Source organism: Lampetra fluviatilis, chromosome 17 (assembly GCF_964198595.1).
Source record: "Lampetra fluviatilis chromosome 17, kcLamFluv1.1, whole genome shotgun sequence".
Taxonomy (NCBI): domain Eukaryota; kingdom Metazoa; phylum Chordata; class Hyperoartia; order Petromyzontiformes; family Petromyzontidae; genus Lampetra; species Lampetra fluviatilis.
In genome coordinates, this window is record NC_136291.1 from 6,387,014 (window position 1) to 6,529,098 (window position 142,085).

Genomic DNA, 142,085 nt, shown 5'->3' on the forward strand with positions numbered 1-142,085 from the left:
TTCCTCGGAAATTCATTTCAGCCGATATAAACAATGCAAACTGCTTTAATTCGGATGCACGTTGCTACTGTGAAGATATTTGAAATGATGTGTGCATTTTGCAAACATTTTAAAGCATGTATAGATCCGTATATCTTTATGCGTAGATAAATGCAACGACCCAAAAATTTTGTGGCGTTGAATAATTAACATTGAATTTCCATAACGTCAGACGCGATTCACTAATTCGATGAAACCACAGACATGGCATTTGCCTGTGATTCTAACTGGGCACAAAGGATGACTTCAAGTTTGGAGCTTCCTTGAATTTAAATGTTCCCCACTTGATAAAACATTCTAATTAATGCAAGCACACTTTTGCCACACCACGCGGCGTTCCGAACATTCTCTCTGTTTCTTTTTTATCTCGCTGCCAACTCCACTTCAATTTTAATTAGATGTTCCTCCTTGGGCTGGTCACGTTTGATTGGCAACTTGGCACTATCAATCAATTAATTGCAGCTGGAAATGGCAGCTTGCAACGCTTGACCCGTGACCATTTTAATAAGCGAGAGAATGAACAAAAATTAGGCTGTGACACTGTGAACAACAAAGAACCCCGGCGAGCCAAGATAATTATTTGTGTTGGATGTGGAGAGTCAACTTTGTGATGTGTGATGCAGAGGTCGCAACCGGGTACCCGATACCCGTACCCTACCCGATACCCGGCTACCCGTACCCGGCCCGGGTACCTGTTTGCGACCCTGGTGCGGCCGGGTACGGGTAAGGAATCAAAACCCATTTGCGACCTCTGGTGTGATGGTCCACGATGACGCGTGCCTTTTATTCAGCGACTCGGTCGAAGGGTTGGCGGACCATGCGGAGATGGAGCCATCTTCCATCATGATTCGTGAGACACCTGCCTATATCGGGGGATGTCTTATTCTTCCTCCTCTCCCTCTCCTAAACAGTTTTCTGAGCACAGGCCCAAAGGCCCAACACGTCTTAACGTCCAACAGCACTGTCAAAGTTGTAACGTGTTTCAGTCAGACTTTGTCTTCTCGACAGACCTGTTCTCCACCTGAGAACGGCTGCTTGCGTTGTGGCCGAAACGTCGTGAGAATTATTTTATTATGTTTTATTTTTATTATTTTATTATTTCCATTCTACGTGACTTTACCGAACGAACCAAGAAGATGAATCCCCGCAGTCACGAAAGCTTCAAATCGAAAGTTTACACGTCTATGAAATTGAACCGAGTTTATGAGTGACGCGTTTGTTGGCGAATTTATTGTACATGCACAGCCCTTCATCATTCCCGCTGCTTGGACGAGGTCTTCCCTATACCTTGCGGGTCGTACGGGTTATTTTACCATACTTCACCACACTGGTCAGCAGAGGTGGGACAAAGTCATTGTTATGCAAGTCCAAGTCGAGTCGCAAGTCATCAAATTCATGACTCGAGTCTGACTCGAGTCCAAGTCACATGACTCGAGTCCACATCTCATAGGTGGGACAAAGTCATTGTTATGCAAGTCCAAGTCGAGTCGCAAGTCATCAAATTCATGACTCGAGTCTGACTCGAGTCCAAGTCACATGACTCGAGTCCACACCTCTGCTGGTCAGTGTGTTTTGGTTTTGGCGGGGGTGAATAGGCGTTGGGTGAGCGTACACGGTACAGTATCATCTATTTAGCTTCACTGCCCCCTACTGACAACGTAGCCTCACGGCCACCACAACAAACATCCCTTCGATGCACGGTCATTGCCCATGATTACTCTTTGGTTCTTTCGGTAAAGTCACGTATAAAGAGAAAATAATAAATTAAATACTAGCATACGACGTTTCGATTGCAACACAAGCAATCATCATCGGGTGTAAATGAAATAGAAACACAAATCTAGTATGCTTAGAAATGTAATGTAATACAACAGAGTCGGATAACATAACAGTCATCACCTTACCTGGTTGATTACGTCCTTCCTGAGAATGCATCAATTTGAGAGAGAGATAAAACACAGAACCAGAGACATATAGACAGACATATAAGTAGAGACAGATATCACAAATTAAGTATATTGCCCATGATCCTGGTTCAAAAATCGTGCTTCGCTTCCTGAGGTGTGACGGGCTCTACCCCGGTGCATTCCGGGTGATTTTTGGTCAGAAGGCGTTGTTGGTTTGTCAACTTCCCCGAAAGTGGCTTGCTTGAGTTGTAACAAATTATACGACGCCCAGGCTCTGGGTAATTCCTTGCCCTTGGAACTCGCATTTGCAGAATACTTTTAAGTTCTGGCTGAAGATAACAAGGCACCTCCTCTCTTTAGTTCTCTATCTGGTCTCCTTGGTCTTTGGTGTCCCAGTTACTTCTCACTTACTACTGGACATCTGTGAAAAAGAGCTTTGCGGCTAATCGGATTCCTCCAGTATCAATAAATATTCTGGAATCTGATACTTTCCTCTCTATGCACGGTGCTCTGATATTAATCATTTACGGGCCCCTCGTGAATTTTAATATATCATTAAATGACTGCAATGTTCTCGATTAATAATAACGGCGATGAAGAATTGAAGCTTGTCTCACTTGTACCTTGTACAGCTGTTTAAGGCTGCAACTGTAATTATCTCAGCCGGCGAGGCCCATTGGCGCTTAGCAGCTCTTTTGCAAGGACGACTGGTTATTGCTGAAACACCAGGGGGCTGATGGTGAAAGGAGGGCTGCCAGCACGACCGTTTCGTTGAATTGCACCGCTCCACTGGGAGGTGTCACGTTTCTATTTCACTCCTTTCCTTGCGCCGCTCGACTTTGAAACTCCCCCACACCCCACCGTGGTTTCATTTTCCCACCTTCCTATACCGCTGATCAATTAAAGACAAAACACATTATAATCCTTGCCCGCTATCTTTTCATAGTCGATTGGTGCCAGAAAGAGATGTGGCACTGGTTGAGTGGAAACAAATGACGAAATGTGCAATGGTCACTTCTGGGCTATATGTCCACACGTTATTTGGGTTAGACCGCGTAATTATATAAATGTGTCATTAAACCCATCACTACCACCCGACACGGCCAATTAGTAAGGTTTGTCACGTAAACAGAACATGCCAATTCGTCACTAGTACAGCAAACTGGTGTGTTGGAGAGCAAAGCCACAACATTCATAATCCGAGTACTGTTCTTATAGTGTTTTTGTTTTTTAATATTCTTCTCCGGTCGCTTTGCATTCTAGTAATATAATACTGTATATATTTTATAATGTACCGACCTAAAGCCTCACAGAGTCTCATAGACATTTTCATGAGGATCCTGCAATGGAACTGGTTGGCCAAGTCTATGGTAATGAACGAGAGTACCCAGAGAAAACTCGCACGTATGAGGGCATGACGCTCAAAACTCCACACGGGTAGATTTAAGAATCCATTGCTGAACCTCCATCTCCTGACCACCTCGCTGCTCCAAGCCGACAACACCGATTTTTGTGCCTGTACTCGGTAAATTTGATTTGAACAAAGATATCTGTCTTCTTGGTTCTTTCGGTAAAGTCACGTAGAAGGGAAATAATAAAATAATAAAAATTAAACATAATAAAATACATTGTAATTGTAAAATAATACAAATAAAACATAATAAAATACATTGTAATTGTATTTTATTATGTTTTATTTTTATTATTTTATTATTTCCCTTCTACGTGACTTTACCGAAAGAACCAAGAAGATGAATCCCTGCAGTCACGAAAGCTTTAAATCGAAAGATACCTGTTTTTGTGTTGGCACAAGTAGAAGGTGTTAGACACATTAGGCAAGTAATCCTGTTGTCCAGGTCATTGCCCTGTTGAAGACGGTGCAGCAAGTAGGTTGTTGTGGCGTACGAGTGCTTTCTTACACAGTACGCGTGGGTTTTCTCCAGACACTCCTTGTCCTCTCCTTCCAAAAGCAAAACTGTGAGAAAAAAAAAAGAAAGTCGACTGATAAAGGAATCGGTCAATTTTTTCGCAGCAGCCTCGGGCTCATGTGACCACCTCGTGTTCCTGGCTGCTGTACAAATCTTGGGCAAGTAATGCTCGACAATAAGAACATAACGCAGCGAGTGGCAGCTCTAGGGCGAGACGGGAAGTCTTGTATGGCCCCCGTGTACCGCAATTTAATCACTCGTATGTGTGTGTGAGAGTCTGTATCGTGTCCCCCCCCCTCCCCCCCGTGCCAACTGTGGTCTTGTGGCGATTTGAGCTCCCTGCCTCTGAATTTGCATCGGGGCACTTCGTTAGCCAAGAATAGGCCATTGTGAGTCTGCTTCATGCCCCAGATCACACATTTTGAACATGAGCCACCATTGCAATGTGATGCAAACACTGTGTGTGCCCCCCTTGTGTGAGTCTAAAACACATTCCTGCGGAGGGAGCTGGTAGGAACATTGGGTTGCTCGGTCAATGGCCAGGGTCAACGGCGGCGTGGTGTATTCCGCAAATATGCCCAACTGTGAGGGCGGGTACAAGCCGGCGTGAGTAGGTTAAACGTTGAGTTTTATAAGGACACCACGGGGTGACCAGCCCCTCCCCACCCAGCGCCACCCTCCACACCCAGCCCCTCCCCAACCTCCCCTCCCCACCCAGCCCCGCCCTGCACGACGGACGGACACAATAATCCCCTGTGAGCTGGTGTAACCAGGAGGTTCCTACCAGTAAAAATGTACAAGTTGCTCTGTCACCCTGCCTCGTAACAGAAACAAAGATGAACCGTATTACAACGATTTACAAAGATGGACCCCAAACGGCTCAAATGTCAATAAAGTTACATGAATCTGGTCGCACACACCAACTAAGACACTCGCCCTCCCCAAATATTGCTTCAAGATAAATTGGGGGGAAAAGTGCGTGCTTATAATCCGAAGAATGCGGTAAAAGGCTGATGTTTAGTGCGGTGGCCCAATGTCAGAGCATAACGAGGCAGGGCAGGCAGACAGATGCAGGGACATAGAAGTGGGGATCGCACTTTTAATCTGTGGCCCCCCTGAGGAAAATTGTCTCCGTTTTAGATGGGCATTATGGTTATAGGGACACTAATAATAGTGTTGCTCCAAACATCACAATTGATTTTGATTATCAGTATTCTATTAGCAGACATTTGGTAGTGAACACATTTTGTAATGGCGAGTTTTGTGTCGTCCATCTCTTTCTTGGCCTGTAATTCCACATTTTGTAACCTAAACAACTGGCAATGGATATCGTGAATGTAAATATGATATGCGGTGGTAATAAGCCATGATAAATGTAAGTAAGGAAGGGGTGTTTATTGTTTTTTTTTTAAGAATTGTGGGTAATCATAAAGCATGTGAATCCTGGAGAATTAAGTTACAAATGCTTTGTTCTCTTTTTTGTATTTTTCCACACCTTTATCCCGATTGTGCTATTGGTATCTATTTGAATCTCTCAGAGCTGTGCGACCCTTCTTGGTCGAGAACAGCCCACAGAAGCGGATATCACTGAGTTGCCTCTGATTCATTATCCCTTCAAGTGACGTCTGGTCTACACAGTGAAGGGCAGCACTTTCCCACCCACCCTGGCACAGACAATAATGTCCATCGTCTAACAGTAAAGCTAATACTTAATTCTCGGAGCATACATTTAGCCAACTTAAGTGCAGAACCGAAGTTGAAGTGATGTTTTTTTTTTGTTTAGTTTGTTGTCCTTCCTCCGCACCTCCGATTTTGCTCGGTTAGCTACTATGGTGCGAAATGAGTTTAACATAACACTGATAATGCCGTTGCACCACGGATGACGGCTGCCTGGATTTAATCCTGGAATCTCGGTGGTGCCAGTGCTACCCTTTTGACCTCTGGGCCACCTCGGTGATGAATGCCCACAGTCAGCGTCGCTACTTTCATCTCTTTACGCATTGACTCGCACAGTTGTGGGATTGGAACCCATCAATCCCTAGAAGCTGTCTCCTCGGCATTGATTGCAGTATTGTACAAACTTAACCTCGCGCAATCACTAATCCTTTTGAAAAGTTTGCGATGGAAATTTTGTTTTTTGTTGTCAAGGTTAGACCATTTATTTACCATGGTCATCATAACAGGAAGTGTTGATAGATTAATGGTCACAGCCCAATGGATGGTGGGGCGGGGGTTATGTCTGTCTACACAGTAACAGATTTGTTAGTGTATTTCATCAGGATTTATTTTAGGAGCACTGGGTGATGTAGCAGCTGTGCGCCCAAAATGAGGGCTTACTTGGTGGGGGATATTACAAATGGCATTGCCTTCGCTGAACATTTCTGTCAAGTATAAACAATAGTAAACACAGTATTGTCAATTACTCAGAAAGCGTGCACTGAGTCGGCAGACTGCTAATTATAACAAGACTTTACAATGATACGTGCGATGTTATAGCGCGTGCAGCAAGTCTCGGCGAGGTTCATAATTTGGTAATATTTGGCAAATTTCTTGAGTACTCGTTAATGCATCAGAGAGCTGTAATATCCAGAGAAGACCCAAGCATTTGAGTGGAGATATTACATCTCTGCTGCACTGTTTACCATTCTTGCTGTAAAGCCTCCTACAGCAACTGTTTTCTTCGTGGCATAGTATGTATGTTTAACTTTTTCTCACCGTACTTAGCCAACCGTCCTAATCGGAGGTGCAGGGTAAAGCACAACAAACAGAACACAGTGGCTTTCTAATATCAGAAGGAAGAGCGTTCCAGACAGCCGCAGAAATGCATTTGAAAGCACGCAATGTAGTGACCGTCTTTGTTCGATGGCGAGCTAAAACCGTTGCGAGGATGACCGGAGTTCACATGATGGCTTATGCTCCTTGACGAGATCAGCAAGGCATAGCGATCGAGTGTACAGGCGGTGCAACTGCAACAGGTTGCAGGGGCACTGACATTGCACAGATGTAGTGGGGGGGGGGGGATTGGACAGGGAGGTAGCTGTGTTTTATGCCTTGTATCAGGGCCCATCCCGACCACGCCATTAGCGTGTGATGACACAATTTGCATTGGGATAAAAACGTTTAGTGAATCCCCATCTCATAGTGAAGTTCTGCAGTGATTTTTCTCAGGGTCCTCCAGTTTTTTCCTTGCTCCGAGACTCACTCAGAGACATACGGATGACTGGGTACGTGGTTGGACGGATGTGCAGGTGGGGGCTGGGAGATGTTAACTACCTCGCCTTTACCCACCCCCTCGTGTGCCGTGCCGGCCTTCATAGCTGCCTGGAAACGTCTAGCTTTTTCTGTGGAAATCTTTATATGCCCTGCTTGGCATCAGTGTGACAAGCACAGGTGGCCTGAGGTTATCAATCGGTGGCTCAATTTAACACTTAGGCTTTCGCGACCAATATTATTAATCATAAAGACTTTTTTTCGCGTTCGATCGCGTAAATATAAATGTGTTGTTAACCCACCACCACCAATCCTGGAAAAATCGCAGGACGAAGCTGGTTGTAATTATCAGTGAAACATCAAACTCAAATTGTAAATATTGTGGGTTTACTCTTCAACGTACCGGTGTGCTGAAGTGACATTTTGTTTAAGTAGCAAACCTTGCTAATTGGCTGTGTCGGGTGGTGGGGTGTTAAGGACACGTATACGTTCACGCGATCTAACCGAACACAAAAACTTTATAATGAATCGGAGGCTTGCACACCCAAACTTGGGCAGTCAAATCCCATCGTGGCCCTCTGATGGCATTTTGCTTTGTAACGCATTTGTTCGGCACAATGTCCGACGATTTGTTTCACGGTTCTTCCGGCAGCTTCTTCAGGAACTGTATGGAAGCGGCTTGCGTTCTCGCTCGATTTGCACTCCTAGTTTCTTCGTTTGGTTCCTTAAGAAGCTTACTCTTAGTTATTTCGGTAAAGTCACGTAGGTAAAAAATGAAATTAAAATAAAAAAAATAAAAAAAATAAAAACAATAAAATCACGACGTTTCGGAGGCAACACAAGCTTCCGTCTTCAGGTGAAACTGTCACAGCAAAAAAGACGGAAGCTTGTGTTGCCTCCGAAACGTCGTGATTTTATTGTTTTTATTTTTTATTAATTTTAATTTCATGTTTTACCTACGTGACTTTACAGAAAGAACTAAGAGTATGAATCCTTGCAGTCACGAAAGCTTCAAATCTAGAATCCTTAAGAAGCTCCCCAGCATGTGGAGCCAAACGTGGGACATCGTGCGGAGTTCACACATCGGCACAACCCGAATAACGCATGACAGTACAATAGCCCTGTTTGCGGATTGCTTTGTGTTGTAGGATCGGAACCCTATAGGGCACAGGCTGGCCATTTCTGTATCTCTACCACACACGCCCCCTCTAAACCCCTCTACATTCACATCGTGGCCACTTAAATCGGGCAGGAATTAAGCCCGGGAGACGTCCAAACATAATCCGTCAATGCTACAGCTTTGGTTGCTAAGGACACAGTCTCCCTTTCACTTTTATTTGTTTAGGTTTTTTTTTCCCTCCCACAGGGGATGTTTAGCCACTGGTCGTGGCCCTGTGCTGATATAATGCAATGTCTAAGTGTGCCCGCGCCTCCCGGCTGTGCAAAAAGATAGAGCGACGCTCTCGGTTACGAGATTGCGAGGGAGAGAAGTAGCTGGGATTATTATTGTTAGTTGAGGCAATTAGGTGCGAGTAGGCTGCTGCTGCTGGGGAAGAAGCTCCTAAGCTGTGCTGAAGAAAGAGTTTACTTGGACGTATTGCCTGGTGTTGCAGGCAAGCGAAGGAAAAGAAAACGAAAAAAAATGTGTTGGTGCCGAGTTTAAAACGAGCGGCTCCCAAGTTGTCGTCGTCCCCCCCCCCATCCATCGCCCTGACCGGGGATTTGCACGAAAGCAAAATAGGGTTGCAAATCTGCAGTCGCGTGAAATGTATTGTGTGTGGCAAGTTACACGAGCATTCAGCAGTGCCGGATAAAGCTAGCGCAGGGCCTGTAGCATTTGTTTATAAGGGGGCCTCTAAATAAAAAAACACACGTGAATATTAAAATACGAATTTTTTTATTGGATAGTCAAGTAATTGTATTTTTTCATTTGCTATACAGCCAGATAATACGACAAATCGCTAACCTTAAACACCCAGTCGTTCATAAGTTGAAGGCGGTATAGTACTATAGTAATAGAGCAAGTGCAGAATCACTAGGAATTGATAGCTTGAAAGCATTTAGCGCGGAGCCCTTGAAAGTGCGGGGCCTGTAGCATGTGTAGCTACTACACGTGTAGCTACTAGATTTGGCTGTCGCCTGATGAAGCTAGTTGTAATTACTAGCGAAACGTCGTACTCAGATTGTAAATGTTGTGGCTTGGCTCTCCAACACACTGGCGTGCTGTACTAGTGACGAATTGGCACGTTCTGTTTACGTGACAACCCCAAAAAAACTCTATTATGGAAGTGATTAGTCGTTAACAGCGGTGGTCGTTAAGAGGGGTTCTTCTGTATTGGATTGATTGCTAATTTTGATGAAAACCGTTCTACAGTTGTCTCTCTCACTGCTGCCCGTCAGTCACATTTGCTTGTGGTGACCTTTGTCAAGAGGTCACCATAAGCAGTGCTTCGGGTTCTGCCGATGGTTTTGTCACGGTGCGCAAAGCGTGTGTGTGTGTTTTCACGCGTTTGGTGTGTGTCATATAATACACGACAATACAGATCTGGGGGGGGGGGGGGGTAGACGAGGTCCGAGGTTGTAACTTGAGAAACGTTACCGTTATGTAAACTGTGTTCTTAAGCGGTACACGTTTTAAAATGTGATTTGGAATAAGAATAGACGAATGCTGTTTAATAATTATTGAAAGCATTTCCAAGTGAAATATAGCGCGTGGCGTGTCGGTAGTAGCCTGGTGGAGTTGGTGGCCACAACAAGTTGGCAACACGGGACACAATTCCTGGCCACAGCTAACAGCATTGGCGAGCGAAATCTGAAAGCGGTCTTGCTCCCTATACCACCTCTTCACCAACCCACTCTGTGACGATCCCCGTGACCGACCGACACGGCACGGAAAGGTTCATCTGGAGGTGGACATTATTTTGTATTTGAAACTAGGATGCATGTCTAATGGGGGAAGGTCCATGCACCGGGCGGTTCACCGGCATTAGTTCTCAAGCAAGCCTGTCATGTGATAAGATACCTAGTGTCAAAACCGGGCCAGAATTTGCCTTTGTTGAGCCAATGTTGCTCGCAATTGTGCACTTCTAGAAAGCTGTCTGGATAATGGAATGTAAAAAAAACGTTTTTTTTTATAGGGATGGACAGGATTATGCTAAAGGAGGTGAAATTGTCTGCACATTTGTTTTGTTGTTATTTAATTTATCGTTTCGGTCACCTGGCAGCAATACTAGACACCGGCAGCAGCAGCTTCCTGCACATGCTCTGGATGTTTATTATTGACGAAATAATTTGTTTGTGTTTTCTTACGAACTCCACGACGTATTATTACCAGTTTGGCCCAGGGGGAATGAGCACTCTTCGCCGTGCACGGCAACGTACGGACCCCAGTGCAGCTTCATGTTCCGAAAGAGACAACGCGGCACATGCGCAAGGAAGCAACTGCCGGGCGATTATCCGCGTGCACCATTTGGTTGTCGTGACGATCGGTTCACAATGGGGCCACCATCGTCGAAAATTGCCACGGGGTATTGCTTGCTGCACACAGGTGGGTTTTTTCTTTTTAGCGGGTGGGCGAGGGAGTTGTTCATCTGTCTTGCAGTTCCTGATGTGACCCCCACCCCCCTCTACGGATGCTGTGACCACGCCATGAGAAATATTGACCGATGCGCACTTGCTTTAAACCCACGTCGCCACGACCGGGGCGAGCCCAGCGCCCGAGGGTGCATGCCACCGGCTTGTTATCGATGGTTCAATTCCCAACGAGTACATTTCCCCTTTTTCCCTAATTGTGTTCTCGTTAATCGATGGCCATTGTCATGAGATGAAAATAAAATGTTACTAAACTAAGTGAGTGCTGGAGCACCACTTTGTGTCAGGTTAACCCCTGAAGATGTCTCATAAAATTACTTACGAAGGCACAATACGAGGTGCACACCTGTCATCTGCTCTGCAAAAGAGAGTAAAAAATAAATTTAAATATTTATGAGTGGAGCTTGAATTGGCCAAATTCAACTCCAAGTTAAATGTATTTTTTCTGCTTTCACTCATGAAGATGCTGAGCGAGCAATTAACTCTCCCCACACTTGAATTAATCGCAGGGCGTGGATGAAGCCTGGGATCGGACCCAGGCTCTCGGCGGTGCCGCCTCGGCACTGTGACGCGGTATCGGTCTCTGAAACCACAGGGACCACCTCCATTCCTGGCACATTTCTGTGGGAATTTATCAGAAATGCCCCATCTTCTGTGACGCCTATGAAAGAGCCAAGTCAGACATTGCATCCGTGATAATGGAGAGGGATTACGGTTCGGAGGTAATGGCTGGATTCTGGCCACTCTGTTCCTGCTGCAATGCAGAATTAATCTAGGGGGGGCCCCCCGATAAAACCCGGTGTGCCTTGAAATTCTTGAGCAGCACAGGAATTTATCTGTGCATAATCCTCATGCCGCCGTTTTGCCACGGCGATTACAGCGAAGAACATCCATGATCCTCGCCCAAATCATTCGCTGTCCTATAGACACCAAAAAGAAATGTGCTCGTGGAATGGCACAATTTGTTTTCATTTAACTTGTCACGCTTCTGCGCTGCAGCCACTGGTGCAGTGCCGACGCTGGCGTGCTCGCTCTGCTTGCTGCTCGCTTATTTCCGGTGACCCAAAATCACCTCGGTGGACTCGGCCTCAAATAGGCATCCAGTTGAGACGGAACTTCTGTCGGGTCCACTCGGCCTTAAACGAGCACCCGCTGAGCCGCTCGCCCCATGGTGCCTTCATCTGAAACGACTGCCTATTGGGTGGCCCTAAATAGGGCAGGATGATTATATGGAAGGTTTAACTGAAGCAAGTGCGTTTGCATGCGAGGTCGTTGCAGGGTTGACCCCTGGGGCCCGCGGTGCAAGGGATGAAATGTGGCCTCCCTTGTACAATTCCCACCCCCCCCCCCCCCCACCTCTTTGTCGACGGGCTCCTGAGACCGTCCGGCACCTTAGGCCCTGGTGCAGTTGCACCGTTTGCATGCTCGACGGCGAAGCCGCTGTGTGGATGCACGTGCATGAAACTCCTCGGCGTCGAAGGAAGCATTTGCTTCCGACCCCTAACAGCTGTTCACTCGAGCAAAATTTTGAGGATGCAGCGTCCGCGGATTTCCACCACCCGTGTTTAGACGCTATCGGCGGTCACTCATAAGTAGAGGAGGGGGGGGGGGAGATTATCGGAAAAAAGAGGTGGGTGGTGAGGGGCCCAAGGTGGGGTGGGGGGAAGTCTCAAACAAGACTCCCTGCTGCGTACCCCCCCCCGTCACCACCCCCCCCCCCCCCTCTGTGACGTGACACTTTGCTCGGTCGAATAGCCGGCACGGCGGGCAGTGTGTGGCGATGCAGGTGGGAGAGACGCTGCACCAGCGGGTAGTGGGGGTCTTGTCGCGGATAGACATGGGTCAAGTGTGGGGTCACCACCGGTTCGGTAGTGTCCATGCCCTGGCCGTGGGTCCGATTTGAGGAGGAGACAGCACTGTATGCTCGGCATATATCAGGTAATATTGGAAATAAAATAATAATGTGATGATAGGAGGGTGGAGCAGCGGGTTAGGTCCCTGCTTTATAAACCCGGTGACCTGAGTTCGATTCCCGGCCGCGTCTAACATCGGCGGCAAGTGATTTCTGAACCGATTTTGGGCCACCAGGTCACCAAAACCACACTCGAGCGGCGTGGTGAAGTATTGTCAAAGAGGCCCCCTATGACCAACATGGCGTGGTGTGGGAAAGCATTTGTTCAGGAGCGGATTGACAACATTCCTGTAAATTATAATGCGATATTAATGTCATGAATTTATCTAGAAAAGTATATGAAATGTATTTTTATCACCCGGTTCTTACATTACGATGTTTGACCAATTATAACGATGAGTGTTTTGTAATGATTTACAGGCGGAGACAATTTTGCATATGAATTGTCTCCCTGCATCGGCCACGTCTTGCGTGAAATGGGAATGTTGTATTGAATAGCGGTAAGAGTGCTTTCTTATGGGCCAGCTTAATCGGAGGTAACATTTGAATTTCTTGCCGGCCGGTAATTTTTTTGTGGGATGAGCAAAGCATTAACTCGATGTTGAAGACCCTGCTTGTTCGTGAGAACAAGATGGCATTTAAGCTGATGTCAAATTTAGAAAATTACCCGAGGTATTAAATTGGTAAAAGGAACCTTTTCATTTTTTGCTCTGCATAAGATCCATGAATATCAATTGACAATTAACCTGGTCAAGTGAGGATCATTAAATTGTCTCCACAAAGTGGACACTCTCGCCTAAAAGAGATGCGTCTCCAGCTAGTTTCTGGGTCACTCTTTTGACGTTTGAACTATTCGTAATGTAACAATTTGTGGTGGAGCTGTCAAATATTTAATCTCTGTCTCGTGTGTCTGTGCCATTGCCTGGTAAATTACCACCGAAGACGAATCGTACCAGGGCCGGTCTTTGAATTAAAGTCATGGCTAGGTTACAGATTGCATACTGCGCTCAGTACGTACAAGTACAGCCCTATTGTCAATCCACTGCTGGATGAGGGCCTCCCCCCACACCACGCCGTTTTTTTGTGGGGGTTATTTGACCATACTTTGCCACGCTGGTCAGTGGGGGTTTGGCGAAGGTGAGGGGCGCATAGATGTTGGGACATAGTAGAGTATAACAATGGGTTGTGCTGCATTGTCCACTATCCACAACACGGCCCTGCAACCGCCTACAACACCTGTTGTATGCATAGTGGTCACCGATCCCCAAGTACTATCCAGGCTCACACCTGCTTGAGAGATCTGGTGAGGTCTGGCGCATTCTGGGTAATTTGTTTCTAGGCTTTTAGGGAGTGCGGCATCTCTAGAGGCAATGTATGGCCATGAGCTCTTCCCACAATATAGAGCAAGCACGTGTTGTTTTTAGTATACGTGTGGTTGTGTAGTGATTAGCGCACTACGCTATGAACCCAGCAACCCGACATCGATTACCGCTCACGACCAACATCGGTGACGAATATCTGAACCGGTCGTGGGCCTCCCCTAGGTCGATTCGGACTCAAATAAATACCTGGGACAATGTGTAAAAGATTGCCACGAGGGCGACAAAGGCGGCCGGACATGGCGCTGGCCACCGCACTTGCTGTGCCATGTTGGCCTGCCATTCATAGGTGCTCGCGAACAATGCTTGCCACCAACAGTCTGTTAAGGCTCACACAGGGGATCTTTGTCTTGGTGTGGCGCAAACTGTCATCGTGTTACGCAACGGCCCCGAGACCAAACACACGTGGCAGGGCATATCACGCCAATGGACCAACTCGTGCAGACAAACATTTCCCCGGATTGACCATGTCTCGTGATTGACCATGTCTCGTGATTGACCATGTCTCGTGATTGACCATGTCACGTGATTGACCATGTCACGTGATTGACCATGTCTCGTGATTGACCATGTCTCGTGATTGACCATGTCACGTGATTGACCATGTCTCGTGATTGACCATGTCTCGTGATTGACCATGTCTCGTGATTGACCATGTCACGTGATTGACCATGTCTCGTGATTGACCATGTCTCGTGATTGACCATGTCTCGTGATTGACCATGTCTCGTGATTGACCATGTCTCGTGATTGACCATGTCTCGTGATTGACCATGTCTCGTGATTGACCATGTCTCGTGCGTCGTTGACTGGCGATCGTTCAACTCAAGTGTCTTTCGAGCTGGATCAGAAAGGCTCCGTTGGGGATACATTGTCTGGCAAGACAAAACTTTGTTGCTTTGTAGAAATCGCATTTGCGGATGTTCTACGATTAAACCGTATTGATGATATCATTGCGATTCAAAACGTGCATCTTGCCAGCCCTGACGCTGTTCTTTAATTTGTGATTCGAACCCAGCCACTCAAATGGTGACATCTTGGCATTCTTGCACCGCTCGGCAAAGACATGTCGGTGGTGAAGTCGCACAAGTAACAGAACATGTTTGTCGTGAACACTGCCTTGCAACATATTCGATTTAAAGCTTTCGTGACTGCAGGGATTCATCTTCTTGGTTCTTTCGGTAAAGTCACGTAGAAGGGAAATAATAATGATATTTGTTTTATTTTTTTATTATTTCCCTTCTACGTGACTTTACCGAAAGGATCACGAAGATAATTTTTTTTCTTCCAGAAGCAGAAAACGGCATGCAGTAATAGGTGACTTTTTCAACACTTGCGATAAAGCTAGGTTATAAGAGGTGTGTGCGTTTTATAAATCTACTTGCAATGGGCCTTTTTTTGGAGTGGAGGCGGTAGCAATGTTTACTCAAATTGGCAATTGCACTTTGCACACTTTACACACTAACATCTCCGAAATAAACGTGAGACAACGGGCAGCATGCTAGTTTTCTCGGTGCATCACGGTGTGCACCGTGTTCTTTCAACATGCGTCAATCTTGAGAGTATATGTTTTGGTTGAGTCGTGTAATGAATGATCGGGCTGTCCTTGTGTCGTTAAGACCCTCGGTCACCCGCCACGGCCAAAACAAATTAAATTGTCACGTGTACACGCGTTTAATGCGCCAATTACTGCTTCAGCTTTGCCACGTAAGTTGAAAAACGATTCTCACAGCCACGTTTGTCAATTCCGTACGCGACCGTTTCGTTTTCCGCCACGTCGAAACGTCATCGGGACAAGGCGCGGGAACGTCAGGGATGACCAATTGCTGAATTTGTTTGTGGTGATTGTTTTTCAACTCGCGGGCCAGCTTCTTCTTCTTCTTCTTCGTATGGCTGGGGAAGCGGTCATTGTTTTGATGTTGAGGTTAGCAATCGATGCAACGGCTTGAGGCGAGGTGGAGTGAATGAGCGAACGGCCGAGCTGAAGCAATAATTGTCGCGTCGTTAAACGCTTGTACACCATGTGCCGGTGTAATAAAAACAAGGATTGGCCTTACCCTTTCTGGCAAGAATACAGGAGATCTGAAGATGTTCAAACACCAAATAGACATCCGTAATAAAGAGTTTGTTTTTGGGTTAGATCAGCGTAAATATATAAATGTGTCGTTAAGACCCGCCACCACCCGACACAGCCAACTAGTAAGGGTTGTCATGTAAAGACCGTATTGATGATATTGGTCGCGAAAGCCGACTACGTGTTAAACTGCCCAAATAGACACCTATTACAGGGCATCCAGTCTGCATTAACCACACATACGTATGGTAAAACATACAAACACACATGCTTTGGTAATGTATGCTTTGTCCTTGAAACGAATTGGCCTACACCAGAGCTACGGCCTTTTGTGGCCTTGTCTCACAGTGCTGGCCCAAACAACGCCAAAAGATGAACGGCACTCAAAAACAATGGAAATATGAAAGCATCAATAGCTCATGGTGAGCAGTTATAACTGTCTAATGCAGACTTGTTACCTTGTAACGGGTGTCTATTTGGTGTTTTTAACATCTTAACATCTGTATTCTTGCTGAAAATTGTAACGTCGTCTTTATCTCATCATCTTGATACTGGCAAAAAAGGGTGCCATAGATACGCACCACCGTAATTTATTTGGCTGTGGCCAAACACATCACCTAATTGCTAGTCTTGCTTCATTACGTTGGCCCAACCCAAAGATCAGCCGTGGTCCATAATCTTGGATGTGCAAAACATTCGTATTAAGATAAGTCCATCTTTCCGTCATCGCTCTCGGCTCTGAAGAAGGGTCATTGACTGAAACGTCAGCTTGTGATTTCTATTTACTCTTGTTCACGTTTACACCCATACCCCCCATGCGCACATGTGCTTGTGCACAGGGGCGTACATGGGGTTATTCGACTATACTGTTAACCAGAACCGGTTACATAATTGTCACAGTGTAACACAAAGACAATCGTTTGTGTGGCCTTTATCAGGATTTTCCTGCGTGTGAAACAAAGCATCCGTTACGTGGGGGGACGCCGCGTTGTATGGCGCTAAGTCATAAGACCTGGCGCATGCAGGGACTTAGTTTCCGCTTCTCATGCGGAAGGCTGCGTGGCACAATAACTAATTTATTTAAACTGCTTAGGTTAATTATACCGCAGCTCCTCGGCCGATAAATTGCCACAATTATTTTTCCCACTGTAAAGCTAATTGTTAAATCCTCTCAGTGCCAGTGGAACATTAAATATGTTTTAAAAACTGAATTAGCACACGTGACTTGTACTACTACGACTATTCCACTGCGAAGCTATGCAACAGGCTGTGGATGTTAATTCCAAAGAGGGTCGTCGACGACTCATAAACATCATCAGCCATCATTCATCACCATCATCATCCAGCCTTCATTAGCCGGGCAATGGTGGCTATTCATAATCAACGTTTTTGGGTCAGATCGCGTTATTTATAAATGTGTCGTAACCCTCCACCACCCGACACGGCCAATCAGTAAAAAGTGTCACGTTGACAAAAGACAAATAGTTCACTGCTTTAGCCCACCGGTGTGTTGAAGCGTGAAACCACAACATTTACAATTTTTGATTACGACGTTTCGCTGATAATTGCATCCAGCATCATCGGGCAATTCGCCAGAATGGATGCAATTACCAGCGAAACGTCCTACTCAAAATTTTTAAATGTTGTGGTTTCACGCTTCAACACACCGGTGGGCTAAAGCAGTGAACTATTTGTCTTTTGTCAACGTGACACTTTTTAAATCTTTTATATTAAGTTCACTTGCTTGCTTGCGCGCTTACGACCGTGCAAATCTTTCGGTCGTTTTTTAACCCACTTCCCGTGATCCAATCGAGCTGACATTTTGCACACAGACTCGTTGTGCGTGACAATTTATTTTCGTGAAAATTTTTTTTCCAAAATTTTACACTTTTTAGGAAAAAAAAAATTATATTTAATTACCAATTGCTTAATGGTGGCAGGCAATCATCTGACCCATAGGTGGCAGCCATCTCAAGCCAGAGGACGAGAGGACTCTAGCCGCCACGCATATAAAGGATTTATAGTGAAAAACTTTGTTTTTACTGGTTATACTTATTACTGATTGGCCATGTCGGGTGGTGGAGGGTTACGACACATTTATAAATAAGGCGATCTAAACCAAAAAACGTTGATTATTAATAATATTGGTCGCGAAAGCCTTCGTGTTAAATGGTGGCTATTCACGCCTGTACTCCAGCACTCTGGAGGCGGGGGCTGGTGGATCACACCAACGTTGTTGGAACTCTCTTCCCGCGGGCGCTGAGGTTGCCATACCCTGGCTCGCCAGAAGGCAGGCTGCCAAGTGTGGGTACTCCCGACTGTTCCGTCGTAGTTGCCGTGTGTGCGGTTTTCATGCGTGTGGCTTGGTGTTTCTGTGCGCGTGTGGTGTAGATTTCTGCGTGATTTTGATGTACGTGTTCATTGGGTTACGTGTCTGTACTTCAGTGTGTGTGTGTGTTTGTTTGACCAGCTCCGATTTGACAGCAGAGGTCTCACTCTGAAACAGTCGAGCGGCATTATCTTTTCATCGGTTGCGCAATGCTGTGGAAGCTGCCTGGTCTGTCGCTCCGCACGAAGCTTCGGGTCTTCTCTGCCACAGTCATGCCCTCCATTATCTATGCTTGTGAAACATGGACCCTTCTAATGGAACATCTGCGCCAGTTAGAAACATTCAGGCTGGCCTGCCTACGATCCATCCTGGGTTTAATCAGGCTGGATTGTGTGAGGAGCTCACAAATCCTTGGAAGATCTGAACACATTCCCATCAGTGAGCTCCTCCGGCAGGCGTTGGCTGGGTCATGTAGCCCGCATGCCCAGCCACCGCATGCCCAGCCACCGCATGCCCAAGCAGCTTCTATTTGGCCGCACAGAGGGGGCTAAACGGGTGCGACATGGGCTGGAGAAGAGATGGACTGATGCGGTATGAGAGGATGTGGAGCTGGGTGGACTTGCCGATGACTGGTACCAGCGGTGTCAAGATCGGCCTTTGTGGAGGAAGCTCGTGAAGGACGCTACTGGGCAGTTGGAGGCAGTCACCCTCCAGCAACAACGGAGGGCGGATGAGCGACGCTCACAACAACGAGCGGAGCACCGGGTGGATAAATAAAGCAAATTGGCACAGTGGGGGATGCAATTGGTGCATCTACCGGTCATCTCAGTCAGCCAACCCATGGCACCTGGGTCTGTCCCGAGACCTCTTGTCAGCGAGTCTTCGACACTTCACGTGGCATCAAAGTGCACCTGGCCTGGCACAGCCGCCGTGGTGACGTCACCGTCACTGAGTGGCGAATGGCAGGGGGTATTTGTATAAGTGTGTTGTAGGTTTGAAACAATTCACCAGAGATTTGGTGAATTTGTCACCATTTTGAAACCTCTCTCTATTCTAATCTAATTCCTTTTATAATCTCATTTGTACAGTTTTGTTCATACTGTTAGCCAACCTTACGATTAGCATGTCATTGGCACGATGAAATAGCGGTAATTTATAGCCCATTGTCAATCCACTGCTGGATGATGAAAGCCTTCCCAAACTGTCGCGTCTTTGCCTGTGCTTCACCGCGCTGTTCAGTGTGAAGTCGGTTTGACAGCTTCGTAGTGTGCCTTGCTGACCGTCTGCATGTGCCGTGTGCGCACATTTCCATGGCCTCTCTCGGAACGATTCCGTGCATTCATTGTGAGCATCAGATGTGGTTTTAATCAACAAGTCGGAGCCTCTCTTCACATGCACTTGGGTGTGCGCGAGGTCACGGAGGGAGCAATCGTCGAGTGGCTATCGCGCAGTTCTACGAACCCGGCGACCGAATTTAGATTTCCTGCTCACGACCATTCGCAGTGACGGCGAATATTTGAACCGGTTCTGGGGGCCCCCTCCCCTAGGTCGACTTAGCCTTGAAATTAAAACCTGGTGCAGTGTGTAAAGATCAGCACTGGGGAGGCAAAGGCGGCCGGGCGTGGTGCTGGCCGTCCACTCCCCTCGTATGCCATGCTAGCTTCAAAAGTACTCTCTTCGGCAGCACTTGCCCCAACAGTGTGTTAAGGGCTAAATGGTGGGGGGGGATTCTTTGTCTTTTGGTCATGGGTACATGTGATTTGGGGTGAGTGGTGGTGTGGGTGTCTGTGTCTTTGTGTGCATGTGGTTTGGTTCGAGTGTTTGCGTGGTGTGTGTTTGGTGCATGTTGTGTTTTTGGAATGTGCGTGTGTTTTGTGTGTGTGTGTCGGGAGCGGTAGTGTAGCGGTCAGCCCGCTGCGCTACAAACCCAGCGACTCGACCGACACAAGTGACGATTATCTGAATCTGTCCTGGGCCTCCCCTAGGTCGACTCGGCCTTGAATGAGCACCGAGTGCGTTGTGTAAACATCGCCACTGGGGAGACAAAGGTGGTCGGGCGTGGTGCTGGCCACCCACCCCTTCGTGTGCCGTTCCAGCCTTCATACGTGCTCGCTAACAGCACTTGCCCATTACAGTCTGTTAAGGCTATACGGGGGATCTTTGTTTTTGTGTGCGCGTGTTTGTCGGTGTGTGCTCACGTGTACCTGTGTCTCTGTGGCCAAACGTGTACGTGCGTACACGTTTGGCCACCCGTGCGTTAATTCGTGTGTGCGCGCGTCAATTACTGCTGCTGGTGTGCATGTGGGTTTGAGGAGCACGTGTGTGCGCGCGTGTGTGCGCGCGTGTGTGCGCGCGTGTGTGCGCGCGTGTGTGCGCGCGTGTGTGCGCGCGTCAATTACTGCTGCTGGTGTGCATGTGGGTTTGAGGAGCGCGTGTGTGCGCGCGTGTGTGCGCGCGTGTGTGCGCGCGTGTGTGCGCGCGTGTGTGCGCGCGTCAATTAATGCTGCTGGTGTGCATGTGGGTTTGAGGAGCAGTGTGTGCGCGCGTGTGTGCGCGCGTGTGTGCGCGCGTCAATTACTGCTGCTGGTGTGCATGTGGGTTTGAGGAGCACGTGTGTGCGCGCGTGTGTGTGTGTTCTACTTGAGGAAACTTGCGTGTGTGTTATGGGTTTTTTTTTACGCGAATGCTGACGGTATATTTCGTGCGTGGGCATTTTTGTCACGCGTATTTCCACGCGTGTCTCGGTAATAGCTCGAGTCTCTTCATGTGCGCGCGTGTGGTCTCTCTGTGTGTGTGTGTGCAAATGCGGCCGTGGTTTCTCCTCGATGATAGCAAAGCTTTTGCCGGGTAAGAGCACTCGCATCACACGCCTGGCGGGTAGGGCTTCTATCTCTGACGAACACAAGCGCTCACGCACCCTGTGACACACACACACACGCGCGCGCACCAGACGTTTCTGCGCTTCCCAGTTTAAAATGTATCGGCGTTGCACACACACAGCACACACACAGCACACACACAGCACACACACAGCACACACACAGCACACACACAGCACAGCACACACACAGCACACACACAGCACACACACAGCACACACACAGCACACACACACACAGCTGACTCATAGTCACCGTGAGCTGTACGTGTAAAGTCTCATTCCACACAAGTCCGCCTCGTGTCCTGCTCTCTCTAACTATAATCATCTAATTGTAAGTGTTTCGTGGCTCTGGCCACACCCTCGACTGGGACTTCTGCTGTGAGGTCAAGCGAGCAAGGCAGGGGGGGGGGGTAACTGCTCCTGTGCCACCGTCTCTGACCAGCGGCTCACCTTCTCCGACCCCAGACATGCCGCGCTCAGGTTTGGCATTTCATTTCTTCAAATCGTTACGGGGGGTACCGTTTTAAACCTGTGCACTGCTCTATGAATTTACTGTTTGTTTTTTGTATATATTGAGTTTTTTTTTTAAACCGTTGCATTTATGTATATACCAGATACCTGGAGCTGTCGTATTTATTCAATGGAGGAGCAAACGGTTATCTGGCTTTGCCAGCTTTGCTATGATTTAGCGTCACACTCCACAGGAGGTGAATTCCTCGGTTCGCTGATGGATTGGGTTCGTATTTTAAGTGTTTTACCGTGTTTCTGTGGCCCGTGTACGTGCGTACACGTTTGGCCACCCGTACGTTAATTCGTGTGTGCGCGCGACATTTACAACTTCAGGCTGGGGCTGCCTGGCCCATGACTGGAAAATCAACCTTTGAATTCATGGGGCCAAATAAAAAAACTTTTTAGGTCGTATTTATCTTCTAGTTATCAGCACCGACTTGACGAACAATAATAATGTATTGCTCATTGAGCCCCTAGCCAGGGGAGGGGGGGGGGCGGTTGGTGGGTAGAGATATTAACCATTGACACCGCTGGTGTGCAGATGTTCGGACCTCTTTGTCAATCGACTGCCCGATGAAGGCCTTCTAAGAATAAACAACTAACGCGCGGGTCCGGCCATGGGGCTTGCTTGACCATACGTAACGCTGGTCATTGTGGGTTGGTGAAGTTTATTGGGGGAGGATGGAGGGGTTGGGAAGTTGGGGGAAGGGGGAAGGGTGCAGCAGCAGTTCAGATGTCACTCACCACTCATGTTAGTCATGGTTGGCAAATTAACTTGGGTGGCGAGTTCATCGTGCGTTGTGCCTCTAAGATACCGCTTCACAAGCAGACTCGATCATTTTGTGTTAAATCGAAGCTTTCTAGCTCTTTCTAGAACATGAACGTCAATACGTCACGGCCATATACATGCTGCTGTTATATATAACTATAGATCTCCAGTATTGCTTTAGTGATTCTATAATTTGTTGGAAAAAAAAAGTACATCTCAAAAAAATGGAATAGATTCATTTTTTCTTTTATTACATAAGATTGCATGCTTAGATAATGCGTACTGTGTCATTCCCCATTCCGGGTTTTCTATTCACTGAGTTTTTTGAACGAGCGCCAGTAGTTTGTTTAAGTCTTAAGCTCACAAAAATGCATCAATTAGCATCTATAACAATCTAAAAAAAATTTGTAAGTGTATTTAATTGTTTCACGTCTATGACCAAATCATACTAATAGGGTTTTTCCCTTTTTTCTGGCAACAAAACGGACACCTTTTGCAAGGAATCATGCTTACATTAACCACAATACTTGCAGTCAAATGCAAACAAAAATCAATACTCTGATAATTTATGCATTGTCTTTGAAACTGATTGGTCCACACCAGAGACAGCTTTCTTTAGAGCCTAGTCTCATATGGTGTTCGACCAGATGACGCCAAAAGGCGCACAAATCACCTGGAATTTTACCTGTCTCATCAGATCTCGGACACTAAGCAGGATTGAGCCTCGACAGAGCTTGGATGGGTGGCCACTGTGTGTAGCGTACAGCTGTTGTAGGCATTGTGCAAACATTAAGGGGGAATTGCAGCAAAACCAACTTTGCTTCTGTGCTCCCCCCTCACCGATCTGCCCTGTTGACCAGTGCGGTGAAGTATGGTCAAATATCTCTAACAGTCTGCAGGGTATTTGGGAATGCTGTCATCCAGCAATGGATTGACAAAAACGGGCTGTACATATAATAGCTTCCACATTACCTCTCTGAAGCCACGAGTAGCTCGTCAGGGAGCATCAACCATCATCACGCGAACTCCGGTCATTCTCGCAGCGGCTTTTAGCTAGCCATCGAACAAAGATGGGTCACCGCATCGCGCGCTTTCAGATGCGCTTCTGCGGCCGTCTGGAACGCTCTTCCGATATTAGGAAGCCACTGGAGCTATGCACTTTTAAATCATCTAGATTGTAAACTCATTTCTTGAGAACTGTTTTTTGTGTTTAGTTGTCTTTCCCCTGCACCTCCGATTAGTACGGTGGACTATGTACGGTGGAAAAGAAGTTCTACACATGCGTGTACAGTGGCCGCTATATTCACCAGTTTGTAAACAAAAAACGACAATGTACCCACTTCAGGTGGTACAATACATGGGACATTCGAGTCTGGTCCCACATGGTTGTATACGTCGTGTCCGACTGCTTATGGTGTGCGTCTGATGGTTCGTGAAATACAAATCTGTGTCCAAACAAACGTTGTTCGTCTCCCTCGATGGTTCCAAGGCAGCGGTGGAAATTCCACATCCACATGCTGGCACCAGTTTATTTTTAGGACAAACCACTTGTTGACTTCTCTCAACATAGAGCGGTCTCAAGAGGGGTCAACGCTGACCGTGCGTCCACTCTGAAGAGGCATGGTGACGATGGGACCAAGTTGACCCTGACTAGGAGTCGAACTCACAGCCCTCGCGATCTGGAGCCGTTCCGGTCAAATAGGATCTATCCTGGCTCGTGGTAGGAGGGCATGGTCTGACCGTCTGTAGAGATTGCTTGCTCAGGAAGTTTGTCTCAATATCATACAGTATAGTGTATATATATAGTAAATGTATTTACGTATAGTAGGCCTATACTGTGTATGGATTAGTAATTAACAGCTGTCCGATCCATTTAATTCACTGAGCAGATAATTGCAAGCGACGTGTTGGTCTCGCCCTCGTGGCAGTTATCACTGGACCTCATGCATCGGATTAGACGTTTACAGGATGCTATCCACTACTTAATGTCAATTTTGGTATGGTGTTCTCATTATCACCATTATTGTGATAGTAGAATAACAAATTGTGAATAATGATCCTTCTGCGGGTATTAATATCTATCAACAATTACATAGCTGAAAATAATTTGCCCAAAATAGATTTTTTTTTTGGTTTAGATCGCGTAAATATAAATGTCGTTAAAGCCGCCATCACCCGACACGGCCAATTAGTAGGGTTTGTCACGTAAACAAAACATGCCAATTCATTACTAGTACAGCGTTGGAGAGTGAACCCACAACATTGTAAATGTATACTCCTTTGGTTCTTTCGGTGAAGTCACGTAGGTAGAAAAAATAATAGATCACGACGTTTCGATCGCAAAACAAGCAAACGTCTTCTACACCTGAAGACGATTACTTGTGTTGCGATCGAAACGTCGTGATCTATTGTTTTTTCTACCTACGTGACTTTACCGAAAGAACCAAAGAGTATGAATTACTGCAGTCACGAAAGCTTCAAATCAAGATTATAAATGTACATTATTTACATGTAAAACATTACTATTTGGTTATCAGTTGGTGGTGGGTTTAACAACACATCTATATTTAAGCGATCTCGCACAAAAAAACTTCTGGATAATATTGGTCGCGAAAGCCTACGTGTTAAAGAATAATTTGGATGTATAATTTCTCAGTACCATGCATTTAAAGGAGAGAGGAATCAATATTGAGAAACCGGGGAGAGGAAAGGCAAAAGAGACAAGATCGAGAATTAGAAAGGGAGGCCTTGTTAAACAGGCTTGTGGGGTCTTCAGCTCGGAATAAAAAAGTATCCTTCGACTCCGAAGTCCTGACCGCCAAGGACAGGGAATTCCAGATCTTAGGTGCCGTGCAGACAAAAAGTCTGGTGGTCACCCCAGGTTCCAAGCCTGGAGCGTGGTCACGCCGAGTAGGGCACCATCGGTAGATCTCAGATCTCAGTGGAGTGTGTGGCTGGGTAGTGGAGTGAGTGGCTGGGTAGTGGAGTGAGTGGCTGGGTAGTGGAGCGTGTGGCTGGGTAGTGGAGTGTGTGGCTGGGTAGTGGAGTGTGTGGCTGGGTAGTGGAGCGTGTGGCTGGGTAGTGGAGTGTGTGGCTGGGTAGGGGAGTGAGTGGCTGGATAGTGGAGTGTGTGGGGTAGTGGAGTGTGTGGGTAGTGGAATGTGTGGGTAGTGGAGTGTGTGGCTGGGTAGTGGAGTGAGTGGCTGGGTAGTGGAGTGTGTGGCTGGGTAGTGGAGTGTGTGTGGTAATGGAGTGTGTGGGGTAGTGGAGTGTGTGGGTAGTGGAGTGTGTGGGTAGTGGAGTGTGTGGGTAGTGGAGTGTGTGGGTAGTGGAGTGTGTGGCTGGGTAGTGGAGTGTGTGGCTGGGTAGTGGAGTGTGTGGCTGGGTAGTGGAGTGTGTGGGTAGTGGAGTGTGTGGCTGGGTAGTGGAGTGTGTGGCTGGGTAGTGGAGTGTGTGGCTGGGTAGTGGAGTGTGTGGCTGGGTAGTGGAGTGTGTGGCTGGGTAGTGGAGTGTGTGGCTGGGTAGTGGAGTGTGTGGCTGGGTAGTGGAGTGTGTGGCTGGGTAGTGGAGTGTGTGGCTGGGTAGTGGAGTGTGTGGCTGGGTAGTGGAGTGTGTGGCTGGGTAGTGGAGTGTGTGGGTAGTGGAGTGTGTGGCTGGATAGTGGAGTGAGTGGCTGGGTAGTGGAGTGAGTGGCTGGGTAGTGGAGTGAGTGGCTGGGTAGTGGAGTGTGTGGCTGGGTAGTGGAGTGTGTGGCTGGGTAGTGGAGCGTGTGGCTGGGTAGTGGAGTGTGTGGCTGGGTAGGGGAGTGAGTGGCTGGATAGTGGAGTGTGTGGGGTAGTGGAGTGTGTGGGTAGTGGAGTGTGTGGCTGGGTAGTGGAGTGAGTGGCTGGGTAGTGGAGTGTGTGGCTGGGTAGTGGAGTGTGTGGGGTAATGGAGTGTGTGGGGTAGTGGAGTGTGTGGGGTAGTGGAGTGTGTGGGTAGTGGAGTGTGTGGCTGGGTAGTGGAGTGAGTGGCTGGGTAGTGGAGTGTGTGGCTGGGTAGTGGAGTGTGTGGCTGGGTAGTGGAGTGTGTGGGTAGTGGAGTGTGTGGGTAGTGGAGTGTGTGGCTGGATAGTGGAGTGAGTGGCTGGGTAGTTGAGTGAGTGGCTGGGTAGTGGAGTGTGTGGCTGGGTAGTGGAGTGAGTGGCTGGGTAGTGGAGTGAGTGGCTGGGTAGTGGAGTGTGTGGCTGGGTAGTGGAGTGAGTGGCTGGGTAGTGGAGTGAGTGGCTGGGTAGTGGAGTGAGTGGCTGGGTAGTGGAGTGAGTGGCTGGGTAGTGGAGTGAGTGGCTGGGTAGTGGAGTGTGTGGCTGGGTAGTGGAGTGTGTGGCTGGGTAGTGGAGTAAGTGGCTGGGTAGTGGAGTGAGTGGCTGGGTAGTGGAGTGAGTGGCTGGGTAGTGGAGTGTGTGGCTGGGTAGTGGAGTGTGTGGGTAGTGGAGTGTGTGGCTGGGTAGTGGAGTGAGTGGCTGGGTAGTGGAGTGTGCGGCTGGATAGTGGAGTGAGTGGCTGGGTAGTGGAGTGAGTGGCTGGGTAGTGGAGTGTGTGGCTGGGTAGTGGAGTGAGTGGCTGGGTAGTGGAGTGTGAGGCTGGGTAGTGGAGTGTGTGGGTAGTGGAGTGAGTGGCTGGGTAGTGGAGTGTGTGGCTGGGTAGTGGAGTGAGTGGCTGGGTAGTGGAGTGAGTGGCTGGGTAGTGGAGTGAGTGGCTGGGTAGTGGAGTGAGTGGCTGGGTAGTGGAGTGAGTGGCTGGGTAGTGGAGTGTGTGGCTGGGTAGTGGAGTGTGTGGCTGGGTAGTGGAGTGTGTGGCTGGATAGTGGAGTGTGTGGGTAGTGGAGTGAGTGTGTGGGTAGTGGAGTGAGTGGCTGGGTAGTGGAGTGTGTGGCTGGGTAGTGGAGTGTGTGGCTGGGTAGTGGAGTGTGTGGCTGGGTAGTGGAGTGTGTGGCTGGGTAGTGGAGTGTGTGGCTGGATAGTGGAGTGTGTGGGTAGTGGAGTGAGTGGCTGGGTAGTGGAGTGTGTGGCTGGGTAGTGGAGTGAGTGACTGGGTAGTGGAGTGTGTGGGTAGTGGAGTGAGTGGCTGGGTAGTGGAGTGTGTGGGTAGTGGAGTGAGTGGCTGGGTAGTGGAGTGAGTGGCTGGGTAGTGGAGTGAGTGGCTGGGTAGTGGAGTGAGTGGCTGGGTAGTGGAGTGTGTGGCTGGGTAGTGGAGTGAGTGGCTGGGTAGTGGAGTGAGTGGCTGGGTAGTGGAGTGTGTGGCTGGATAGTGGAGTGTGTGGCTGGGTAGTGGAGTGTGTGGCTGGGTAGTGGAGTGAGTGGCTGGGTAGTGGAGTGTGTGGCTGGGTAGTGGAGTGTGTGGCTGGGTAGTGGAGTAAGTGGCTGGGTAGTGGAGTGAGTGGCTGGGTAGTGGAGTGAGTGGCTGGGTAGTGGAGTGTGTGGCTGGGTAGTGGAGTGTGTGGGTAGTGGAGTGTGTGGCTGGGTAGTGGAGTGAGTGGCTGGGTAGTGGAGTGTGCGGCTGGATAGTGGAGTGAGTGGCTGGGTAGTGGAGTGAGTGGCTGGGTAGTGGAGTGTGTGGCTGGGTAGTGGAGTGAGTGGCTGGGTAGTGGAGTGTGAGGCTGGGTAGTGGAGTGTGTGGGTAGTGGAGTGAGTGGCTGGGTAGTGGAGTGTGTGGCTGGGTAGTGGAGTGAGTGGCTGGGTAGTGGAGTGAGTGGCTGGGTAGTGGAGTGAGTGGCTGGGTAGTGGAGTGAGTGGCTGGGTAGTGGAGTGAGTGGCTGGGTAGTGGAGTGTGTGGCTGGGTAGTGGAGTGTGTGGCTGGGTAGTGGAGTGTGTGGCTGGATAGTGGAGTGTGTGGGTAGTGGAGTGAGTGTGTGGGTAGTGGAGTGAGTGGCTGGGTAGTGGAGTGTGTGGCTGGGTAGTGGAGTGTGTGGCTGGGTAGTGGAGTGTGTGGCTGGGTAGTGGAGTGTGTGGCTGGGTAGTGGAGTGTGTGGCTGGATAGTGGAGTGTGTGGGTAGTGGAGTGAGTGGCTGGGTAGTGGAGTGTGTGGCTGGGTAGTGGAGTGAGTGACTGGGTAGTGGAGTGTGTGGGTAGTGGAGTGAGTGGCTGGGTAGTGGAGTGTGTGGGTAGTGGAGTGAGTGGCTGGGTAGTGGAGTGAGTGGCTGGGTAGTGGAGTGAGTGGCTGGGTAGTGGAGTGAGTGGCTGGGTAGTGGAGTGTGTGGCTGGGTAGTGGAGTGAGTGGCTGGGTAGTGGAGTGAGTGGCTGGGTAGTGGAGTGTGTGGCTGGATAGTGGAGTGTGTGGCTGGGTAGTGGAGTGTGTGGCTGGGTAGTGGAGTGAGTGGCTGGGTAGTGGAGTGAGTGGCTGGGTAGTGGAGTGTGTGGCTGGATAGTGGAGTGTGTGCCTGGATAGTGGAGTGTGCGGCTGAAATAAAATCGCGGATGTGTGGTTGGAGCAAGCCCAATGAACACATTAGGACAATCTTAAAATCCACCCTGGTTTCAACTGGAAGTCAATGCAAGGACGTTGAGCACAGGTGAGCTGTAAAAACTCATCTGAAATCACCTCCCATCACCTCCCAGCAATTTACGGTCTGAAAATATACAGAGCATGAGCCGAGCATCTAAAATCTCAAATACTACACGGGCCGATGGTCAAATTCTGAAATGTGTTGTGTCTTGCGCGCTTTGGGCAGCAACGTTCGCCTCAACAACTGTGTGTGTAAATCTTGACTTAAAGCTTTTGTGACTGCAGGAAGTCATATTCTTTGGGTCTTTCGGTGAAGCCATATGAACTGTGTGGTGTCACGAATGTGTCATTAACTTAAAAAAACACAAAAGTACTGATGTGAATTGAGTTTGTTTATAGGGATGCGGGGAAACACACAGACACTAACAAAACTACAGTGAATTTCGATTTAAAGCTTTCGTGACTGCAGGGATTCATCTTCTTGGTTCTTTCGGTAAAGTCACGTAGAATGGAAATAATAAAATAATAAAATAAAACGTAATTAAATAATTCTCACGACGTTTCGGCCACAACGCAAGTAGCCGTCTTCAGGTGAAGACCAGGTCTGTCGGGGACGCTGACAGACCTGGTCTTCACCTGCTTGCATGTTTTATTTTATTCTTTTATTTTATTATTTCCATTCTACGTGACTTTACCGAAAGAACCAAGAAGAAAAAAAACTACAGTGCCTTTTTAAAATATGCATGCGGGACACCAATCCAGGTGCGCGCATCTGAATACGAGCCAAGCCATGTCGCCCCCCGCGGCTAAAACGGGGCCCTTTGTTTATTCGCTGACGCTCATCGGCGACGCCATGACGGTGGGAAATCCAGCAAACGACGATGGCTTGTTGTTATTGCGCTGTTAGCGATAGATGTCATTTCTTTTGAGTGCTCATCCGAGAACCATTTTCGGCTCGGGAATATCCGGTTGTTCCATCGCGTGCACGAATATATATTCGCGAGGCATTTCAAAAGGCAAAAAAAACTCGCTTTCATTTCAGTGTCTTATACTTCACATGTAGCTGGTGCTAGGAATTGCAAAAGAGTTATTAGGCAGATGTGAGCCGTCACATTTTTTGAGTGAGCGCTCGAGGTTTAACCTGGTCTCTTCTGCACGCTGCACGCCAACGGATTGAAACACGATGTTGACGGTAACATTAGGCAAAGTTGGTTGGCATTTTAAGTCAGCTGTCGGCTGCATTGTGATTAGTTGCATCACATACCACGTGATTGATGCCATTTTAACAAAGGAATTGGACATTGACCTGGGAGAAACCCAACTTACCTATTGCATGTTGAAAGCGATGGATGCAGTTGCATCGTGCATATGATCCGATTTACAGTACACGTTTTTCTCATCGTTGAAATCTTCGTTCAGCAGTAGATAGCACGTGACTTGACAAGGTCATGCGCATCACAGACTGCATTGGAGTATGGGTAGTAGAGAAACTTTGCGGGCGCATAATGCGAGTTAATTGCGTGTGATGAATATAACGTGTGGATGAAAACTCTCCAATACATTCTGTTTCAACACTAAGGTTAAGTTTCGATTTAAAGCTTTCGTGACTGCAGGGATTCATCTTCTTGGTTCTTTCGGTAAAGTCACGTAGAATGGAAATAATAAAATAATAAAAATAAAACATAATAAAATAATTCTCACGGCGTTGTGGCCGAAACGTCGTGAGAATTATTTTATTATGTTTTATTTTTATTATTTTATTATTTCCATTCTACGTGACTTTACCGAAAGAACCAAGAAGACTAAGGTTAAGATTATGGCAAATGATGGAACTTGCCTCTAATCAGTGTGCACATGATGGGGTGACTGAATAGTCTAACACCGTTTCGAGTGGGTCGGCTTTCTTCAGTGCTGGGCCCGTTAGCATTGACACCACGGTTCAAATCCCATCGCAGCTGCCTGGTGACGTTCTGTTCAAGTGGCCAAGAGAGTTACACATGATGTAATCCAGCAATTTAAAGAACTTAAATGTTGAGGGGCTTCCCGTTCCGATTGATAAACTTCTCTCGTGAGATGACAAGATGAATAGACAATAAATAGATGCGAGAAATGTAAGCAGGTGACCTAGGATGATTGAGATTGATTTGTTTCTCGATGTGAATTCGTTATTTTTGTGATATGTATATTAACATGTGAATTTGAGCTGACATTTGGTTCACCCTCTGTTTTTTTTCATGAATCTAGGACCCATGAGCTGCGTGGCTCTGGGCATTTGCTTAATTTTCTTACGTCTAACGCTGTCCATACTCTTTCGGCATCAAACAAGAAGAGTAGATTCATCCAGGTGCTAATGTCAGCCCCAATTCCACGTGTGTAAAAAGAAAAACCCTTCGGTTTACCAGGTTTAACCTGCAAGTAAAGTTCGAAATTATTTGCGAAACTGTAGTAAGAAAAACAATTATCACAGGAATAATTAAACTTGCATTCACATTTTAATTATTCAGAGGATGAATTCTGTAGTGAGGCTGCTGTGCTAATTATAATAATGACTAGCTATTATTGAATGCATTACATATTTACACTGTGCCTCCGCTGCATACCGAGCAGCATAAGAAGCATTGTTTATTTACTAAACAAAATACAAACGCTTTCTGTACAGAAGAGGCCTAACGATGAATCGATTCAACGATAATATAAAATCTTAGGCTCGCGATGCTATCGCGTCAACTCGTGCGTGTACTCTTCAGACATTTCCATTAAACAAAAAAAGAATGTGTAATAGGTTCTTGTGATTTTTCAAATCCGACTCTTTCTGTAAATGGTGAACCCCCCCCCCCGCATCCCATACAGTCGAGCGCATCGTGTCGGCTGTAAACCGTAGAAATATCAACACGCAAAGGTGCGTTGCTTGCAGACAGCAGGCAGGCACGGCTGCCAATCCATGTGTGCCCTACATGCATGGCAGTGACCACCACATCGCTTGTACAATGCTCTCAGCCTTGTCTCGCGCAGAAGGGAGCAGGCGATTGTGCCGTACCAACGGGCACGTGGTCCCTGCAGCAACTGGTGGCCGCGACATAAATATCGCATTGTTTATTCATAATGTCATCTTCTTGGTTCTTTCGGTAAAGTCACGTAGAATGAAAATAATAAAATAATAAAAATAAAACATAATAAAATAATTCTCACGACGTTTCGGCCACGACGCAAGCAGCCGTCCTCAGGTGAAGAACAGGTCTGTCGAGAAGACAGTCTGAATGACCTGTTTTTCATTTGAGGACGGCTGCTTGCATTGTGGCCGAAACGTCGTGAGAATGATTTTATTATGTTTTATTTTATTATTTTATTATTTTCATTCTACGTGACTTTACCGAAAGAACCAAGAAGATGAATCCCTGCAGTCACGAAAGCTCTAAATCGAAATTGTATTCATAATTCAACAAACAAAAATAATAATTGGTCGTGGAATCGTTAACCCAAATCGTGCTAATTTATCAGATTGTGATGCTGCATGCGCGCATGCAATTATGACCGTCCGGCGGAAATACATCTTCGTCACGTTCGTTTGTTAGAGGCTGGAAGCTGCTCCCAACAAATACTAATGTCAACTTAGGACATTGATGTGCAGGCTTGCGCGTCGAGCACTTTGCTCAAGAAAACGCTGACGAGGTCATCGTGGCCATTGCTGTTGTGGCCGTTGCACCTTGACCTCATGGATTCCTCCCGATTTAAATCCCGCGGATGTTGTGAAGTCATCACGCGACCTTCGTGTTCTGCGCCTACACTGCATTCACTGCCACCAACTGACTCGAGGGCTTCCCCTTGTTCCACGGTGAACAAATCCTTCAAGGACCGACCGCTCGTACAAGTCGCATCATCACCCACCATCTCTCTCGGGGCCTTCCCATTGGTCGCCGACACCTGCGTACCGCTCCAATGCCCGTCTCGGTTCACCTGCTCGCCTCCATCCTGCCAATAGAATTGTGGCGCTTCCATCAACCGCTTCAGAACAGCGACCGCTCGCTGCTGCCTGCACCTCCTGCACATGTGGGACATTAAAGATGACCCCCCCCCCCCACAGTGCAGTGAACTGCGGTCACACGAACCAAACAATGGACCACACCTCGAGCAACCGAATTGTAGGCCCGTTCTTCGGCAGACTGGACCGTATGATTTGTGCTCCTCACAAACTGAAACCTGGACGTGTAATTTGCACGTACTTGCCATGTGCTCGCAGAATATCGGTCCAAGTCATGAAAACCTCCTTCCCTTCCTGGTTATGTCTACAACGCTTTCTTTGCACGCCATGTGGCATTGTTTCATCTCCAGCGAATGTCAACAGGCCGACGTCCACTTCTCCTACGTGAATGGAAAAATTAAAGACACTGCGACTGTGGGCCATGCAACCAAAACTAATGGATCACATGGGAAACCACTGTAGTCCGTGCTCCTTCCACGGAGGAATAGCAAAACTCCACAAAATCTCCCCTGAAGCCCTCTTCGTGGCGAGCAGACCTCGACGTTAGAACACAATGCCACACGCAAGGATAGCTGTGTGAACCGAGCGGCTGTCTGTGTGTGCGCACGAGGAGCACATGACACATTTTACAATCGCTGACCCTACACGCGCGTCCCATCAGCGAGCGACCCCAAAGCATCTTGATTCCAGAGACGCGGTTGCGAGCAATGTTCTCCGAGTAAATGTGCGTGGAGCAGCCGTGTCCTCTGACACGGCGAGCGCGGCATAGACGAGCGGCTGTTGTTTTCGAGCTGAGCGTCGCAAATGGTTTTGCAGTCGTCGCGCGCGCATTCACCGCGCGTGATTGATGCAATTTTCAGTTGTGCTTTTGCCTCGTAACGGGCAGCGGGGGGTGGTGGTGGCGGCGGTGGTGGTGGTGGGGGGGGGGGAATGAGCTGCGGTGTGGAGAGAGTGGTGGCCGCGATGGAACCTGTGGACACGTTTGCGATTGACGCCCTCGCTGGGGTCACCGAATGTCCACCTCGCAGTGGAGGACACGCGTTGCCACGCCGTTGGTAATTCCACGCGGGGTTTCCAGACTGGGGCTGGACCTTTAACTGTCGAGTCTGTGCTCTGTGGTTCACTGGTGAGCAATCTAACCCCACCACGAGACTGTCTGTCTGTCTGTGTGTCAATTTTTGTCTGAAACATGCAAAGCAAATGATTTGTTATTTTGATCGGTAACGATTTATAACTAAAGGACATAATTTCCGTGACCGGTGGCAGCAAGGGGTGGGGGGGGGGGGGAGAGATGCGGGGTCCATTAGCTTATGTCGGCCTTTGTTGTATTGTTTTTTCCCCCCATCCAAGCCTGCTCATGTCTGCCTGGAAACGTTGTGCATTAAACTGATTCCATCTTCCCACGAGATAGTCATCTTTGGAATGCCCAAACCCCATTATTTGTATTATTATTATTACGCACTCCGGTTATCTATGCATAGAATCATGAGCTGTTCCTTCATCCCTCCATGCGTCTATCCCTGGCTTGCGATTTTTCCGAGATGACGCTCACCCGTTTTCAACGTGCGATCATCATCATTGTTGTTCGCATGTGCACTTTTTTTTAGGGGGTGATGGGGGTGGGGGAGATAATTTATATTATAAATATATGTTCTGGTTAATGATACAGAGAAGGTGATGCTGATTTTTTGAATGCGGTAATTGATTAGGTGAGAGGTGCTGAGAATCATGGTTTCAAATCGGTGGGGTCAGCTACCTGTGATTATATGGGATTCTCAAGCGTAGTGAGGTCACAGTCTCAGCCTGATCACTGTACAAAACAAAAACCCCGCATCATATTAAATTAGGATTATTTACTTTGGCGAACATTTCGACCCAGATACATTTTTTTCTTGGCACATTTCTCTTCGACTGCCGTGTGACGGGCCACTAATATTAGCAGGTGCGTGGGGGAAACAGTGTTGCGTTACTGGTGTAGTAGATAAGAATTCGCTGGAAGGGATCTCATTAGCGGTTGCGGGATATCACCTTGCACGTGTCTTTCTGTAACACCCACGGGGGTGATTCGCGCCCCTGCGAGAGTTCAGAATGGATCCTCTGTTTCATAATGCGGTAAATCGGCAGAGCGGAACGGGAATAGAATTGGCAAGGCGAAAAAAAATGTTGATATTTAAAACAAAGCTGAAACGGTGATTTTCGGGAGTGACGGGAAGCAGCATCATCACAGCTGGGATGATGAGAGCTGGAAACGCGGCACAGTGTAAAACCGTGCGCGTGCGGAGAGCCGCGCGGAATTGGCATTATTCACTAAAGTATTAACTGGTATATCTTGATTTGAAGCTTTCGTGACTGCAGGAATCCATGCTCTTTGGTTCTTTCGGTAAAATCACGTGAGTAGAAAAAATAATCGATCACGACGTTTCGATCGCAACACAAGCAATCGTCATTGGGCGCCTGACGACGCTGCGAACGCGGCGATCATGTTGGAGGTGCCGTCTTGTAGCCGCCTCTATGCAGTACGACTCAAATAGCTCGTCCGGGGGGGGGGAGGGTGGCACGCCGTACCACTCCTTGAGTCCGTTAGCCTGGACCACGCAAGACCACGTAACGTTGGGTGGGACTAAACAACAACAAAAAATTTCGATTTAAAGCTTTCGTGATTGCAGGGATTCATCTTCTTGGTTCTTTCGGTAAAGTCACGTAGAAGGAAAATAATAAAATAATAAAAAATAAAACATAATAAAATAATTCTCACGACGTTTCGGCTACACCTGAGGACGGCTGCTTGCGTTGTAACCGAAACGTCGTGAGAATCATTTTATTATGTTTTATTTTTATTATTTTCCTTCTACGTGACTTTACCGAAAGAACCAAGAAGAACAACAAAAAACTAAACTATTTTTATTTCATCGGGTAAGGCCCACTGAGCTGTAGAGCTCTTTTTTCACAAAGCGACCTGGCCACAAATGATAACTCAACGAAGTGGCTTATCGCGTGGAAATGTATAGCAGCCAAAAACTCTAAATGTGCGTCGATTCTAAATGTGGAGGGGAAAAACCGGAGGACCCGGAGAAAAATCCACGTGAACCACGGGGAGAACATGGACACTCCAAATATACAGGCATCAGGGTTGGAATCGAACCCACAACATCCTGGACACCAGGCGAGGTAGCTGACATCTTGCCACCGCGGAGCCCCTGTTACTTTCGTCTTAGGTTGTTGAAGGCCTGTAGAATTTTAGTTAAATCTCAGCATCTTTATTTAATTGTCTTAGTTCCGTCAACTTAAGCAGTCAAACACTCTTAGTGAATGTTCGGTGGGAGGGGCGCGCAATCGCCACCACCCAACCTGCAACCAGAGAAACAAAGACAAAGATCCCCTGTATAACCTGAACAGACTGTTGGGGCAAGTGCTGTTATCGAGCACCCATGAAGGCCGGAACGGCACAGGAACGGGTGAGTGACCAGCACCACGCCCGGCCGCCTTTGTGTCCCTAGTGGCGATGTTTACACACCGCAACAGGAACTCATTTGAGGCTGAGACGACCTAGGGGAGGCCCAGAACCGGTTCAGATAATTGTCACTGACGTTGGCCGTGAGCGGTAATCGAACTCGGGCCGCCGTGTTCGTAGTGCAGTGCGCTAACCGTTGCACCACCGATCCCCACCCTGCACCCAACACACAATCGTCAGCCAGTCGGTGAACTCCGTCAATATTTTGATATTTTGTACATTTTGCATCGCCAATGACCGATTATGGTTGATCAAGAGTGCACCGCCGTCTCTTGGTACCATTATTTAGACGATCTCGGTGCGCATCTTTATTCAGGACAGGTAAATGTCATCCCTCCATAGTCAGTCACGCTTTGGTCTTACCGAGTATTTTTGTGGTGCTTGATGATTTTCATCAATTCGCGTTCATCAGTTTAACACGTTGGCTTTCGTGACCGAAATTATGAGTAAGATCTTTTTTGGGTTGGATCAGGTAAATTTAAATGTGTCGATAAACTCGCCACGACCCGACATCTCAATTAGTCAAGTTTGTCACGTAAACAACATGCCAATTGGATACAAATTCAGCACACCGTGTGTTGGCGAGTAAACCCACAACATTTACAATTCGATTGAGATGTTTCGAGAGTAATTACAACCAGCATCATCAGGTGACATCCTGAATTGTGGAGAAATCCTCCTGTTTGGTGTTCATTGTGTCGGTGCTTAATTTCTCACTCGGTATTTTCGAGTGTCTCTGGGCTGGCTTGGAGTTGGGATTATCGGCGTGCAAGGAACTGCCACGAGTAAAAGTTACTCCGATCCAAAAGAATCCTATCCAGTATTCTTGTACCCTACATCCCTCTAATTCTATGAGCAGGTTTATGAAATAAAAATTACGTCCGGTATTACGAAGACAATAAGGCGAGATAATGAATGTGGCTGGGATCCGAAATTAATTAAAAGCATTCCAGACCGTTCCGGTTGGGATAAAAAAAAACTGGTCATCCTTGGAAAATACATAAAACACACACAGACACATGCACACTCCGCTGATTCATATTTTCGTCACTGATTTCATTAACATTAAACGCTACATGGCAAGGACTTAAAACACTGGCAGGGACATTGACGTGGAGTAGACAAACCTCCCTTCCCTGCGGAATGGGCAGCGCGCTCATCATCCCTAGCTGCGCCATCGCAAGCGCCTGTGATTTGGGGATAATCGACACCCATTATAACCCTAATGGCTCCCCGCCCGCCCGCCCGCACACAATGCGCCGCCTGTTTGCCCTGCGCTCTGATGTGCCGCATTATGTTTGCGAGATAAGCATAGGGCCGCTGCCACCATCTGCATGGCGCGCAACAATAACGCTGCGGCTTTGCTTCGGTCCATTTTTCATCCTAAATAGTAGTGATGATGATCCATAATACAGGTTTTTTTTGGTTAGATCGCGTAAATTTGTCGTTGAACCCGACACCACCTTACACAGCCATTTGGTAAGATTTGTCACGTAAACAGAACATCCCAATCGGTTTCTAGTACAGCGCACCAGTGTGTTGGAGATCAAAGCCACAAGATTTACAATATTTGCTCTCCAACACACTGGTGTGCTGTACTAGTAACCGATTGGGATGTTCTGTTTACGTGACAAACCTTACTATAATTGGCTGTGTCGGGTGGTGGCCGGTTTAACGACACATTTTTACGCGATCTAACCCAAAAAAAACTGTTGTGGATGATATTGCTCGTGAAATCCTACGTGTTCAAGTGATGATGTTTTTTTCGATTTAAAGCTTTCGTGACTGCAGGGATTCATATTCTTGGTTCTTTTGGTAAAGCCACGTAGAAGGGAAATAGTAAAATAATAAAAATAAAATAATACAATTCTCACGACGTTTCGACTGCAACACAAGCAATCATCATCAGGTGTGAAGAAAATTTTCTTGCTGTGATTTTCACACTTGATGATTGCTTGTGTTGCAGTCGGAACGTCGTGAGAATTTTATTGTTTTATTTTCATTATTTCCCTTATACGTGGCTTTACCGAAAGACCAAGAATATGATGATGGTGTTGTTGCAGCCTTTCCGTGACAATCCACTGCTGGATTAAGACCGTGCCAGTCTTGTGGGAGTTGTTTGACGACGCTTCCGTCACCCTGGTCGGCGTTGCTTGTGGAAGGCGGGGGCAGCATAGGCGTGGGAACATAGTACAGTACAATTGTAGTGGGTTAAATTCAGGTGCGCTACTAGACTTCGGAGGCAACACTATTATCTACACACAATGGGTAACTCTTAACATTAACAGGTTAACGACATCGGGTGGTAACCACCGTTCCAAACTTAGCTAACACACGGGGATACGACATTTCTGGACCGGAATCCGAGGATCGTGGATAGTGGCTTCATTCTAGATTTGAAGCTTTCGTGACTGCAAGGATTCATATTCTTAGGTTTTTTCGGTAAAGTCACGTAGGTAAAAAATTAAAATTAATAAAAATAAAATAAAAATCACGACGTTTCGGAGGCAACACAAGCTTCTGTCTTCAGGTGGAACCGTCACAGCACGATTGCTGTATCGTGCTGTGATACAGCTATCGTGCTGTGACGGTTCCACCTGAAGACGGAAGCTTGTGTTGCCTCCGAAACGTCGTGATTTTTATTTTTATTTTACTTTTATTAATTTTAATTATTTACCTACGTGACTTTACCGAAAAAACCTAAGAATATAGTGGCTTCATCCCAGATTTGACCCAGCAGAACATCCCGGCTCTCCGTCCACACCCCGCTTATAACCACTCCGGCGTGGCCGGCTCCGCCCCAGGCCACGCCCCCCTTCCCGATCCTTCGGGAAGGCCCGAGCCCCCAGCCACGTGACCCCCTGGGGCCCCTGGCCCCCCTTTATCCGGCCACGTGTCCTGTTGGGTTCACGCAGAGTGGCATGGCCTGACACGACCCACGTGACACCCGCCTACGGCCCCCATACTGAGCACCATGTCGCACAGGTCCACGGCCGACTGTGTTCTGCTGCGTCTGTGGTGGGCGCTCGTTCAAGCGCTGTCCAGGCTCGACATCTGCTTGGCTTCAGATATCTGATGGGAGTGTGCACATGCTGAGTGGTTTTGGTCATGAGGACTGCTTTAATAATAATAACAACGATGCGCAAAGACCCCTTGCCATGTGGATCACGGGGAATGTTTTGACCATACTTCACCACGCTGGCCAGCATGGTTTCAGTTGGTGCAGCTTTAGGAGTAGCTAAAAAGAGATGAGCGTTGACGCGAACGATATCTGGGCTGGATTTGTTACGTTTTACCTTGGTTTGTTGACCAATGCCATGAGATTTTGGTGTCCTGATGGCAAACTTGAAAAATCTGTGATTTTTTTTTCTTTAATCCGACAGCGATAAAGATTCCACGTGCATCCTTGTTTTCGCGAATTAACACCGAACACGATCGTACGTCAAAATGTATGATCCTGTGCCAAAAAAAAATCACTTGCTCATAATTCACTCATCGATAGAAAATGTGGTCTTTAATCTAATGCGGTGCGATAAGATGGAGTAAACACCCCACAAATGTAAACCAAGCCTCGGTGTGTTTGCAGAGAGAGAGAGAGGAGGGGTGGGTGACTTTTGCCATGGCCGTGTGATATACCGTAATCGTCCTGTGCTTTTCGCTGCCCACGCTTGCGCCCGCACACCGCCTGGTCTGTCCCAGGCTTACTCGCGATCACCCAGGGGGCTCGGCATTGGTTCCCCTCTTAGGTTTTTTCGGTAAGTAACGTAGATAAAAAATAAATAATCAAAATAAAATAATAGAAATAATAATATAAATAAAATGATAAATCACGACGTTTCGGACCGTCACAGCTAGATTAAAACGTCGTGATTTATAATTTTATTTCTATTATTATTTCTATAATTTTATTTTTATTATTTATTTTTTACCTACGTGACTTTACCGAAAAAACCTAAGAGTATGAATCCTTGCAGTCACGAAAGCTTCAAATCTAGAATTGCTTCCCCTGCCACTCGTATAGATGAAGACAAAGATCCCCCGTGTAGCCTGCATAGACAGCTGGGGCAAGTGCTGTCAGCGAGCGCCTTTTAAAGTAATCTGTGGCATTAGCCGATAAGCATGGGTGTCTTCTGAAGCCGGCGATTTACCTTCATATTGCCAACTAAAATTTCTATTTGAGCCAGCGATGATCACTATTGATATATCTATTGATGTGGTTGTGTGTTTATTCCGTAAATATGCGCTGTTTACGTTTATAGATTTAATGTCTCTACGCGTCGTTACGTGCTTTTGTTATTTATGTGTCAATCAACTCCCCTGGGCGCCCCTTGCAAACGAGATGTTCCACGCCGAGGGATTTACCAGGAAAAATATTTGTACTTAAATACATGGAGGCAGGCACGGCTCGTGAAGGGGTGATGTGGTCATCACTACGCCCGGCTGCCCCTATCCTCACTGGTAATGTTTCAACTTCAAAGCAGGTCCTTTCTTTTTAAATCCTTTATATTAAGTTCACTTGCTTGCATGCTTACGACCGTGCAAATCTTTCGGTCGTTTTTTAACCCACTTCCCGTGATCCAATCGAGCTGATATTTTGCACACAGACTCGTTGTGCGTGACAATTTATTTTCGTGAAAATTTTTTTCCATAACTTTACACTTTTTAGGAAAAAAAAATTATATTTAATTACCAATTGCTTAATGGTGGCAGGCAATCATCTGACCCATAGGTGGCAGCCATCTCAAGCCAGAGGACGAGAGGACTCTAGCCGCCACGCATATAAAGGATTTATAGTGAAAAACTTTGTTTTTACGGGTTAATTTTTTTACCGAGGCGAGATCCAGAACTGGTTAAGTTATCGCTTGACTCTCATGTTCGCCGTGGCGATCAAACTCGAGTCCCCGAGGTTCGTAGTGCGGTGCTGTGATTGCCACCCGTCCTTGATTTTTCCCGAAGGTCACCCTCTGTTTTTGAGGGTAGCTGTTGTCCTTGGAAATCTGTGCAAGTCTTGCCGGGGCAAACTTTCGGTTTTTTCTCATTCGCATGTCGTTTCTCCAGTTGCCTTCTCATTATATGCCACAGTGTTTTGTCCTTCATCGATGGCAACTGTACGCAGTGAGCCAAACCACTACGCCACCGCTCCTCGGCTCACGCCCACAGATGCACACTCGCACGAAAAACAACACTTGTCATCTGACCGCGACGCGTAGCCCCCAAAACAGAGGCGCGTGGGCGCGTTACGCACGCGGTAGCTGCCCGCGTGGCTACCCCTGTAACGAGAGACCCACTTCGTCTCACGGGGCTCGGCGTTCATGCGCGCACACACACACACACGTACAAAGATCCCCCTTATAGCCCGAACAGACTTGGGGCATGTGCTGTTAGCGATCACCTATGAAGGCCGGCACGGTGGCGGCGGGGTAGGGGGGGGGCAGCACCAAGCCTGACCGCCTTTGTCTCCCTCGTGCCGATGTTTACACACCACACCAGCCCAGGACCAGTTCAAATAATCGTCGCTGGTGTTGGCCGTGAGCGCAGCGTGCTTACCGCTACTCCACCGTTCCCCTAACACACACACGTCCGTTTAAGACGTGGTAGGCTTTCGCGACCAATATCATCCATAATAGAGGTTTTTTGGGTTGGATCGCATACAAAGACGAGCACAAAGATCCCCTCGTATAGCCCTTACAGACTTTTGAGGCAAGTGCTTTTCGCGAGCACCTAATGAAGGTTGGCATGGCACACGAGGGGGGTGGGTGGCCAGCACCTGGTCTCTTCAGTTCTTGAGTTCTTAACCTGGTTAAACAAAAATAAACTTGACGGTCAAACAACCCGCAATGGCCGTCACAGCATGGGGGGGGGGAGGGGGGCTTTATCCAGCGGTGGATTGTCAATGGGTTGGAAATGATCGTCATACCAATAATAATAATATATCTGCTTTGTCGTATAGGCTATAGTTTGAGCTTGAATCCAAATTCTCGTTCACCAGGTCCACCGCCGACAGCAGGAACATTCAACGCCTGGGCGGGACATCTCTGACGAGAATTGAGCCCGCATCTCAATCAGTGGCCACCGAACGAGAGCCTTCCTAATCAGTGGGGGCGAGGTGCCTCGCCAAGTCGTCCCCACTGCTGATTGTGTGCTCCACAATCCGAAGGCCGTGGTCGAATCAAGTTAATGTTAGCACAGTTGGACGGGAAGCGCGTTGGTGATTGGGCGATAATAAGAGTTATCAGTCACTCGGCTGATAACGTTACAAATGCGTCTGCCGGTTGGGTTGCCTTGTCCTCTCGAAGTAGTTGTGTGCACCAGCAAATCTCTCATCAGAGATGATGATATGTTCACCTCAACCATTATCCCTTTCCAGGGTTCACATTAAACTGGTTACCGCAATTTCGTAGGCCATCATGGTGGCGATTAATCATTTGTCCGTCTCGCGAATCTGTGTTGATGTTCAGTTGACGTAAATAAAAAACACCGCTCTAAGTCCTTCAGCTATACCCGTTTGATAAAGTCTATACATATTGTCATTGCTTGGATGAACTGTTGGGGATATGTTCTGTTAGTAAGCGCCTATTAAGACCAGCATGGCACCAGCAGGAAGTAGTAGCAACCCGCAGCACGCATGGCACACCAGTCAACCTTTCCACTCATCATTGCTCATGCTCGCACACTCGAACAGGATTCCTACCGTGGGTTTTTTTTTCCGCCGGCCTGTATCTCCCCACCGTTTGCGCAAAAGGCTTCGCCAATACTCTTCCGCTTCTTCCTGTCCGTCGTTGCTGCTGCCCCGTCGTGGCGTTCGAACTCTCTGATCTCATCCCTGCCACCCCTGCCCTCTCTCGCGCCCATCTTCATCCGTTTATCTTTCCTCCTCCACGCCTCCCGTAGGTGAGCCCCCGCTCCTCCCGTGGGGGGTGGGGGGGGCGAGCTCTGTATCCGGTCGCAAATGCCAGGTGACTCGAATCATGCACGGGCCGCGCGCGTGTTTAATAATCCGGGTAGCCCCCTGCTTGGCAGTCGATTGTGAGGCACCCCCCCCACCCACCACCAACACCCATTCAGGAATTTAGGCAGCGCTGGAGATTTTCAAAGAGCGTCCAAGCAAAAGACCCACGCGTTTGCCAGACGCGTGGCCTCAAAATAAAGTCTCCCGCAACAGCGAAATGCGCTGCCCGTGCCGACCTCGCGCCCATCACACTCATTGTCCTGTGTTTTGGAGCCGTTATCGTGAGTTGTGACTGTCTTGCGCACGTGTGTGTTGTACATGTGCGTGTGTGTTTGTAAATGTGCGTGTGTGTATCGGGAGCAATCGTGTGGCGGTTGGCGCGCTGCTCCTATGACCCGAGTTCGATTGCTGGACGCGACCAATAACAGTGGCGAACATGTTACCCAGTCCTGGGCCTCTCCTAGGTCTACTCGGCCTTAAATTAGAACCCGGTGCGGTGTGTAAACGTCAGCATTGGGGAGTCGAAGGCAGCCAGCGTGATGCTGACTAGTTACCTCCTCGTGTGCCGTGTCGGTCTTCATCGGTGCTCGCTCAACAGCACTTGCCCCAAGAGTGTTGTAGGCTATACGGGGGATCTTTGTCTTTGTGTGTGGGTGTGTGGGTGTGTATATATTCCACACACTGCCGCAGTCTTTTTGAGATGTGATGCACCGTAGTTGAATTTTTAAAATAACAAATGTTTTAGGAGTTTATAGTTTGTAAGAAAATGTTATACCTTGTATTATTGAAATAACGATACCCTAAGCTTATCCTGGGAATGCCTCGCTGAGTCTCAAGACTCGGCGAGATTTATATTGCGAATGTAATTCATTGGAAACTGCAAAACCCAGTTAGCCTGGTGGGCTGCAGGAGGGAAAGACATTTTTACGTGACGTTTCGCATACATCGTGATGTAGCCAAGTTAGGCTCTACTGCATCTTCAATAATAATAATGATGCCTTCTATTTACCCAGGTAAAGGCCTCATTTGAGTGGGGTTTTTTTTCATGGGAATCCTGTATTGGTTGTCTTTAGCCAATTCTGTTAATGTGGCGTTTGGCATGCAGGAAGAAACTAAAGTTCCTTGGAAACCCACATATGCGAGATGGCACTCAAATCACCGCACAGAGGGATTGGGTCCACCTGCCGCACTGCCATTTCCCGTACTTGATCTAGCAGTGGATAGGTCAGCGCAGAGGATGAGGCAATTGTGTTGCTCACAATTAACGTAATGCCTTCCTTCCATGTCCTGTATTTAAACCAGATGAGAGTCCATCGAGGGAAGATGTGGAAAAATGACAGAATGTGCTCTCATGCAAAGCCCTGCGTCACATTAACGCGCACTCTCTCTAATCCGCTCGGGGCGACGCAGATCTTGGAGCGCGAAACTCGCGATCGCGAGGTTTTGATTTCAAATCCTGACCCAGCAGTCCTCGACTCGGTCAATGGGGGGAGGCACCGCTTTGTGAAAAAATGTCAGCGGTTGTCCTGCAGTGGAATGACTCCTCCTCGTCATAGGAATGTGTAATTTCCACTGCTGGATCAGAGGATGTAAATGGGAGGTGAGGTGCAGCTGCACGCGTGCTCGAGTGGGAAACCCCACTGCAGTTTGTTGAGTAAATGGGATTTAGTTAGAAGGGGCCGTCCATAAATGACGTCACGCATCTTGGGGGGGGGGGTCAGACATTTGTGACGATGTGTGACGAAGGGGGGGGGGGGGTTGAGAAATATGACGGCACATCAAAATGCGCAACTTTAAATATATATAGAATTGTTGTAACAACACTCCTACAACATCAGAGTGCAGCGCCACATTAAATACGCACTACAATGACAAAAGTTTAAAGCGATTTGAAGCATGTTTTATTTTCAAAATGTAAATGTGGGTGGGGGGGGGGGCAGAGCTTTGTGACGTCATTTGAGGGGGGGTCTGACTTTTTGTGACGTCTGTGTGACGAGGGGGGGGGGGGTCAAAAATCGTCCAAAATCGCGTGACGTCATTTATGGACGGCCTCAAAGTTTCTGCCTGTGTGTGCTGTTGAGCTCTCTATACCTTTTTTGTGGCTTAACACGCAGCCTCTGCCCTGCTGGTTTTACCTTTTGTAAGGGAGACCTCCAGTGTGCAGCCCTCCTGAGCCTTCAATGGGGGGGGTGGGCACAGCCTTTGAGCGTTAATTAAGATTCGTCTCTTTGGCGACTCCCAGGTCAGTCGCCTGTGATTGTAAACCGGGTTCTCGGGTGGAGTGAGTCGATCGTCGGAGCTCGAGCCAAATGACAGCAACAAAGACCATCGCCTCAAAAATGTCGATTTTTTTTCCATATAATTTGGATACATTAATTTGATAACAATAAAAAATGTTGTGCTTGACATTTTGGCAATGGAGCATTTCTTTGTTGCAGGTGGCAGAGTGCACTTGCTTGTGTATGGACAAGAGGATGTTTGTGAAGGGATCCTAAGATATTGCCTACGACAAGGGGTTGTCACTGCTCTGATTGAGGTGACAATCGGAATAAAAAAAAAATGTTTTTATGAACTCTCATCAAACCTCGCCTCTTCTCCCCCCCCCCTACAGGCCTCTCCAGCCGCTTCCCCAGCGTCAAGTCCCTGAGTTCGACCTCAGGACTCGGTGCTTCCATCGCCCGGAGCCAGTCCTTCAGCGGATTCTACGCCCTCAACGAGCTGGCGATGCACCGGTGGGCGGAGTCGCTACAAAATCTAAAGACAGAGATCCCCCGTATAGCCCCAACAGACTGTTGGGGCAAGTGCTGTTAGCGAGCACCTATCGAGGCAGGCACGGTGCACGAGGGGGTGGCTGACCAGCACCACGCCCGGCCGCCTTTGTCTCCCTAGTGGCGATGTTTACACACCGCAGCAGATACTCATTTGATGCTGAGTCGACCTAGCGGAGGCCCGGGACCGGTTCAGATAAAATCATCACTGTTGGTGTTGGCCATGAGCGGGAATCGAACTCTGGTCGCCAGGTTCACAGCGCAGGGCACTAACAGCCACACTACCGCTCCACACGAGTCGCTATGCCCACACACCAGCCTCCTGTTCATGAGCACTGGGAGCTGTGAGCTGAGCTCGTTAGCACCGAGCAGAGGTCGCAACCGGGTACCCGATACCCGTACCCTACCCGATACCCGGCTACCCGTACCCGGCCGGGTACGGGTACCCATTTACGACCCTGGTGCGGCCGGGTACGGGTACGGGTAGGCCTTGAGTCACCGGTGAGTAACCGTTTGTCACTCATTTCCCAACGTCTTGTCTCTTCTCACAAATCAAGTTCCTAGAATCAACCCACCCGCGCCTGCAACATGGCTTCATCCCAGAGGTCGAAATCAGGTACCCGATACCCGTACCCGGCTGGGTACGGGGGTAGGGTATGGGTACGGCCGGGTACGGGTACCCGTTTGCGACCCTGGTGCGGCCGGGTACGGGTAAGGAATCAAAACCCGTTTGCGACCTCTGGCACCGAGACAGAAACACCGCATAGACACGTGGACCAGAGAACATACGCCAGTTAGACAGGATGCTTCGATAGAAGGGGGTCGAGACCAACAATGGAGTTGCAGTCAACGAAGGGAATGTGCCCAAGCGGATGTCCGCTGCAGACATCGAGCGATGAAATTGGATTGTGTAGGAGCTCGAGGAATGTTTTCGTCGCGAAACCTTGAGAGATGGCGATAGCGAACAGGTCGTCTAACGGTGATGGTGATTGTGATGATAATGAAATGGATCATTTTTAAACTGATGGGAGGATTTATTGAAGGAATTCACCTAATGTATTGGTGCATTTGCTTGTTCATCAACCACCTGTTAATCCAAAAGAGACGACCTTCATTAAACCACCATCCATTTGCTCCGAACTTAATAGGCATGCGGACCTCATTCCAGGCAGGAATAGACAGCAGGCAGAGATTTCGATTTAAAGCTTTCGTGACTGCAGGGATTCATCTTCTTGGTTCTTTCGGTAAAGTCACGTAAAATGGAAATAATAAAAAAATAATAGTAAAACATAATACATTTATTATTTTATTATGTTTTATTTTGATTATTTTATAATTATTTTAATAATGTTTTATTTTTATTATTTTATTATTTCCATTCTACATGACTTTACCGAAAGAACCAAGAAGATGAGCAGGCAGAGACTCGGCGCAACGAGATTTTGCGGCAATCGCCGAGACGGCGGCGAGAGATCGGAAGAGTCGGCAGGAACTCGCGTCGGACGGCTCGTGCGGAGGTGCATAACGACGGTGACGGTGGCAGGCGCACTAACACCGCTCGTCCGGCTGCAGGTCGCACCTGGCCGCGCCGTGCCGCTCGCCCGTGGGCCTGCGCCGCGTGTTCAGCTCGGCGGGGAAGGCGGCGGGGGCGTCGCCGGCGTGCGGGCCCCAGCCCGAGCGCGTCGAGGAGCTGTACGCCTCGCTCAAGCGTGGCCTCGGGTACGGCGACACGTGACCCCTCACTGCCTCGCTCTTCCCCCTACACACGTGACCTCTCACTACCTCGCTCCTCCCTTCACACGTGACGCCTCCCTCCACACGTGACCCTTCACTGCCTCGCACCTTCCTCCACACCTGACCCTCACTGCCTAGCCCCTCCCTCCACACGTGACCCCTCCCTCCACACGTGACCCTTCACTGCCTAGCTCCTCCCTAAACACGTGACCCCTCACTGCCTCCCCCCTCCCTACACACGTGACCTCTCACTGCCTCGCTCCTTCCTCCACACGTGACCCCTCCCTCCACACGTGACCCTTCACTGCCTAGCTCCTCCCTAAACACGTGACCCCTCACTGCCTCCCCCCTCCCTACACACGTGACCCCTCACTGCCTCCCCCCTCCCTAAACACGTGACCCCTCACTGCCTCCCCCCTCCCTACACACGTGACCCCTCACTGCCTCGCCCCTCCCTACATACGTGACCCCTCACTGTCTAGCTCCTCCCTAAACACGTGACCCCTCACTGTCTAGCTCCTCCCTACACACGTGACCCCTCACTGCCTAGCTCCTCCCTAAACACGTGACCCCTCACTGCCTCCCCCCTCCCTACACACGTGACCCTTCACTGCCTAGCTCCTCCCCCTACACACGTGACCCCTCACTGCCTCGCCCCTCCCTACATACGTGACCCCTCACTGTCTAGCTCCTCCCTAAACACGTGACCCCTCACTGTCTAGCTCCTCCCTACACACGTGACCTCTCACTGCCTCGCTCCTCCCTCCACACGTGACCCTTCACTGCCTCGCCCCTCCCTACATACGTGACCCCTCAATGCCTCGCCCCTCCCTACACACGTGACCCTTCACTGCCTAGCTCCTCCCCCTACACACGTGACCCCTCACTGCCTAGCTCCTCCCCCTACACACGTGACCCTTCACTGCCTTGCTCCTCCCTAAACACGTGACCCCTCACTGCCTCGCTCCTCCCTCCACACGTGACCCCTTACTGCCTCGCCCCTCCCTCCCTCCACACGTGACCTCTCACTACCTAGCTCCCTCCTACACACGTGACCCCTTACTGTCTAGCTCCTCCCTAAACACGTGACCCCTCACTGCGTCGCTCCTCCCTCCACACGTGACCCCTTACTGCCTCACTCCCTCCTACACACGTGACCCTCACTGCCTCACTCCTCCCCCTCCACACGTGACCCCTCCACTGCCTCGCTCCTCCTACACACGTGACCCCTCACTACCTAGCTCCTCCCTAAACACGTGACCCCTTACTGCCTCGCTCCTCCCTCCACACGTGACCCATCATTGTCGTGTAAACTCACTACAATGCACGAATAACACAATTGTGTGTGTGTGTGTGCCCTGCAGGGAATACCTTGACTCGTACCACAGTGAGCTGAGCACCCTTAACGCTCAGCTGACCGGGGTGAAGAGAAACTCACGTCTGGTGAGGCCCCCCCCACCTCTCTATAAACTTAAAACAACACGTCGCACTGCAGCTTCAAGGATCGGGGCTCAGAGGACCTGAGCTGGCAATGCTGAGATCCTGGGTTTGATATCTGGTTTTCTGCTTCCTATAGTCGCATTGATTGATAGGTTCAGCCCAACCAAAATGTGGCCCCACAGCCAACCAGATGTGAAATTCAATTCGGGTTTGGACTTCATTGGGTGAAATTCCGTGTCTGACAACCAATGATATGAATTTGAATGTCTTGCGGTGGACGCTTCTCTGGAGCCGGCCGAGTAACAAGTGCATCTCCAAGTGTCTGAATAGAAGTTCACTGGAAGGTGATTCAGAAGCTTTGCGAGAGGTTCCAAACGGACGAGGTCTTATGCCATGATGACAGAGAGAGCACGATTGTGATTTGCCGGTTATACTTAGACGATGCTTCCTCCCACTTGAAGTTTTTCAGGCGTTTCTGCTCGCTTGCATGTCAGGCTATTGCTGGGTCAGGCGGATGAGGTGTGAACATACACAATGCACACATCTCGTTTTATGGGGCAGAGCGGTGGCTAGGCCAAGCGGTATCGCATTTGCTGCTTGTTACTACACTGGTTTACGGTTCAACTGGATACGCCGCCTGATTCACAGTGGACACGAAAGATCTCATGACGTCATTAAAAGCAAAAGAGTAGCGGGCCACGGGTGCTGCCATTTCGGTCGAAAATTGGCGAGATCTGAAAATGACCGACACGTCACCAGGTTGGGTAAAGCCACATGGGAACATTGCCTCTAACTGTGACACCACTTCAGACTATAAGCGTCTGTGAAACGTCGCGCCTTTGTGATAGTCTAGCGCTCTACGAATGACGCAAATACCAAATGTACGAATGTTTTTTTAATTAAATTTTTCAGTTGTGTCAAATCTGAATTGCCGGACAAGGGCCTGAAGCAGGATTGGGGTTGAGCGAGTCGTGCCACTAACGGGGAGCCACCCGTGCTGGCTCCAAGTGTTTGTGTAACTTGTGTTCGATTTTCTTTCCAACAGGGCTTCTGCTATGACATGGAGAAGGTGTGTAAAAAAAAAGTAAAAATACTCCACACATTAATAACACCATGCAAGCACATACACTTTCACGTGGAACCGATAAAGATTTCCGATGCACGAGGAGCAGTGTCGGGTGCAAAGTTTATATCGGCATCTGTTATTTTCTGAAAAATCTTAGTCTCATCGATGACAAGCTGACGTTATTCGAGGCCGACACTGTGGATTGTACGTAGCCAATCTCTTTGTGCAGTCAACGAAACCAGTCTGACGCTTAGTCCATTCTTGCTTAGGGGTGGACATTCCTCCCACTCCCCCCTCCCCGCAAATATTATCCTATCCAGCCAATTAGTGAACACGGTCAACATAATTATATACACATCCTGAATACTTGATATCCGACTACCATTTCCGAATCACTTTAGTCTCTAATGACGTTACCAAATTATCTCGGCCTGTGGGCAGGCGCGCTTTGGTCTTGGGTAACGAATCGTAGTCATCGGTCACGCTGGGTGACTTCCATTCGCTCGCGGTCTCGTGTAAAATAAACCAAACACTCTGCCGCCAAATATTATTCGTCACTAATTTCGTTAATGAAATGAACAATGACGGTGCCCCCCCCTCCCCCCGTCGTTTTTTTGTTTTTCTTTTACAATTAACAACCGCCGTGGCGTTTCCTTGTGGAACTGTACGTAATTGCACGTTTGCCCGCGTGACACTTGTACACTTGTACGAGTTCTCTCGAACATTGGTCTCACGATGTGCGTGTCACCTTGAACAGCTGGGAACAAATTGTGTTGTTGGCGTTGCCAGGAAACGCGCTGCGAGTACATGGCGAGGCGCAGGACCCGGACATCTTTAATAACAAACGCCGATTGATCCCTCCCTCCTTGATTTCAGACTACACCTGCCTGGGGCAGCAGCGATCATTACGAGACTGTGGTCTTGTCACGCATTGTCCCGATTAAGGACAAAACGCATACGAGTTGGAGAGTTCAGCGAGCCTCCAGATGGTTTTGTGCCGGGGCTCGAGCCCACAAGAATGCGTTGCAGCGCACGCAGGGATATTTGTTACGTTGGTGCACAAGTTCCAGACAAGCCATCGGTTCATTCTCCCAGTGCGGCAGTTCAATCAACAACGGTGCAAGATTCCCAAATCTCCCTACTGTCCACTCGCCCTTATGAATGGGTTCACCCACAGGCGATCTGCAGGCCGCGTGTGGTGGGGTAAAGTGTGGGTACTCCCACCTGTTCCCAGACGTCTGGCCAGCATTGGCAGGTTAGGCCATGTACCCTTTTTAGAGGGTCTCCCGAGAGCTCCACTCGATTGCTCGCACGAGCGAGCAATTTGCAGGGTTCCGCCTTGAGCCTTTCATCTCGAAAGATCTCCTTATTTTCAATCTTGCGCAAAAACAATTGGTTTTGGAAGGCATTTGGTCAGTTTCACAAGTCATTGGGGATGTTGTGGCTTTTTTTTTGTGTGAAAACACGGGATTGACTCAATACGCGTTTCCCTGCCATAACATAAACCCAGTGAATACGCAACATCGTTAAAGAAGAAGCGGCACTGACTCGTGATCCCCTCCATGCTTCTCGCAGCAAATCAAGAGTGCGGAGAGACACATGCGCTGGCTCGAGTTCCACGTCAGCAAGGTGGGTTCCCACGTGCGTGCACAACGTCACTTTGCTCGACTGAACCGTCACTGTTTACACCATTGGAACCTCATTTGCCAGTAAAAGATATGATAATTGTTTTTTTACCCTTCTATCTGGCAACAAAACTGACACCTTTTTTTTGTAAATGCTTACCCCGAGCTCTCATACTCTGATGGTGCATTGTCTTTGAGTTGTGCGCCTTTTGGCGTCATCTGGTCCAACCCATGTGAGACTAGGCTTTAAGGAAAGCTATCTCGGGTGTGGACCAATCAACTTCAAGGACAGTGCATATATTATCAGAGTTATGTTTTTTGTTTGTATTATGGCTGCAGGTGTTGTGGTCTATGCAAACATGACTCCTTGTAAAAAAGGTGTCAGTTTTGTTGCCAGATAGAAGGTTAAAAAAACAATTATCGTCACTGTGTAGTCGGTCTTGCCAACAGGAATGTGTAAAATAGAATGATAATCTTTTGATAAATAGTTGTTATTATGATAATAATGGAAGGCATTTTCTTTCTTCCGGAAAGCATAACTGAGTCTCAAGCCTTCTCAAGACTCTTTGGCTAAATACCACTTCAAGGAGCGTTTTGCCTCGAGGTAGACACTGCATTGGCCAGAGAAAAACCTTTGCCCATAAGCGGATAATCAAAAATCCACACTGATAGATTCAAGAACAGTTTTCATTTTACTGTCACTGCCTAGCCCAGCAGGTTTGGCAGTTTCGCAAATCTGCGTGATCTTGGCAACGCGTCTGCCTCTTTTCAATCGCTGCTTGACCAGTTGCCATCCTGCGAGGGCTGTCAGATGTGCGGACAAACGGGATTCGTGTGTTTTAACATTTCTAACTGCTACGCTCCTGGCAATGATTTTACTGCCAGCGGAAGCGGCAAACACCGCATATAGTTGTCTGCGACTACTCGCACACCAGGGCTGGCTTGAGGTCTCCGTTACCTGGCCGCCCTTCAGCCTTCACGGGTGGCAAGATGTTGACTACCTCGCTTGGTATAAAGGAGGTCGTGGATTCCATCCCGACCCTGACACTTGTAAATTTGGAGTTTGCATTTTCTCCCCGTGATCTCGTGGATTTTTCTCCGTGTCCTCCGGTTTATCCCCTCCACATTTTGAATCGACATGTGTTTCGAATATTCGGCTGCTATACATTTCCACGTGATAAGCCACTTCGTTGAGCTGTCATTTGTGGCCAGGTCGCTTCTGAAAAATAGTTCTATAGCTTAGTGGACTTTACCTGATGAAATAAAAAATAGTTTAGTTTTTGTTTAGTCCCACCCAACGTTCCATGATCTTGCGTGGTCCAGGCAAATGGACTCGAGGAGTGGTACGCCGTGCGCCTCCCCCACAGGTGGACGAGCTCTTTGAGTCGTACTGCATACAGAGGCGGCTGCGGGACGGAGCCTCCAACATGATCGCCGCGTTCGCAGCGTCGGCACCGAGTCGCCGGGCCCGAGACAGCCTCGCCGAGGTGCACCGCACGTACCGCCACTGCTCGGAGGTGCGCGTACGCACGTGCACACACTTGCACACACTTGCACACACATGCACAAATCCAGATCTTTGTTTCGACTTGTTGACCACTTTTCCACTGGCACATCCGAGTTGCGCCAGCCCGGCACCGTCACGTGACGCTCCGGGTGGTTTTCCACTGGCCATTTGCCGTGCCCGAACTAAACCGTGACACTGTGGCCTCCCAATACGTAATTGTGCATGACCTCAGTGACCCGGCTCAGCTTCTGCAGTGGAAAAACAACCCTAGTGACATTTTTTGGCTTTTTACTTTACCAAGAGAGGCCCAGTAAGCTATGTAGCTCTTTTTCAGAAGCGACCTGGCCACAAACGATAGCTCAACCAAAGTGGCTTATCATGTGGCAATGTATAGCAGCCACAAACTTTAAACTGATGTTTCTAAATATATACATATATATGACAGCTTCTTCAGGCGCGAAATAACAATGTTGGTCTGCTAGCCACGAGGGTGTGCATTGGAAATTATGGATGAAAAAATGCTCGTTACAAATGTCGATGATTATTCTTAGCAGTTGTGTAGTTTGTCTAGTGAGAGGGTGTCCTCACAGCCAAACGGTTACCTCTTTTCGTGTCGCCGTAGACACAACTAACACCGTCATCGAGGCGTAACGCACGTCATTAATTCGAATTCAGGAATGATCAGGAGAGATAAACTGATCATCGCAAAGCAGCAGGATGCTCCTGAAAAGGACTCTCAGAGTGGGTAAACAAAGCAACTACCGATATTATCATTACACTTGCAAAAATGATGCATTGAACCTCAATGGGCTCTCTCTCACCCGGTTTTAACAAACGGACCTTGCACTTTGACGGAGTTGCGCGTCTGGCTGTGCGCAGGTGATGTGTTCCGTTGAAAACGAGCTTGAGGCCTACCTGGGCGAATTCCACGTGACCATGAAAGGTAGGAGAACAGCGTTGCAGCATCGCCCGGAATCATGCCGAGCACTTGCTGATAATTGTCAGAGTTGTCTTTTTGTTTGCATTTTGACCGCAAGTGTTGTGGTTAATGCAAACATGATCCCTTGTATAAAGGTGTCAGTTTTGTTGCCAGATAAAAGGGTAAAAACCTATTACTATATTTCGATTTAAAGCTTTCGTGACTGCAGGGATTCATCTTCTTGGTTCTTTCGGTAAAGTCACGTAGAAGGGAAGTAATAAAATAATAAAAATAAAACATAATATAATAATATAATAACTATTTTATTATGTTTTATTTTTATTATTTTATTATAATAATATTCTAATTATTTTATTATGTTTTATTTTTATTATTTTATTACTTCCCTTCTACGTGACTTTACCGAAAGAACCAAGAAGACTATTACTATATCTTGATACTGGCAAAGGAGGTCTCATAGTGTAAATACTGACTGCTTAGTTTGTCCGCCGCGCTTTGCAGAGATGAGCCACTGAGTTTTGGAACGGCAACGAATGTCACGAGTCGACGTCTGGCTTGTGCAGCCACGTGATGGCGTTGGCCGTCAGCTGGTGGACGCTCTGTTCACGGTGGTGAGATGTTAACGACCTCGCCTGGTATGCAGGAGGTCGTGGGTTCGATCCCAACCCCCTGACGCCAGCTGTATATTTGGATTTATATTCTTAGGTTTTTTCGGTAAAGTCACGTAGGTAAAAAATTAAATTTAATAAAAGTAAAATAAAAAATAAAATAAGAATCACGACGTTTCGGAGGCAACACAAGCTTCCGTCTTCAGGTGGAACCGTTACAGCACGACAGCTGAATCGTGCTGTGACGGTTCCACCTGAAGACGTAAGCTTGTGTTGCCTCCGAAACGTCGTGATTTTAATTTTACTTTTATTAAATTAAATGTTTTACCTACGTGACTTTACCGAAAAAACCTAAGAATATGAATCCTTGCAGTCACGAAAGCTTCAAATCTAGAATGTATATTTGGAGTTTGCAAGTTCTCCCCCTGGTCGCGTGGATTTTCCTCCTGGTCCTCCGGTTTTTCACCACATTTAGAAACATTGCCTCAATTTTCATAAGCGACTTCGTTGAGCTATGATTTGTGGCCAGGTCTCTTCTAAACAAGAACCACATAGCTCGGTGAGCCTTCCCTGGTTCCTGTGCGCTCCATCGTTTATTGTGGTCCGCAGCCGCAGGTGGAACTGTCTGATGAGTGATATCGACCGATAATCCTGATGCCAGGACCTTCCTGAACCTGTCTTGACACTGCGAGATTTTTTTTCTTTCTGGATAAAAGCAACCCATTTTTGTTATTATTGTAAGTGTCCCTACCGTGCTTGCCTGCCTAATGTCTTGTGCTTCACTGTTCTTCAAATTATCTGTGATCGGAGGTGATGGTGTGGCTCGGAGGGGCGGCCAATGGTGTGTCAAAGCGGTGAACCGGCACACCGCTGAGATCCGGAGTTTGGAATCTGGGTTTCAGCCACCTGTGATCAAAATTAGTTTTTCAAGTGCGGTGCATTGTTGGTCTCAGCCCCGCGACCAATGACTACACGCAAATTAGTTTTCGCTTAATTCGACTGATTTGGATTTCTGCGCAATATTTTTTTTTTTTACCGTCATGCAATAAATACCTCCTGTAGAAAGGGCATGTGATGATGTGCACTGCCTAGTGTTGTGGACAAGAGGCAATTGAAGGGACCTCGGATGTAGTTTTGTATTTGCCACCTTCCAGCAGTCGTTCTCTAACACGGCGTGTGATCGCAGTGCTTTCTGGAAGCGTTTCAAATGGGAACGTTGTCATCGTCTCTTGCCATGGCAGTGACAACACAATTGCAATCCAACTGTGGAACAAGACGAATCATACCCGTGATTTAAATGTAACAATGAGTGAGCGACTGAACGATGTAACGATGCGCTTGTGAACGTGTGCAGGTCTGGTTGGATTTGCCCGACTGTGTCCCGGGGATCACTATGAGGTAAGGAACTCTGTCTTCCATGCACATGTAGAGGGGGGTGTGCTCTTACCAATATCGTCGGGAGATGTATTTAACAAGTCTTGACTGCTTATAAGAACGAGGAGGTCGACATGAAGTCGGCATGTTTAAACGGGCTGCTGGTAAATAAATGTATATAGGGCCTATATGCCGATGAACTACAAAAAAGGTGAATGTGGATATACAGAATGGAAATTAATCTTGATTTGAAGCTTTCGTGACTGCAGGAATCCATACTCTGTGGTTCTTTCGGTAAAGTCACGTAGGTAGAAAAAATAAATAATAAATAAATTATCACGACGTTTCAATCGCAACACAAGCGGTCGTCCTCCGCCTGAGGACGACCGCTTGTGTTGTGATCGAAACGTCGTGATATATTATTTATATATGATTATATATTATATTATTTTTTGCTTTATTTAATTTTTCTACCTACGTGACTTTACCAAAAGAATGTATATCAACCTGTTATATTACTCTAAAGCTTTGTTCTTTGGATTCTCAATAATTAATTAATGATTGCGTTGGTGCCATTATAGGTGGGGATTCCCATGTTAAACCCTCCATTCACTTCAATGTGTTCCTGACAGAGGTAGAGTGCCACCTCGTGGTGATTCCTGATGGGATCCTTGGAATCCCCAGTACGGGTTTCCCCCTCGCTTTACACAGGTTCGGTTTGTGACATTTCGCGTACATTACGCGGTTAGAATTCACTCCATATGCGGCTTTGCGGTTGAACGTGGGACAACTCTGTTGGCCTTCTATCACGCTGTACGTAGTCAACCGTGCTCATCGGAGGTGAATATTACATGCCCCCAATAAAATGCATTGTGTGTGTGTCGCAGAGGTGTGGACTCGAGTCATGCGACTTGGACTCGAGTCAGACTCGAGTCATGATTTTGACGACTTCAGACTCGACTTGGACTTGCCTCATCTTTGACTCGACTTGACTCGGGACTCGAGAGCAAAGACTTGAGACTTACTTGTGACTTGCATAACAATGACTTTGTCCCACCTCTGGTGTGTCGTGTATTTGCTTCTGCGCAGACAACTGTCTCGTGCGGTTCTGCTTCGTGCGCCATTTCTTTGGAACGCATAAACTACCACGTGAAGCAAGGGAAATCAAAACTCTTTGGTTCTTTCGGTAAAGTCACGTAGGTAGAAAAATAATAGATCACGACGTTTCGATCGCAAACACAAGCAGTCGTCATCAGGTGGGACAACCACAGCAAGAAATATCTGCTGAAGTAGGCGAGAGAGCGAGTTTTGAAGTGGAGTGAATCGATGGCCTCAGCCTGGTCAATGATAACTGCACGCACCGTAACAAAGCATTTGGTTTTTCACTTGGTTTGTCAAAATTCCTACTCTGATAATCAAATACGTTTGTTTGCCATGTGGCAAGCGTCTCAATAACCAGGATGCGTGGGCAAGTGCAGTGCTTGCGGTTGCGTGGATAACAATGCCCTGGAAGGCATCTCAGAAGTAATTCCCCTGACATCGCCTTCCTCAAGCCAATTGTCTCTCATGCGTTGCTCTGCGAAAGTTCCAAATGGACATTTCTTCATCTTGCGACACGACGCCAATCGCGGAGTGTGGAATCAAATCGGAGTAACGAGGCAAAAAGCCCTTTTTTATATTGAAATCCGCTATTGTTCATTTAAGTGGTGGGCGAGCGCGGATATTTTTAACAAGCAGGAGCTGGGCTTGTGTGCTTGAGTGCAGGCGAATGTTGCGAACCTAAATGGCTCATTATTACTCAATGCACGTGAAAGTGTGTCCTGATTGCGTGTGAATAACAATCATAAAAAAAACCGGGGTATTTATGTATTTTGTACGGGAATTAATGGACGTAATGTACCCCTAGTGTGGATAGGAAGAAAAAAAAAAACGTGTAGTGAAGTGACTGAAGAACAAAATCTGAGCCGTTCTCTGACACCGAGCGCTGCATCGCTAGCTGCTGGAACTCCACGTGAAAACGTCTTCATCTCGTCACACGACGCCGATCGCACAATCGGAATACGATTATGAATGAGCGTACTGGACGGTGTGGCGAGGGTGCAGCTGATGGCGTTGGCACGGCACTGAGCCGCGTGGCGGCACCTGCGTGCGGTGCGTGCGGTGCGTGCGGTGCGGAGCAGGTGACGCTGCGCTACGGACGGCAGCGCTGGCGGCTCCGAGGGCGTGTGGAGACCGAGGACCGGCAGACGTGGGACGCGGCCGACACCGTCCTCCTGCCGCTCCTCTCTGATCTCATCTCGATTAAGGTGGAACTCGAGCCACCACCCTCGTCGATCCACCCAACCACAACTAATCCACCTCGCTCGTCTACAAACCCACCCACTCACCCAACCAACCACTCACCCGCCCACCCACCCACTCACCCGCCCACTCACTCACTCACTCACTCACCCAACCACTCACTCACCCAACCACCCAACCCACCCAGCCACTCACTCACCCACTCACTCACCCACCCACCCACTCACCCACCCACTCACCCACCCACCCACCCACCTACCCTCCAAAGCACTCGACCACCGACTTCAAGCACTTGTTCACCCGCCCGCCCAAGCACTCGCCTATCCAAGCACTCATCCTCGCCCTCGCACACACCCACTTATACATCAGCCGTGGCCAATCCACTGCTGGATGAAGACCTATCCAAGCTGCGAGCACCTCTCGTGGTCCTGCGATGCAGCAATCCACCCAGCACCTGCAGTATAAATGTATTTCATCGCTCCGTCTCCCCGGTGGACGCTCCTCTCGGATGCGTTCCAATTCTCGGCTGCCACTTCCGCACTCGGTCACCAAAATATTGAGGGTCAAATAGATGTACGGGTCGTTTGTGAGTAGGATATGTTTTTTTGCAAGGTTCTATTTATATCCGACCTATACAATTATGCTCATGCGCTAAGAGGCAATTACTGGATGCAAAACGTTTTTACTTAAAGCCCTGCATGTGACGTGAGCTGCCACGACTCGTGCCGCCTTTCACTCGTGTCACTCGTGTCGTGCGTGTCCACACGTGTCACGCGCGTCGTGCGTATCATTCGTGTCGTGCGTGTCGTGCGTGTCACGTGTATCACTCGTGTCGTGCGTGTCACGTGTGTCACGTGTATCACTCGTGTCGTGCGTGTCGTGCGTGTCACGTGTGTCACGTGTGTCACGTGTATCACTCGTGTTGTGTGTGTCCACGCGTGTCACGTGTATCACTCGTGTCGTGCGTGTCACGTGTGTCATGTGTATCACTCGCGTCGTGCGTGTCATGTGTATCACTCGCGTCGTGCGTGTCACGTGTGTCACGTGTCACTCGCGTCGTGCGTGTCGCGCAGGTGATGGAGCTGCGGCGACTGGTCTCCCACGTGCTCGTGGGGCACGTCACGTGCGACCCCAAGGAGCTGTTCCGCGTCACGCCGCAGCTCATGGCCGTGGACATCAACGACCTGGGAACTGTGAAGCTGAAGCTGCACGTCAAGTGGACGTGAGCCTCCACTCTGTGTGTGTGGGGTTGCGTGTGCGTTCGTGTCTGTGTGTGGGGAGCAGCGGTGCAGCAGTTGGAGCGCTGCACTATGACCCTGGGGACCCGAGTTTGATTCCTACTCGCGACTAATAATGGTGGCGAATATTTTCAAATGGTCACGGGGCCTCTCCTAGGTCGACTCGGCCTTAAAAGAGTACCACCTGGGGCGGTGTGTAAACGTTACCATTGAGGGAGACAAAGGCAGCTGGACGTGGTGCTGGCCATCCACCTCCTCGTGTCGTGCCGGCCTTGATAAGTGCTTGCTAACAGCACTTGCCCCAACAGCATTTTAAAGGCTTTATGCGGGTTACCATTGCCTTTGTGTCAGCGTGTGGTGTGCGGAGGCTGATGGCGCGCGCACAGCGGTCGTCGCGTGCGCTACAAACCCGGCGACTTGAATTCATTTGGAGCCACGGCTCACATCAGTGATGCAAGTCTGCATCAGTCTTGGCCCTTCCCTAGAGCAACTCGACCCTAAATCGGGCTGTTGCCACTGTTCAGCTCCCAAGCTTCGGAACGCTTTGCCTTTTGCTCGTAAGGCAGTCAGAATTGTTCGATGTATTTAAGCCTGTCTTCAAACATCACATCTTTAAACTGGCCCTCATCCCCACGTCCTTGGCCATTTAGCCTGCAGGTTCTGTTTTTTTGTGTTTTAATGTATGCATGTTGAACTTATTTTGCACTGTACATAGCCAAACGATTAGCGCGCACACTTGGCTACGTACGGCGCGCATTGGGATCTAATTGATGAAATGTGCCTTACAAATGTCAATTATTATGATCCAATTATTATAATAATAAAATAAACATCCGCAGTCGGGTGCGTAACCATCGGCATTGAGATGACACACGTGGCCAGGCATGGTGACCGGCCACACCAACCCCTTGTGTGCCGTTCCGGCCTCAATGGGGGGGGCGGTGAGGGTGGTGGAGGTGCAGGATTTGCCCTCTCCCCTCCCGCCCGCCACTCGCCTAACGCGCCTCTCTCTCGCCGCCGTTACCCCCACAGGCCGTTTGGGAGGAGCGAGAGTTTGCCCTCCCGGGGAGGCTCCACCCTGAGGCTGGGGTCATCCCCCCGGGGGACCGCCGCGGGTTCCCAGCACAGCGGCAGCCCCCCCGACACCCCCCTGGGCGTGGGCAAGCCCTTCTTTGTGAGGCGCAAGAGCACTCGCAAACGCACGCACGGACACGCGCGCACACACGCATACAAACAAAGACAAAGATCCCCCGTGTAGGCCTTTTAACAGACTGTTGGGGCCAGTGCTGCTTGCGAGCACCTAATGAAAGCCGGCACGGCACGCGAGAGGGAGTGGGTGGCCAGCACCGCACCCCGGCTGCCTTCGTCTCCCCAGTGGCGATGTTTACACACCGCACCAGGTACTCATTTGAGGCTGAGTCGACCTAAGGGCCCAGGCCCGGTACAGATAATCGTAACTGATGTTGGCCGTGAGCGGGAAACGAACTCGAGTGGCCGGGTTCATAGCGCAGCGCGCTAACCCCTGCGCCCGCACGCACAGATGTACTCGCGTACAACTCAAGCGATGATGGGGCCGAGCAGTAGCACACTTGCCTCTTGTTGCACAGGTTTGTGGTTCCAGCCCAGTGGCTACCCTGGTTAATAGTAACGGTTGTCAACATTTGTAAATGATGAGAAAAGAACCCCTCGTAACAGAAACATTCCGGTGGACAGAACATTAACACGAGTTGCCCGAGTATATACATGCACATTTGAGTGTTGGACATGATAAACCATTGTGCAGATATATACATAAAATATATACACCACACCAAATATCGTAATAATGCACAGGAGTCTCAGACTAAGGAACTGTTAGGATTTTCATGGTTCAGTGTTACTGTTTGAGACCTTTCATGTTAAAAGGATTCGGTGTTATTTCCAGAGGCTCACAGAGTCAGACTAAGACACCTTAGGATTTTGTGTTATTGCCCAAGGCTAATAGAGCCAGACAAAGGCACCAATAGGATTCTTATGGTTTATTGTTCTTGCCGGCGGCTTGGAGAAGCCACTGTGAAGAGTGGCCCAGCCACAGAAATCCGCCAAGTGCGCACATTTCACTGTGGAAGTCACTCCGCTCGGTGCAGCTTCTCTGCTTCTCGCGCCGCGTGCTCCAGTCATCGCCATGCGCTAACCGTGCACCCCCCCGCCCAATGTCTCCGTACCCCCCCCCCCCCCCGTCGTTCCTCCCTCCATTGACTTGTGCTTCTGGACTCTACTTGGCCTGCTTACCCTCCGCTCGGGCTTGGCTTCACTCGGCTTGGCTTCACTCGACCCCCCCCCCCCCCGTCTCCCCTGCTCGGCTCCCACTTTGCACGCATTCCGTCTTCTTGTTTCGGCTGCGCACTCTGCTTGGGTGCGCTGGGCTGCACCACCTCGCCCCCCCTCCTCCCCCCCCCCTCCCACCCTCTCAACCGCGACCGCCGCCGGGGAGCTAAGTCGTCGTGCTGGGAGCTGCACGCGCTGCCAGGGGGGGAGCTGCCGACGGCCCGCGGGGGGCCCGGCTGGTCTGTGGTCGGGGCCCTGCGCGCCGCGCTCTCCGACGTGCGGCCGCTGCGGAGCCGCTCCTGCAACGACGTTTCCCTCTACGCGTTCGAGATGCCGCGCGCCGGCTCCTCCGTGAGCTCGCGAAGCCGCCCTCCTCGCGGAGCGGCGCCTCCAGTGTGTGTCACGTGGCGTGTGCCCGGTGGCCGCGGGGTCACGTGTCCACTGCCGGGGGTGGGGGGCAGGGTGTTAGGGAGGGCGACTAAATAACGATTTGTTGTTCCCGCTGACCTCAATGGACGGGGAGGGGACCTGCTCAGTGTTGCCAACTCCTTAAAGTTGATCGTGTGGGTTGTAACGCATTTACAGGACATACTTCGATTACGCATCATGGTTTGTCCACCATTTAGTTCCACTTTGTGGTGAACGTAGTGGCATCTAGTGGCTTTAGGAGTTACACGAAATCATTACTTCCAACATACACCAATTAAGAATAGTTAATTCTTACCCAGGCAATTCGATTGCATCCGTTTTTTCGAGTTGGAGAATTAAGTTTTGTCGATTAACCCATACATTTTTGCGTGCCCAACAGTAAATGCAGTACAGCAGTTATGTCTTAATAGTCAATACAATTCTGGTTTCACGGAAGCCAAAACTGAATTCTTTAGCAAGGTTCCACTTGGAGTCTTTTGACAAATTCATTACCAAGTGCTTTTGTGCGTGGTAGAAAAACAGAAGCCACACGGTGGCCTCAAGTCTTTACCGGTAGGTCGGCAACCTGCTTGTCATACTGGCCATCACATAACCAGGCAGGGTTGAGGCGGCATTTCGCCCATGATGATCTCTGGGTGGTCCACCAACTGTAGCTTCCCAAGCGGCTGATTGTTGACATGGGGTGGGAGAGCAACGGGAAGCTGGGGGCTGCCGCCTACCCCCATCCAAAGAGAACGAGAAGAACTCTGAAGGAGAACCAGAAGGCCCCGTCGATTAGACACCCCTCGCCCCACCCTCTGCAGTGGAGCCGCTGGAATCGGTGGGTCCCGTCGCGCAAATCCTTCTCCGGTTTGTGCGATTGCCCTCGCCTCGTGGAAAATTGAGGCGCCGCCCATTCGAACCTGGGTCGCGTGCGGGCGCGCACGCCGCTGGCCGCGAGTCGGCTCGCGCGTGCGAGAGCTCGCGCGTGCACCGTCACGAGATTGCGTGCTGATTGGGTGATCGTGTGCTTGCGGTGGTGCCGTGGGGGGGGGGGGCGGGGGCTGTTGCGAAAAGGGTGTGTTCATATGAACGAGAGCCCCACAAATGTCCTTTCTTCACCGGCGAGCATTCCCACCCGCCCGTCATTTGCGCTCTCCTCGCTGTCGCCACGGTAAATTTGTCATTTGTCAGCACGGCAGGCGGGCGGGCGCCAAACACCAGGGGGTTAAGACATCGCTAGTCATTCGCCAGGAACCCTTTACGAGGGGGGATCGAAGAGACTGACATGGAAGCAGCGGTGCTACGGTAATTAGTCTTAGAGGCAAGCAGCGTGTGCTTTTGTGACATGGGGTGGCCACTGCCAGCTGCGGAGTTACAAAAGGGAACATGTCTTACTTACATCAAGTTAGAAACAGGTGACCAAATTTCATAGCAAAATACAGTCTGTAATTTGTTTTCTAGGTGTTTGCGAATCACGCTGTGTCTATATCGAATGAAACAAAAAATGTAGACATATGAACAATTCTGAGAAACGAGAAAACGTTCAGAGAAAAATCTATAGTCGCCGAGCGTGGCACCCCGAGCCTCGCACGCGGCTGTGAAGGCTATTCTCTGGTTCTAGATTTGAAGCTTTCGTGACTGCAAGGATTCATACTCAGGTTTTTTCGGTAAAGTCACGTAGGTAAAAAATAAAATTAAAAGTTAATAAAAGTAATAATGGAAATAAAATAAAATAATAAATCACGACGTTTCGGAGGCAACACAAGTCTCCGTCATCAGGTGGGACCGTCACAGCTAAATTTACTTGATGCAGTAATTGATGCAGTCATTTTAGCTGTGACGGTCCCACCTGATGACGGAGACTTGTGTTGCCTCCGAAACGTCGTGATTTATTATTTTATTTCCATTATTACTTTTATTAATTTTTTATTTTATTTTTTACCTACGTGACTTTACCGAAAAAACCTAAGGCTATTCTCTGGTGGCAGTGAAGCGACGTGTGCCGTTCACCGGTGCCTTGACGAGCGATGCGGAGAGTTTCTCTTCGTGCTGATTAGAGCCACGGAACATTGACTGGCCAAGTTAAAGGGAGACCACATAAAACACCGCACACTTCCATCAAGGTCGCTCATTGCTTTCTATACAAGACTTACAGGACCCTTCGATCCTCGCCTGTATAATGGGGCTCTGTTGCTTGAAAAGAGGAACATGATTGAGAACATTGTCCGAACCGGTGCCTGAAAAGCCACATGGGCATCCAAGAGAGACGATGGCAGTGCTGCCGAATGGGAAAGTCGCGTTCCTTTAAGACAAAAACATTCAAGTGGCCATCATGACTCACCAGTGCGCACGTCGGTTTGCTGTGTCAATGCTGCCTGTTGCGCCGCTGCGCATTTTCACGTTTAATTCGGAAATCTTTATTTATCCTGGAGAAATCCGACGAGCTATGAAGATCTTTTTTTCACCGATGTCCAGCAGGACGTTGAGTAGCTGCGTGATGAGTGGAAAGCCAGTCTTGTTGAATTTAATGCGTGCGTTTTTCGCTGCCACTCATAATCGAAGCGCGCGTTTTTTTTTTTTTGATCCGGGCCGGGCTGCGTGTTGAGACATCATCGCTTCTCTGCAGCTCACGCCTCGTGCCTTGGGGGGCCTCGTTCCCTGGGGGGCCTCGTTCCCTGGGGGGCCTCGTTCCCTGGGGGGCCCCGCAGTCGTGCGCGGCGGAAGCTCGAGTAAAGAAATGCTCAGCGCGCGACCTCGGCCCGGGGGGGGGGGGGGGGGGGGAAACCGAACTTGCGCAGATTCTGGTTGGATTGTTGTGCCTCCTATGGTTGCCGTGATTATTTACTTTCTATACCTTTCATGAATTTGTCTGTGGGGAATAAAAACAAAGACAATACTGGTTTTCCAATCACAAATGTTCGCTGGTCTCGCCGGCCAAGGGAACCTCATCTGACACCGCCATGTGGGCCTATTCGGGCGCGTAGCACGTCCTTTGAAGCGGACTTTAAAGCTTTACCTTTCCCTGCGGCCAAGCGTTGAGAAATAGATCGTGGAACATAACCCGAGGGGGAACGTGGGTCCAATGGGGGGGTGCTCACGCTTAACCTGGCGGCCGCGGATAATCTCGCTCGATGATGAGGCGACATGCCTGTCTGCAATGCGTGCCTAGAGGCAATGACTCGCGACACCTGGAGGAACGTTTGAAACTGTGGGCCCCATTGATGGCTTCGCGACCACGACCACAACTAAGTTAAAAGTTTGCACTGCAGCATCATTCAATGCGATATCTGTTCCCTCACGGGAGGAGGAACTCTTTCATCATTGCATTATGTTTGTTTGGTTTTCTTGTGTTTCGGCTTCGTCTATGCTGCTCTTTGCACTGAGCTCCAAGCACATTTGGCTTCTTGTTCAACGATGTCAGACTGCAAACTGCATTGCCTGCCCTGTTTGTGTGATTTAACAGAATGAACGAGATCATATAAGGGCAACTCCCTTCCATGTCCCCCACATTAATCAAAAGTATAATTTAAACCATCGGGCCTATTGGCTAATCGGACCCAAATCATCCGGTGACATTTGTCTAAGCGAGCCAACTCTGGACCTTTTTCGACATTCGGTACTGCTGGTTACCAGATGATATTGTTCAAGATGTGCGCCAATTTAAATTATGAGGCATTTGTGATCAGGATTATGTGGGGTTGGATTTTGAGCTCTAGGTCTGGTCTCGACATTGAACACTTTTGGCCTTTTTTGTGGTGGAACAAAGGGACAGATCAAGTGTCATCTCTAAAGACTCCTGAATATTAACTGGACTGAACAAGAAGCCAACGTGAGGCGAGCACTTGGTTGCGTGGATTCTTTGATTTTGGAACACAATCAGGTGGTGTTGTGGTGGTGTGATCTGAAGGACGAGATGACGAGTTCGCATCTCGCTTGGGGGGGCGAGGGGGGGTCCGAGTTATTTTGGCTAATTATAACTGCGAGGTCTATAAAATGAGTACCACTTTGTGGGATGTCAAAAGCGCTCGTCTTTTGGATCCCACAATGGTAATGTGGGATATCCATCACTGGCTAAAGTATGTAAGCAACAGATGTGTAGAAACCACTCGGTCTTTTACATTGTCTTATAACAATTCCCCCCCTCCCCCAATTTGCGATTTGTTGAATTGTCACAATTTGCAGTGATGAATCCATTCAAGAACCATGTCTTATTTATTTTGTATTTTGGTGAACGTAGCTTCCTCTAGTGGCAGCTAATGTCACATGAACGTACCGCATAGAGTCTCGTCGATTTGATGCATGCATCGTGAATTTACGAAATAATATTAATCATTCCAATCAAAGCATCGTTGCCAACCTCTTGTCCGACAAAAGTTTTTTGGAAGCACCGCGACAAAATAGCAAAAGGAAGATCTCCTTTTCCCGCCCCCTCGGATTCGAGGCTCGGGGGGCGGGGGGGGGTGCAACTCCCCCACCTGCCCCCGTCGTCCCCTTCTATCCGGCCGTGCACATCGCTAATGGGAGCTGCGTGCCGTGATGAGCGTGCAGGACGGCTCGGAGCTGGGCGCCGACTGCTCCTCCGTGTTCTCCGACTCCCCGGGGAGCCCCACGCCCTCCACGAGCTCCACTCCGACCCCTGCAACACCGACTTCTTCTTCAACCCCGACCCTGACTCCCGTCCCTCCTCCGGAGCCCGCCACATCTGCGAGACTCGACTCCACCACCACCACCACCTCCTCCTCCTCCTCCCCGCCGGGGCACGGCCCCAACCGCCGTGGCCACGGGGACTCCACGGGACCCCTCCCCGCCGCAGCCGCCGCCGCGACGCGGGGATGCGCCCCGCGGCCCCCGGTCGAACGCTCGCGCGGGAAGGTGACCGCCGGCGACGATGGCGAGAGCAAGGGCGGCCGCGGAGCGTCGCCGAGACACCAGGAGGACACGTCGTGCCTCAAGCCCGTGGAGCTCGACCCGGCGGAGAACGCCATGAGCGTCACGCGGCAGCTCGTCAAGAAGCTGAGCACGGTGGCGCTGGGGACTTGGGGCGCGCGGGCCGCTGCCGCGGCCAGGGGCGGCGTCGGCGCCGCTTCCGCCTCGTTTGGCCGCAAGGCCCCGTGGGCCGTGGAGCCGCGCTTGGAGGAGGCCGTGCAGGAGCTGAGCCTGGCGCTCGGAGGGAGTGCGGGAGGCGGAGGAGGTTTGGGAGCGGCGGCGGCAGCGACGGCAGCGGCGGGAGGGGGAGCGAGGGACGAGGGAGCGGCTGAGCTGCAGGGTCTGGAGCAAGAGCTGCAGCGGCTGGAAGACCTTCTGCAGGTGCGTTTGGCCGTGTCTGCTCGAAATCTTTATAAGCTGGAGGAGTGGTTCTGTCGGATGGGTTTGTTTTTGTCTCAAGTGGTCTCCACTCAGGTGATGCTTAAAATGAAAAAAGAAATTGTCAATGAAGCTGTACATTTTTAAACTTAAACAAGACTAGAGAAGCATCTCTAAGTGTTCAATAACAGTAATATTGAGTTTTTATATCGAGTAGCACCATTAATGCAACTGCGTCACACAACGCAAGGGGAAACACCCTAGAGTGCCCCCGTGGCGAGATGTTAATTACCTCGCCTGGTGTACAGGAGGTCGTGGGTTGGTTCCCCAACTTGATGCCTGTATATTTGGAGTTTGTGTCTTTTACCCATGGTCGCTTGGATTTTTCTCTGGGTCTTCCAGTGTTTGCCTCCACATTTAGAAACATTCATTAAGATTATGTTGCTGCTATAAATTTAAACGTGATAAGCTACTCCGTTGAGCTTTCATTTGTGACGAGGTCGCTTCTGAAAAAAAAAGTTTAGTTTTCTAATCTCAAACAGATGGGACAGATAGTCCCATCTCCCTATGAGTCAGGGTGTGCACCTCGACGCCCATGGAAAGGTAGAAGGGTAGTTTCCCAACACTTGTGTGATCCACCGACCCCTCCACCATGCTGGATTACAGTCGTGCACAGCCACCACCACCACCTGGTGGAAGTACACGCGAGCACAAACTTATTTGCCTGCAGGTGGATAACTCAACGTTGCCGCAGTTGTAACTGGGGCACGTTGGAGGCAAGCGTTGCTGGATCTCGCAGAGTTGTAAAACTACGTGGTGGCTTCGCAACCCAGCTGGTATATGCACATGTCAGCGCGTGAATGTATACGCATGCGTGTGCATGTGTACTTATGTTATGGGGAGCGGTGGCGCAGTGGTTAGCGCGCTGCACTATGAACCCGATGGCCCCAGTTCGATTCCCGCTCACGGTCAACACCAGTGACGCTTATCCGAACCGGTCCTGAGCTGCCCCTAGGTCTACTCGGCCTAAAACGAGCCCCTGGTGTCTAAACCCCAGCACAGCCCCTCGTGTGCCGTGCCAGCCTTCGTAGGTGCTCTCGAGCAAGTCTGTTAAGGCTATACGGGGGATATTTGTTTTATGCACATATACACGTCTCTGCACGTGTGTGTATATATATACACGGGTGTGTGTGTGACCATGCATGTGCTTGTGTGTGCACGCGCATGCGAGCGCAGGAACGCGGGCGAGGCAGCTGCTCGTCCAGCGTGCACAGCCTCACGGTGGAGAAGGCGCTGGGCAACTTCGACTTCCTGCACGCGGAGGGAGCTCTCGGCGGCGGCGGCGGCGGGGCGGGCGACACGGGGGACGCCGCTGCCCTCCTGGAGGGAGGGTGAGAGGCTGTCTGCTCCGACCCTCGCCCCCCCACACCTCGCCCCACACCTCGCCCCACACCAGAGGTCGCAAACGGGTTTTGATTCCTTACCCGTACCCGTACCCGGCCGCACCAGGGTCGCAAATGGGTACCTGTACCCGGCCGGGTACGGATACCCGTTCCCTACCCGTAACCTACCCGAAATGAGTGACAAACGGCTACTCACCAGTGACTCACGGCCTACCCGTACCCGTACCCGGCCGCACCAGGGTCGCAAACGGCTACCCGTACCCGGCCGGGTACGAGTAGCCGGGTATCGGGTAGGGTACGGGTATCGGGTACCCGGTTGCGACCTCTGCCCCACACCACCAACCCCCTACGACGTGGAACCACGCTCACTCGCATACCCCTTTTCGCACTGGCACATCCGAGCCGCGCTGGCAGGGCCCTCGCGCCACGGCTATTTAATTTTTTAACTGCCGAGCCGTGACGATGCCGTGCTGCAACACAACTGAATGGGGCCAACAGGGCCAAGGGGGACGGGGGTGGGGTGGGGTGCTATTGCGAATCATTGCTTGTGACGTCAGTCGGTACGACTGGCACACGGCATCGACGCGCCATCTACACTCCTTCGTGAAGCATTTGGATGTTACATCGCCGGCACGGCTGCAGTGACGACCTAGCGCCTGCAGACGTGCCATGATGGGTTTGCCCTGCACGGCTCTGGGCGTGGCTAATTGGTCAGTTGAAAAGGGGTGGTAACACAGTGACCTCTTTATAGGTTCCACTCAGGGCAACAACATGATAGCTTGCAGAACCTTAGAGACATTGAAATGTGTTTTGTTTTATCTCTTCCGCCAAGCTTATCCCAATTTGCCACCCATTTGAAACTCTCGCAGAGCAGTGAGTGCGACCCTTCGTTTTCGAGAATGGTCCGCTGAAGCAGATTTGACGGAGCAACCTCGGAGGTGCTTTTAAAGCGACCTCCGTTCCACGCAGTAGGCGGCAGCATTTTCCCCACCCACTGCGCCACCGAGAGGGATGCTCATCGCACGAGCCGGAATTTAGCCAATGTTAAGTCGGGAACCAAATTTAATGTGATTTGTATTTGTGCGGTCATTGATTGCCAGGCTGAGACCATCAACTTTCTCTACACTTGAGAACTCCAGTTTAAGCACGGGCAGCTGCCTCGGCAGTGCTATCCGAGCGCTCTGAACCCTCCAATGTTGACACCAACAGTGAGACGGTGAAATGCGCCGGTCTCCTTTGCCACGTTTTGCCTGCTATGCCCCCCACACCTGTGAAGCGTGTCTCGTCTTCTCCGGTGCCGTTCTCGCCGCGACGCCTCCTCTGTCCTGGCGATGGTGGGTGAGCAGGTTGTCTTTGTCCGACCCGGACACCGGGCTGGGACCCAGCGAGGAGGGCAGCCCCGTGCCGATGACGACGGGAGACGAGGCGCTGGACGGCGCCCTCATGGAGCACCTGCATCACTGCTCCGCGCTGCTCGCAGTGCGCATGGCACCACGCACGCAAGCACGCGCTCACAACAGTGGCACGCGCTCACAACAGTGGCACGTGCTCACCAACAGTGGCACGCGCTCACAAATGTGGCACGCTCATCATCGCATGCTCACCGTGGCATAGCAACAACAAACTGCCATTCGCCACTAAGTGGCGGTGATGTCGCCACGGTGCTCGTGCCAGGCTATGTGAACTTTAAGGCCACGTGAAGTGTCGGAACACCCGCTGGCAGGAGGTCACAGGACAGACCCCAGGCGCCATGGTTTGATTGATATGACTGGCAGATGCACCAGCTGTGCCCCCTATTGTGCCAACTTGCTGTGCTTTAGCTGCCCGGTGCTCTGCTCATTGTTGTTACTGGAGGGCAACTGCCTCCAAATGTCAAGTAGCGTCCTTCACGCACACTACAGCACACACACCAAAGACATGCACAGGGAGAATACAAAAACCAAAGGTCTCCTGTAAAGCCTCCGCGGACTTTTGGGCAAGTGCTGTTAGCGAGCACCTATGAAGGCCGGCACGGCACACAAGGGGGCGGGTGGCCAGCACAACGTCCGGCGGCTTTGTGTCCCTAGTAGTGATATTTACACACCGCACCAGGTACTCATTTGAGGCTGAGTTGAGCTAGGTAAAGCCCAGGACCAGTTCAGATAATCTTCACTTGTGTTGGTGGCCATGAGTGGGAATCAAACTCGGGTCACCGGGTTCGTAGCGCAGCGCGCTGCACAACAGTACACGCCTGACAACACGCATGGCATGAGACACAAAAAAAGATCCCCCGTATAGCCTTAAGCAGACTGTAGGGGCAAGTTCTGTTAGCGAGCACCTATGAAGGCCGGCACGGCACACGAGGGGTGGGTGGCCAACAACACGCCCGGCTGCCTTTGTCTCCCCAATGGCAATGTTTACACATCACACCAGGTACTCATTTGAGGCCGAGTCGACCTAGGGGAGGCCCAGAACCGGTTCAGATAATCGTCACTGATGTTGGCCGTGAGCGGGAATCGAACCCGGGTCGCCAGGTTTGTAGCGTAGCACGCCAACCGCTACACCACCGCTCCCGAGACACACACACCGAGGCACACACACCATGGCTTGATAATTGCTATTTTACCCTTCTATCTGGCAACAAAACTGACACCTTTTTTACAAGGAGTCATGTTTGCATAGACCACAATACCTGCAGCCATAATGCAAACAAAAAACATAACTCTGATAATATATGCACTGTCCTTGAAGTTAATTGGTCCACACCCGAGACAGCTTTCCTTAGAGCCTAGTCTCACATGGGTTGGACCAGATGACGCCAAAAGGCGCACAACTCAAGGACAATGCACCATCAGAGTATGAGAGCTCGGGGTAAGCATTTACACCATTGAAACCTCATTTGCCAGTAAAAAATATAATAATATCATATTTTATCATATTTTTTTACTGGCAAATGAGGTTCCAATGGTGTAAACACCGTGGCTTGTCCACCGTAGCACACGCACGTACACGTGTGCATACACGCACACACACACGCGTGACGAGGGATCTCTGTCTCCGCATGTGTGCGCTGCGCGCTCGCCTAGCGGCTGGAGCGCTGCCGGGAGCTGCGCTGCCCCACGGACTCGCTGCTCCTCTCGCTGGCGGCGCAGGCGGCGGTGCTGGCTCGCATCGCCGACATCTGCCTGCGCAAGCCGGCGTCTCGCCCGGCGCGCGCGCGGGAAGGTGGGCACCCAAGCTCGGTGGGGCTGGCGGACCGCGGCTTGAGTTGCGATCCTGAGCTTTTACAACCCAAAGTGATCAAAACTCCAGTTTGTATCTAGATTTGAAGCTTTCGTGACTGCAAGGATTCATATTCTTAGGTTTTTTTCGGTAAAGTCGCGTAGGTAAAAAATTTAAATTAAATACAGCAGTCGTGCTGTGACAGTTCCACCTGAAGACGGAAGCTTGTGTTGCCTCCGAAACGTTGTTATTTTATTTTTATTTAATTTAAAATTTTATTTCAATTTTTATTTTTTACCTACGTGACTTTACCGAAAAAACCTAAGACTATGAATCCAGTTTGTTTCCAGACGCGAACGTGAACGAACCACGTAAGCGGCACCAAGCCATTGGGGATTCATCTCAGGATGTTAGTGGTGTAGGCTCCGTGGCCTGGCAAGAGAAACAGCGCATGCTGCAAGTTTTAATTTGTATAGCGTCGAACGCGACTAGGGTAAGCGGGTGGGCACAGTGTTTAGCGCACTGCACAATCAACCTGGCAACATTAGTTCTCTTGCCACACTGACCACCGTGGTGAAGTCTGGTCACATCCCCCCAATGACTGACACCGCATGGCGGGGGGGGGAAGCCCTGATGATGCAGCCCGAACGATTGGCAACGCTGTCAAGTAATGAAATTAACCGGTGTGCCGAGAGGCGGTCATCCTCGCGCGTCGAGAGAGTGTCCTCCCCCCCCACCCTGCCACGTGCCGACCTCTGACCCCTTCCGTCCTCTGCCCGCGTCCCCAGCGCTGGAGGAGTCTGGCTGTCTCGAGGAGGACCTCGAGGTGTGGCGAGAGGCCTCGCAGGACGATGGCGGCGGCAGCGGCGGCGTCGCCTCCTCCCCGTTTCTCGTGCCCTCGGAGCGCCTGGCGGAGCGCCTCTCCCCGCGCGTCGCCCAGTGGGTGGAGACACTCCACCCACCGGGCACGACGGACACGGGTGTGCACCTGTGACCCCCCCCACCCCCTCCTACACCGCAGCCTACTTGCTGCACTGCACACCACACCCACGTGCCGCTCGCCGCTGGCAATCGCCCTTCTCTTCATAAGCCGATGGACTCTCTGCTTATGATGAAGGGCCAATGCCCGACACATCATCCATTATTTATGTATTTTTTTCTTTGACTCTGCTTATGAAGAAGGGGCCCATTGCACAAAACATTGCCTATTATAGATTTTTTTCTTTAGGGGGTTGTTGTTATTATGCATGAACGTGGTGTGACTCTCTTGTTATTTTGTGGTGGTGCACTACTTGTCCCTGAGCCATGGGCTTGAATGTCACTTATCGGCACCACCCAGGGGGTGCAACTGCTATCAATGGTGCTTTTGAAGGATCTCATCTCTAAATTACAAAGGTGTATGATAGCAAGGTCGCTGTGTCAGCTTTGTTTTATGATGAATACATCATTAAAATGGGTGCTGTAGTGTGTTGGATGTTTGATAGAGAATATCGATTTGGAACAATAAAAATGGCACGTGAAACATTGACAGAATGTCACAGGAAGTGTGTCTAGATCGGACGTTAATATACACTAAGCTCTCTGTCCATGGTAGATACTGCCCATGGAGGATACTGGTAGCATTGACCTCACCAGGTGGTGCTAACCAACGCTCTTGGTTGATGGCTTACTCTCCCAAACACAGTGTCACACATTTTTGGTTTAAATTTGCTCGTCGATGGTAGAGTCCCTCCCTCTTTAAAGCCCCGTCTACTGCCCTCTCTTCTGCCCCCCCCCCCTCTGCTTATTGCTCCGCTGCTTCCTCTGCTGCCCTCCTCTGCTGCCCTCTGCTGCCCTCTGCTACCCTCTGCTACCTCTCTGCTGCCCTCTGCTGCCCCCTCCACTGCCCCCTCCGCTGCCCCCTGCTGCCCTCTGCTGCCCTCTGCTACCTCTCTGCTGCCCTCTGCTACCTCTCTGCTGCCCTCTGCTGCCCTCTGCTGCCCTTTGCTACCTCTCTGCTGCCCTCTGCTGCCCTCTGCTACCTCTCTGCTGCCCTCTGCTGCCCTCTGCTGCCCCCTCCACTGCCCCCTCCGCTGCCCCCTGTTGCCCTCTGCTGCCCTCTGCTACCTCTCTGCTGCCCTCTGCTACCTCTCTGCTGCCCTCTGCTACCTCTCTGCTGCCCCCTGCTACCTCTCTGCTGCCCTCTGCTACCTCTCTGCTGCCCTCTGCTGCCCTCTGCTACCCTCTGCTGCCCTCTGCTGCCCTCTGCTACCCTCTGCTACCCTCTGCTACCTCTCTGCTACCCTCTGCTACCTCTCTGCTACCCTCTGCTACCTCTCTGCTACCCTCTGCTACCTCTCTGCTACCCTCTGCTGCCCTCTGCTGCCCTCTGCTACCCTCTGCTACCTCTCTGCTGCCCTCTGATACCCTCTGCTACCTCTCTGCTGCCCCTCTGCTGCCCTCTGCTGCCCTCTGCTACCTCTCTGCTGCCCTCTGCTGCCCTCTGCTGCCCTCTGCTACCTCTCTGCTACCTCTCTGCTGCCCTCTGCTGCCCTCTGCTACCTCTCTGCTACCCTCTGCTACCCTCTGCTGCCCTCTGCTGCCCCCTCCGCTGCCCCCTGCCTGCCGCTAGTGGTGCACGTGCTGCTGGCCAGCATGCTGGACGTCCCGCAGTGGGACGGAGCTGGCCGCAACAACTCGTGCGTCACCCTCTTCCAGTTCGTGGGCTGGCTGTCACGGGGGGCACAGGGGCCCGGGGTTTGCCCTTCCAGCGTCATCAAGCAGCACAGCCTGAATCTCGCCCAGGAAGGTACGACGGACAGGGGTAGAGAGAAGAGAAGGCTTCGTCATGGGCTTGGCGTTATGGATCGTTTTGATTAGAATAGTTGGCGACGTATGGTGCGACAGAAGTTATACGTACTTTCGGTTGCAAGTTAGTTTGTTCAACCAGTTTGAGCATTCAAGTGTGAGCTAGATTACCAAAGTAACAAAAGCGAAACAAATAAAGAGCAACCAATTTTAGCTGCTAACCACCGGCAATGAATGCTCTGATGCGTGCGTTGTTTTTGTACTGTTTGTCTTTTGGCATTCTCTGGTCTGGCACTGGTGAGACGATGCCACAAAGACGGCTGTCTAATGGTGTCGGCCAATCCGTTTCAAAGACAATGCTTATTTATTATCAGAACGTGTTTGTTTGCATGTTCACCACAAGGACGTGTGGTTGGTGCGGTCTTCATTCCTTGCAAAAGGTTTCTGATTGGGGTTTGAACATTTTGACACCTGTTTTATTGCCAGAAAGGGTCAAATCAATTCTTATTTTTCAGAGTGCAGCCATAAGGCGGCATATAGAAGTCAGGGCAAAAGCAACTGTACCACGTGACAAATCTAAAGTCTTGTGCGAACATAAATCAGTGTTAAATAATACATCCCCCCGTAGCACAATTTGGCTAGGGCAGATTATTTTTAGACTGATTGTAGTACAATTAAGTTACAGAAAAGATCAAACAGAATTAAGGTAACGATTGAACTAATATGTAAACGGACAAGGATATACGATGCAAGATGCTATTGCAAATTAAAACAACGTGCTCAATTCAAGAGACGTTAATTCTTATCCGTTACAATGTTAATAGTGCTTAATCCTTAGAGTCCTATGACACATTTGGCCAGATAATGACTTAGCCGAACCCAAAAATATATTTTGAATAATTTAGTGCTGTTTATTGCTGGCCGCTGGACACATTGTGCCTTTGGGCCTGTGATGAACAATTGTTAAAACGTGTTTTATTTAATTGCATTAATTAGCCCCAAGACACACCAAAGACAAAGGTCACCCATGTAGCCCGTTAACAGACTGTTGGGAAAGGGTGTGCTTAACGAACACCTATGAAGGCCAGCACAGCACACACGAGGTCGGGGTGGGTAGCTAACACCATGCCTGGCTGCCTTTGTCTCCCCAGTGCTGATGTTTGCACACCATACCAAGTACTCATTTATGGCTGAGTTGACCTATGGTCGGCTCAGCACCAGTTCACATTCACCACCAAGAGTTGATCTCAGGTCGCCGGATTTGTTCGCACAAAGTGGTAACCATGACACTACCGTTCCCCACAACACACCAACACTGGCACGCAAAGCACGCGCGTGGCTATGTTAGTCAACTCGTTGCACCTGAGTCTGTCCCGTGATCTCCTGCCAGTGATCCTTGGACACTTCACGTGGCCTCAGCGCGCACCCAGCCTGGCACAAGCGCCGTGATGACGTCACGGCCACTGAGTGGCGAGTGGCAGTTGTTGTTGGGGGCTCCGTTATCTATATACACATTTCGAACTTCTTTCGGAGCCAACCGTCCTAACCGTGCCTCCCAGTGTCCCTCATTGAGCAGCTGCAGTCGCCCCAGCAGCCGGACCTCGGCCCCGCGGGGGGCTCGCGGCACCTCGGGGAGACGTGGCCGGGCCCCAAGACGTCGGCCCCCCCCAGCGCGTGGGCCGTGCGCGCACTGGCTCGCGCGCTGCTCGACAAGAGGGAGCGCGTGAGGCACGTCGCCGCAGAGACGCTGAGGGAGGCGGGGAGGGGATGGGCGAGGGACAAGGTGAGGGGTGGCCGTGGTGGTGGTGGTGGTGTAGGCCTGCCCGAAGCTTGGCCGTGTTTAACCCCGGTGTACGCGACGATTGGTGTTTTACTCAAGCCAACTTGAATAATAATCGTTTCTTTTTGTGAGGTGCCCTTAAGACAACGAATCTACATCGTGCCATGCATTTAAAAGAGGAAAATAAGCAGTAACCGTGGAGAGGAAAGGCTAAAGAGACGAGATAGAGAACTTGAGAGAAAGGCCTTGTGAAACAGACTATGGAGTCTTCAGCCGGAACTAAAAATGTCTCCATCGACTCCGAAATCCTGACCTTCAAGGACAGGGAATTCCAGATCCTCAGTGCCGTGCCCTGGAGCGTGGTCACACCGAGTAAGGCACCGTCGGTAGATCTCAGTGGAGTGTGTGGCTGAATCAACTCCCGGATATCACCATTGGAACCTCCTTTGGCCAGTAGCAAAATATGATAATAGTTTTTTTACAGCACCATGTAAGACTAGGCTATCCCAAAAGGCGTCATCTGGTCCAACACCATGTGAGACTAGGCTCTAAAAAAGCTGTCTCGGGTGTGGACCAACCAACCTCAAGGACAGTGCATACATTATCAGAGTTGTGTTTTTTGTTTGCATTCCGACCGCAGGTATTGTGGTCTATGCAAACTTGACTCCTCGTAAAAAAGGTGTCAGTTTTGTTGCCAGATAAAAGGGTAAAAAACCAATTATCATCCCGGATATCAGGTGGCGCAAAGTAATAAAGGTATTTTTAAGTGGAGGAAGTCGGCATGTAACGAATTTACCTACAGCCCCCCCTGATTTGATACATTGAGACAGTGGATGTCCTTTACACCATTGGAACCTCATTTGCCAGTAAAAATATGATAATAGTTTTTTTACCCTTCTATCTGGAAATAAAACTGACACCTTTTTTACAAGGAGTCATGTTTGCATAGACCACAATACCTGCAGTCATTTATGTTATGTTTTTTGTTTGCATTATGACTGCAGGTATTGTGGTCTATGTAAACATGCCTCCTTGTAAAAAAGGTGTCAGTTTTGTTGCCAGATAGAAGGGTAAAAAATCAATTATCAGTGGATGTCCTCTCGGACGCGTTTGTTTCCTTGTCTGCCACTCCGGCATTACTCTCGAACATCGCATGGTCATCTCTCGCACTTCTAATTAGCACGCTTGGCTATGGACAGTGCGAAATAAGTTCAAGTATACATCCATAGTAATGCATGTGTACTGCCCAAGATCACTATTCTCCACACAAAAAACACTCAACACATGGGTCAATGACACATCGCCGAATGATTTGTTTACCTTTCTTAACGGCACAAGATCGTATCCTTAATCTCTGCGTAAGTTCTACCAATTCATTTCTCCTTTCTGTCCTTGAACGCAATTCCCAGCACGCTTCCTCTATGTGCTTTCCTGCGCGTCTCCGTTGCTTGTGTTAACGACCGTGTGTACGTACGGAGGCTGTATGACGGAGGGATTTGTGTTTCCCGCACGTGCGCATAGCTTGTGGAGAGCTGTGTGCAGCTTATGGAGAGCGAGGACTCGATGGACCTCGACGCAGCCTCCACTGCCCTACGCTGCCTGCAGGTGCGGCCTGAGTTATTGTTATTATTGATATTTAATGCGTTACTGTTGCGCTTGTTGCTCTGGAAAGCCTCGCTGCATATCGAGACTCGGCAGTGTCTCCTGCGTTTTCACAGCAGTGAGCAATGTTGCTGCTGCTGTTGCTGCTGTTTGTAATCCCAGATGAGTACTTTTTGAGCATTGGAATATTCTGGCCAATACGAGTTGCATTGTGTGGGGCTTGTTTTTTTTAGCTCTGGGAGAATATCGGAGAACCCAGAGAAGAGAAACCTATGTTGAAACGGGCTAAAATAAACAAACTCCACGCAAAAAGGCGCCCCCATCGAAAAGTCTAACCCATGCCCCTGGTTGCTACGATGCACGGGGCATTACCACGAGCTCACAAATATTACCACTCCATTCGCCGGCACACGTGCCCAGCAACCACCGCACTCTCTCCGCGGGTCGGCTGCCACTGACCTCCCGCAGGGTGGTGCGTATTTCATCGCCTCCGAGGGATGATGTGCCGAGTCGACCCCTGACCGTGATTTGAACTCACGACCTGCCACCTTTTCATTGCGAGAGTCAAGGGCTCTGCAATATCCACTCGCCATGGGGCTAAATCTCACACTGGCTGCACGTTTAGGCCACAGAGAAGCCGCATCGTTCACAGTGGCATTGTGGGGCTCTGCTGTCCATTTCCCACCGCCCCCCCCCCCCCGCCGCCTTTCTTCGTAGCCTGGCATCTGGGCCGCTTCAGGATGTGGGCTCCCATTTCGGATTGTCACCTCCAAGGTACAAAAAAACCAGGACAAAATTTGTATGCTGGGAAGAACAAGATCTCACCTCTCCAATCTCGGAGGGGAGAATTACGTGTGAACGCGTTCTGTAGAGTGGTGCATTATTGCGCAACTGCCGACAAAAAAAATGGTACGTTGCAGTGTGCCGGGAAGACTTGCATGTGTCTGAGGAGGAACCAGCCACCTCGAAAAGAGGACAATCCTGAAAAATTCAGAAAACCCGAGCTTGGCGGTATCCATCGCCCCGCGATGCAGTTGCACCGCCTGCACACTCGATGGCTATGCCACTGGGCTCACTCCGGTGGGATTGCTTCACGGCCGCGTGAACCCGAGTTGGCGCACGCCCCGCCGGCCATGCCGTCACTCCCTGGGAAGCGACGGGGACATTAATTACGAGGTCGCCGTCTCGCTCCGTGGTTGGCTCTCGGAGTCGTGCTGGGAGGGGGTGCCGCTGTAGCTGTGGCTGCCCCCCTTCACAAATTCATCATCATCTCACAACCGCGCTGCCGTTGACTACACGTTATATCCCCCCCCCCCCCCGAGAGAGGGTACCATGAGCGGTGTGTCTCTCTACAGGATCCAAGTTTGATTCCCAGCCATGACGAACATCAATGGTCATAAGCCTGTCCTGAGCCCTCCGCAAGGTCCAAATTGCCTTGCATGATGAGTACCTGTGTGGTATTTATTACCATGATGATGGCCACACCAACCCCCTCCGTGTGAAATACTGGTCTTAATAGGTCCTCACTGACAGCACTTACGTGGGCGACATGGGCGACATAGGCGATCTCTCTGTGGGTTTGTACGGGGAGCGGTAGTGTCACGGTTAGCGCGGTGCACTATGAACCCGGTGATCTGCGTTCGATTCCCGCTTACGGCCACCAACACCAGTGACGATCATCTGATCCGGTCCTGGGCCTCCCCTAGGTCGACTCGGCCTCAAGTAGTTATCTGGCGCGGTGTTTAAACATTTCCACGAGAGAGACAAAGGTGGCCAGGTGTGGTGCTGGCCACCCACCCCCTCGTGTGCTGTGCCAGCCGCCTAAGGTGCTTGCAAACAGAACTTGCCTCAAGTCTCTTAAGGTTCTACGGAGGATCTTTGTCGTTTTGCCCATACTTCACCACGCTGATCAGCGCGGGTTGGAGAAGGTGGAGGGACCCTGGACTCGTTCAGATGTCGCTCACAACTGATGTTATCCATGGCCAGGAATACAACTCCGGTCGCCAGGTTAATAATGCAGCGCCCTAACCAATGCGCCAACCCTCTCCATCCAAGGCAAACATTCGCTGTTTCAAATTCTCAATATAAAGTGCTTGGCAAAAAACTGGGGACCAACCTGCACAGCATTGGAAATGGAGCACAGTTATGTTATTTAACTTGCTAAAGCCAAATTAAGGCATGCAGAATCCACCACGGTTCAATGGAAATGCTCAACAGGACTTGTTTAGTAAAACGGAACGGCCCTATGGAGGATTCTACGCTGGGTGGGAGAATAAGCAATTCTGAACAGCTGCCCTTGCTTATTTAAGGGTATACGGGCACAGGTATTTAAATGCTTTCTTAACCACTTGTGTTGTTTTAATTGGTGGCCGGGAATTGGCGTTTTGGCCTTAAAGGCAATGCTCTCTCGTGGGACTTGAAGGCCCAGTTGGCCGCATTTGGGCGTCCAGAACAACTCTGGCGAGATGTTAACTATCTCGCTTGGTATACAGGAGGTTTTGGGTTTGATCCCGACCCTGTGACGCCTGTCTATTTGAAGATTGCATGCTCTCCCCGTGGGCGCGTGGATTTTTTCTCAGGGTCCTTCGGTTTTTCCCTCCACATTTAGACAGGTGCGTTTACAGTATTTGGCTGCTGTTAATGTCCACGTGACAAGTCGCCACTTTGTTGAGCTATCATTTGTGGCCAGGTCGCTTCTGAAAAATAACTCTATAGCTCGGTGGGGCTTGCCTGGTAAAATAAAAAAAAATGTTTAGTTGTGTTTTAGTTTAGTTTAATTTGTACCATACCGAATGCTTCTTCTTGTATGTTCTGTCTCGTGCCGTTAGCCTAACGGTAACATTTGCATGTCATGTTCATGAATCATAAATAATTGAAACCGACACGCATGACTGCTTGTATTATGAGACTGTGTGCCTATTAGAATCATTTTGAATTCCTTTCAATTTAGACCGCTAGGCTTCCCCAATGTGGACATGAGAGATGCAATTATATGGATATATAACGAGTGCATTCATCACTTGCACTCCTCTCGCAAATCACATGCTCTTTGTGTGCTTGTTGTATGTCTGTGAGAGTGTGTATGGGCCTCTGTGTGAGTCTGTGGGTCTGTGTGAGCATGTGATATTTTTGTGAGATTTGGAGTCTGAGTCTGTGGGTTGCTCTAAGTCTAGTCTCTGTGAGACTCTGGGTCTCTGCGAGTCCATTGAGCTCTGTGTTTTATGGGTCACGCTCTGAGTGTGGATCTCTGTGCGAGTCGATGTGCCACTACGTGAGTCTGTGGTTCTTGGTGATGTGGAGGAGGAGGCTACACGCCTGCTGTGAATGGCTGCTCTTTCTGTGCTGGACTCATTGTAGGTCTTCTCAAGCTGAACACCAGAGGTCGCAAACGGGTTTTGATTCCTTACCCGTACCCGTACCCGGCCACACCAGGGTCGCAAACGGGTACCCGTACCCGGCCGGGTACGGGTAGGGTACTGGTATCGGGTACCTGATTGCGACCTCTGGGATGAAGCCATGTTGCAGGCGCGGGTGGGTTGATTCTAGGAACTTGAATTGTGAGAAGAGACAAGACGTTGGGAAATGAGTGACAAACAGTTACTCACCAGTGACTCACGGCCTACCTGTACAGGGTCGCAAACGGGTACCCGTACCCGTACATCTGTACCCGGCCGGGTACGGATAGCCGGGTATCGGGTAGGGTACGGGTATCGGGTACCCGGTTGCGACCTCTGCTGAACACTGCTACATCCACTGCTGGATGAGGCCTTCTGCAGCTGCACATTACTGACTCGGAGGCCACTGAATTAGTATTTTGGACCTTGTCTTGCTTGTCTGGCCCACATGCAGTCCACTGTATGTATTTATTATATGCCTCACACATTTGACAACCCCACCAGGTGCTGGACTGCAACTCCTCTCTGAATGCTCTCGGACAGGAGGAAGAGATGGCCGGGGACGAAGGAGATAACGCTGAGCCCCACGATGCTTCTCCAGCTGCTGACCCAGGTTATTGATCCATTAATTAATCCGATAATCCATTAGTCACTCTGTTAAACCAATAAATGATACCTATTTTTGTCAGTTTAACACGTAGGCTTTCGCGACCAAACATCATCCATATCTACGCCTCTATATAAGGAACGAAACAGGTGGACTTCTCCACAAATCTGGCTGTCGCCTGATGAAGCTGGTTGTAATTACTGGCGAAACGCATTTTCACCACAAGTATATGTGGTGAATGCAGACATGATTCCTTGCAAAAGGTTTCAGTTTGGTGTTTAACATCCTAACACCTTCTTGGTTCTTTCGGTAAAGTCACGTGGTACGGAAATAATAAAAGAATAAAAATAAAACATTATGTTAAATTTTTATTATTTCCCACATTATTATGTTTAATTTTTATTATTTTATTATTTCCCTTCTACGTGACTTTACCGAAAGAACCAAGAAGATGAATCCCTGCAGTCACGAAAGCTTTAAATCGAAATCCTAACACCTGTGTTATTGCCAGAAAGGGTAAAACATTGTCTTATATTTTGATAATGGCAAGTGAGGTCCCATGATATGTAACCCTGATAATATAATTGACGTGTGGGTAGACCTTCATCCAGTAACGGATTGACAAATAGCCGCACATTATTATTTCATTATTGCGAGATCACTTTACAAAGTGCACATTGCCAACGGCCAATGGTCCGTGTCTTCGCAAAACGCGAACGCGTGGCGATCGATTCATTCGGAGGGTGAGCTGCGTCCTCTCTCCACCCCCCCTCCTCCTCCACTTCCGTCGACTTCACAACTCGTGACTTGTTAGCGCCACCCAGTGTTCACAGGGTTCCACTGCAGGTGAGGCTCAACGAATATCTGAAGGACCACCATTGGTACCTCATTTGCCAGTAAAAAATATGATAATTGTTTTTTTTACCATATTCTTAGGTTTTTTTCGGTAAAGTCACGTAGGTAAAAAAATAATAAAAGTAAAATAAAATAAAAATCACGACGTTTCGGAGGCAACACAAGCTTTCGGAAGCTTGTGTTGCCTTCGAAACGTCGTGACTTTACCGAAAAAAACCTAAAAATATAAATCCTTGCAGTCACGAAAGCTTCAAATCTGGTTTTTTACCCTTTTATCTGGCAACAAAACTGACACCTTTTTTACGAGGAGTCATGTTTGCATAGTAAAATAGGTGTCGGTGTTGTTGCCAGATAAAAGGGTAAAAAACAATTATCATATTTTTTTACTGGCAAATGAGGTACCAATGGTGTAAATGCTTACCCCGAGCTCTCATACTCTGATGGTGCATTGTCTTTGAGTTGTGCGCCTTTTGGCGTCATCTGGTCCAACCCATGTGAGACTAGGCTCTAAGGAAAGCTGTCTCGGGTGTGAACCAATCAACTTCAAGGACAGTGCATACATTATCAGAGTTATGTTTTTTTGTTTGCATTATGACTGCAGGTATTGTGGTCTATGCAAACATGACTCCTCGTAAAAAAGGTGTCAGTTTTGTTGCCAGATGGAAGGGTAATAAAACAATTATCTGAAGGAATCTTAGGCGAGGCGTGTTGCGCATGGCGAGGGGTCAAAGTTCACGGAATGTTACTGCGTTTGCAAGCGCGTGCTTGGACTCGAATAACCCCAGTGGAGGTGAAACCATAAACAAAAATCCAAACTCGTACCATTGCATCGTCGTTAGCCATGATGTTACTCGCTGCTGGATGGAGAAGGCACCCTCACTGCTGTTTAAAGTCTGTTAGCGTGACGCGTTGCTGTACACCGGGTGCATGCGCCGTTGCGATGCATTGGCTTTCAAGTAATACAAATTCGATGGGGAATGTTGCGAGTCATGAAGGTGGCTTAAGAAACACGTTTTTTCACCTTGGGTCTTGTAATTTTACACTTTGACCTTCGCAGGCCAATTTAAATCGCAAGGCATTATTTTATCAAGCATGCCAGGGGTTAGTTTAACACGTAGGCCAGGTTAATAGCTTACCTTATATTGCCCCCCCTGTCGTTGGTGTACATTTATATTTACACAACATCGTCCTAACCAGTCCTTCGAGTCTAATAAATAACACGTAGACAGACGAAGAGCTGGGAATAATTGGTCGGTTAAGTTAATGAATCAACTAAAATTAGTAGTTGACTCAATTTTTAAATCCTTTATATTAAGTTCACTTGCTTGCTTGCGCGCTTACGACCGTGCAAATCTTTCGGTCGTTTTTTAACCCACTTCCCGTGATCCAATCGAGCTGACATTTTGCACACAGACTCGTTGTGCGTGACAATTTATTTTCGTGAAAATTTTTTTCCATAACTTTACACTTTTTAGGAAAAAAATAATAATATTTAATTACCAATTGCTTAATGGTGGCAGGCAATCATCTGACCCATAGGTGGCAGCCATCTCAAGCCAGAGGACGAGAGGACTCTAGCCGCCACGCATATAAAGGATTTATAGTGAAAAACTTTGTTTTTACGGGTTAATTTTTTTAGCTCAATTACTCATGCCCGTTTAATAATAGCGGCTGACTCCCCATCCTGCCTTTCCGAAGGCAGGAAACCCCCGACACACGACACCCATTGTGACACAGCTGATGGTACCGAAGCCATCGCCAAGCTTTGCCCATCATCCCCTCTCGTCCAGTGGCTCATGTGAGAACAGAGAGAACTATTTTTTCCTGTTATCTGATTGATCGAACAATCAAACCCATCATCTTACTCGAGAAATCGGAGAGCCTAGCTCGAGACAGATGTACGTCTCTCCATGTAAAATGTTTATTTTTTAGTCCATCAGCCTCTAGGGGGTGAAGTGGTTGCACAGTAGTTGGGGAAATGCGCTATGTACCCAGCCGCCTAGATTCGCTCTACTTATATTATCATTGAGCCTATGGCTTTCCATTTATTAATTCATATTTTTAGGTAAGTCGAAAGACTGGATTCCATTTAGTCCATTATCTTACTTTAGTCGACTAAAGAGTCAATTATTTTGTCAAATGTTGCTGAGGAGCATAGAAAAGTCACACTCCACTGACAAATATGTTTGTCGCTGATCTGGCTAACAAACATGAACGCTGCTCGAGACTATGATGCACGCTTAAGTGCTCCCCCGTGCCCTTGTGTTTCAGCTGCGTGCAGTGGCCACATCTCCAACGGTGATGATGACGGTGACGTGTTGAACGATGAAGACCTCTCCGGCTCGTCGCTCAACGGAAGCCCCTTGCATGGCACCTCCTTGTAAGAGCGTGTGACGAGCTCCCTCAAGCTCCTTTGTTTGCCCCGCCATTGAGGAGAGGTGGACTGGTGGCGGTGACGCATTGCGGATGTTCGCGGAGCCACCGCCACGCTTGCGACTGAAGAGGACGATCGATGGGATCAGAAAGCTGGAATGGATGTATATAAAGGAACGAGAAAAATGAGAGGTGGACCGCCGAAGTTAAGGCACACACCAATGGAGTGATGAGGATTGTGGCTGCTAGTGAATGAAGCAGAAGGTGTCAGCGCAGTAAATCCTTTATTGCACAGTGAATAGAGAATGGTAAATATGATAACGATTGTAGTGGGTGGCGATAATTGTGTTCCTGCAGTGTTCACTATTGCTGTTTGACCCCTATGATATTTGGTCGTAATAATAATACGTAATTATTTACACCCTTTGTTGATCAGCTGCTGGATGAAGGCCCTCCTTTTATGCCTGATCGGTCATGGGGTGTTGTTTGACCATACTTCACCACACTGTCCGGTGCTGGCTGGTGATTGGGTGACCCAGGACCAGTTTGTACATCACTCGCTACTGATGTCAGCCTTGGCCGGGAATCAAACTCAGGTTGCCCCCCCCCACGCCCCTCAACTTGCCCTTTACAGAGCCGTATTTATAACCTGCAAATGAGCTTGATGGTAGACCAAGCAGTTGCCCAATCGGTGAGCAAAGTTGCAGCCACGTGACTGATAACATATATAATGGCACACATGGCAGATATGGCTTGATGGAGGTCGTGTTAAGTTATCGCGTGGGTGTTTGCAGTTGTGTGCTGTATGGTCCTTCAGTGAGGTCGTGGGTTGTACAGCATGTTGCTTGGCAGAATGTCTCTTACATTTTCCTCCACGTACTGGGGGAGCTTCTTCGGGAACCTGAAGAATCTCCCAGCACGTGGAGCGAAACGTCGGACACGATGCTGAACGACAAGTCTTGGCCCATGTGAAGGACAAATTGAATGGTGAATAATTGTGGACAGGTGATGTTTGCATTTCTGGCTTAAAAAATATCAACGGTCCCAATATGGTAGAAAACTTCAGTAGCTAAACATGGCAAAGAAATAACTTGATAACAAAAAAAAATCATAGTGCACTTTCTTGTCATTTTGATGTCTGTATATTTTTTGTTGGTTACCATTGTATGAACACAGTATTGTAAGCTCACTCTTGCCATTTCCCTGGCTAACAGCATTGAACTCTGCATCAGTGTTTAAGTTGTGCGTGCCAGTGTCGCAGTGCAAAACAAACGTGAATGGTAAAGTACTGTCCCCATGTGACCCTAGTCACTCTGTCTCCATTACAAAAGAGGTTAAACATTTATTAGTGCTGCCGCCTGGTTGAATATCCTCACGGTGTGACGCGCAACGCACTGAGATAACAGAAATCCATTGTGCGTCGCACTGGTGAAATTCACGGTCGTGTAAAATTTCTGAGACCAGAAGTGGAAAACTTCAGGCCTCAAGGCCTAAATACAGCCCAAATTTGAAGGCGCAATTCGTTTTTTTTTTTCCAAAAAAGTAAAATGATTTATTGCTACAAATAAGCAAGCAGGCAGTTCTCTTGTTTATACCCCTGAGCCAGTTGTGGTAATTTGACATTTCTATGACAGTGGACAACTACTGTTCACTTCCCCACAATGGGTACACGTTTCAATAGCCACAGAGTGACTATGGGGCCAAGTCAACTCCCAACCAAGATTTGAACTCGCAACCTTCAGATTCTGAGCAGCTCACTCAGCTGCCGAGTGACCTTTAGGGAACTGTGCTCACTCTACCGTTAAGACACCTTTAGTGAATTGCCAAGCCCTACTACACAGACGGTTCGCTTGGTTGGCATGGAAGGTTTGGACTGCGTATGCCCTACAAGGCCTGGAGTTTCCCAGGCTTGAATTAAATGTGAGGCTGCAAAACAGTTAACTGCACTGTGCTGCCTGCCAATGTGGCATTGTCAGTGTTATCTTATTTAAATTACTTATGTACGTTCGTGTGTGTGTGTTTCAGAGTTAACGCATTACGCTTTGCTGTGTTTGAGCTGTAAACAATGGTCACGTGACAGTACTCGTTAACACCACTCACACAAGCGTACGCGCACATCAAAAACGTGTTAAATAAAATGAGTAAGAATGCTTCTTCTGTCTTTTAATTACGGACGTTGGCCTGTTGCTGGCATTTCACTTAATTTGATTTATTTCTTTGCAGCATCCATTGTGCATGGGATTTACTCGGCCCAATGTGAGCCATCAAAGTATGCTGCAACATTGGTAACCCATGACAACAAGTTGCAGAGCAACAGCCTTTAATTTAACAGGCGAGATGTTGCGACTACAGTAAGGACATTTTTGTCATCAACATTCTGACATTCCCCCGAAAATAAGTACAGTATTACAATGTTCGACGATAGCATCTTGCAATTCCTTGTGTTGCGATTCTAAAATGTACTGCACGCGATTATCGCTTACTGCACATGAGTACCGCCCTGCAGCTCAAGGGGCCATCCATGTAGTAGGTACGCAAGAATTATTCACCTGAGGACGGCTGCTTGCGTTGTGGCCGAAACGTCGTGAGAATTATTTTATTGGTTTATTATTATTATTTTATTATTTCCCTTCTACGTGACTTTATCGAAAGAACCAAGAAGATGAATCCCTGCAGTCACGAAAGCTTTAAATCGAAAAATTGAGAAAACCTCTTAAAAAGCTACTCTTTTTTTTACGTGACAGCTGCAGTCAGGGGTACGGTGGCACACGAGTGACACCTCTCCCACAGTCCCACCTCTCCCGGTAGTACTTGGTGTCTGACAGCTGAAGAAACTGAACTGTGGCTCATTTGAAGGCCAATGTAGACAAATAATTATCGAGGCTTCACCCCCCCCCCCCCCCGTTTCCTATGCGTACGTACATTGTCAGTAGACGCAAGCGTACGCATTTGGGTTAACCATCCCTCCATGCGTACGTACTAAATGGATAGTCTCTAATCATCACGGAAACTGTGTCTTCTGGTTGGACTTACACTACAGTTTTACTGGTAGGAACCTCTTGGTTACACCAGCCCACAGGGGATTATTGTTTCCGTCCGTCGTGCAGGGAGGGGCTTGGTGGGGAGGGGAGGGTGGGGAGGGGTGGGGCTGGGTGGGGTGGGGCTGGGTGGGGTGGGGCTGGTCACCTCGTGGTGCCCTTATAAAACTCAACGTTTAACCTACTCACGCCGGCTTGTGCCCGCCCTCACAGTCGGGCATATTTGCGGAATACACCACGCCGCTGTTGACCCTGGCCATTGACCGAGCAACCCAACGTTCCTACCAGCTCCCTCCGCAGGAATGTGTTTAATGGCTGAGCACCTCGCACTCATTTGGAGATTGAGACTCAACTTCGCGACGATTGAAGGATCAAACCGATGAAAAGAAGAAATGGTGAGATGTGATAGTATCAACAGCGTTGCCCGTGATAATTTTTTGACCCCGACTGCTGTAACTGTTTAGTTTTTGGCAGGTAAATAAAGAGTGCAGCATTCAGGTGCACGTACAATTGAGTGAATTTAACGTTTAATTTGCTCTACTGCGAGTATTTAAAAAAAATATCAGTGGCACAGCTGTCGAGTGTGCAGGCGGTGTGACTGCACCAGAAGACAGACCGTCGGAGAGGCTCAGACGCTGGGCTCTGAAGAGGGAGGACATCGTGACCCCAGTCTATCTCCTCTCCTTAGTTGTCACCTGGTTGAACAAATAGACTTGACCTCGCTTCACTTCCAACCTCCCAATGCCGTATTGGGTGGCAGAAGGTAAACCTCACGCAAGCCCACCTGTTCAGTGGCACATCGCACAACGAATACCATCACTTCGGCCTCTTTGGGAATCTTTTCTATATTCGATTTCAAGTGTAAATCACGTCCAAAAACACGGTGCTTTTTAAGGGTCAAAAGACCAGCCACAGAAGAGTGGGACCTTCAATTACTAATGTCAACTAAACGTGGAAGGCCTTTCGCGTGAAAAGTGTAATGTGCTCGCTAAGAGGTGACGTCAAAGAAAAAACAACATCGCCGTTGTTGCGCTCCAGGAAACTCATGCTGAAGACAACCGACTCGCGAACTAGAACAAAAAAATCGAATTTCTGCCATTAAACATACAATGTACGGGCTCACTACTTACTACAGGCAAAGCCTTACAGGACAATGAAGTGATAGAATTCATCGCCAACGAAACATCAGCCATCATCAAAATCGGCCAGGTGTCGGTAGCCAACTTGTACAAACCACCAGAGTCCTCGCTCAACGTCAATGATCCCTCTCGCAGTCCCATCCATCGATTATAACGTGGGTGACTTCACAAACCAACGAAGCAGGCGATCAAATCAAGGACTGATCGATCCATAAGCGATCTGCTTTTCGACCCTAAACCGAGAGGCAGTGTTCACTCCGCTCGATGGAAACGGAAACGACCCAGACCTCTACTTTGTGTCCAGAGATCACCGTGTCCTCGTGCCTATCCACAGAGGCCAACATCGGGCCTCGCGTTCCAATGATCACATCCAAACCAGTTGCCCGCTGGAGCTTCGGGAAGGTAAAACCAAGGGTGGCACAGTCGGGTTTTTTTACAATCGAGTTTAATTGTCTTTTTATATTAAACCCGATTATCTGAGCTTGTTAGAAATCCGGTTTAATTGGTTCTAATTGCAGAACCGCACTTCTCAACGATGGGCTTCATCCATTCCAAGCTAAGGAACTCACTGGCGCCCACGATTGTGGAGGAGAAGCTCCTCGTGTTCATCAAGACCAACCTGCCCGCATTCTACGACTACCCCGTGCCCGACGGCCCCGAGTACGATAGCAGCACCGACGAGGAAGCAGCCTAAGCCTTGGATCAGAGCTTCGTATTCATCAAACCAGGTTTTAATTACCCGAAATCGGGTTTAATTGTATTTAAAGAAAAAAACCCGATGCCTGCCGCTGGAAAAATCGGGTTTTTTCCACCCATGGGCAAAACTGACCGACCCTTCCGAGCCAAAATAGACATCGCGCTGTGAACTCATCCATTGATTCGTCAGTGCCTTTCTAACTTCTCACTACAGCGGCATGGGCAACGTGGGGCAGGTCGGGCAGCTGAAGAGGTTTGCCGTCCACCAAAAATTGTCGATTTACAGTTCTGCAACATCCCCCATATGTCACGGGACCTTGTGTTGCGACTGAATCGTAGCATTGAAAATGCTTGGGGGTGTAATGGCGTTGGAGTTGATGATGGCGACGACGACGCGGACGTTGTGAAAATTGCCAATGGGGATGTGGTCAGGAGGGGGAGATGGCACCACAGTCAGTGCAGGCGAAGGTTGTGCGGTTACCGTAATGTGTGTTGTGTTTTTTGTTGTTGTGCTGCTGCGCTGTGCCGGATTAAGCTTGTGTGGGGTCTGTAGCATACTTCATGTTATAAAGGGGCCCTAAATAAAAAAAACACAACTATTTAAACACAAATGTTTAACTTGCATAGTAAAGTAATTGTATTTTTCATTTGCTATAAGGCCGGATAATACGACAAATCGCTTACCTTAAACACCCAGTCGTTCGTAAATGTTTTAAGGCGGTATAGTACTATAGTAATAGAGCAAAGGCAGAATCACTGAACCGGAATTGATAGCTTGAAAGCGTTTAGCGCGGGGTCCCTTTGAAAGTGCCACACCACGTGGTGTAGCTGCCACACACACCACGTGGTGTAGCTGCCACACACACCACGTGGTGTAGCTGCCACACACACCACGTGGTGTAGCTGCCACACACACCACGTGGTGTAGCTGCCACACACACCACGTGTAGTAGCTGACACACCACGTGGTGTAGCTGTCACACACACCACGTGTAGTAGCTGCCACACACACCACGTGTAGTAGCTGCCACACACACCACGTGGTGTAGCTGCTACACACACCACGTGGTGTAGCTGTCACACACACCACGTGGTGTAGCTGCTACACACACCACGTGGTGTAGCTGTCACACACACCACGTGGTGTAGCTGCTACACACACCACGTGGTGTAGCTGTCACACACACCACGTGTAGTAGCTGCCACACACACCACGTGGTGTAGCTGCTACACACACCACGTGGTGTAGCTGTCACACACACCACGTGGGTAGCTGCAACACACACCACGTGTAGTAGCTGTCACACACACCACGTGTAGTAGCTGCCACACACACCACGTGGTGTAGATGCTACACACACCACGTGGTGTAGCTGTCACACACACCACGTGGGTAGCTGCAACACACACCACGTGTAGTAGCTGTCACACACACCACGTGGTGTAGCTGCCACACACACCACGTGGTGTAGCTGCCACACACACCACGTGGTGTAGCTGTCACACACACCACGTGGTGTAGCTGCTACACACACCACGTGGTGTAGCTGTCACACACACCACGTGGGTAGCTGCAACACACACCACGTGGTGTAGCTGCCACACACACCACGTGGTGTAGCTGTCACACACACCACGTGGTGTAGCTGCCACACACACCACGTGGTGTAGCTGCCACACACACCACGTGTAGTAGCTGACACACCACGTGGTGTAGCTGCCACACACACCACGTGTAGTAGCTGTCACACACACCACGTGGTGTAGCTGCCACACACACCACGTGTAGTAGCTGTCACACACACCACGTGGTGTAGCTGTCACACACACCACGTGGTGTAGCTGCCACGCACACCACGTGGTGTAGCTGACCACACACACCACGTGGTGTAGCTGCCACACACACCACGTGTAGTAGCTGACACACCACGTGGTGTAGCTGCCACACACACCACGTGGTGTAGCTGCCACACACACCACGTGGTGTGTGGCTGTCACACACACCACGTGGTGTGTGGCTGTCACACACACCACGTGGTGTAGCTGTCACACACACCACGTGGTGTAGCTGCCACACACACCACGTGTAGTAGCTGCCAGGATAATCCGGCACTGCGGGGTGAGAGAAGCTCTCTCTCTCTCTGTCAGCGATGAGGGTCGAGGGTAGAAATGTCTCCGCGTGAGTGCGGCAATGATGCAGCAGAGTGGCTGTTCCTACACTGATTTTAAAGATTGGGGGGGGGGGGCGTTTTCACACTTGTTGTTGCTGTGTGTTGTGTGCTGTGTGTTGTGGGGGGGGGGGGTTTCACACTTGTTGTGTGTTGTTGTTGTGGGGGGGGGGGGTGTTCTCACACTTGTTGTTGTGGTAGGGGGCCACGTCAAGAGGGTTACCGTCACTGAAGGCCACCAGGGGGCCTCCAGCCGCCCGCGGGGTCTCGCTGTGCAGCAGCAGCGCCAGCAGAGAGCGCAGTGGAGAGAGAGCTGCGAGCGAGCCTAGAGAGTTGTGTAGAGAGTGAAGAGTTGTGTAGAGAGGGTTGTGTAGAGAGTGAAGAGTTGTGTAGAGAGGGTTGTGTAGAGAGTGAAGAGTTGTGTAGAGAGGGTTGTGTAGAGAGTGAAGAGTTGTGTAGAGAGGGTTGTGTAGAGAGGGTTGTGTAGACAGGGTTGTGTAGAGAGGGTTGTGTAGAGAGGGTTGTGTAGAGAGGGTTGTGTAGAGAGGGTTGTGTAGAGAGGGTTGTGTAGAGAGGGTTGTGTAGAGAGGGTTGTGTAGAGAGGGTTGTGTAGAGAGGGTTGTGTAGAGAGGGTTGTGTAGAGAGTGAAGAGAGTTGTGCAGAGAGAGTTGTGAGCAGTAGAGAGAGTTGTGTAGAGAGTTGAGAGCGAGTGAAGAGAGAGTTACTGTAGAGAGTTGTGAGTGAAGAGAGTTGTGTAGAGAGTTGAGAGTGAAGAGAGTTGCGAGATGCGTTCAACGTCGCATCTGCACGCACCATGTGGCCGGCGTGCCCCCCCCAGCCCCCCCCAGCCCCCCCCCAGCCCCCCAGCCCCCCCCAACTTGAGAGAGAAGTGGCGATCCCGAGCGAGGTGCGGCGGCGGGCGGCTTCGTGGCCAACTGAGAAGTCGCGGACCCCACCCACCTACCACCTCCACCATGGCTGTGCACAAGCGTGATGCTCATGGTGAGTGGTGGTGGTGAGTGATGTTGGTGAGTGATGGTGAGTGATGGTGGTGGTGAGTGATGGTGAGTGATGGTGGTGAGTGATGTTGGTGAGTGATGGTGAGTGATGTTCATGGTGAGTGATGGTTGTCAGTGATGGTGAGTGATGTTGGTGGTGAGTGATGGTGAGTGATGTTGGTGGTGAGTGATGTTGGTGAGTGATGGTGAGTGATGTTGGTGAGTGATGGTGAGTGATGTTGTTGGTGAGTGATGGTGAGTGATGTTGGTGGTGAGTGATGTTGGTGAGTGTTGGTGAGTGATGTTGGTGAGTGATGATGGTGAGTGATGTTGGTGAGTGATGTTGGTGGTGAGTGATGTTTATGGTGAGTGATGAGTGATGTTGGTGAGTGATGATGGTGAGTGATGTTCATGGTGAGTGATGTTGGTGAATGATGTTGGTGAGTGAACGTCGTGAGAATTTTATTGTTTTATATTTTTATTATTTTATTGTTTCCCTTCTACGTGACTTTACCAAAAGAACCAAGAATATATATCTATAGTGTAAGGTTGGAAACACCGTTTTGTCCACGTGTGTTGATTACAATCACCGAGGCTCATGTACTGTGGATTTCTGAGTGCAAGCTACATTACCCAGCCTCGCAAGGTGGATAACAACCACTTAGATATACAGTAGTATAATGTACCGCAAACTCACGGACAAAATTGCTGGCCCACATGCATTCAGTGTAAAAAAACAATGCATGCTATTTTTAGTCACCAGAGTGTTCTCAAAACCACTACTGTCCTATAATTATGACATCTGAGCGGGCTAATGAGCAATTATACTCTTGTTTCCATCACAGCTGAGGTGGATAGTCAATTTTCATTTGGTGTCTTTGTCTGGGACGACATTTTTTTATAAAGCTTGACAAAAATTTGATTCAGGAGAGCAGTTTCACTATTGACCTGCTGACCCGAGTTCAATTCTGGGCCATGGCTAACATCACTGGTGACCAATATCCGAATTGGCCCTGTGCCTCACCCGTGATCCGCACTGACAAGGGTGGTGAATTTCGATTTAAAGCTTTCGTGACGGCAGGGATTCATCTTCTTGGTTCTTTCGGTAAAGTCACGTAGAAGGGAAATAATAAAATAATAAAAATAAAACAATAAAATAATTCTCACGATGTTTCGGCCACAACGCAAGCAGCCGTCCTCAGGTGAAGACCAGGTCTGTCGGAGAGACCCCATTCAGACGCTGTCTTTCCGACAGACCTGTTCTTCACCTGAGGACGGCTGCTTGTGTTGTGGCCGAAACGTCGTGAGAATTATTTTATTATGTTTTATTTTTATTATTTCCTTTCTACGTGACTTTACCGAAAGAACCAAGAAGAAGGGTGGTGAAGTATGGTCAAACAACTCCCATGACACAGTTGCGTGGATGCCTTCATTCTGAAGCGGCCTGACATGAGGCTATGAATTATTGATATGATCATCTTACAGCAACAATTGCCGGAATAGCAACGGTGTAAGCCAACGAGGGTTTTGATAAACCAAATGACCCCCATCATGTAAGAGAACTGAACTTCAGGTGCTTAATCTATTGTGAACATCGCATGGGGGGAGACTTGTGAAGGCCACAAGCTGTGTGGTGTCTTGCCAGGCCTGGGCTTTTTGACAAAACTGCTGTCACTGCTGCTGCTGCATCCAGTTCGGCACTGAATGGGAGCGTATGGTGTCATTGAATATTTATGAAAACTTTGGAGGTTAGCAAAGGCAGGATAGTGGTTATGGCATGCCTATGTTAACTTCTAGAGTGCTGTTTGTTGTTGGCTGCTTGGTATTTTTGGCCTGTGCTTGGCAATAACGATTAATAAAAATGTACATAATGGAACTCCAAACATAAATGTATTCCTTAAGAGATGTTTTGGAGTTTGGCACAATTGAGTAATTACTTCATACTTACCAGTTATGTGATAATTCACCACTCCCTTACCCAATGATTTATCATGATTCGGAGTCATCTTCTGATTTAAATACTTTTTAACGTTGTGGTGAATGTACTTGTGGCCATGCAACCCAAACTATGGACCACAGTAAACCACTGTAGTCTTCGCTTCTTCAACAGAAGAGGAGGAGGAACAGCAAAACCACACAAACCCTCTCCTGAAGTCATCTCGTCGTGGCTAGCAGACTTCGACATTGGCATTTCGCTTTTTCACATATTTCCATACGCAAGAACAATACGTCTTCTTGGTTCTTTCGGTAAAGTCACGTAGAAGGGAAATAATAAAAGTTTTATATAATTTTTATTATGTTTTATTTTTATTATTTTATAATATTTTATTATGTTTTATTTTTATTATTTTATTATTTCCCTTCTACGTGACTTTACCGAAAGAACCAAGAAGATGAATCCCTGCAGTCACGAAAGCTTTAAATCGAAAAAGAACAATACGGTTCACATGAACCAACACATACAACATACACAAATGCGCATCATCAGAATTAGCTGTTTGGCATTTAATTCACGGGGGGAAATGCAGAAATTTGGAAGAACAGTGCTGCTGATAGAGTTTTCACAGCCACAACGACTCCAGCGGATGAGAGGAGTCACAAATAAATAGGGTAACAGATAAAACGAGTTATGCACTTTATTTGAAAGTTGCCAAAAATATCTGCTGCTGCTGTTGCTGCGGCTGCTGCTGCTGAACAGGTGTGGACGTTTGCCGTCGATGAACGAAGGTTGGACGATCGTCGTCTCTGCAGCCCCTACGGCGTTGCTGCCGAGGACGCGTGGCGGCGGTGGCTGCGGCGGCGAGTGGCTCGGAGATGGTTGGTGAGTGTGGTGCGGCAGTGGGCTGGCGTGGTGAAACGGCCAGTGTTTGGAGCACTGCGGCTTCAGCCTGATTCACAACACCAGCTGCACCGCTGCACCGGGGGGCCCAGAGAACCCTTGCCTGGAGTCACCCCTCCTCCTCCTCGGTTGAGTCCATTGCACCACCTTGTCCACCTCCACCACCTCCTATGTCTGTCTCGCCCCCACAACCATCTCCATCCACTGTACGTTGCAAACACTGCATATGAATGCATCGGTACACATTTACAAACATTGAAAGGATGATTAGCGAAACTATACGATCTCTAAATTTCGATTTAAAGCTTTCGTGACTGCAGGGATTCATCTTCTTGGTTCTTTAAAGTCACGTAGAAGGGAAATAATAAAATAATAAAAATTCAACATGTTTTATACGAGCTCTCTACGGAAGGCCTCTTGCCGTCAGCAGGCCTCGGCGTTGGTGTTTAGCTCATGAACTTCCTGTCTTGCCATACGCTAGAATAGAATCCACTGCCGGATGATAGTCTCTACTCTCACACATTGCAGGTTGTTTGTCCAAACGTTACCATGCTGATCAGTGAGAGGTTTAGTGAAGGTTGAGAACATAGACATGCGAGCATAGAAGTATAGCTCAAAAACACATTTTGCTGCACTGCATTCAATTTTCCACGATATAACCCTGCCGTCAATAAGGTTTACATACCTGGGCAGTGTGCTTATGACCAACTCTGGTTTTGAAAGCAGAGGTCTCACTCTGAATCAGTCGGGCGGCATCTTTCCATCGGCTGCGTAACGCTGTGTGGAAGCTACCTGGTCTGTCGCTCCACATAAAGCTTCGGGTCTTTTAGGCCACAATCGTGCCCTCCCTTCTCTGCTTGCGAAACGTGGACCCCCCTATGAAACATCTGTGCTGGTTTAAAACATTCAGGCTGGCCTGCATATGATCAATTCTGGGTTTAACAAGGCTGGATTGTCTGAGTAGCTCACAAAATTTTGAAAGATCTGGACACAGTCCCATCGGTGAGCTCCCCCGGCAGGCAATGGTGCATTGGCTGGGGCATGTAGCTTGCATGCCCAGCCACCATATGGCCAAACAGCTTTTGTTTGGGTGGATAGAAGGGATTAAAAGGGCAAGGTATGGGTTAGTAAAAAGATGGACTGATGTGGTACAGGAGGATATGGAGCTGAGTCTACTTGCCGATCATTGGTACAAGCAGTGTCAAGATCGGCGTCTGTGGAGGAGGCTCGTTAAGGATGCTACTGTGCAAATGGAGAAACTCGCCCCCCACTAACAGCGGAGGGCAGAGGAGCGATGCTCACAACACGCGGAGTGCCGGTCGGATAAACCACGGCGAGTTGGCACAGTCGGGGGCACAGGTGGTGCGTCTGCTAGTTAGCGACTCGTTGCACCTCGGTCTGTCGCGTGACCTCCTGCCAGTGATCCTTTGACACTTTACGTGGTCACAAAGTGCATCTAGCCTGGCACAAGCGCCGTGGTGACATCACCAGAACTTAGTGGCGAATGGCGGTTGTTGTTGATATTGGTGCACCTAGACTGGCACAAACGCCATGGTGACGCCACCGCCACCGAGTGGCCAATGGCAGTTGTTGATGTGGGCTCCACTTGTTTCTCTAGATGGCTCTTGCACATTTTACAGATGTATGCACTTGTCATCGGGGGCAAGTGGCACTGATTTCAGGCCACACATTCGCTGATGAAGTTCTGTGAAGTAAAAATTTGATTATAATTGTTGATCTTAGATTTAAAGCTTTCGTGAATGCAGGGATTCATCTTCTTGGTTTTTTCGGAAAAGTCACGTAGAAGGGAAAAGAAAACAATATAATCAAATAATATAATAATAATAATAATATTTATTATGTTTTAGTTTTATTATTTCCCTTCTACGTGACTTTACCGAAAGAACCAAGAAGATAATTGTTGAGCTTAGATTTACGGTGATTTGGAGTGTTTTCAACATTCCAACCCTAAAGAATAACTGGCACATATCAGGAAAAGCAGGGCTGTGTTCTATGTGACTTCAAGGAATGGCTTGATGTAAGAAGAGAGCTTAAGAAAAGTATTTTCCTTGTTCTAGTTTGTTTTGCCATGGGTAATGGTGTTGCCGGAGGTATGGAAGGTAGTATAGAGTGAATCATGATAACCATAGCTATACTTGGCTGTACGTGGTGTGTGTGAAATACTATATATGCATTCTCTGTGGGGAGCGGTGGCGCAATGGTTAGTGAACTGCGTTACGAACCCGGAGACCCGAGTTGAATCGGTACTGGGCCTCCCCTAGGTCGACTCGACCCCAAATGAGTACCTGGTGCGATGTGTAACCATCGCCACTTTGGAGACAAATACTGCCAAGCGTTGTGCTGGCCACCCACCCCCTCGTGTGCAGTTTCGGCCTTTGTAGGTGCTTCCTAATAGCACTTGATCCAACAGTCTGTCCAGTCTAAACGTGGTGTCTTTGTCTCTGGCAAAGCATTCAATTATGGAATCCTGGGCCTGAACAAAGGCGAGAAAAGGGAAACCGAAAATTCAACGGGAGAAATGAGACGGTGAAATGAAGCGGAAAAATGGAGTGAAAATACCCACGCATGAAATGCGCGCACACGCGAACATCATCACACGCTGACATCATCACACGTGAACATCATCACGTGAACATCATCACGTGAACATCATCACGCGCTAACATCATCACGCGTGAACATCATCACGCGTGAACATCATCACACGAACATCATCACGTGAACATCATCACATGAACATCATCACATGAACATCATCACATGAACATCATCACAGGAACATCATCACATGAACATCATCACAGGAACATCATCACGCTAACATCATCACGCTAACATCATCACACGCTAACATCATCACACTAACATCATCACACGAACATCATCACGCGAACATCATCACAGGAACATCATCACACGAACATCATCACGTGAACATCATCACATGAACATCATCACGCTAACATCACATGAACATCATCACATGAACATCATCACATGAACATCACGCTAACATCACATGAACATCATCACGCTAACGTCATCACTTGAACATCATCACACGAACATCATCACGTGAACATCATCACATGAACATCATCACACGAACATCATCACGCTAACATCATCACGCGAACATCATCACACGCGAACATCTTCACACGCGCTTATTCACCAAGGTGCACGAATTTTCAAGACTCCATTATCAAACGACTCTACCATACAGTTTTGGGTTAATTCAATTGAACCTTGCCAATGGGTGCCAGTTGAAACATCGGCGTAATTATTCAATCGACCAAAAATATACATTTCAATTTATCCAAAACGCACACTCCACCGTAAACGTTTTTGTGTTTGTTTAAAACATATCATCGCCATGCACCAACCTTGAATTTAAAGAACATAATTAGGTCCTACATGTATTAGCCGAGATAAAAGATGTAATTTACAATAACGCTAATAATACATTCTTTTGAAGTTTTAGCATTTTAAAAGTGAAAACAGTCAGGCTCGGTCCAGATTTAGATACCAAATTGCCACTTGGATGGCAAGGCAAAAATAATCGCACCAAAGACAAAGATCCCCCGTGTAGTCTCAACAGACTGTTGGGGCAAGTGCTGTTCGTGAGCACCTATGAATGCCGGGATGGCACACAAAGGGATGCTTGGAAAAAACAACACCCGGCTGCCTTTGTTTGACCAGTGGTGACGCTTACACACCCCACAAAGGAATTAAGGGTTTAGGAGACCTAGAATCGCACCAAAGGTAAAGATCCCCCCCTTTCAGCCTTCACAGACTATTGGGGCAAGTGCGAGCACCTATGAAGTCTGACACAGCACGCGAGGCGATGGGTGGTCAGCACCACGCCCGGCCGCCTTTGTCTTCCCAGGGGCGATTATCATCGTCACTGGTGGCGAGCGAGAATGGAACTCGGTTCACCGGGTTCGTAGCGGGGCGCGCTAAACGCTGCACTACCCGCTCCCCACAGAAATTGCACCACACACACCACACACACACACTTGCCACCCATGAATGTGTGGGAATTATCTCTGCATGCCTCCGTTGGAGCATGGCAAATAAAACTCATTTGATATTCTTGCAGAATTGAAACAGAGGTGGGGGTTTAGGATGGGAGGGGAGGTGGGAGGCTAATGGTGGGAGATGGGAGGGGAGATGCGAGAAGGGGTTCAATACATGGCAGGGTGAGGGAGATACAGTGAGCAGTGGTACAGTGCATGTTGCATGGCACAAAATGTGATGGAACGCGCAACACCCGTGCGTGTACATGCTTATCTTGCTATTTCCATACGCTCGCAAAATAATAATGCACGCTGAACTCCCCCTTTTTTTGGGTGTGCATTTTGGTAATAACGCCCAGCCCACAATGTGAACAAATGTTGATGTTCCGGAAAAGGAATTGTATTTGATTAGGCGTGTTGTATGTTATATTTATTTAGCGCTGGAATGCGACGCTGATCCTACGGGGCCTTTGTTAGCTCCACAGCTGATTCGGTTGGGACCTCTGCCTGGGCACGCCACCAGGAATATTAATTTGAAAATGAGTCTATCGACGCCTTGCGTGGCCTGTCGCTTGCCACGCAGCCTGATCGATGATGGGGCTGACACAATGCATCGGTTAATGCATCGATGAATATTGTTTTATTTTAGCTTGCGATGCACATACGCCAATTGCTAGTGTGAGAATATATGTTTTGTACGTTGCATGAAATGGGTTTGTGTGACCACTCTAGGTCACTACAGGCTGCTATAATCACCACCAGTGCTAAAATAATATTTTGATTAGTTAAAAGTATGCCGCTAAATCACGACAATTCGTTAAATCATTGCTCCTACACTGCTTACCAACAACTGTGCCCGTTCGGGTAAAATGTCATCGCTGTCGCCATATTACAATTTCTGATTCTCGTTAACGTGTTTAAATACTGGGGATTTCCGTGGTATTTATAATGGTGTTTCTGTCCTGTAATACTATTGAAAAACAGTCTTATTGTAATTATTCCTAGGAATTTCCACGCTCCAATCTTAATTACCACTCTGCAGTCTAAATCAATGCAGTTAATGCAAAAGACCACTCTTAGATTGCTCTTGGTGCCCTCTTAGCAAACCTCACCCCCTGTCAATCGGGCATCACTTTACATCAGCCGGGACACCCCTGTCATCAGGCAGAAGGCTTCGCCACTTGTCCAGCAATTTGCCACAAATGTATTGTTTCTTATGAGATAACAAAGAGTTGTGGTGTTAATATCTACAAGGTAAACTACGAGGGGTGGTCAACTGTCTAAAGTCATTTAAGAATGAGATGTTCAAAAGTTTTAGCATCCAAAACTAGGGCATTTATTATTATTATTAGAATTCATTTTTTGTTAGGACGTTGACTCACAAATTTAAACCTGAGATAGAAAATATTGACAAAATTGCAGTCGTGTTCCTATACTATTGCCATTGGATTATGATCATATTAATTAATAACTTACAGCCCCATATAAATCCACTGCTGGATTAAAAAAAAAACTCCCAATGCCGTTTCGGTCATGTGGGTTGCATTGAGCATACTTTTCAGTCGTGTTCCTATACTATTGCCATTGGATTATGATCATATTAATTAATAGCTTAGATAAAAAAAAACTCCCAATGGCATGTCGGTCATGTGGGTTGCATTGAGCATACTTTTGCAAGGCCGTCAGCTGGAACACGTGCAGGTGGATGCAGGCACCGGTTGAGATGTCGCTCGCCACCGATGCTGGGTGTGGGCAAGGAGACCAACTCAGGTTGCCGGTTTGATTGCGCAATGCGCTAAATATTGTACCACCGCTCAATTCCATTCGGTTGCCGCATTGGGTTGCATGACAATAAGTAATAATTCACCACCCTTGGTCAATCCACCCTTGGACAATCCACTAGGATGTTGAAACGTTAATGTGGGGAGGTATACAATTTTGAACTTGGATGTATGATATTTGAGACATTTTGATATTTATGTTTAAATTTGGGTACGAAAAATATTGCCGTTGAGAAAAAATGTACACTTGATTTTTTTTATAGATGTGTATAAAATGTCTAATTTTAGTAATTTTGATTTTCAGAACTTCTCTGTATCGCATTACCGTTGAACATTACTGCGGTCATCTTCTAAGGCTCCGAGTGGAAGTCCTCTTCCCATTCTCCGCCTAATGTCCGTTGTGCTCAGCATGCAGTAGGCGTAAGATGGTACTGCATAAGCGTACTCACATGTAAAGAGAAAAGATCACTGATTTAGTCTTACTGTTGTGGCAGGTTCTGTTGGCGAGCACCTATTCAGGCCAGCAAAGCACACGTCAGCTGGAACACGGAAATATTCTTTACCGCATCATACCTAGTAGAACATTGGAGCAATGGTTAGCGCATTGCGCTATGAACCCGGCGACCTGAGTTCGATTCCCAGCCACGGTTAACATCAGTGACAATTTTATATCTGAACTGAACATGGTGTGGGGAGACCATCCAGTCGTGGACTGGATTTGATGTAATATTTGACTCATTTTAGGCTAAGCCAACTTACGAGAATTCCAAAGCCGGTTCTCGGTTACCAATTGCCACTCGAGTGCAGAACCGGGAATCAAACCCCCTTGTGTTGGGATCTTAGCGCAGTGCGCAAACCCCTGCTTCCCGCACACGCCGCACACACCCACACATACAGTGCACTTCCTAAATTAAAGAAATAATATTAAATTGACCCACATTGTGAATGGACATAACCACTCAAATTATTTAAATTTGACTGACATTGTCAGCAGATGCAGGCAAGCAAGACTTATTCAATTTGAAATACAATTGAAGGTAATATGGAGATTGGCTTGGAAAAATTGCTCAAATATGAAAGAAATTGTCTCTTTTGTCCTCCTTGACCTACGAGTGAGCACTATGGAATACGGATTATAGTGGTATACATGAGAAGATAGGCATATATGTGATAACCACGATACTTATGTTTTGATAGCAGCAGAGATTAATGTATTTTTGTATTGAAACTAAATAAAATAAAAACTAGTAATTTGGATATTACAACATTATAAGCGGTCCTTGTAGCATACGAAGTGATTTAGAAAAATAATTACACGTAAAAAATGCCATTTTATGAAGCAATATCCTAAGTTTTGGATTGATAAGACGTGTGATCGTATGTTGGAAAGAGGCAGAATTTGCTGCGTTTTGAACAATGATCCCAGAACCACGCCCTGCAGCAAAAAAAGAAAATGTTTTTGGAAAAACACCGAAAAACTGGTTTAATGGTTGTTAGTGGATGGCACTGCGACCAGGTACTGTAGAGCTGGGCCAGAAGCCGCCCATCGCTTGAAATTCGGTAGAATTCGGTAGAATTGCAAGCGAGAGGCGGCTGCGATTGTGTGGGTTTTCCGCAAATCCTTACAGAAGTTGAGACGGTGAAATTTGTTTTAAGAGGTCGAATGAATGTAACATGCTGTTTGCAGGGTTTTTTTTGTAAACCTCATCATTGCGCTGTACGGACTCACGACATGATTGTTATTTGGTTAATCACGGTGGCAGTGAAGAGAATGTGAGTAGTGCTGTGAACCCGAAAGACTAAGGAAAATATTCGGCAAAATGACGACAACGTGGATCGTGATGGCAGTTCCAACGACGATTTTAAATGACAATTGAGTCAAAGATGACAACCATTAAGATAAACAAAAAAAACACAATGATTGCTGGTACAGAATTAGGCGACCACAAAGGCATTTGATATATTGATCGAACAATAGAATCATCGATCCCCATATAGCTAACGGCATTTCCCCCCCCCGCCCCAATCAGGCGGCAGCACGCGAGAGCCTACAAGATGTCTGAAGAATCACCTCCCGAGCGCCGCCGCCCAAGCGTCGGACCGTTAGGCGCGAGGCTTCACGCGCGGATGGCGGGACGAGGAGAAAAATCGGTGGCGGGCCCCAGTGGTCCTGTCGCGCCCGCCGGTGGCTGCCGGTCCGGGTGGTGGTCGCGCGGGGTCCCGTTTCCGGTGCGCCGGACGGCACGTTTGCCGTCGAGCGCGCTTTTCGCATCGACCGTCGTCCGCCATTGCTTCCAACCACGCCCAGCATCAACCCACTCAGAAGCGAGGAGCACGGTTTTCGGTGGATTTCCCCATGTGTTTATGCATGCAGATATTCCCCTCGTATATATACACACACACATACGTGTGCTCGGCTTATCGGTCCGTGTATTTGAACCGTCGGTTGATTTCCTGATGTCTTTCAAACACATACACTGACAGGTTGGTGTACTCCATAAAAAAAAATTGGCATTTGCTTGTTTTACTTTAATTATATATTTAACCTTCCTTTGTGTTTGTTCCAAGCGTTTTGCTTGTGGGTATGCACCATCGAATTCTAAAGGTTAACCGCGAACAACAGATAACGATTGCTGGTCAAATAGCTCAATTTAGTTCATTTGTCTTAGTGAAATTGCATCAGCAACCTCGTTGCGTTGTAGGTTGTCAGGTATCAATTTTTTTTCCTTATATATGTAATTTACTGCGTCGTAGTTATCACAATTTTTTGTTGCAACACAAATTAATGGTGCCAATTCAAATGATAAAACGTTGAAGAAACGCCACCTGAAAACCACACCTTAAAAATTACTCCACGTAATATAGGCGCACATGCTCGATTCCGGTTTTCAATTAATAGAATTAAATATATTATTACAATCTCACCGTTTTACGCACTTTATTTTATCTTCCACGACGGTGAATTTAGCGTTCGCCGCAATAATGTGTTCGATTTGATTGCGTCACCGTACCTTAATCTGTGCAAGCGATGCAGGATTGTTTTATTTTTTTTATCCCAGGGCTCTTGTGCCTTCATCCGTCAACTGCGCGGAGCGAGGGAGCGCCGCTGCTGCTGCTGCCGCTGCTGCTGCTGCTGCCGCCGCCGCGCCGCCGCCGCTGCCGCCACCGCACTCAGCTCTGCAAGTCGGAGACGTGTGACCGTGCGCGCATGCACGTGAGAGCGCGAGCGCGGGCACACGCAAGCACGCACGAGGCAAAGACGCGGACTTGCGTCGATCCGTCACGCGCAGGCGCGAGGGTACACCCTTCGGTGGCACCCACACGCCCACGTGCGCACCCGCCTCACCCTCTTGCCAGCCCGCCTGCCCGCTCCGCGCAAGTCGCGAGCGCACGTGCACCCCCCAAAGCTCTTGCACGCGAGCTGCCACGTGAGCGCGAATGCACGGTGCAGGTGGACGTGCTCGTGGTGGCCCGAGGACACCCATCTTCCCGCGCGTGCCGTGCGCACGCTCGCAGGCGCAGCAGCGTGGCCTGAGCGAGCCGCGCTTGACTCCGCGATGCTGAGTCGATGCAGTCTGACGGACTGCCTCACTGCCTGCCTCGCTGCCTGAGAGGCAATTCCCTGTCACCAACCTAAATGGCTGCATTTCTGCCTAAGTTGCTGCCCGGACGGCTGGTTTAGTGATTGTCCATGGATCAGCCTACAAGACTGCATGCCTGCCTATGTGGTTGCCTGATTTCCTAAATTACCGCCCGCCCGCCCGCCCGCCAACCTTGATGGCCGGATTCCTAAGTGGCTGGCTGCCTATCTGCCTGGCTAAGTGACTGAATGCCTGCATGGCTGCCTTTACCCCACCCGCCACCCCGACACCCACCCAAACACCCAACCTTCCCGCTGTAGGTAGGGTGTCACGCACGCACATCCCACGCGCACGCTACGTGCAGGCACGCGCACACGCTCACGCCCACGCCACACATCGCGCACACGCGCGCACACCAGGGAATAGTGCTGCGCCACACTGTGGCAGACCGTGGTGGCCAATTAACAGTGTGAGCGTGTGGGAAATGCTGGTATTTGCTGGGCTGCTTGGGGTTGGGGAGGAGAGTAGGGGTTGGTGGCCCAGAGGGGAGTGAGTGGGGGGGGGGCAAGGGGAGCTGAGTGCAGGGTGCGCATGCGTAGGTGTCCGTGCATGCACGCACGCACGCAAGCTCCGTTATCTGACGTCTACTGAGCCAGCAGCATAATGTTGGCCACTGCCGCTCCGCCCGTATCTAAATCCTTAAAAGATGAATTTGCTTTGCGCCTGCCTGACCCGCGAGTCATTTGTCCCCCCACTGTCAAATCGCTGTCGTGGGTCGGCGCCTCAAAAAAAAAAGAATAATAATAATACGTTCGACTCAACACAATCAATATGTACAAAATTAATTCGCATGATTGTACGTATTAATGTATTGTGCGTCATGTGCGTCCCGTGGAATGCACTCGCGTGCATGCGGCGAGTGATCAAAATGTTTTGAGAAGGGAGTATGAAAATGTCTTAACCGCCGAGTGTGAGGTTTCAGTGCACCCTATTGATATAGCTCAAGCGCTTCATCATTGCAGATGGATTTTAAATTTATATTAATCAATACGAGCCACTGCATAATTTCAACATTCCCACGTACGTATATGGCTGTGACCCAAGTTATTTTGATACAGTAAAATAACGAATGTCTTATTATTACATGCATTATCTATCCTAGATTTCTAGCCGTAATTATATTGTACTCTAAATTAATTAAATATTGGCATTAAATTCAGTTCTCATTGCTTTGAAAGCATGCATTGAGAATTGATGTGATGCATGAATATTTAATTGTTTCAAATCCTCTGTATATACATTCTGGGGTTGTCGCAGGTGATGCCCGTGTGTGAATTAAGAGCTCAATGTAAATGTGTACACGAAGGGGAAAATGTTATACATATGCAGATGGAACGTTCCAAATATAATACCACATATAATGGCGTTAAACCAATACACACGTGTGCTGTATAAAATTTGGGCCATGTAAAATTAGCTAATTTTGTTTACAACGAAATAACCTTGCTTGTGCCCGATCTCATCAGATCTTGAAAGCTAAGTAGGTTAGAGCCTGGGTAATACTCGGCTGGAAGGGAGTAGCAGGTATTGTAGGCTTGGGTTTACGAGTTGGCAATGAGATGGCAGGACAATATTGGATTGACTCTATCTGCGTGGAACTGTTTGGGTGTTAACTCACTTGTTACGTGTGGATTATCTCCAGGTATGACTGGTTCTTCTCACATGCTAATGACTCAGTGAAGGAATGGGGCAAACATCCAAATGCAGGACCCTGTGTGGGTTAATAAAAGGGATCATTATCTTGAACTGTAAATGTCAACATTGTTCGGTGTCGTTTTGCACACAAATTACCCGGACACAATCCTGTTTTAAGAATGCATTTATCATTAATAGGCCGCTTCAGACTTTAGAGGCTCGGGGCAATCCAGAGGTGGATTAATACACTGGTTAGGCACTGCACTATTGAGCCCTTCGAACCCACCATACCGAGTTCCATTCCCGACCCTCCCCCCACGCCCTCTCCTGTCACAAATCTGCTTTGACCGCCATGGTGAATTATGTTCAAACAAACCAGAATGACTGACAATAGCGTGGAGGGCCTTTATCCAGCAGTGGATTGATGAAAACGTGTAAACGATCGTTTTCATAATTCACGAATAGGGTTTGTTACCACATTCTTAACAGATGCAAACGTGGTTTGTCGCTGAAATCTGGAGCAGGGTTTGGGTCGAGGAGTGAGTCTTGTCGGCTGACAATGGAAATGAATGAGGCGGTGTGTCCACTTTGGCCGCGACTGCGAGGACACACAGCGAGCGATAGGGGGCAATGAACACTCATAGACAGCCGGTATTTTGAGTAAATAGCCTGCAACTGGCTCTATCTCTTTCTCACAGACACACTTCTGCAAAGAGAGTTAAAAAACCCTCCACTTATTCTTCATAAAAAATAACACGTCTTTTTCCAAATTCTTTCTACTCCAATTGTGCAATCAGCATCATGTCTTAAGATGAGGAATCAATTCAGAACTATCGTAGAACAGTGCAACCATTATTATAGAGAGCCACCAACAGAAGTGGATTCCACAGAGATAGCTACCTCGGATATCTCTACACGTGACCTATGTACCACACAGTAGGGTCCAGCAATTTTCCACCCACTCTGCCATTGAGATTGATGATAGTCGCATGGCAGTCAAGCTAACATTTTTAGTTCTCGAAGCTAGGACTTGGCCATTTTATGTGCAATGCCAAATTTCAGGTGATGGATTTTTTTTGCGTAGTCATTGTTGACAATAATGTGACCACCAACGCACCACTACATTTGAGAATCCGATTTTAATAATGGGCGACTGAAACCCAGATTCGCAGCTCGGAATCTGAGCAGTGCCAGCTCATACCATAAAGTCACGAAAGCTTCAAATCTAGAGGGCCAGCTCAGTGCTCAGACCTCTGAGCCACCCGGCCACTTCTCCATGTATTCCTATTGCATGGGCCTTCACTGCTGTCTGTAACAAGTTATCACGGTTGCCACCAGTGACGGACTGGGATAAAAAAAATCGGCCCAGGCATTTGTCAACACACCGGGCCCAAATTTCCGCACGATCTCATTGGCCCATTTTGGGCCGGTCCACAAAGCAAATGGGGCAGGTGGGGAATAATCTTTGGGGTTGCCGAATACGGGACTTGATGCCAACTGAGATCATACATAAGCAATTAAGCTTACACATTAGAGGTAATTAAACATATGTATATTTTTACTCTGAATGGACCAGCACCCCGGGTTTTTACCCCAGGGACTGCTCCCCTATGGCCAGTCCGGGGCTGGTTGCCACGGCACATGCGGCAAGGCGTGGTTGCCACCATTCATTCCCAACCACTTTTGTTTACCTTCTGTTGATGTGTGCACATTGCACCATCAATTTATTTTTGGCCGAATCAACTTAAAAGAAATTCGGACACCAATTGCTATTGCTGTAATTTGCAGTTTAACTGAGTGAATTGAACACGAGTCTCTTGCACAGTGGCAGAACTAAGGATAACACACACAAAGCAATAGCTTGGATCCCACAAGAGATCAAGGGAATAATTTACAAATAGGGGAGTTGCCTTCCTGTTGTCAAAGATGATCTCAAAGATGGTCTTTTATCACATCTCTCTTTGCAGAATTTACATCTGGCCTGCATCTCTTTTCTACACTCCATCTCTTGGGTCTTGCTTCTCGCCTGCATCTTTCTCATTTAACTATATCTCTGTCTCATTCGTATATCTCTTTTTGAATGTCACTACACAGCTATCTTTTTCTGATTTGCCTTCCTCTCACCACGTTGCTGTCACCTTATCTCTTGTCTATATCTCTTCTGTTATCTCACGAGGAGTACATCAATTGAAGGTGGGGGCCTCAAGAACAAATGGGACTGCACAACCACTGCTCTTGAATGTGCACATGCACACAAGCATCTAAATTCCTCTTGATATGCAAATTATTTTGTCAAGACGCTCTTCCCCCTCCAACCCAGCTTAAATATACGCTCCAAGCTTGGTGGTGTTTCATTCAGACGCTGTCTTTCCGACAGACCTGTTCTTCACCTGAGGACGGCTGCTTACGTTGTGGCCGAAACGTCGTGAGAATTATTTTATTATGTTTTATTTTTATTATTTCCCTTCTACGTGACTTTACCGAAAGAACCAAGAAAAAGCATCCCCTGTTTAGCATTAACAGACTGTTGTGGAAAGTGCTGTTAGCGAACACCGATGAAGGCTGGAACAGTACGCATGGGGGAGGAAGGGCCAGCAACCACGCCCGACCGCCGTTGTCTCCCCAGTAGCGACGTTTACACACTGCATCAGGTACTCATTTGAGGCTGAGTCGACCTAGGGGAGGTCCAGGAACAGTTCATATAATCGTCACCGATGTTGGCCGTGAGCGGGAATCGAACTCGGGTAACTGGGTTCGTAGCACAGTCCGCTTACCTCTACACTACCGCTCCCCACAAAGCCACAAACACAAACTCCCACAATCCTGTTGTATGCACACACGGGAGAATCCACGATAAATCCATACCTGCTGCTGCGTGTGAAGATACACCTGATAATGAAATTATATACATTTCATAATTCTCTAAAAATGTTTTGACCTTTCGATGATGTGGTTTGGCGGCTGCACGGCAATATTTGCATTAAGCAATCTGCATTGGTCTCGCAAACCGCACTGATTATTTTGTGGTTCAACCAGTGCCGGATTAAGCTAGTGCGGGCCTGTAGCATATGTTATAAAGGGGCCCTAGATTAAAAAAAAAACAATAAAACACATTTTTTACTTGCATAGTAAAGTAATTGTATGTTTTCATTTGCTATACAGCCAGATAATACGACAACTCGCTAACCTTAAACACCCAGTCTTTCATAAAAGTTGAAGGCAGTATAGTACTATAGTAATAGAGCAAGTGCAGAATAACTGAAACGGAATTGATAGCTTGAAAGCATTTAGCGCGGGGCCCTTGAAAGTGTGTGGCCCGTAGCTACATATGTAGCTACTTTTGCTACTTGGATAATCCAGCACTGGGTTCAACATGTGGGAGCATTCAGCTTTGGCATCGGCTTTGTCCTTGGCGCCGTCATAAACATGCCGTGGCAATGTGTACATTACGCAAGCCTCTGACACGATGGGGAAAAGCTGCGTTGTGAAGCAGACCACACAGTCCTATCACAGCTGTGTATGTAACTGTTCCAGTCGTCACACTTGTTCGCGGCTATCAATCTCGACTTTCCTAGGGCTGCATCCGGTTCGCTGGAGGTGCGCGACTGTGATTTGTCATGTTCGCCCAAAAGTCTGGCATCTTATGAACCCTTGACTTTGTCTTAAGGGAGGGCATTCAAAAGCCCCATTTCAACCAGGAAACTGTTTTAAAGTATTTTCTGATATAAAAAAAGATACATTTAACAATTTTAGGTAGGTGGGTGGCTCATAGGGAAGGACACCAAACTGGCATGCAGACCTAGGTTTGAATCCAGGTTTCGACTATCCATAACACTGGTCAACACACTTTTTCTGGCATAAGGTATTTCAACGGTTTTAAGGTAATTTTGTGGTGCTGATTCCAAATCTGGCATCAGTTTTTGGCTATCACATCAGGTTTTTGAGATATCAAATATTGCATTTTCAATCAAAACTGCAGAAGAAAAATATTAAATAAATGTGGATATCTACATAAAATTATATTATAAACACACACTCCTAAAAATACAGCACCATATTTTAACACTAAAGCAGTCACTGACTCGCAACAACTTGCAATCATAAGTGACAAGAGTTAATTTCGGGTAAAATCAATGAAAATGGGGTATGCCGATAGCATAAAAATGCGATGTGATAGAGCAAATCTGACATCAGATTTGGAATGAGCACCCTGAAATTAGTCTAAAACAGCTGCAAAAGTCCAGGCCAGAAAAAAATGTTTTTTTTGTTGCATGAGTGTGCTGACAGTCTCAACCCAACCGTCAACGACTGCAACACAATATACCAACGTTGAATTCGATTTTGCACTTAAGCTGGATAAATGTGAGCTCGGAGAATGAAAACTCCGTCAGTTTTCATCTTGTCATGTCGTAACGTGCGGTGGAAGCTTACAGCCCCCTATTTCAACCAGCCTCATCATCAGCCACCTGTTGAGATCCGACGGGAAGCGGCAGGAGATGTAAAAATCCCGGGGGGGTTGGGGGGGGGGCACAACACAGGGTTAGTTTAGATGTGGAGTGCTCTTGCCAATAACATCTGGTAATAACCCAAAAACAACAGCATTTGTAGTCGTAGGGTTTTACCCTTTTAGACTGGTACAAAACTGACACTTTTATTCAATGCATCATGTTTGCAATAACCACAACACAAGTAGTCAAAAAAGCAAACAAAAAGAAGCAACTATGATAATGATAATAATATGCACTGTCCTTGTTATTATCATTATCAGAGTTGCTTCTTTTTGTTTGCCTTTTTGACTACTTGTGTTGTGGTTATTGCAAACATGATGCATTGAATAAAGGTGTCACTTTTGTACCAGTTTAAAAGGGTAAAAACCTACGACTATATTTTGCCACTGGTAAAAGAGATCTCATAGTACAACAGCATTTGGTTTGTCAAGCCTAACTTTGCTGATGAGTCACGGTAGCTTAAACGTGGTGGACTGTGTGATTCCTCAAACAAATGCTGCTCGATAAGATTGGTCAGGAAACCCAGTAGGCTGATGGATACGAAATAATGTTCATTTATATAGGGGAGACAGAGCAGGATTTTTTTCCCCCTCCTTGATGTGGAAAACTGGTTGTCGAGATGTCTTCTCTGATCTAGGAGCATGCCACTTGTCAGCGTTGGTTTTTTTTACGAGCCCTACCGTGTCGGGACGACGTGCACAGACAGGCGTGGGAGACAGAGAACAGCTACAGAGAGAGATGCATGAGAGATGAACTCGCCGCAATGCACGCAGCGGTCCCATGGACCCGGTGCTAGGGTGGTTACGTATGCATGTACGTTGAACTTCATTTACTTGATACAGCTGTCGGGCTGTGACGGTTCCACCTGAAGACGGAAGATTGTGTTGCCTCCGAAACGTCGTGATTTTTTATTTTACTTTTATTAATTTTTATTTTTTACCTACGTGACTTTACCGAAAAAACCTAAGAATATGGATTCATTGCCACCGTACGTCACCAACTGTGCTAATTATAGGTATGGGGGAAGGACAACAAACTAAACACAAAAAAACACAGCGCACGGCCATCGTGCAGTGTTTGCAGTCTTTGGAGGAAGCTGGAAAAAATGCAAATATAGTAGAATTAAGCCAAGGGCACGTCATCACCTTTCCTCGTTTGCTTGAGAGGCGAGAGAGCTGAATGCCACACTAGACAAAAGCACAATATTTCGATTTAAAGCTTTCGTGACTGCAGGGATTCATCTTCTTGGTTCTTTCGGTAAAGTCACGTAGAAGGGAAATAATAAAAAAATAAAATGTTTACATAATAATGTTATATATTTTTTTATTTTATTACTAATTCTTATTATTTTATTATTTCCCTTCTATGTCACTTTACTGAAAGAACCAAGAAAAAAAAAGCACAACACTTGCGCTACTCTGTTTATCGTAACACGTTTGTTTGGAGTTTGTTTTAAGTGGACTGTTTTGTCCACCTCCCTGGGTTTGTATATCCCCTGCACCCCTTTGCACAAAGTCATGCTCCGGTGTTGGCTTTGATTGCCTAGTTTCAGATAAAATAATGACAAATTATGGGTTTCTGGTCTCCAGCGACATTCACAAAGGTGCTGTTGTACACATTGGGTTGTGTAACAGGGACCGACTTACATTATTCCACGAACAAAAGCACTGCGTGCAAAAGGAGGAAGGGTCATTTGATCTCACGGATCTACGAAGGTGTCGTATTGCTACAGTCTGTTGACATCATCACGATCAGTGGCGTGCCAAGAGCATGTGGGTGGCTTGCATGGTTTTGTTTTCATATTATCTTCACGAGTTTTGGTTGGATTACACATTTCCTAAACCTCGGTTAATGTTTACGTTTAATTATTACACTTGGTTACCAAGGAGAGCCTTGCTAGGTCTCAATACTCTTTTTTCAGAAGGGTCCTGTCAAGTCTTTTTCGCATAGGGGGGCGAATGTTTGCTGAATGTGGGGCGCCATGGTGGCGAGATGTTAACTACCTCGCCTGGTGTCTAGGAGTTTGTGGATTTGATACCGACCCTGACGCCTGTATATTTGGACTTTGCATGTTGCCCTCGTGGTCACGTGGATTTTTCTCCGGGTCCTCCGGTTTTCCCCTCCACATTTATAAACATGCTTTTTGAGTATTTGGCTGCTATCAATTTCCACGTGACAAGCCACTTCGTTGAGCTATCATGTGTTTAGTTGCATTGGGTGATTCAGGTAATTTTTATGCATTGGGATGTTTTGGCTAAATCAAGTGACAAGGTATGTTTTTTTTTGCTATGGGAGTAAAAACATGGAATCCGTAGTAAACTCATGCAGAACGGGAAGAATACGCAAACTCCATGCAGAAAGGCGCCAGGGTCGGGAATCATACCCAAAACCTTGTTGCTGTGAGGCGCACTGCATTATCTTGCTGCCCAAATACTGCTTATCCTAACATACAGCATAAAATAAATTAATTTTTAATAACAGAAACATAAAGATTTCTGTGGAGTATTTTCTATCAAATGGGCGTATGTTATTGAACGTTTCTGACATTATATAAATGCATATTACCTCGACATACTTATGAAGGGGAGCAGTTGCAAAATGATGAGCGCACCGTACTCTTTACCTAATTACTCGAGTTCGATTTCTAGCCACGGCTACCATCAGTGGAAAGTGGTATCGAAACTCATCCTAGACTCCCGCCCTTTCACCAACCCACCCTGACCAGCATGATGAAGTATAGATTTGAAGCTTTCGTTACTGCAAGGATTCATATTTTTAGGTTTTCGGTAAAGTCACGTAGGTAAAAAATTTAAATTAATAAAAGTAAATAAAATTAAAAAAACGAAGAATATGATGAAGTATGGTCAAACAGACGTCGTGACTGGCATGGCGTGGGAAGGCCTTCATCTAGCAGTGGATAAACTCAATTTGACCAGATTTCAGCATGCTGGTCAGAATGAAATGGTGAAAGGGGGTGGGGGAGCGGGATCCAGTACAACTTAGTTAATCCACTTGTTTTTTTTATTTGTATTATACAATTATTACACGGGGTTGGGGTGTTTGCACATGAGGTCACACAATTGGTCAAGGTGGTTTCAACATTCAAACAAGCAGGCAGGGATTTTTGAAATGACGTAATTTTCACCCCGCTGATATATGCTTTCTAATCTTTTCATCGATCATCCCATTGGCAGTCAGACTTACGTTATTCAGCAGCGTTTGGTGGTGTACGTAATGAAGGGAAAGGTCACTTCATATATTACCCACAATGGTCGACATGGCAGGTCGTGTGTGTTCGGGTAAGGTGTGGGTACTCGCCACCTTTCCTGAAATGTCTGGCGAGTGTGGCAGAGTTGGCAAAAATACTCCACGAAGGGGGCTTTCTTGAGCTCCCTCCAGTGGAGACCTTGCGACAGCAGCTATGCGAGAAAATAATTGCAGGGCTGCACCTGTCCCTGGTGACCTGTACCCAGTGCTTCACTGCAAGCGTTCGGGTGAGGGTTTATACGTTGCATGTCTTTTCGTGCGGTGATGGCAATAGTCTTCTCAAGGACAGTGGGAAATTGTCAAATAATAGTTTGAAAATTGTGAAGGGGGTAGAAATGCACGTGGTTGCACGAATGAGTAAATAACAGCGAATGCAGAATCACTTAGCATTAAGTGAAAGAAACAACTGGATAAATTGGCATGCGACTAATAAGACATGCATGCACATCAACAAAGTAATGAACTGTGGGAATGCAATTTTCTGTAGAGGCAGACTTGGTAGTTTCATCCTTGTTTCATTTTCAGGGGTGGTTACATTAACCAACATAACAATGTTAAATGGTATTTTGGCTGAAACAGTAATTAAATTTGTATTTGTATGGGTTACTTAAAGGTGTACTGTGCATATATATACCTACCCATACTCTTTCGTTCTTTCGGTAAAGTCACGTAGGTATAAAATAAAATGTGATTTATTTTATTTAAATATGATTTATTTTATTTTCTACCTACGTGACTTTACCGAAAGAACCAAAGAGAATGGATTCCTGCAGTCACGAAAGCTTCAAATCTAGAGTATACTTACCCAACTGCGTCGAATGGATATCAAATCTCGACATCAATTTGTAATCTGTTGCAATCCCCAAAAATGCCATACTAAAGAAGAGTGGTGGTGCAGTGGTTAGCACACTACACTATGAACCTGCAGAACTGGTAACATCTGGTCCTGGGAAGCCCCCTACCCACCCATTGCACCCACCTTACCAACGAGCTCCCCTTTATTTACCAAGCTGCACTAACCAGCTTGGTGAAGTATAGCCTAACAGTCCCCAAAACTGACAAGAGTACACAGATGCCTTCATGAAATTGTGGATTTACAAATGCCGCAGGACTACAATTGTATTATTAATCCAGGAAAACATCGGTGTCGGAACAGGTTCCCTCCATGGGATGTTGGTACATTTACACAGGAAGAACACTCAGTCTCACGTGTATGCATGCCAACAACCTACTGTACTTTCTCTACTTCCTCCTGCACAATACAACCCGCCAATAAGTGCCACGTCACAGCGCGTGTGCCAGGCTAAGTGCACATTGAGGCGACGTGAAGTGTCGAAGGCTTGCTGGCAGGTCACGGGTGAAAGACCTAACACGCACCCTCGCTGCGGCGTGCAGCGGGTAGCTTGCCTAGTTTAATCTTTTGCGTGAACCACCAACCCCCTGTTCAAAGTCAACTGGGTGACAGGCATGCGCTACAGCACCCTTGATGGTTCACGTGAGGGCCCACACCACGCCTCTCGCTCCGTGGTGGGGTTTTGTTTATTTCCTATCTTAACGGCTCTCGCTTATGTCACCCAAACGCAGACTCATGTCAGAAAACTGCACGAAACCTTTAGAGAAAATTGCTTAGTCATGCTGACATGCCCAGTCATTCAGTCGCGGTGAGGTCACGTGGCCAGGGCCTAAGGTCCTCTCTCTCTCCCTTTGCTTACCAAGAGGGTTGCTGTAATCACACGCCCTGAGATTATATAAAGGGCCTTTATTTACCGACTAGTTTGCAAAGTCATTCTTGGGATTAAACCGTGTCGAGATATACACGCGACAGTGTTGCAATGGTTGCTGACATTTCCAAAGAGATGTTTATGACGTTCATGAGAAACACAAAGAAATAAAAAAGTGCAATATAGTGAGTAACTTGATGCGTTTAGGCTGGATGTGATTATGCGCACGTGCAAGATGCATGACTGGAATGGAATTTAACACGCCCACACACGGATGTCTCCATTATATTTACATTCTGACAAAAGAATGCAAAGTGTTCTAGTATATACACTGCACTGTATGATTATGGAGAGCCCACTATATAGTGGTTCTTACACCTTATTTGAATAACAGGAAAGGCTCGTGACTTTGTTGTTTTCCTCGCTGCAATTTGCGTTTTATGCTTCGTCATATTTTTTATGACACCAGGTGACCATGATAAAAAAGAATGTTACTTTTTGCGGGGTTGTTTCCCCCCTGCGATTCCATGTCAATTGCGCTTATCTGTACGATGTCTTCACACGAGCAAATGCTTATTGAGAGTTCTCATACAGCAGTGCATCACCCCATTTTAGAGAACAGCCCACAGATGGAGACCTTACAAACCTACTTCTGAGATCCATTCAAGGCGTCCTCTTACGCACAATGGGCAAGCTACACTTTCCTACGCACCATGCAATAGCGATGTTCGTCATGTGTTAGTCACGCCGAAATGTTCACATCTCAAGGCTCAAATGTTGTGAAATTGAGAGAGAAAAAAAACATTGTACATTCATTAATCTCTTGGTTAAGACTATGAACTCACTCACTTTAGAACACGGGTTTTATTCATAGTGAACTGGATTAACTCAACTTTTTTTTACAAAGATAGACCGTTGTGAGCAAGCTAATTGTCATACATTCCTTCGAGCTAATGACATTATCCCTTAAGTAGCTAAGATTCGTTGAAATTGGCTTTCTGCATGGCTATAAACAAACATATTAATGCAAGCAATAAAGTAACATTAATTAAGTCCTGGTTTAGTGCTGCAATTAAATATATTATTCTGACAAACCCTAGATGGAGTTTGATGAGTAATTGCAACACATGTAAAGGATATGGTGTTCATGGATAACCAATGTAAAATTTCCTGCATCAATTAAAATAAATTCTTATGATCGTGTTACGTGCATCAATTGAGCCTGTGAGAATTAATTACGAGTTATGCAAACACATATCAAATTAGTGCTCGCGGAGTGAACGAAACTGTAAAAATCAGACAAACAATTATAAACAATACAAATGAGGTGGTCAAGTAAGGTTAAACCAGAATCAATGACTTGATGAATCACACCACTTAATTGTGACAATGCATTCAATCTCTATGTAATGAGTGGTCTCCGACACGGTAAGCAACTTTGGGTTGTTTAGTCAATAAAAGCTTGGTACAGCCAAGGTGTCTCCGTCTCTTCCTTTATGCGGACGTCCACTCTTCGTGTGGCTACGCTGCCCCGCGCCACGTGGCGCTCACCCGCTCTCCAACGCACCGCTGGCTGACGGTGCGCCATGTCCTCCAGCTGGGCAGCTGGAGGACATGCCCAGTCATTCAGTCGTGGTGAGGTCATGGAGATGGCGGTGCAGCAGCAGCGGCGGTGCTCTCGTTAGTCTTCAGCACCGACCACTCGCGTTGCTCAGGGTCCCGCTTATATCCCCCTAGCTGGGACTAAGCCCCGCCTCTGGCCACGCCCCGCCTCTGGCCACGCCCTGCCTCTGGCCACGCCCCGCCTCTGGCCACGCCCCGCCTCTGGCCACGCCCCGCCTCTGGCCACGCCCCTCCTGGAACCTTCCCGAACGTTCCAGAGGCTTCCCTGGTGGAACCGCCTCTCACCTTTCCCCGAGATGTAAACCCCACTATGGATAAGCATGGACTGTAGAATTAATATATATGCCCCCCTGATAATCCAGGCGATGGTGCTCTCATTACATCTAGGCAGTGTCAAATAATTACCGGTCAGTGGCCAACGTTTACAGTAGTGTCCTCTGACCTTTGCTCAAATGCATCTAAGCATATGAAATGGTTGCCAAATGCTTATACAGGTGTAATGTAGCTCTCGGAGACACCGTCTTGTTCAGTTATATCTATTTTTATTTTGGATAAAGTCCACTGACTCACTGATAACCTAACAAGTAACCGCGAGTGACTAAATACACCTGGGTAACTTCTGTGACTCTACGCAACGCTCCCTGTGTAGTTGGCTGGCTACACAGGAGCGGACGCGTAGTAGTCACGGAGAGAATATAACTCTAGCCTTCCAAGACTACAAGGTGCCCGTACCAAGATGACGACGGCAACGACAGCTCCTTGGTTCCCCCTCAACAGCAGCAGCAGCCCAGAGCCCCGTTCCACGCCGGCTTTTATCCCCCTCACGACCTGGCCACGTCCCTTTTCCCCACACTCTCTCACCGCACCTGGCCCTGTCTGTCTCTGTCCCAATTACTATTTACGACCCTTTTAGGTCCCTGCGCATATCCTCACGTGCCCCTGTCAGTGCCCGTCGCATCAATAATTATGAACGACTACTTAGGTCCCATATCACCCTTACGTGACCCTGTCTGTTCCCGTCACCTTAATTAGTAACCACGGCCACGGGGAAGCGTACTGTCCTTACATTACCCCTTACTGTCCTTACACAGGCACTCCTCTACTTACGAACGAGTTAGGTTCCAGAGGTCTGTTCGTAAGTAAATTTGTTTGTAAGTCCAAATCTGCTCCTGCTGATGTATACTAAATACAGCAAATGGCTTTAAAAGTTTTATAACATCCTGTAGATGTAGATGCAACTGGTTCTTCACGTTCTGCAGATGTAGCTGTCTATTGCGCAGCGGTTGAACTTACGACTCAGTCCGAACATGCAGCTGGACATTCGGACAGGTTTGTTCGTATCTCTGATAGTTTGCAAGTCGAGCGTTCGTCAGCAGAGGAGTCCTTGTATACTTAATCTTTCGTTGTGCACACATGTAACTGCAAACACTGTAATTGCCCACAAAGAACTTCCATTCCCTTTATTTAGCCCTGTCACGATGGAAGCTTTGTTTGGAATTGACAGCCACACCTGTGCCGTGTTTGCAGGCATGAGTGGGCAATGTTTGACTTCAGGGAAGGTTCGGCTTACGAGAGCAAGGGGAGAATAAAGCAATCTGCTTTCAGTGCGAATGCCAACCCCTTTTAAGAAAAAAAGCCACGTGAACACAAAGCCACAAATACACATTCAATCTTGCCAAAGTGGTTTCAAGCATTACATAAGTTACTTGACAGTCTGAGTCAAGGCGTGTTGCACAAATGACTTGACACATTCCAGGCCACAGACAAAAGGGGGGTTTGTGTTGCAAAACCACTCCTTACACTGGGAGGCCCCAAAGAAAACTGTAAATAGTTTGAGATTAAATGAGGGGAGTGACCGGACATGGTAATTTTTCACTTTTCAGTTTTGCTCGTACACGACTGCACTTTCAAAGGTTCGGTAATGATTGTCAGAGGGTTGAAAGATTTGGCTTGGCGCATTCTGGAATGGTCTTCAGAGGAAACCGGTATGTCCATCGCCGTGGCTATCGGTGACACCGGGCTGTCGACCTTTGATCGCTTGCACCACTCACGTGGGCAATGTTTCTCATCAGAGTTTACATTTCCTCCCCGAAGTTTGAGAGGTCCGTGCATTGATGTGTAATAATTGGTAAAAAAAAAAGTGTTCATTTGAAATATTATAATGGTGATACTCCATTACCAATATGCCACCTTTTATTACCACCTGAACAGTGCGAGTTATTACAGATGTGCGTGTTGTTTAATCGCTATCCGTACAAATCTCCAGTTGTATATTTATATCGCAGAGTCGTTTCCTAGAGGAAAGGAAAGTAGATACGTTATTAGTATTGGTATACAGCACTCACACACTTTGACAGATAAAATTAAACATAGACTTCACTTGTGCTCGGGGAAAGCGTTGAATGGTCCTGCAGGCACATTGAAATGCACATGGTTTGCCAGAAATGTTTTACTAGATACGGTAATTAAAGTTAGGTTGTAGAGACAAGGGCCAGTGCTTGTAAATAGTGCTTCACTCTTCATACAAAACTAAAATGTGACGTAAAATGTTAAACGTTATATCGTAAAAAATCGCGAGTTTTTGTACCAACGTTTAACCATTTAAAAGTCCCTCGCTATCCATCACATATGGAACAAAATAGGGAAACATAATAACTTGTCAATTTCCTTTCCAACTCCCACGTATGACCTGGTGACTCAACGATAGAGCAAGGGGCTCCCAAACAGAAGGTTGCGCATTGACATCCTAGTTGAGTAATGATTCAGCACAGCAGTCCTCCGGGGATATTCAAATGTGTACAGCACCACGTTATGGGAACGTCAATGGGGTTGTCCTATGGACAGACTCACCCCAGCCATTGGAACGTAGAAATTCCACTAATGGATCCATAGCTGTAAACAGATGAGCATGACCTGAATGGTTATTGAAGTAGAACATCACTTGGGCTTTTGTTACAGCAAACTAACTTGTTACAGTACTTTCAGCTATAATAAAACTATTTGAGGTAGGTGGGTGGCTCATTGGTAAGGGCACCAAGCCGGCGTGAAGACCTAGGTTTGAGTCCAGGTTTCAATTATCCATTATTAAACTGGGTTCTCAAGCGTGCTGACAGTCTGAGCCCAATCGTCAACGACTGCACAAAATATACCAACGTTAAATTCGGTTTTGCCCTTAGGTTGGAAAAATGTCAGCTCTCAGAATAAAAAACTTGTCAGTTTCACTGTTGTCACGTGACAATGTGCGGTGGAAGCCTAGACGGAAAAAAACGGTACGAAAAGATTTTCCCCGAGACTTTTGCTGTGATTCAATCGAACGCAATGTCCAACGCCCACCCATCGCGCTGCCCTACAGCCAATAGGACTCACTGACACAGCACGGCACCCCGTGTTACTCTTGCGTGACCGTCGAAGCATAGCGAGTGCTTCACTGTGCTGTCGGAAAAACACTGTGTCCCACTGACCTGGTCCAGCCCTGCTTGACCCAGTAAAAGGCAATTCAGAAATACGCAATGTTTTCAGATGGTATCCGGAGACCTGTGTTGTGATGGATTGGCTCGAGTTTGGTTGAAATGCAATGCTTCACCGGACAAAATTGGTTTGGATAGCGATTTGTGAATTGTAGCAGTGCTAAAGTGAACTTTAGTTCTAAAACAAAAAGTTTAATCTCTCGCCTAATGGCATTTGTGTGTGCTCGCACAATCATCTGCCTGGGTCCCCTTGTTAAGTTTCAGTATTCATGATCAGTCACAGTAAATCTACTGTTAGATGAATGCATCCACACAAATTCACCATGCCACACGGTACCGTAAGTTCAGAATCCATCTAACTTCTGTACAGTTCAGCAGTTTCACTGCTGGATTATTTTTTCCACCTGAGGACGACCGCTTGTGTTGCGATCGAAACGTCGTGATATGTTATTTTTGTTTTTATTTAAAGAGTTCTGTACAGAAGTTGATGTTATCACAGCATCTTCTCGTGCATGTGTTTTTTTTCCTTTGGCTGCCATCCTGGCACCGGTCTTGTTCATTGGCCATTCTAGATTTGAAGCTTTCGTGACTGCAAGGATTCATATTCTTAGGTTTTTTCGGTAAAGTCACGTAGGTAAAAATAAAAAATAAAAATCACAACGTTTCGGAAGCTTGTGTTGCCTCCGAAACGTCTTGATTTTAATTTAATTTTAATTTTATTAATTTTAATTTTTTACCTACGTGACTTTACCGAAAAAAACTAAGAATATTCATTGGCCATCATTACGCCGAGCTATGTGCCCTGACCAAGCCCACTTTCGCACATACGATTCGCACGGTTGGCTATGAAAGAAGTTCAACATACATACGTTTTTCTTGCAGGTATATATTATGTATCTAATTTGTACTTGTTCCCTGATTCATGTGTTACTCTTTGTCTCTCAGTTTAATTCAAAGCTTTCTTTGTCAGTCTCCATGGTTTTTGATCCACAAAGTCATAGCTGGAAGTTTGAACTGATTGAAAACGTTCTTCGTCAGACATATTCACATGTGTCTGGTCACTCCTCCAAGTCACTCTTGCAAATAATCCGTATGGCGGTACCCCGGGGTACCAAATAATACTAAATGGCCGAGGCAATTAAATATTTTATTACTGGGACACTTTTTTCTAGGGGTGTACTTAACTCCACGACTGGGGTACCAATCAATTCGAAATCAATGCCACTCCGCGATGTTGAAACGCAGCGAGGACGATTGCGCTGAAACCCTGAACGCTCGTACGCACTGAAGTGGTGCATCGTGTACAGCTCGTCGAGATGAGTCGATTGCCGCATCGCCGACCATTAACAGACTGAAAGTGACTGCATCACGGACATTATGCGAGAACCGGGGTACTATGGTACCCCGGGGTACCGCCATGAGGTTTAAATGGTCACTCTTGTAAATAAGAAGATGCTAGGATGGTGAGATCTCACCTGGTTCAGCAGATAAACTTGACTTGGTTACTCCTTTTGTTCATTACTGTGTCCATCACGATCTCCACTATGATATATATCATTATACTTTGTCAATGAGTGAAGATTGACTATGAATGGCAGCATGAGAACAGCAATAAAAATGCTGATAATATAATTGGTCATTCACAAATGGTAGCCCTAAGGTGGGAAGACGGAACGAGAACTCATGATGGATACAGAATATAAAAATTAATGGTGACATTTTTACACAGACCCCTAAAGAAGAAAAATCATATATCTCAGCAAGTGTGATTAAATGCAGAGATTGACAACCTGCATCACTGCTACTGTCAGTTGTTCACATTTGCTTGCATTTCATGCTGATATTGAGTACAGGACCGTACTATTATGTATAGGTAGCAACGTGATATAAATGGTGTATGTTACATTCTCATTGCCCCCCTCTTTAGTGTTAAGGATCATCACTTGTAAAGTTTTACTGTGGTACAAAGAGGAAGGTTCTGCAGTAACGACATTGAATCATTATTTGCACGTCTTTTACGCTGTAGAATTGTATAATGGGTAAGAACAAAAGCAGATAGAGCTGTTACCATTTCACTTCTTTAACTTGCTAATCTTTGACCAGTGAACACAAAGCTGATTTTTTTTTCCCACGGGAGCAGGTGACAGGTTTGTACAAGCGCGGCCTCTCCCATGAGTGCTACTGTGTAAGTGCAGGTACGAGGGAGCTTGTAAGAAAGATCATACTGGGCATATCAGTTTTGTCTAGCCATTATGCAGAGTTTGGGTGTGTTCATGCAGTTCTAAAGAACTGGGACATGTTAAAGTTGACGTGACATTTTATTAAAGGGGTGGAATCATATGCTGATGAATACTTTAATACGATTCTTAGCGAAAGTGTGATCATGCCCATGTCACCGACGATGGGGAAATTAGCCAAGCCACTTTGGTAATGTTCTTAAGATGTCTACCTGGACCTGAAACATTCGATTGAGGGCCTCATTATGAAGAGCTTGAGAGTTTGATTTTCACTGCTTCAGGGGCACAGCCACACTCTGGAAGCTGGTGGTGTCCTACGAGCAGGCCCGGACTATGGCCTCAGGGTCATAGTCCGGGCAAATGCCCGGTGGGCTGGTCCATTCCGAGGGCCGGTGGGCTGATCTGTGTGAGGATATTGCAAATGTGATCAGAGTAGTAATTTGTATTATTATTAAGATAATTTGATTCAATGCATACTTCATTGTTTATTTACTATCTCATTTGCCATTAATGCTTGTATTCAGCAGCCCCAAAGATAATTCCTCATCGTCCCATTTGTTTTTCGGCCCAGCCCAAATGGGCCAATGAGATCGCACAGCAATTTGGGACAGGTATGTTTACAAATGCCTGGGCCGATTTCTTGGCCCAATCTGTCACTGCCTCCGAGCGAATGGTTCCCGGTGGTTATTGGTCAGATCACAGAAGGGATACATGACAAGGAGTTCTGCTGCACTATAATTATACGAAATATATGCAACTGCTGTTGGCTACTGATTTAGTACTGGGCCTTACTGGGCACGGCGCTACTGTGTTTTTTTCATATTCCGTCGTCAGCTTAATTGGCGTTTATGTCACGTGGAAAAATAGAAAAACGTGGACTCAGAAATACCATGATGTTAGAAAATGTTGTCTCTTACCCATATCTACAAAAAAATAGGGTGTGTGGACACCCAACACACCCACAGTAGTCATGCACTTGCTTGACTCTGGCAGCAGATTTACATAGCCTGGCCTTTCAATGCAATGTACTCTATAGTTTAACGACAGTTGGTCTATATACCGTAAAGTAGTATATGTTAAAGGTCAGGATATTTTTACATTGCCCGAGTATTAGATATCTTTAAACGTAAAATCTGTGATTACAATTCACCTCCCATTCGTCTCGTCAGCACAATTCAGCCAACTAAACAGATGTCACAGTCTGTTTTGAGAGATATACGTGATTTTACATGCCCAGTATTGCACTGCACATTCATGGCCCTTTTGTCAATTTGCTGCTGGATGAGGGCTGGCCACCTCACACAAGGTCATGGGGGTTATTTGGCCATACTCTACCATGCTGGTTCAGTGTTGGTTGGTGAAGGCGGGGAAGCATGGACATTGGAGAATACTACGGTTCAACAATGGAAAATGAACTTAGACATACTGACATGTGCTGGCAGGAGCACATGGCACCACCTTCCAGATGATTCAGAGTTTTGAACTCTCACGGTTTCAGCGAGGCTGGGCCCTTTAATTCACAATTCAACAGTTGCCAATGAGTCGTCACTCGGTCGAGCGACTGTTTGGTTTTCCCTCGTGGTTAATGTTCGCCCAAATGCCCAGAAACAAATGTGGCGACTTTCTTTGGACGAGGACGTTATGCAGATTTCTGGAGAGATTCCAGGTATATTTAGAAGGATCCTGTATCAGTTGATCGATATAGGAAAATGATGAGGAATTTGGTAACTGGATGAAGACAGTTCGGGATGGAATTTGGGAAAGAGGCCAAGTGGCAGAATAAGAAAAAACACTGCTTAGCTTCATGTTTCGAGTGGTGATGTGGGGGGGTGCAGTGAAATGAAAGTTCAAAAGATGATCCGACAGGATGAGGTTTGAGCCAAAGACCTGCGATGTGGCAGAAGACTAAATAAGATCAATGTAATTTTGCAATCGTACCTTGCCCAACGCTGTTTTATTGAATGCTTGTTCCGGCTCGACGCGGTTTACTTATTGAGGTATGTTTTCCACAACACGGGGGCCATGTTTTGGCTCTACGGGTTTGACGCTGCTAATATTCTCAACTTCGCGTCGACAAGTCGTTCGCGGTCCGCTTGTAGAGGCCGTGGATGCATATCTCATCGCTGTCTTCCCTCCCCAACACTCTCATGCGGTTTCACTCCCCTCCAGCACCCCTACACCGACGTCATCTTCACCTTTATCATCACCATCATCGTTAATTGTAAGTAAAAGAAACACGTTGAGTTACATTTGTTTTACTTTATTTTATATCGCAACTTTTATTTTACCATGTAGGTTAAGTTTATGTTTCTTTGTCTGATAACAGGGGAGGAAAACATGTAGAATTCGCTCAATAAATATGGAGGGGATGATTATTTCGGACCCAAGAAAGCAACAATATTTTGCCCATTAGGTATATTATTTATCGAACGCAGTTTTGCCAAACACGGCATTTTCCAGGAATGTAATCCCCACATTCGGCGCCACGGTGGCGAGATGTTAACTACCTCACCTGGTATACAAGAGATCGTGGGTTTGATCCCGACCCTGATGCCTGTGCATTTGTAGTTTGCATATTCTACTAGTGGTCGCGTGTATTTCTCTCTTGGTCCGTCGATTTTTCCCTCCACATTTGGAAACGTGCGTTTAGAGTATTTGGTTGCTATACCTTTTAAATAGGTTACTTCGTTGTGCTATCATTTGTGGCCATGTCGCTTTTGAAAAAGAGCTATATCGCTCAGCAGGCCTTAAATGGTAAAATAAAAAATAGTTATAGTATTACTGTACTTGGTAAGTTAGTGAATATTTGTTTTGTTAGTTTGGAAGATTTCCGCTTAATAGAGTTGGAAAACTGTTACAACCTTTGGCCAAGTGTTGTGACAACGCCCATCGTGGCTGGAATCGCTTAGACATTTCTTCCGTTGTGCGTCTGCTTTTCCATCAACGGCATTGAATCATATGATCAAGTGCCATTTCTAATTAAAATATGGTATAGGCTATACAATAGCAATTTGAAAATGCCGCTGTGTGCAATGGTTAGCACACTAGACTTGAAAACCAGGTTAATTGTAACTAGATTCTAATGAACAAAGGGTTAATTCTCTGGCGACAGAGAAAGTTTGTTTAATCCGCCCATAAGTAGAAATGGGTACTCCAGCTCGTTTATCGACACGAGTGTATTTAATGGGAAGAGCATTCAGGCTTGGTGCTGTAACAAGATAAAATCAGACTGTGGCGAAATCACAAAAATTTGCCTTGCACTCATAAATCACACGACTCGACAATGAATCAATGGGATTACCTGATCTATGGATCTCTTGAATCAATGCAGTGATTAACCGGAATATGAATGTCGCTCCTGTGCTTAACCTCGATTCTGTGATTGAGTGCATACGAAGCAATGGTATTCTGATGTCCGTTTCAGGTCAGCGTGCAGGTGGACTGTACATTGTTGATACGGTGCTTTTTTTCGAGTCACGTGTGTAAGTGTCCTGTAAAGCTGTTTATTGATGGCAAAAGTGTGTGTGCGAAGTTGTTCGATGGCTGTAATGATGAGCAATGGTTTGCAGATGAGCAATGACGAGGAGAGGATACGCCAAATATTTTATCCACCCAACGACTGATTTGTAAGCCACGTCATGCCTTGTTATTTTTCTGTTGGATTCGTATGAACAAAAGTGCCCGCTACCATTGCCGCGTGTGAACTAGGTTACACAATTGGCCTTTGCTGTATGGTCATCTCCAGCACATGGCCTGCACCCAGGGCAACACTGCACGTCTATGTGTGTAACCAAGATCCCAACTGAGCGTATGCACTCCGCTGTGCGTCACGGCTTTGCTTTTGAGTCGGATAACAAATACTGGATGGTGACCCTTGATTTTCGCGTTTTTTTCAGACATTTCAAAGCTGTGGCTTGCGGACAGCACTAGTCCGCAGGCCTCTGCCATGTAACCTTTGCGAAAGTAGGTTGTTTTTTTACATTGACGCATGTCTCCAAACTTTATGCAGAAATGGGGTGCACACACGAATACATTCATACATGCGGCGTGGCATCGTTGCCCCTTTTGCACACCAGACAGCAAAGGTGCAATGTTAAGAAGTGCGCAGAAGCGTTTAAATCGGTGGAAGGAAAACTATTCAGATGGCATACAAATGCTTGGATTCGTCGCTACGTGAACGAGGAAGAGGCTGTGAGGTAGTGTCATGATGGATCTGGCCATTGGGAGCTGTGGAAAAATGCAGCTGGTTATGGCTAGACAATTCTACTGCAGAGGAATGACATGGTGTAAAGCTATGGGTGGAAAGCTACGAGGAATGTAAAGACTGCCTCCACCGCTTTAGGCCTGTTGTGGCATTGCGACCTTGGCAGCTGATGGGCACTGACCTTGTCAGCATGCCAAGAACAGACAAAGGTAGCAGATAAGTTAACGTCGATGTGTGTTTAGCACATTGCCCCACAAAACCGTTGACACAACTTCAAAGGCATTGGTGAGCTTGTATCGTAGTTTTCTAAGGCCCCGGTGCATTCTTCTTGCATTGAACGGTGGTGTTAGGACGCTCTCAGCCTCCCAACGACGGGGACGTCACAGCCACCCGTTTGAAACAATGCGCCACGCGTTGGCTGGATTTTGACGTGCCCACCTAACGCTTAAAAGCTGCTACGATGCGCTCTGGGCTAGCAGATCGTTCAGTAGAAGGGCACTGGAGTGCTTGACCCATTGGACGCAGTGCAGGTCACGGTGGTGGAGGTAAAGTGTGGGCACTCCCACCTCTATACAGACATCGGGCCAGTTTGGAAGAGAAGGGCCAACATACCTTAGTGCGATGTGTTTAACAGTCAAGTACGTGCCGGCATGTAATACCTTGCAGTAATTTGTAACTTAACAGAGTAGATAGATCAACATTAAATAAGCACCGTGGAGGGTCGTAATAGACGTTGGGAAAGTCTGGATTGCGTATGTGGAAAGCTAGGAACAAAGGACATCCAACGGGGAGATGGAGCTATGATGGGGTGCCATGGTAACGAGATGTTAACTACCTCGCCTGGCATACAGGATGACATGGGTTCGATCCCGACCCTAACGCCTGTATATTTGGAGTTTCTACCCGTGGTCGTGTCGATGTTTCTCCGGGTACTCCGGATTTTACCTCCACAATTAGAAACGTGCGTTTCGAGTATTTGTCTGCTATAAAATTTCACGTTGATAAGCCACCTCGTTGAGCTATTTTTTAAAATTTAGTTTTAAATCAAGCTCATGTCCGCAAGTGATCAGGGTGCAAATATTTATTTCCGCTGAGCCCCGAGGCTCTTCTACAGAGAGACCGTCACCCGTGGCTTGGGGCAGGCCACTTCATCCTCGCGCGAACTGACCAGTTGACCGTCACCCATGACAACGACCATGAGATGGACATTGGCTGGGCTGACCGGTTTGGTTTTGATGGCTTCACCTTCCCTGAATAGACGCGGGGCACGCTCACAGAACCTTCTAGACTCGCCCCGCCCACTCCTCTCAGTCCCCCCCCCCTCTGCAAACCCACCAACGCCCCGCCCCCAATTTCAAGAAGCCCACCGCTATTGCGCGACATCCCGCGACCAGCCCCCACCCCAAAGCACGCTATGCCCCGCCCCCACCCCTTTTGGGGGAAAGTCCCCCCCCCCAAACCCCGCGGTAGCTCCACCCCCACCCCGCAGGAGCCCCCCCCCACCCAAAGCTGATAACGGCCTCACGCGCCCCGGCCCCCCGCCCCCCCACCAACCCCACCACGTGTTCACCCCCCCCACCCCCACCACGTGTTAGTTTATAAGGCGCTGTGCGGTGTCGCGTCCTCCCCACAAAGACAATTTGCGTTGACACGTGCCGCGTACAGTGTCGCCGCCGGTGACACATCGTGCGTTAAGCTTCTCCTCTCTCCTCGCTGCAGCCTCCCACATTGATGACAGCGGTGGCACTGTGTGCATTTATGACGCAGTACGGCGTATTATAACACACACACGGATCCACGCACCTGTGCCAAGTCGCACCTATTAAATCGCGTGCGAGCACGTGGTGCTGTGTTGCAGCCGCTGCGTTTGACAGCCGGCGTGGATTGACGGATTGCTTGGTGCTTGGCTTGAGGGGGGTGGGTGGGGGTGTTCTCGTGTTCATGAGACGTCGCTTTCGGGTTTTTTTGTTTCATTAAGAGGCCAAGCGACAGAGCAGGGGAGTGCACGCTTAGCACTGCGAATAACGCGGAGGCAATTCTAACAATAATATAGTTATCGATATCTACGTGTAGATACGCAAAGCTTGTTAGATTACACTCTATATTTGTAAGCTGTAAATACGCGCAGATGCTGAGAGGGTAGGTAGAAGGCACGAGTACATTTTATATTTATGTAATATATATAATAAATTATTCTACACGCCGGTCTACGCGTAGTCGCTGTGTTAAACACGCGCGACCACCACGGTCACCCATCAGCCGGCACCTGCTGCCATTTGCGAAAGCCGCCTTCCTCGACTCCGTACGTAGCTACACATCACTGCAACACCATCACTACCATCAAGCCCAGCCACATCACCACCATCATCACATCCACAACCAGCAATCATCACCACCACCATCAGTAATCACCATCACCACCACCATCATCAAGCCCAGCCACATCACCATCACCACCATCATCACATCCACAACCAGCAATCATCTCCATCACCACCACCACCACCCACATCACCACCACCACAGTGTGACAACTCAATGCACATCACCACCACAACCATCACCACCATCATCACCACCACCCACATCACCATCACCACCACCCACATCACCATCACCACCATCATCATCACCACCACCACCACAGTGTCACAACTCAATGCACATCACCACCACCAGCACCATCACCACCACCACCACAGTGTGACAATTCAACGCACATCACCATCCGGCGCTGTCATTGTGTGGTGGTTGTTTCGGTGCCATGTGATAAGAGAGCGATGTCCATGACGACCGCGTGTGTACTGTACGTGTTCTATCCCTGTGATGTATCACACACACAGTTACTGTGTAGTAACTGTGTGTGTGTTACTGTGTAGTAACTGTGTGTGCGTGTGATGATTATTACATTCGCACGCGACTAGCCACGTTAATTATTTCGAATGTGTTTATCATTTCCTTTTCCTCTTACGTGGCACTAAAATTCCGGGTAATTATAAACGCAGTAAAGATAGCGGGGATGGACCGTTAAATGCAATGAGTACGTGTGTATACTAAACATTCTTACGTTTTCATATTTCATATTTATATTACTGTAGATACGATATTGTTATGCAGTATAACAATATCCCGGTAGCTATGTTAAACAAAATGGTTTCAAATTTTCTTGTACCCATAACGGATATAATGGCGTCATTCAATGCATACGCCGTGTGTGTGAGACTGTGTGGCAACATCGATCACTTTGGCAACGTTTGAATCGCCGAAAGAAAATATCGACGTCTCTGTCAAACTGTTCTGTACCGTGAATGACAACTTCAACGATTCGTCAATTCGTAGAAGGTCTCTGTGTGATTGCGATAAAGTGATCGGAAGGATGTTAAGACGGTGCAAATCATAGCATTGTGGCTGCTATTTTAATTAATCCACGTGTGTTCGGGGTACATACGTTTCTTACTAAATTAATGTTGTTACTGATAACCGTGAAAGTGGGACACGCGTGTGATGTAATCTATCTGGCTGACTTGCAGCATTGCAAGCCTCAGGGTGAGGGGGGGTGGGATTGCTGCTGTCCACGTGCTTAGCGTGATGGTGCCGTTAGTCAGGAAACGTTCTACACATTAGTATAACAATAACATCCTTTTTTAATCCTTTGGCTGTCCTTAGATTGCCTTTTATCCAGTGGATTGACCGTGGTTGATGATGATTGTCCTTTACCTATCGAGGAATGCTTCACTCGGTTCCAGGATTACTTTATTAGGAGGGTCCTGATAACATTTGGGGATGTTTTGGTCAGTTCCATTATTGCGTGGCTTCTTCACGTGGAAGGAAACCGGAGAGAGAGAGAGAAAAAAAAACCCAGCCACGCATATGACGGGGGAACCAAGCTCTGCACGCATGGATTCAAGAATCCATTCTTGTACCTCCATCTCCTGGCAACCATGTCGCAGCCCAAGCCTTCAACATCTGGTAATCACAGGCACTCTCCAATTCAAAGTACTAACCTGGCTCAGTAAACATTTGGCTTTCCCTGCTTCCAAGAGGCTGATATGGTTGGCCAAATTCAGGGTAATTTGGTCAAGGCTGTTTGCAGCTGCTCCACGATGCACATGCCAATAACTATATCATATATCTCTCTCCCAAGACAAGTCCACAAATGTTTTATAAGTTTATACGGATCATCATCATTACAATCATCATCCCCATGTGCTAAAGCAATGAACACGGTTGTAGGGGGTACATTCTTCTTCGAGCGTACGTGTAAATTATACGCCCAGGTTTAAGTTTGTGGGCCCTATAGGTTAGGGAGTAGCACAACTGATATTGTTATCAGAGTTATCAGAGTTGTTTCTTTTTGTTGTTTCTTTTTGTTTGCATTTTGACTGCTTGTGTTGTGGTTATTGCAAACATGATCCCTTGTATAAAGGTGTCAGTTTTTGTACCAGTTGAAAGGGTAAAAACCTATTACTATGATATTGTCCAGTCCGCCAGAGAACCGGAGAAGAATGCAGTTGTTCTCGATGTGTTCCATTGTTTGGTTCAGCTGGCCGTGGTCACTGCACTGTGATTCATCTCTAATTGTACAATTGTGGAAGAGAAGCGGTTGATGGAGCCACCACAGTTTTCTTGGCAGAACAGAGCCGTGCGGAGCAGTGGTGAGGCCCTAGATGACGCTTTCATCCTTTCCCGTTCCGAGACGTCTGCAAGTTGCAGGGTGGGTCCTGTTCACCGCTGAATCTCGGAACGTGCAAGCGGTTAGCGTTAACTTATTTAGAGAAGCATAGCGCTGTTTTTAAAGACATTGTACTCAACGTGGAGAACAGTCGCTTTTATGTCGCGGCATCCCACCCGGGCAAAGGTTTCCTTGCGTAATGTTGGCCAGAACGGGTAGAGAGCCACTTGGTGGGAGTGCGTTTCAATATTGTCCATTATTGTTCGGACGATGCTGTTGATCTGGACATCCAAGTTCTTTGCGTGGGCGCTTGATGCCCAGACTAGTGCGCTAGCATGGTCGTACGTAGTAGACCTAGTTTTGGTGGCGGCCAGTTATTTTAATCGGAGGCCCCTCTCTGCTCTTTGTTATTTGCACACTTTTTCGATTTGCTTTTTGCTTACATTCAAAAAAGCACAATCGAAAAGAAAATGCATGCTTGAGCAGAGTACTGTTGTTGTATTGAAGTGAACTTGGTGCAGAGTTGCTCGGAAACATTTCTGTTGCGACAATGTTACCATTTAAATTACACCATTTCAAGAGGCATCGGCTGTCGCATCAAACAATTGCGAGCTCTTCGCATTACATGTGTCAAACATCCTCAATTCCCGTATCACACTTTATCGGCAAAGATTCACATTGGCCATTCGCTGCTGATGAGACTCGGAAAGTAGAACACCGCTCAGGACTTGCTGCTGATACAAATGCCGCAAGACTTTTTACTCGGCACATGATCTATACTGCAGCCATTCCAAGTGGGGAATGGCTTTGTCACCATCATTCAAACGGTTGTGTGTTGTGGCTTACGCAATGGTCAAATGCAGTACTGTCGACCCATTGACACGCTTATCTTGGGGAGGCTGATACTAACAACGGAGTGGCGGCCAAAAAGGAAGGACCCACGCCAAAGAGGAGAGTGACGAGATAGCTCGTGTGAAGAAACAAGCTGGACTGATTGTGGCATTGTGAGACTGATGAAGGATGATGGGGAGGGATTGGGGAGACCCTAATCCGGCAGTGGGTATAACATGGCGGGTGATTATTATCATCTTGTCAGCCCTTTCATTTCATAATGCCGGGAGAAACAAAAAGCTGCCAAGTGAAGTGGACTGGGGGGTAGAATTGTGACGAAATGCAGGGAGAATACACCCTTTCATGATGTACAGTGCAATTATGCATTCCATTCATAACATTATTTTGTCTTCTCTAAAGTACATTTGAATCTTATCTGGAGTGCATGTCACTGCCAGTAAAATTGTTAGAAACTAGATTCTGTAAAGTCGTCTCAGTAGGTAGTATTTAAAAATAAAATTGGACATATCCTGAGTCTTTTGTTGAGGAAGGGATCTGCATTGGAACGTTTGGCAGATTCTATTAACGAGTGACCAATTTATAATTTGCTGTATTACGGCATCTGTGTGTGTATATAGCACCCGGGGTCGCCTATGCACCAGCTACAGTGGCGTTATAAAACTTTGCATTGCATAAATCGCATTAATACGTGACTGAATGCCCCATGACTTAGCTCAGCATTTGAAAGTGTTTTTCAAGTGAGGAAACAGCTAATTATGAAAGTGGGAATTGCATGGGTCTGGCCAAGAGCCTAGCAACTGAATTAGAGGCAGCTTTAATGTGCCCGGTGGCCTCCGTATTGCCTGGGCTATGTATTTATTTCCAGTACAGTCTGTTCTGAGAGACAGCCGGGCATTTATTTGTGTCTCGACAGCTGAGCAATTCGTGCATGTCCCGTTAGTGCCCACTGTTAGATCTTTGCAACTCCTCCAGTCCTGCCACATTTTAGCCTACCTGCCAGGTGACTAACCATACTTATTTTTGTTGCTAAATTCACATCCTTCATTGAAAAGAACGCAAGTAAAGGGATGTCTCTTTACGGCGTGGTCACGCTATGCTTAAGCTTCAACATCCTAGATTTGAAGCTTTCGTGACTGCAAGGATTCATACTCTTAGTTCTTTCGGTAAAGTCACGTTCCATTCATTGGCTACCACATTCTGATAAGCTCCCCCCCCCCCTCTCCTCCCCCCTCAACTTGCTTTTAAGGGCTTACATTTTGAATCCTTGCCTCACTTGATGCAGCAAATCTGGCTGTGACGGTCCCACCTGATGACGGAGACTTGTGTTGCCTCCGAAACGTCGTGATTTTTTATTGTTTTATTTTTATTATTTTTAATTTCATTTTTGACCTACGTGACTTTACCGAAAGAACTAAGAGTATACTTCAACATCCTGCCAAAAGTCACGGTTATAACTGGTTGCACGAGAGATCTTTCTCAACTTTCTTCTTCTTGACACCATGGCTCCATGCGCTGCATTATCGCTCAACTTTGCCGTGTTACATTCGATAAAATGAGTGTGCATTCATTTATTTTGCCACGTATACTGGATGCGCATTGATGTCCGATATCTGTACGAGTGAAAAACGTTGTAGGCAGGCGTAAAAAGCTGCCTTGCAGCTTTGTGCTGTGGAAGAATGTAGCGCGTCTCCACACAATTTTGGTTTCGTAACCACAGGGCGTATTGTCAAGATCACGAGCTAATTAATAGTTGTGTTAATCTTTTATGGTTGTTTAGCGCTCGTTTATCTGTGTGTACATCTGCACTTTTGCCTTGCAGTGCCATGGACCTTTCGCCAATCATCAAACTTCCTGTCCCACCCTCTACCTTCATTCCAGACTTCATCTCGATTATTTTATTTACAAACTTGGCAATCGAGAGAGAACTCGAATACATTAGCTGCAAAGTCTGATTGTTTTTTTATTTAATCGTTTTAAGAAAAACGTCTAGTCACCAAGCAAGCTAGGGACATTTTGAGCCAAATTCAAATGCTGCTACAAAGTGGTGTCATTGTTTCCATGTCATGTGTTCTAGTAGTAATACAAAAAATACCGTGACTAAATGAACTCAATAATTTCATAATCACACAATCGAATGTTGTGCTGAGGAGGCCGCCGCGTACCATAGAGGCACATCCAAGTTTCCAGGATCAACTGACACTCTCATATAATTTGTCATACCTCCATCCTTTGTTAAACCTCAACCCATCCAGCATTCTCCTTAATTGCCTACCGACTCGGTCAGGCTTGCGTAATCATGCATGTTTAGACATGCATATATATATCAAGCATGCTGTTAATGTGACTGGTCAGGACTCTAAGTTATTCACTAAGTCTTTTGTGATTACCACAAAGTCTGACTGTGATGTTTTGTGTCGGCTCTGATGGATGGCGCGAGGTTGCAGGGTTCTCTGCAGTCGGGCAAAAAAAATTGTCCTTGAGAGGGCGTGGTGGGGAGTGGGTGATAGGTCGGTTAAGGAGCCGAGCGTCCTCATTTACCACAGCGAAGGAGCGGGGTTTCATGCTAACCGAACACCATCCCCAACCCCGCGGGTGGTGCAAGGCCCGTTGCTGCTGGCAGAGTTGGGCAATTCCGACGCAAAGCACTCCAGCCTTCGCAACGCCGGTTTGTCTGTAAGCGTCAGCCAAAACAACCGGCGACAGTGTAAAGCAGCAGGGCCTAATTCATGGACTTATTGGCGTGAGCATTTGCATGTGAATAGAGGAGATGCGAACCCTCGTGTGGGGGGACGACATTGGGTCCTGGAGGTTGGGAAACACTGCAATGGGAATCTGTGAGGTCACAGGCGTGGTGCTGATTATTGACAATGGGTGGAGCGGTGTCACGCAGTGACTAGCACTACGCTACGAACTTGATGTCCCGAAATTCTTATCCATGAGTGACCATCGGTGGCGAGTCCATGCCGACCTACTTTCTCTCGTAGTCAATATGATTTCTGACGCGCATTTGTTGATCCATGTTCTCCTCTTTCTCTTTAGGCATCACTGCATGCTTTTCATGTACATACTCGTAACTTGCAACGGCTTCGTTCGCTTTCTGTCAGCTTCAGCATCATAACAGGAGGTGAATTACTCGATTCGCTGATGATGGAGATTGTGTTTTTTTCAGGATTTAGCAGAAGACCTAAACCAGTTTATATCTCATTCAAACCTATGCGCCATTCTTTCTGCGTGGACCAAATTCAAACTATTTGTAGATTTTGTCAAGTTATAAGATTATATTGTGCTTGTGCCCATATCCAGTATTGTAGTTCTTCTGGAACATGATGGGAATTTAAATAATTCACTCACTCGGCCGAGGTCATCTGTGTGTATACGATGCCAAGAGACTACATTGGGTGTTCACTGGTTTATTTTTGGGATGGATTTCAACTTGGATCGGTGTCTTTATCACTCACTGACACTAGGTCTGCCTGACTGCAGTGGTTGTCATTCCAGCAGAGCAGCACACATGTGTTAAGTAAACCGTAGGTCTTTCGTGATAGCTTTGCCGTGTAAGAATGGAATGGCGTGAATACCAACAGATTACATTTTTTGTACTATTATTAAGCCAGCAATGGCACTTAACAAGACTATGCAAATTGGTGTTGAGTATAAAAATCCTAATCTGCGTCCAACCTAGATTTTACTACACAAGCCACCTCCATTGAGCAATGTCTCTTGTGGTTCATTTAATCATGCTTGGGATTAAGCCCTTAACTTATTAAGGTCACCACGTGTTGGATGAGTCACACGGAAAGATAGTGTTTTATTATTATTTTGGGATTGTATTTTAAGTAATGAGTAACGGGAATCTATTTTTTTCCTTGCTGCGAACAGCTACTGCACATCTGACACAGCTGAGTTACCGCGAATCGCCCCTCCAGCCCTCCAGGGTAAGCTGCGGTTTCCCATACAGTGCGTACGTGCAGCAAATGCTTCACTCACTACCACGTAGGGACGCACACGCATGTGCTCATCCGCATGTCACCAGATACTCGGCCGCGCTGCGGGTCTGTGCGCGTGCATCCATGGCATCTGGCAATGCAATCCATGCGCTGCAGAATTCTGGTTGGTTCGGGTATGGTGGGCGGTGTGTCACAGAGATTCATAATTTCTCCATAAGTCTGGAGGTGTCATCCAGCCCCTTTTTCGACGCATGTATGTGTTTAACAGTTTGGCACCCACGGTACATGGCTCCTACTTTTTTTCTCATTGCCCTCGCTAGCTTAGGTTGATTCTGTGAGGTGTGTGTATGTGCAGCATTGGGTTGCTGTAAGCGGTTGCGTTGGCGCGTTTTCACCGGCGTGGTTGTGACTGCCTGGGCACTTTGCACTGCGAGCGTAGAGCCGTGCCATGTGCGATCCGCAGTGGTTGCCAGAGCATTGAGCACCAAGCCTGTCGTGGAACCGTCGTGAGATTGCAGAGAAATCTTCTCTTGTCTCGTCACGCATAAGCAATGCAGGACTTTCCAGCCGTATTTGCTGCAGGTTAACAGGCCAAGGTGAACCACTGCAATCGCTTGCTCACACCATTGCTGGCGGAAATGCCCCACTGGAGGGAGCTCTTCGCCCTTCAGATGTGTTTGAAGAAGGGGGGAGCTCACACTTTCCCTCCCCCCACATGCGGCAGAGTCTGCGGTGTACCCGTATATTTGTAATATATTATGCAGGGCCAGTCATGTGGACTGCTGTGTTATATTTGGGTTGATATTGTATAACCGGGGAGGGCAATGATACCGTGGTTATTCTCCACTGCGCCATGAATCTTGTGACCCGAGTTGAACTCCAGGCCACAGCCAACATCGCTGGCAGGTGAAGACTGAATCACTCGTAAGCGCACACTACCTTCACCAACCCGTTCTGCTCGACATGTGAGATCAAAAAAAGCCTCATAACGACACCATGTGGGAAATCCTTTATCCAACAGCAGATTGAAAAAAGGCTATAAATTAGTATAGTGTAACCATGAGCTCTTTCATTGTCAAGATGTTATAGCCAGTAGGAAATTTTACTTCTGGAAGACAAAAAGCCAGATTTTCAAATCTTGACAATGACCCAAACAAATTTCTTCGGCTGTTTCCCAAATTTATTCTTGATAATGGAGCCATTGCCACGTAAAAAAAGAAAGTGAGCGAAGAACGAACGTTTGGCAACTCGTGAATCCAATGCATATATTTTCCAGCATTAATTCTTGACCTCTGGAAAAGAAAGTGTGTGAATCCGCTCGAAATTACCTGATTGCAAAACGGGTGAAACACCTTGTCACCCAGGGTTGAACCCGGTTGTGCGGTGATTGCGCGTGTTTAAATAACACTGGGGCCACCAATCGCCCCGGAACCGCGGGTTATTCTCGGTGACGGAGCCCTCCCACGCCGCCCACGCTGTCCACACAATCCCCACTTTGTGTCTGTGCCCAGTGATGAGCACGGAGCTTCCTCTCTGCAGCATGGCGCGCAGCGGCAGCCGGAGTTTCATCGCTGTGGGATCTTTTTTTCTCTCTCTCTCTCTGTTACTAATTGCGGTACGACTGCAGTAGTGCGTTCAATGGCGCGTTGTTTTTGGCGTTATAATAATTTACCCTCTACGTTTGTTCGAAGCCACTTCAGCGTGCACGTATTGGAAAAGCGTAACGGAATGAATGGTCGGTTGGCCTTTGTCCTTGGCCAGCCAAATGTCTCAGTGCAGCTTAGTGATATTTTTTTGTGCAAACATAGAACAAAAAAATACTCAAATTTTTTTTTATTTAACCTGACATATCCTCTTGTCCTTCAAATAATAAACCCAACGCTGTTAATACCCTGAAGCACGGCTACTTAGAAATGCATTCGGTGATTCGCAAACACATTTAAGAGCGCGAATTGCTTTCCCACGGCGCTTAGACAGTTTATGGTTTCTAACCAGTCTCACAAGTCTGCTTGACATAAAAGAAACAACAATGCAGACACAATATGTTTGAAATTTTTTAGTGCTACTGCTATATAGAATGTTTGATTTTAAATTGCAGCTGTGACAAGCATTTAACATGCAGGTTGGTGGCTATTAAGCTCAAGTTCATATCGACTGGAGGCCCTTTGCAGTTGCCAAATTAAGACAGAACCCACGAGGAAACGTCCAGAGGCAGGAAACTTTCAGAGGTAGTGTTTGCGGCTGCGTGGACGGAAGAGTGTGTGCGTGTGCTTGCCGTGTGTACGCGCGTGTGTGGGTGTGTGTGTGCTTGCTTGTTTACACTTGTACGTGGTGGCGAGTTGCGTGGGTCTGTCTGTGCACTAAAACCCGAGTCCACACATGGGACTTGCCCAGGAAGGTGGCTGCGTTCTATTTTTAGGCAACTTCCGGGTTTAGCTGTGGACAGGAATGCCAAAGCATTCTTCTTAAACTTGGTCGCCTTCGGATATTGGGAGAGAAAAAAAAATTCGTGCGGAAATGCTAGGAAGTGCATTTTAGAGTCACCTTTTTAAAGCAATCGGGGTGGATAATGTCAGGTGGTTAGTTTTTAGTATTTTGGTTTTCGGATTGTTTTGAGCTAATTGTTTTTAATGCTGCATTGAGCTCAGGTTTTTACAATTTAATATGATCATACTATTTTGGAACATGCAATGCTTGGGATAATATAGAGCAATCATTGCCCCCCTACTGGCAGACTAATGCTGTACTGACCAAGTGCTGAGCTCACACCCTGTGCACACAGGAACACGTGTGTTGCAAAGCGCTATGAGACGCCCCAGTGCATAGGGCGCTATTGAACAAAAACAAATGATTATCGTGATGTGTGTTTTTGTTTTAAATTGATTACAAGAAAACATTGCATTGCAAAAAGAAAACTGGTGGCTGTCGAGAGCAAACAATCTGTCGAGAAGCTATTTCTGTGCACGGTTTGTGTGAAAGTTTGGGTTTTCCTCCATGTACTTGTGGATTGACCCCCCCCCCCACCTCCACACAAATTATGTAAAAAAAGGATTTTGCTAAATATGAAAATAAGTCTTTGTAACAAATCTTTGTAACGTTTTCCTATGTGAGCAATAGAAATCATGTTCCGTTATGCTAGTTATTTAGGCATACTTTTAGTAAATGTATATAAATATGTGTAATGCCTTAGAGCATCTGGTCTACTTCAGGATGTGATAGACAGTTTTAAAAATCATGACACATTTTTTTGTCAAATAGAATGTAATAATACAGTAACGTCACTTATCCGTGCATCACATAGCCACCCTGACATACATATTAGCTCTGACCTATTAACCACCAGTGTAGTATGTGTGCACGGTGCAAATCAATTTCTGCAGGTGACAAATTTGACCTTTTCATACGTGTGGAAATGTGTTTCTTATTCACGTGTAGATTTGCTCACTTCGAAAAGTACAGTACAGGAAAAGCATTTCCCCACGTTTAAAGCAGCTTGCACACTTAATTTGTCTCCAGTAAGCTTTTTGTGCGCCATG

General features: G+C 47.8%; 1 protein-coding gene and 1 long non-coding RNA gene across 2 annotated transcripts; both read left to right on the forward strand.

The window, feature by feature from the left end:
• Positions 1–21,159: 21,159 nt before the first annotated feature.
• Positions 21,160–87,573, forward strand: LOC144936882 (rho family-interacting cell polarization regulator 2-like). The gene is made up of 22 exons (XM_078864085.1): positions 21,160–21,216; positions 46,062–46,182; positions 47,791–47,937; positions 49,317–49,395; positions 50,438–50,461; positions 52,034–52,087; positions 53,451–53,600; positions 54,470–54,533; positions 56,493–56,536; positions 58,693–58,818; positions 59,887–60,035; positions 61,084–61,225; positions 67,318–68,076; positions 69,310–69,464; positions 70,823–70,955; positions 72,542–72,680; positions 73,466–73,657; positions 75,289–75,465; positions 77,024–77,247; positions 78,766–78,849; positions 82,746–82,854; positions 85,975–87,573. Exons 1-22 carry the CDS (start codon positions 21,195–21,197, stop codon positions 86,085–86,087), a joined length of 3,207 nt encoding a protein of 1,068 aa, XP_078720211.1. The 5' UTR covers positions 21,160–21,194; the 3' UTR covers positions 86,088–87,573.
• Positions 87,574–94,015: 6,442 nt separating this feature from the next.
• On the forward strand, positions 94,016–106,129 carry LOC144936735 (uncharacterized). The gene is made up of 3 exons (XR_013637459.1): positions 94,016–94,119; positions 96,814–96,936; positions 104,806–106,129. It is a non-coding gene; the product is annotated as an uncharacterized LOC144936735 (long non-coding RNA).
• The last annotated feature ends 35,956 nt before the right edge of the window (positions 106,130–142,085 follow it).

Bases quoted from the DNA above. Each gene is read 5' to 3' on its own strand.
- LOC144936882 (XM_078864085.1), top strand. From the start codon at position 21,195: ATGATAGCAAAGCTTTTGCCGG. The intron at 61,226-67,317 runs GTGAGGCGCAAG...ATGAGCGTGCAG, and splicing joins GCGTGGGCAAGCCCTTCTTT to GACGGCTCGGAGCTGGGCGC. The intron at 68,077-69,309 runs GTGCGTTTGGCC...ATGCGAGCGCAG, and splicing joins GGCTGGAAGACCTTCTGCAG to GAACGCGGGCGAGGCAGCTG.